At 29.3% G+C, this 121,896-nt stretch overlaps 1 protein-coding gene across 1 annotated transcript; it reads left to right on the top strand.

The window, feature by feature from the left end:
- The first annotated feature begins 16,510 nt into the window (after positions 1-16,510).
- Positions 16,511-77,718, top strand: LOC131853553 (gonadotropin-releasing hormone receptor). The gene is made up of 6 exons (XM_059204477.1): positions 16,511-16,708; positions 65,567-66,277; positions 73,514-73,697; positions 74,284-74,483; positions 74,766-74,887; positions 77,321-77,718. Exons 2-6 carry the CDS (start codon positions 65,603-65,605, stop codon positions 77,448-77,450), a joined length of 1,311 nt encoding a protein of 436 aa, XP_059060460.1. The 5' UTR covers positions 16,511-16,708; positions 65,567-65,602; the 3' UTR covers positions 77,451-77,718.
- Positions 77,719-121,896: the final 44,178 nt, after the last annotated feature.

Raw genomic sequence — 121,896 nt, 5'->3', positions numbered from 1 at the left:
CTTTTTCCTGTGTTAAGTAAAGGACGGGGCGTAAGGTGTAATAATGCGTCTAGAGCTGCTCCTCGTGTAGTACTCATAACACCTGTAGTAACCGCACAGGCAATTGTCTGTACGCTATTTAACAAGATGGCAGGTGTAAAATGATGGGATTGCCGTTACAATATCTATACAGGTATATGTAGCTAGCTCAACTGCTGTGTATAGCCATAGGGCGATTTTGGGGTTGATTCTCCGCTACGCATCGGCTTATTCCCAAGGCTATTTTGCCTTCTGAGTTATGTTTACTTTGTGTGTGTTCCAGTGTGTGTCAGTTTTTGGTCGAAAGTTACGCCTAAGTACTTAACTTCACACTATTATTATCGAATACTACTATTTTTTGATATTACGAAGAATGATTTGAAAATCTATAAATGTTGAAATATGTATATTATCTGCCATATAAAATAATTTTACGTCGATATTACTTCGAAAGTTGCAATATGTCACAAATGTAATGTCACAGAATTGTCTTTTACTATAAAAAAATGGAACGCTAAAAGACATATATAGATTAAAATAGTTCAAAGTTATTTTAGCTATGTTCGCAAGTATTCCTAAATATTCAAAATTAAAAGTGTAACATTAAATTACTTATTATATTATATACACAAATATCATTTTCATTTATATTATATGTTGGTCTTCTCCCTTTGCGCCGGCATAAATTTTACAAAGTATAAAAAATGCAATACTGTAATTATAGTTTCCAATATCACTATATATATTATTACTATGATTACTGTTCTAGCAAAGTTTCGCAGTGACTTTTTCTCGATATTAAATTCCAACCCAACAACATCATTTTGTTGTCCGCCAGTATTGGCATTTTGTAAACAGCTTTTGTATTGGCATTGATTTTCGTGCCATTTTATAAATGGTCTTTTGATAAATTGTGACGATGACGATGCTTTTTACAGGCGAGTGACTAAAATGCTGTTTTGGTAATGTATTATTAAATTTAGGTAATCCAATAACTAAAGGAATCGCTGGCTAGTTAAAAATAAGTGACGTGAAAATATTAATGGGCTTGATAAATCAAATTAATGGGACCCAATTTTAAATTTTACGGCTGGGTCACGTTCTGGATCTGTATTTAATTCCCAATATACAATGTATTACTTGGGACGATCACGCATTTTCCTAAAGTAATCTAAATCTCCGAGAGTTAATTGTTCTGAAATACCCTTTTATTTTATTAGTTGTTTTTAAGCAACTTTAATATTTCTTTTAGGTACTATATACGGAATATACGGAACCACTTCTACACATGAACTAGTCTTAAGGTATACTAGTTCGTATGTAAATGGGATTCTGGGGTTTATTTCCTTATTCTCTGTAGCCCGTTAAAATATTGTAGGTGTCTAAAGACCACGATCTTTCAACTCGTTTTCTGAGTAGGTTGTAAATCTTGAAGAAAGTTTGATTTCGATTTTCTACAACGGTGCTTTCTCATGTCAGATGAAAGTAATTTGTTTTAATGTTAATCAAAAGCCCTTTAGGAATATAATGCTTACCTTAATTTTTCTTGTAATTTGAAATAAGTATATACTATGAAAAATTTAAAATTGACGAGATAATGTTATAATAAATAATTAAATTATTAATACAAACAAACATACTGTTACTGTTTTACCAGTCAGTAGCATTGTCATCAGCAGATGTTGTGGTCAAGGCAACACTTGGTATGTTCATATTTCACAGATACAGTACCTGGGTAGTACTCCTGACATTATTCAAAATCATATAAAATATATTACTATACATAAATATTCATTATACTTTTTTTCAGTCGGTATATGAAAAACATTTTACAAAACTACATTTTGACGGAACTACAAAGTTTTGACAGTACATAATTTTGATTTTGATAGTACATAACACTAAAGTAGTGAAAATATTGAAAAGTAATTCTATAATTTACCTGAAAATGGTAAATTATAGAATTACTTTTCTGCGAGAAATATGTGTGTATAATGAAAGTAACTTAATAGAACCTATAAAATAACAGTTGTATTAAAACTACTTCATATCTCGTAACCTTAGTATGCTCTAATTTCAGACAATAATCTCAGTTTTATAATCAGAAGTACCCATATAATGAATTTCATCATTTTACCACAGATGATACTAGTCACTAGTATGTAAAATGTCATACTCTATACCTAATATTTCGGTGAGTATGTTTAATTAATTCAAATGTATGGCATGTATACTAATTTTAGAAAATTAAAAATAAATCATAACGTATATTAATTCTAGAACAGTTTATAAATAAAATATTTATTTTAACTTCAAATATTTAACTAAAATAAATATTCGAGTAGTAAATTATCAGTAGCACTTAACAAATTAGGTCTATCGCTCTGCGACTATTTGATATTAAATTAATACCGTATTTATATTTTTAATATAAAAATAGAATATTCAGATACCTCATCAAAATTCCGGCACCTTCGCAGTACATATTTCACATGTTTATTAGAACGCCGACTCTCTAATAAATGAAATAAACGATATAACCGGTGATGAAACAAGAAAATTATATCGTAATATAATTACTTGTGTAGGTGGGTAATAATAAATCAGTCATATAATATTCTATTTATTACCCGCGTGTTTGTCTGCTTTTTTTTAGATAAAAGATAGTCCGAGTTTATCCTCGTGATAAAATCTATAAGCGTATCAAATTACATTACGAATACAAAATCGAAACAGATACATATATATTCTTTATCGAATCCAATCATCAATTTTCCAAAGCCGAAGATGAATGTACATATCTATATTCAAATATTTTATGTATCTACGTTTCTTATTGTACAAGGAGCCTACTTACTATTTCATATTACTTTATTCACAAATGTAACAAATCTCGTTACACAACAGCATGTCAATAGTAATTACATTTTCAAGATAATTATGTCACAATTACAATTTTAAGTATTCAAAATAAAAAATTAAATAATATATAACATAGTAATAAAAGTCACTTAATGGAAAATGTCATAATTGTACATTGGAATTCAGATATTCCGTCACATTGTAAAAAGGATGTTGTTCGAAATATGATTTTATTTTGTTCTTAAATTCTGTTGATGTTAATTGCATTGTTTTATTTGATAGTTTATTGTACATTTTTATTTTTAAGTAAATACCTTGTTTTATTGTTTTTGTAAGTCGTAATCTTGGTAATTCTAATTTATGTCCATTTCGTGTCATGTAATTATGGTTATCCGCCTTTTTACGCAGTGTTTTGCTCTTTTCGTGTATGTCTAACAAGGAATAGTATATGAACAATGATGTAACTGTCATTATACGCTGTTCAATGAAATACGGTCTCACAGAGGTGCGTCTATGGATTCCGCATATAATTCTGATAGCTCTTTTTTGTTGCCTCAGGACTTTTGCTATGAGACTTGCATTACCCCAGACTGTAATACCATATGACAATGAAGACTGAAAATATGCGAAGATACACAGTTTTCAGTACTTTTTTTGATAATACTTGCTTCAGTTTATTCAAAGCATAATTGGCTGATGCTAATTTATTACATAATCTTTCGATATGTGATGCATGACTTACTGTACTATCAATAGTGTATCCTAAAAATGTGGTACTTTGACTATATGTGTTGTCAGAACAGACAGAATTTTGCTTCTTACGTCTGGTGGAGTAAGACATTAAAATACTTTTAGCGGCATTTAATACAATACCATTCGATTGAAACCACTCATGCAGCGTTTCTACAGTGTTAGTCATCATTCTATCTAGTTCCGTTTTATTTGTATTTCTTATTCCTACATGCGTATCATCTGCAAATAAAGTTAAAAACGCCTCTTCTGGTAAATTAGCTGGCAGGTCGTTTACATATATAAGAAAAAGAATAGGTCCAAGGATGGAACCTTGAGGAATACCAATACTAATGTTCTGCATTTCTGATACTGTATTGTCATTTAACGATACTATCTGTTTTCTGTTATTTAAATATGATTTCATTATTTTAATAGCATTATGTCTAAGTCCATAGTAATCTAATTTATCAAATAATATGTCATGTCTCAAACAGTCAAAGGCTTTAGTGAGGTCACAAAAAATGCTACCGCATTTCATAGATTTATCAAGAGATTCCAGTATAAATTCCATGGTGTTAGTAATTGCCATACCTGTCGACCTTCCTGATCTAAAACCATATTGTTTGTCAGTGAAGAGATTATTTTCCTCGAAATACTGCACCATATATTTCTTTAATATTGTTTCCATAATTTTAGAAAGTACAGGCAAAATACATATTGGACGATAATTTGTAGGTTCTTCATCACCTTTTTTAAATACTGGGATAATCTTACCAAATTTGAAAACATCCGGGAATACTCCTTCGTCAATACATGAATTTACAACAATAAGTAATAAATTAATTAATTTGTCATTATTTAATATTAATTCAATTATTCTATAATCCATGTCATAAATATCTTTAGATTTTTTAGACTTTATAGAGAGCATAATATATTCCAATTCTTGTAAAGTAATTCCATGAAAAGTTAGTGATGTACATGGTTTTTTTATCATGGATAGAAATTTCGTGCATTTTATTTTGTCCATCTTTACAGTATTGCTTATTTTTTCTCCAACATTACAGTAAAAATTATTTAAAAAATTTGCGATTAAAATCGGGTTTGTAGCAACTGTTCCATTTTCTGTTTTAATTTTGTCAATCGTACCTTTTGAGAATTGTTTTCCATTGTTTCGCGTCAACTTAGAAATTATATTCCAGCATTCTTTTATCTTGTTATTGGATTGTTTAATTTTATATGATATCTGTATTTTTTTCGCAGTTACCATTACTTTTTTTAAACATTTTTTGAATTTATTGATTTTTTGTTTTCGTCTATTGGATGGGTAAATGCATTGTAATAATTCGAGTTTATTTAAAGTGTCCTTTGATTTGAGTATTCCTTTGGTTTCCCATCTAGATTGGTTTTTTCTTACATACATTTTCTTCTTAGGGAATGCGATATCATAAAAATATTTTAATCCAAGTATAACAATCTCAGCTTTTTTGTTTGAGTCAATACAATTATCTACTTCATCATAAAAATGTTTGTCAGTGTTTACTAGATAGTGAAAATAATAACAGTTACTTTTAGAGAAATTACGTCCTATAAAAATATTATTAACATCCTTTTTACCATTATGTTTTGATTTACATGTATAACTAAGTTTAATAACATTATGATCTGATATTTTATAGTCTAGAACTCTGCTTTTCACAGATTTGTCATGAAAATTAGTTACAAAATTATCTATACAAGATGCAGTACATTCTGTAACACGAGTAGGCTCTTTGATAAGAACGTGTTTCATGCCGAAATTATTTAGTATTATTTTAAAGTCTGTTAAATGTTTACTTTTAAGTTGGAAGTCTAAATTGAAGTCACCTAACAAAACTATTTGTTTATTTTCTTTACTGATTTTATTTAAAACTTTAGAAATCGTGTCGTAAAATATATTTATGTCATAATTTGCCCGGTATATACAAACAATTATAGTATTTGATGACTTCAGTTCAATTGCTGTTAATTCGCAGTGTAACTCTTCAGATAAACGTCCTATATCATTTCTAGTGCGATATTTCATTTCATTTCTGACATATATGGCAACACCGCCATGCTTATTTTTTCTTCTGCAAAAATATGACCCTAATTGAAAGTTATTAATATTTATTATATTAATTTGCAACTCGGACACCCAAGTTTCACTTAAACACATCACATCACAATTCATACTGTTTGTTAATAATTCAATGTCTTCTATTTTATTATTCATGCTTTGTACATTAGAATGTAAAATTATTATTTCTTCATCCTTAGTGGAGGCAGCATTGTACTATATAGGTCCACAACAGTTATTAGGGTACTACTACTGGGAATATAATAGTTAACAAGCCGACAACCCACGTAATGGACGCAATCGTTTCTGAAGAGTAATGTACATACAGGACTTTTAACTTAGTTATCCATTACGAGTGATGCTTAAAGTTTTAATTTATATTATAAACTAGGAAGCAACATTAAAATGTTGTTTATTATGCGTTTTTACTATCTAATCGTGTATATTTGTCTGCTATATAAAGCCTGTGAACTGGTAAACCAAAATATCATTTAAATTCGTTCGGCCATCTTCTTTTCAAACTACATTTATTATTATTATGTAATGAAATATTTTATTAATAAACAAAAATATTGAGTTTATTTTATGACAACACCGAATTTTACGATTTGTGTATAAAATTTTGATAACAGATAATTGTCTTATTTTCGAAATAATTTTCAGGATTTCATTGACTACGTATTTGAACTGTTCTCGTACAATAACATATACATACATATCATTGGAATCGATTGCAATTATTATCGAAATTAAGTTGTGTACAACAATTTGTTCGTACTTCTATTCCTTTTGTAGCAATAAGCATGTTATAATAATTTGTGCATGGAATATTTCATATTTATATTTGACTGGTATAGCAAGAAAATAAAATAAGAATATTTTCAATCTTAAATATTGGACACATGCCGATATAACTGTAGTTTTTGTCAGCATTATTGTATCCCTTATTATTCAGGAATATGTAAGCAACATGGTATTATCATCGGAAAAATGGGTGTCAGATACGAGTCAGTGAAATTATATTATAGCTTGTATAAAGAATTATAACTTTCTGAATTTCACAAATGTCACAGTTATATATGATATATAACTGTGACATTTGTGAAAAAATATGTTTTGCAACATTTACTAATAGAAAAATACTAAACAAAAACTGAACCAACCAATTACCTATGGAATATATAAATTACATCGATAATTAATATGAATAATTGTGGTACCTATTGAATACTGTAGAGAATTATCATTCGTTCATTTATTATTAAGTCAGCCTAACTAAATCTGACTATGTTGACTAGACCTGATTTAAAAATTAATTTATTTTATATTTTGTATTAAAGAAGTTTTAATGTTACTTTTATAATATATATTAGAAAAATGGAGTAATGTTAACATTTCAAAATAACTGCGAGCGTACTGCATTAATAAAAATTAGAAACAATTCCTTACGGACACTTTCTCTACATTTAGAATAAATTAAAAAAAATAAACTGAAATATCTATAGAGTAGAATGAAATAATATAGTTAATGAGTTGAATGCCTTAACTGACATCTGATGAGAGGTTCTGAGTATTATTTTCGGTAGAACAAACTTAGGATATTAAGTTAAGGAATAATTGCGGTTTGTACAGCTCTGATTAATTTACGTAACAGTGGTAGGTATTTTTGTAAGAAACATTATGTACTAAAGACTTGTATTGTGAAAAATTTATTAATCAACTAATACATAAAATCTGAATTATTTACACTTATTAAGAATTATACAATATTAAGAATTTAAAAGTATATCTGTCTATTTTTCAGTTTTTTAATTTTTCATGGCAAGACTAATATAATGTTTGATATGAATATAAACTGCTATACGAGGGCGGAAATAGCATATTTCTATCTATGTATCTCAGAAAATAATCTGGGAGGAAATCAAATAATAAGAGTTTGTGTAGACGAAATCGACGGACACAGTTAGTACAGTATAATTATTTTTAAATAACTTGAACTTTAAAAGAGATAGAACAATGTTTATTTCAAATGTTGGTGTTAAATGTGCTATCGATTTTATAATATATTTTTAATATATAATATAATTTAGATATATTATAGACAAGAACATGTCTGTTTGTGCGTTAACTACACAAACTACTGGACATGTTAAACCTACAAATACACATGACACTCCATTGTTCAATTCATAATATCAGGACTAAAATTCAGTTAGCTTCATTCAACACTGTTTCGCCTAAAGCAAAATTAACTGACTATATAATTATGTAGGTTCTCGTATCGACTTTCGAAATCTATTAAGTTTCACAACTCTATTTGCAATTTGACGTAAATGATGAGGTACTTATTGATATCTTAATATGGCATTTTCATTAGCAAGAGTTATAATAACCCCATGGGGTCTACCACAGTTAGTATTAAAAAGCAATAGTCCTAATTATTTTTCTTCCAATAGATCATACAATTAATTGACTAATTAACTAAATCTATAAATTTTTATGCCACTTCTCTTAGAGATAGTTGGAAGGAAATGAATCACATTGGCTAAATAAGTATTGTAAAGAATTACAATCCTTATTTACAACTCTTGCTTCATTCACTTTTGTTACTAGTCTCATGCATAAAAGGGTATCACAATGAGCACCAGAGAAATATTACTAGGGTGTTAGTACTCGTATCCACTGTACAATTTTTTACGATTAATATAGATATACGAGTATATTTAATACTTTTTGTTCATACAACAGCTCATAAAATTTGAAAATAAGAAAACGTGGAAAAGCACGTTTTTTTAACCCCGGTCGCTTTTACGACATAGTATATACAAGCCTGTAAGTAACGGTACAAACAGTGTAAATGTATAATCGAAGTAGTATCAATATACATATTTCCACAAACTACATATAAAAATTTCCTACAATCTTTTGGTGATGTATTATATTATAGTACAAAACCCATTCATTTTATTAGTGTCTACTTCACAGACCATAAAAATACTACAATCAAGTCAGTAATAAAACTGACATCGCTATCGCGTGGATGCTTTATTGTCCATAGCCTTGGTACTTTATTAACTTTTAAATATAATTTATAGTCAATTCTTACCCCTTTATTTAAAAATCGATTGTCAAAGCAGCGATTCAATTAATACTAATACTACGTAGAGTGTCTAGAGAATCATCACTGACTTTTAATCTACTTATACAAAGAGTACGTTTACAGTACGGCCTATATGTATTTTGGTTTCCAAATTGAAAATTAACCTTTATTTTTTTTTGTTTATCTGTCTATCCATCCATTCATCCTCTCCTGTATGCTATTTTGACTAAAACTACAAACACTATCTATTTCGTGTTAATATGTTTTTAAATGCTATTAACACAATCTTATTTTTTTTAGTCTTCTATCTATCTATAGTATATTTATGTAGATTTCAAAGGTCGACGTTTTCCAATAATGGGAAGTATTGATTTCGAAAATATTTGAATAGCATTGTAAATACATACTTATATAGTCAAGTTCAATTCACATCCCTCTATCCACACTTACATACTCTAAAAAGTTTTTTATTTCTTGCACGGTACAAACATTTGTATTCTTGATATATATATATATACATATATATAATGTATCTAGGTATCAATCTATTCTATTCTATTAATATCTGCATTATAATATCTCAAAACTGTAAGCTCAATATGTAGTAGTGGTTATTATTCTCAATGAAAGTAAAAAATATATTACAATACAAATTTAACCTTATATGTACATCAGGGTCTGCGGAATAATCTTCATTAAACGGATGACGAATTCTACATACATCAAATTAAACTCAGTAGTCTGACTATTCTGTAGAAATAGCTTATTTCCAATATAGAAAAAAAATATGTATAATAAAATTTACAATCGAATGTGAAAGTGTGAGTTAAAGTTTATTAAATGAACAATAAATTTGGTTGTTTTATTCCCACTAGGCTTGAATGCTCTTCGAACAGGAAGATAGTTAAAGAGACACCTTGATGGCTTGCAATAAATTTCTTAACAATGATTATTCCTTATTAAGCCGTCAAGGTAGGTAACATGCAGGGGCAATGAACTCCAACCAACAATAATTCAATATTTTTAATATTTCATTTTAGTGCTATATCATTATCTCCACATTTTTATTATAAGTTATGATATAAGCCACATTAAACATATTTAATGACATGTGAATTTTAAATTAAGAAAAACATGTTTTATACAGCTAACATTTTTGAGACGAATGTCTAAGATGATAGCCTAACTGACAAAAACCAGGGGTCTATCAACCGAGATAGACTATACAAAGTCTTCTGAGTGGGACCTCAGTGTCACTCATTTTAGTTGCCGAGTAGCTTCGTAGAGTGAGTGTGTAGTTCGTGTTGTAGGGTGCGATTAGACAGTGAAATTACAGCACAAAAGGCATCTTAGTACATTTTAGTCCTCTGAAATTATAATGAAGGAGTATCATGGGTAACATCATAACGTGCTCTCCTTAGTCTGTCTTGTATATATCGCTTAACATAAAGTACGTCGTAATTTTTTTTATTTCAATTATATAAGTAAAAAAACATAAAAAAAACTGCCGCCTATAAAAATAAACTGCGCCACGGACATTAGCATGCGCCTCATCATGTAATTCTTCTTTCATTGCTATTTCTGGTGTCATGCTTCTCTGTATCACAGAGTACGGATTTCGTCACCACAAAACAAGCTACCTGTATAGCTTGCTAGAGACTAGTTACGCACGCGGCTAACTTTGAACAAAGTCTACCTCAGTAAAGTTGTTTACTAAAAAAAGGCACCACATACATCGATTTAAATAACTATAAGTGTATAATTACGAGTTGTAAAAGTAATATCTTGACAATAACAGTCATACATGCGTCATCACAGCTTCCTGCTGTGCAAGTTACATAAGATGACGTAGGCACCAAGGTACCAAACTTTATACAATATAAAATCGCAAAGACCAAAGCTAACGGTGTTATAATAATAATGAATTTTTTAAACCTATCCTTTTAAATAATATATATTATAGGTAGATTAAGCCTAAAAACTTTTGTATATATTAATTTTCGCTTAAAATAATTATTTTTGTTGTACCATAACTGAAATGGCAAATAAACTGACGACTCCTATAAAGCAAGGATGTTACGTCATCGTGTGAAGCTCTTACTAACCGTCATGCGTTGCCATTATGGCCTAAAATATTATGACTCCGTAATCTGTATTATAATAGGTATAAAGTAATATATCAATACAATTATTGCACTTAAATAAAATAGAATAGAAACCATTATAAGTTTTGTAGGCACAACTTAATATTAATCTCGAGTAGACTCAACAAACAAAACATCATGTTTTGATTGTTGAATCAAACGTGTGCAGTTTAATTAATCATTACAGGTTTAGACGCATACATATTGTTTGTCGATTTACATGTAATATGGTACACTACAAAGGAATAATATATCAAAAGTACAATATTTCAGAATTTGCAACAAACGTTCTGTTATGTCGCCTAATGAAACAATTTGCATCTACAAAAGAAATGTTATATACCTAATAAGTAAAGAAAAAAGAAATGAAATGCACATTACAGAGACGAGTTGATATCATGTCTACTAATTGCCGTTGAAGTTTTGTTTATTAGAAGGATGATTAAGTTTCTTTTTTGCTATTAAAATTACCATTCCAGACCTTCATCATGTGACGCCAGTTGTACTACTAATACGTTATCATTGATGATGTTATAATAGGAGGTATACTTATAATTTCACTGCTTTATCACAACCTTTAACTGTAACGTCTCTACAAAGAATACTTCTTTCTGCAGCTGAAATAGATGAGACAGAGGTACCCACGTAAACTATGTAGAAAGTCTCTGCTTTCTCTTTAATCTCTAAAGTCGAGTTTACAATAAATAGTGTAAATAATTAATTTAATCCCTTTATGGAGTATTTTTTAGCTGTACAGACAAACAGAGAGCATGACTAGTTATTACAACGTAGGTATCGCAACTATACAAAATATTTTGATGAGATATAAGATCGACTGACCTAACATACCGAACCTGTTACTTCTCATTCCGTACCTTTCTGGTGAATATTAAGAAATGTACAATAAAAATATCCTCTCCTGTCAATGAATAAATAATAAATGAATAACTAACGGTTACTTGAGCGATAAGATAGTCTTTGTACACCAATTTTTCAGTTCAGTACAATTGTATTACATGTTTGGTACAATAAAGAGTTAATAAGTACTTAAAATAACAAATTACATATTTTATTTCTCGTAACAGCTACTGAAAACTATTTATTATAATTGGTTTATCTATTTGAGAACAGCGAGACCGTAGTAATTTTCTATCGCTATTTTTATACCTAGTTTTAATCCGATCGAAAGTAATAAATAACATGAATATCATTTTATATTTTTTAGTAACTGGTGATGAAAATATTTAACAAAATTAATTGTACTATTTTACAGATTTACTAACCGTCATGTTGGCTTTAAATGCCCAGGGAATTGTTAGCATGTCAAGTTTTCTGTTTACCGTGATATTGATAGTTAAAGCATATGACGGCTCCAAATAGGATAACAGTCATGTAGGTATATTATATTATTCAATAACAAAAATGTTATAATGAAATTGCATAAAATTATTTTTAAATTAAACATTTAGCATGTGTACCTATGTCAGTAGAGCATTAAAACATATATATATAACTCTCAACTACTTTTGAGACTACGTTCAAAAATTATAGTCGGAATCTGAAAATTATGATACTTTACCATGCAGATATAGAGATAAGATAGAGATTTAACTACAAGAGTTTCAATTACCCATATTGATGTGATTTATGCAGAATAAAATTTATGTATATTTTTTATACATTAATTTCCGTTTCACGTCATAATTCTAATTTAAAAGTCACTCATGTTGAAGGCATAATACGCGGATTCATCCATATGGAACTACTTAGTTCCCATATCCACAGGGATTTTTAGAACATTTTTTGTTAGTGTTTATGTAATACAAAAAAATATAAGAACAACTTAATTTTTCAACTATCGATATTTTTTGTTTTGATGATGTTATAACAAATTAAGAGATATAAAATTAAAAAAATACTAACCTGGAATTGTATCTTTCTGTTTTTGAATGTACTAACCTTAAATAATGTTAGCGATGAAAAATAGGTATATATACCTAGTTTTAAGAGTTAGATAAAAGTTTATCTTCAAAAGGAAATTATTTACATTAAAACATTATCTAAGTAATTTGGAGCAAAATGACAATAGATTATATAAGCTAGAAAGTTGACCATTTATATTCAGTAATTGATACCTGTATACATATAAAATATAGATAACCATATAGTAATATTAATAATTTAGATCCATCAATCTATCAATTTATGAAACTAGTGAAGCACTTGCAATATCGACGCATTTTATCCAAGTATAATCTATTGATATCGCTTTTTGTTTGTTATTAACAATATTAAAATTTATGATGTTATTTTTTAATTAATGTTAGTCTATATAATACTTATTCTATGTAATACTGGTTTTCATTCCGAACGCCTCGAGGGTGTTAAGTCCGCCATGTGCACCTTTATTTATTATGTATTTGTATATTGAAGTTTTAATAAATAAATAAATAAATAGGTAAAACAATGGAAAAGTTTAATAAAATTAATTTATGATGATGATGATAAATAAAATTGGAGTGTCCTGTTTGTAATATTGATAAATATGGTACATGCACTAAAATAACATTTTTTACAATATTTGTCTGTCTGCCTGTCAGTCTGTTTGTTCCCGCTAATCCTTGATATAGCAGGACCGATTTTGACGGGACTTTTTATAGCAGGTAGCTGATGTAATAAGGAGTAACTTCGGTTAGTTTTATATTAGAATAATTCTTTTAAATTAGAAAAATAAAGTGTAATTCCATGCGGACGAAGTCGCGGGAACAGCTAGTTTATTATAAGTTATTATAGTTTTTATTATAGTTTCAAAAGCAAGTGAAAGATATTATTTATAATAATCAAATGTTAAACCCTCATATAGCTTCTTATTATATCAAAAACAGATTTTTTGCCTTTTCATAAATTTATTATTTCCAGCATGTTTTAATAATTCACATTCTTTAGTACTTAGTCATAGCGAACAATGTTACATACCATATGCCAAGAATGTTGTAATGATATTTGCATATATTTAGTTGATTATGAGAAAAGAGAGGAAATTTTCTAAAAATGAACATCTGTTTTAATTAGTAAATTCCATTCTGTTGATTCATATTGACTTATCGAGTGTTGATATTGGTGATCTTTGAAGCTAAATTGAGGAGGTAATAAATATAAATAAGTATTTTGTTGGTTGGTTGCCCTAATATTGCGAGTTTATTAGATAAGACAGGTCTTGTCTAACTTGTAATATATAGGTAACATACTATCAGTAACAAATGAAATGGTGCCATATATTTATATTCTTACTAGCTGTGGCCGCGGTTTCACCCGCACGAAATTTATAGCCTATGTGTTATTCTGATGTATAAGCTATATATATATAGCTGATGTATACTGTAAAGTTATCAGAATTTGTTCAGTAGTTTAGCGTAAAACAGTAACAAACATACAACCATACACAAACTTTCTCGTTTATAATATTAGTAAGATAAGATATTTCATAAAAAGTTATCTGCGTACCACAGTCTAGTTTACTCTACCCGTCTACTATCAGTTGGGTAATAAATTTGTTTAGCATTCTAACTACATATATTTTATTTCATAGACAGTATAATCAAAAAAGTTCACAAAACCAATACAAACAGATGTATAGTTACGCTGTTTTTTATTCATTCATCTCAGGACAATTCACACAGCGGCATCTGTTTACTTGAGACTAAATAGTCTGAGGCTAAGCAAAGCTTTTGTTATAGGTACTACACAATTGATATAAATATGTAGATTTTTTTTTTATACGTACATACATAATAGAAGATATTGATAACACCTAGAACGATACAAACAATCATACCCGTGGATACAAATATTTCTACCGTTCGAGGAATCGAACCCGCTACCGTCGTAAGTAAGAGGTATCCACTATGATCTACGAAGACCACAAATCACACCGCAAATATCTCATTTTCATCGATCTCATTTCATAAAGGCCAATAGGGGTTCAAATAAGATACTGAAAAGTCGCAATAAAACATTATACCAAGCCCCTTGGCCGCCACAACTATACACGGCTAAAGCATTGTTTTATGAGAGGCTCAAATAATGAACAATAATAGATTCTCATGATTATAATAATTGTATATATATATATATATATATATATATATATATATATATGTATATATACATATATTATAATAAAAAACTGTTTCATTTTATATAAACCAATAAATATATAACTAAATATTAAACATGGACCTACAGCGAGAAAATAAAACAATTATAATTTAATATGTGCATATATGTGCAAATGCTATATACTAGAACTTACGTGTTATACATATGTGTAACACGTTTCTGTAATAGAGTGTTATATATGGGAAACACGTTTTATAACACCGTGTATAAAAATGGGTTGCACAAAACACGTAAGTAATAAAATCTTCAGCAGGAGATAAATAAAATTTCATCTCAAATTATACTACAATAAATAGACAATATTTAGTACAATAATACTTCTATAAAATTATATTAACGTCTAGTCAGCATTAACACAATATCGTATTACAGGACACATCCAATTAATTCAAAACATTTACTGGTTTTATTCAAAGTGAGTTTATAACGTTCGACCTTCGTGTACAATTAATTAATAGGTATTATCTCCATTATTATCTTTCAGTTTTTTTTTCTATTTATATGATTATAAGCATTACCAATATTTCATATTATTAAAAAAAACATACGATGTATAAGTATATGGTTTACAAGACTAATTCTAAGGAACGCCTAAGGCATTAGAAGAAAATGTGAATGAAAAATATCTTTATTATGGAAAGCAATTTACTTTGTGTTATGATTATGCTTCTAATCAAATCGTACCGTTCGTGGGAAACTCACTTTTCGTAGTTTCATGTACATATTTTAGAAGGTAATACGAAGAAAAAGAAATGAAATTAAAGGGTTTTATTACACTGTGTATACAATTTAATCATAATCATAATCGTTATATTTATTTATTAAGAGTTGATATAATTTTAGCTATAAAATCGAACATTCATATATATTGTAGGTATATATATATTATACTTGCTTCATTTATTGTGAGAAAAACAATTGTAATTTGTGATGATATATTGAATTATTTTTTATAATAATATTAACATATTATTTCCAATGAGTGAAAGTAAAGTTTTCGTAATAAACAACATGACATATAATATTGTAGGTACACAATTAAACATAATTAATAGAATTAGATGCTCTATTTTTAAAGTTGTGTCATATGTATTTTTTTCATATACTGCTGTTCTGTATAGTATTATGGTCCGTTTGTGTATTTCCAAGTATATTCTGAATATTATTGTACAGCTGAAATATATAATTACACCTGAGAAAACATAGAAATATGCGTCGTTTAGTCAAAACGATATCGTAGAATTTTGTATCTTAAATATTTAGATATAAGAACAGACATTATGTACGAAGAGTCTGCGTTATGAGTGAAAATTTTCAGCGTGGTATGCCTCAGGGTTGTGCGTTTGGTCAGTCTCTTCTGAAACACCGTAACAGTAATACGCGCTTATATTGAATCTCCGTGCTGACTTACGCATGAACTTCAACAAAACGCAAAAGTTATAAATGTGAACAATAGTGAAATCATTGTTTATTGATGTAGACTTTTTATGTGTATAATAGAAAAACTTAGAATAGTTACTTCTTAATAAATACAGCTTTGACAAGAAATTATCAAGTGGAGTTTGATGTGAAAACGTAAGTTATTTTTTGTATTTTTTTATATACTTAAAGCATATTTGTTCTTAATTTAATTTCTTATTATTAATACATGAATTATAAATATTTTTTTTTTACTTCACGGGATTACTCTATGGTACTTATCTTATTTATTATTATCTTAAATATTTACATTGTAGAATTCTATTCATTATTTACATACGGGACAGAAAAACGTACTTTTCGATTATTTTATTATTCTAACTTGAATTAAGAATGATGTATATTACATGGTTTTGAATACAATCATCATTGACTTGCCTTTATCCCATTGTTTAAGGTCGGCATCGAAAATAATTTAAAAAGTTTTGTAATTACTATTTAACAGATAATTAAAAAAATAAGCTTCTAAAGTCGTATTTAATAACAAAGAAATGCGCAACATGCGAAAGTCGAATATTCGTCAAATATAGAACAAAATATAATACATTACAGACTTTATGTATATTGAGTGGGTGTTGTTTTTTGTTGGGATATTAAGGTAGATATTGTACATAGTCCTTTGCGTGGTTATCTCTGTCTCCTCCTGTTTCGCCTAACAGTTTGTTTTGTAGGATGTGTTTTGGTGAAAGGTGAGATGGAGATAAGGCGGTAAAATTGTAGGCTATAGTGGCACGATGTGAGACTTGGAAATATGTGATGTGTTATTATTTATATATGCAAATAGAAAAGTCATAAATTTGTTAGTTATTACAGTTGCGTAACAAAAAACAAAATAAAAATTAGTAGTAACAGTATTTTTATGATACTGTTCTAAATTATTTTTATGAAGGTAACGCTTTTTAAATAACGAGTAAGAATACTGTATCACTATTCCTTTTCATTCTCTGGATATGGTAAGACCCAAATAGAAACATATCATATTAATTCATAAGGAAAAAATGTTACATATCAAATCAAATCATGTAATAATATGTTTTCCTACCGTTCCGTTCAGTATACAGATTCAATTGAAAAGAACGGTCAAGAAACTCAACTGAATTTCATTTTTTAAAAGGTTTACTTTTGCGTACTTATGTAGGTGTCTAACATTAAGTGAAACTCCCGTGCATGAACTACTGCTGCCATACACGTTTGTCATTATATATCCCTTAGTATATCGTTACATCGTACAGCTTGGAGAATGTGGTAATAATGGACTGGTATTAGAACCTTTATTACGGGGGAGAAACTCCCACATCCACCAGAACTAGAACGTTAATGCGATTTTATGACGATTCACACAAAGCTAGCCCCCAGGCTAACAAGTTTGTAGATCATAACAGGCTCATTGACTTTGCCAACGTATAAAAGTTTAAATGGCCTTAGTAACAAGTTTAGCAGAAACTAATAAAAAAAATTATTGTCAATTTATATCTGATTGACAATCTGATAAAGGTAATACTGATATAAACCAAAAATTTAATTCAAGAGGCTCCGAAAGGCTCGACCTCTCACACATAGTAATGGAGTGCAATTTTAACTATAAATAAAATATAACAACACAATTTAATTAAAATATATCGACATATAAAAATGCAATCAAGCGCTATTGTGTATTCTTTTTATTTAATTGTTATCGCTATTATCGTGTTGAATAGATCTATACTCTGATCATGACAGAACCGATTTGTATTACAAGTTTTAAAGGACGGTCCGAATTTCGATAAGGGATGTTTAGCGATGCCTTTCAAAGTAACTCGTATTATATCCTCAGAATAGAGAGTATTTTATAGGTTGTACGTTAGTAAGCTATATCCACTAAAATAATAGTTATCGATGAAGTTTCGTCAATATCTGTTTTCTGTTTCTTATTGTAAATTAATCGTATTCGTATTTGTTTTAGAGTATCAAGTGAGTAACTTACCGTAACATTAATAATAAATAAAAATATGTATTTTTTATCATGTCATTAAGTATACAAGTAAGTATGTTATGATATCGCCATTTCTTTCAGCAACTTATGCTTCCTTAGCAATAGTTTATTTAAGATATATAAGTTTCTGGAATCCAAGTATACTGCAGAAGAGTTAATTTTCTAACGATTCAAACGAATCCGTTTTCGTTTAAGTTACGCTTCTATTTACTTTTCCTGTATTTGTTTAAAATAGTTGATTGCTTTTTAATAGACCGGATACATATGTAATAATTCATACATATAATACTAACAAATATTATAAATTGTATTAAAAGAAAGCGCGATACAGTGTATCAATTATTGCGTATAAACAACAAAAAATATGCTAATAAGTGCGTTACAAAAAGGTTTACCAAATTAAAAGTTTTTCTTAATGTGCCTTTCTATTATAAAAATTATATATTCAAATATTATTTTTATTTTTTGATTAACTGAGTTTTTAAATAATTAGGTATATCTAATATTAAGATATTATTTGTGCGTCGCTGATATATAAAGAGAGAGAAATTTTATTACGGAAAGTAATCACTGGAAACACTGCGGTGATTTAAGAATCTCTTACACTATTTGAAAGGTCCATTACTACAGAATAATAAAGATTTTATTATATATTAGGTTTATAAGAGTATGTATACAAAATTCACGAAATTATGATAAAACTGTACTTAGGAAAAACCGAGGCACGTCCTTTATATTCGTATACTAATATCACAGATAATATAATATTACATACTAATATTATATTAACTTAATTGCAAAAGCGCGTTTGTCTGCTACCTTCACACAAATAAACAGCTGAATAATAATTTCCGTGAAGATAGATTGATCACGAGGTTGGACATAGGCTATTATTTATCTTAAAAAATAATAAGCTGTGAAATAAGGAATGAAAGTTCATGCAGACGAAATAGCTGGCAACACCTAGTTTAGTCGAATTTTATTAGGAAACGTAGTAACGTTTCCAAGTATATGAATACCTACAATTTAATTTGTGTAACTTTTAGTTTGAGTTTTACCTTCAAGTTATTAAATTACTACGGCAAAGTTTATGGCTGAAGAATTTGTTTGTAAAACTGTGGAATTTGGGTATCACTCCACAGATACCACACGTCCTACGTCCTAACCTGTTTTGTACACACGAGTTTTATTAAGATCCTTTCAGCTGTATAGTAGTGAAATGTTAATAAATATTCACACGTATCACATTATAATCGTAAGTATACGATTATAAATTATAATACGAGTATAAATTATAACAAGCAGAATAATAATATTGATTTATTCATATTACATATAAACATCTTAAATAGAGTTATCTAGCGATAATCAATTATCAAAGATACAAAGATATTTTTTTTAAATCTCATTTCTTGATAAAATCAAGAAAAGTGGTTATCAAGGTGTAATTTTTTGTACCATAATTATAATGTATAAGTTATACAAATTTAGGTATAAAATAGATAACCTCTGCTTTTTTGTATCATATACAAATTACGTTAGTAAAACTTTTCACTTACCTACATACGTAATTGGACATTAATATCAATTGAATATTAAAATGTTTGTATTTATTGTTACTATTGACCAGGTATAAATAATTGAAGCAAAACTACAATGTAATGTAAATGAATTCTCTATTATAGATTTAATTACAATAATCTGAAAGACCAAATTCAAAACAAAGGGTTATTGTAATGTGTCTTTGCTATTAAACAATGGCACGCATCGTTTCAATTTAAATTTACCCTGAGTATACCAATATCACAATATTTTATAAAGGTTGAATCTCTTTCATTCCATTCGAGTTCAAGATTTCATTATACCATAAAATAAATGAAGCTAAGACTGTATGGTCCCTAATAAACTATTTATAAAGTATAAAATATAATGAGTAGAGCTGCATACGTACTTATTCATCATGATGTTGGCAGTAATAAAATCACATAATAATAGTTTTTTACTATGTAACTGGAATAAGAAACAAGCAGTTAGTCCAGCTGATGGTAAATAACCGTTACCTATATTCATATACCTATACATGACCACATGCAACATGTTGTAATGTGACGGCCGTGATAACACTCATGCATTGCCATTGCTGAAGACCAATATATCATAAGTAATTTAACTACCTACTTTTACTTTTCAACTGAAGCTCAGTTCACAAAGCAAACTGATTTAATATTGAAATCATTAAGAAAGGAATTTACGCAGATGACTTTCTACAAAGTTTACCTTTGTATATGCCTCAAACGAAGTTCACATACTTAGTTGAGTGTCAGGTATTGAACAAAATCTTTTACATTTCTACCTGTAATCTTGAAATAGTATACAACAAATCAGCATACTTTTCTAATCTACGTCTATTTTGTTTAATTATTTTATTTAAACATATTTTTCAAAATGTATACTTACACAAAAAATGCTTCCCATTTATTATGTATATTGTACGTGTATATACATTTAAACTCTACAGTGTATATTTATTTTCTTATTCCTGTTATACAATTACTACTAAACGAAGTATTATAAAGTAACTAATTCATTAGGTTTCTGGAATATTTCACTATATTTTTAGATCTGATGATCGAATCTTACAGTACTGATTTTAAGTTTATCTAACTTATAAAAATTATGGTCTAATGATAATGTATTATTTCCGTCATTGATATTACGTTTCGTTTAAGCACGATAAATTTACTACTGATAATTATAACTATTAGTGCCCCCGATTTTGTACGTATATATAATACATTTTTAGATCGCCTTCTATTTATATATATATATATATATAACAATAATTAAAGCTTATATACAACCCCATTTATTACTTGATTAGTTAATTATTAATATCTTTGGGTGGTATTTAACCCACTTTTTATGGCCTATATGTTGACCTATATCTAATATTATTGTGTGGAATTTCACCGTAATACCATATCCCATCAAAAACATAAATGTGAAATGATAGCAGTTTAATATTATGATATATACCTTGATTGTTGACTTCTACGACAAAAGAGATTAGATCTAAATGGGTGCCAAGTTCAATGGTCTGTCCTGAATGTTATAACAATATAAAATATCATTTCTTCTTATAACTTAGGATAATATACCGTAGCCTAAGATCTAACTAACAGTTAATAATTTATATTATACTAGCTGTGCACGCGTTTTTACCCGTGAAATTTGTAGCCTATGTGTTATTCTGATGTATATACTATATTATTGTAAAGTTAAAATAGAACGATATATCCATCCTCACTAACAAACTTCCACGTTTATGACATTAGTAATATGTAAAGATAATATACAAGACTTGTTTCAACGCTTTTTGCTTTTATTCATATTATAATCAACAAAATAGATGTTAGTCCTTTGTTTTGGAATAATTTATGTAAACAATTTATGAATGTTGACATTGTTCTATAAAATTCATTATACTAAGAACATGTACATATATTAACATTGCCCTAAAAAATCACTTATTACATTTTTAATGGTAAAAAGTACTGAGAATGTAACTACTATCAAGCGCGCAGTAGTTACTTTTATTCCCCAAACGGCTTGCTGCTACATACATATGCTGTATAACACAGTAACAATTCTTGCATATATCACAGACAATTTCGCGGAATAATAATGTCATGAACGTGTCATGTATTCACGGTACGTTACATTCAAGAAGATGTTATTTTGTTGAAGTTCTCATTAGATACTAAAGTGTATAAAATTCAATAACTATTACGATACTTAATTAACTGTTAAACGTAAATAACTACTAAATTTTAAAATGAATTGTCATTTAACATATTATTCATTTGCTTATCTAACACGTTGTATAATGAAATTATCATGCAAAGGCAGAAGAAAAAAAATATATAAAAAACTAATAGTATCTATCTAGTTTTTGTGTTTATTTTACAACATAATAAATTTATAATTTCTTCTAGCAATGTCACTGAAGATATACGATTGATTCATGGAAATTCTATTAACAATAAATAAATTTGCAAGTTCTGTTATGTTTTTATTGAATGAATACCCACTTACTGATACTTTGAATTGAAAGCTGCTCCATTTCCAAATGAATTTCTCCTATTCATAATCTTTAATGTGATATTCACTTCTTACAATCTTTAACAATTGAGAGTCAACATCGTCAATAGATTGGGTTCTTTATAAACAGTATTGAATTAGGAAGATTTGCAAAATCGAGATTTATATTGCTCTCTGGCCATTTTTAGTATTATAAAGAGGTACAAATATAATAAAAATATTTACGAGTATTAATATAATATCAAACATGTTAAATGTCTTTAAGCATATAAAAATAATAATAGGCACAATTTACACAGCGTCATCTAATCCAAATCTGCAGAGCTTATATTATACGTCCTAAAATATGTAATGGGCATGGGGTATGAAAAAAGATGTTTAAGTAAGATATTATATTAAATAGTGTATAATTGCATATTATATCATTTATTATTTAGTACTATTTAAAGTTAAAAATTTTTATTAGATTGAGACAAACTTTTTAGCATTCTGTGGATTCACTATGCGAATCATGTGGCAAAGAGGGAATTTCCGAGCAGTTCTGCGGTCTTATGACCCGGGTGTAGATTTAGGGGGCACCTTACATACGTACATGAATACTCACCTTCACCGCTCGTATTTCTCTTTCTGCCCAGTTAAAACTGGGAGGAGCCTGCTATTGCAGCTTTAGATACACGTTCTATTATAGAACTTACTGCAATTCTCGAGAGTCCAAGATCTTTTAGAAGATTAATTGTAGACTATATAGTCATTTTTAGTTAGTTCATAATATTCATTCGTTTTTATTGTATGGTATTTAGGTATAGTTATTTCACATAGTCTGAACGTTCAACATGGAAAATGTAAATCAAATAAAAAATAACTATAATTATTATTAGCAACTTCTACATACGTAATATTAATATTCAAATCACGTATATATGTAATCTATACTAATCCCTCGATAAAAAGACACTTAACACAACCCTGTAAGAGATCAATTCATTTATGTTACTTCGGTTGAATGACCAAGCCAATTGAGGCGATATTGAACATTTGTAAACCATTTAACCTTGGTCAAACGAATAGATCACCTTTTAGCTAAAGAGAAAATGTATTTTTAGGCCACACAACGAAGGCAATAATACACTGGGATCAACGAAAGAGTGAACTCTCTCTCTTGGTTGTAAGTAGTATTATCGAACAATATTCTTCAGTAATTGTCTATATGATCAATATCACGTATATAATGTACATAAAACAAAAACAAAATGCAACGTATCACAACAGTTACAAACCTATCACAGATTCCGATTTCTTAAATTATTTTATGGCGATACTTTTTTCATCGGAGAGTCCGTTAAAAATATATATTGACATAATTGTTTTTTATTGGCCAGATTTAAACTTACGAGTTTATTGCGTTCCTTTTTGAAGTTGGTTGAAAATAACAATTTTAAGTATAAATTTTATTTCGACACTAAAACTTAAATTGAATAACTTCATTGAAATTCACTTAAAAATTTGAATACAGTTTTTTACAATTATGGTTTTGCAAACAATAAAACGTGTCGCTCCGTAGTAGAAATTTAACTAGAATCCATTAAAGTTTTAAATTTAAATGTCGTTAAGGTTCTAATATCATAAACTATAATATAATCAAAAGAGTACTGTATCCTATCTCCATATAAACTTTTTTAAATTTCATACTCCTACGTCAGCGGAGTTTTCAGAAAAAGATGTTAAAGGTTTATTATTAATAAAGTTGTTAAAAGTATTAATAATATGATAAATAAAATGAAATCGCACAAAACAAAAAACACAGATAAAAATTAAGTAACTTGCATATCATTTTCCAAAAACGCTATATAAAAATACTATAATGTACTCAAAATATGACAAAGTATACGAGGAAGTAAATTCTTAACTAAATCTATCCGAAATCTATCCGTTAACGGAAAGAGAGAATTTGTTTCTCACTTTCAGTTATCGCATAGATTTCTTTAGCACAAAATATGTATATAATACAGTTTTATTGACACACGTTTGCACGATGTATTTTGGCATACTCATGTATACATGATACTACTGCTCATGAACTGAACCGTCAGCTCATTTCCTTTTCCCAGATGGCAGCGTCGCATCAAATTTTTGTTTGTTATCTTATACCATACCTATATCATGAGATCTGTCTAAATATTGGCGTCTTACAACTATTGAAGTTACATATATTTATAATATAAAGAATGTATAACTTATACATAGTACATAAAGAATTGTTGTTTATTATTGAATGTTTAATAACAATAGATTTGTACCTATAGTCCTCGAAAGTAATCTTACTATGATATATACTAGCTACTCGCCCCGGCTTCGCCGGGTGTACATGTATTATATAATATATAAACCTTCCTCTTGAATCACTCTATCTATTAAAAAATCGCTTTAAAATCCGTTGCGTGGTTTTAAAAATTTAAGCATACATAGGGACGGACAGACAGTGACAGCGACTTTGTTTTATACTATGTAATTATATAATAATATTATAAAGTTTGGAAATGTGGATGTTTGTTACTCTTTCACGCAAAAAATACTGAACGGATTTTGATGAAACTTTACAATAATATAGCTTATGTATCAGAATAATACATAGGCTAGATTTTTTATTGAAATTTCTATACTGAAATTTAACGTGGGTGGAACCGCGTGAAACCACACCTAGTACAAAATAAATAAGAAAGCAAAACAACGCAAGACTTATTAAGAGACTTGGTTATTCGTGACTAAAATGAATTATTATTATATAAAAAATATAGTTTCATACGCGCATTTTCAATCTTTTACTTTCAGTATCGTACAGTATCTTGTTAGAATATTTTATTTGTGTTTGTAACGTTCTATATTTTGACAGTTCTATCCATCTAATATAAACACGCTCAGTACATTGTTTAGTTATTTTTCTGTCTTTTGGAAATACACCGCGTGCGTATTAATCTGTATATATTTGTGAATTAATCTATGTACATTATATATTTCTGAAAATTTCTCCTTTATTTATTAATTCATTTTTCCCATATTCGTTTGATATTGCTAGTAAAAAATATTTATTTACATAACTTTCTGAAAATATGTTTAAGGATATCACTTGTACTCATAATACTAAAAACATATGCTCGGATAAATTTAGGATTAGATGGCGCTTTGTAAATTAAGAATATAAAAATAAATAATATATGATTAAAATAATAAATTTCGAAAAAAATGGTAATCTGTTGTAGAAAAGTCCAGGTTGTATTGTGGATGTCTTAGACTTTCTAATTGAAGCTCTTCTAATTTGGTAACTGTCTGTTGTTGATTTGCTCCACTTAATTCACGAGGGACCCACCTTTCAAGCTTTTTCACCTTCCCAATTTGCTTCATTAGATTAAAACAATTTTGTCATTAACACCGCAGCCTGCAGCTAACTCGTAGTTTGCAACGTAGTTTGCGATGGATTTGCTTCCAGAATAGCCTTCAATTCTTTATTATCAACCTTTGACACCGGCTGCCTACGGTGCATATTTGCAAATCGAAATTTCCAGACGAAAACGTTGGAACGAAAAACGCACTATGTTTTCTTTTGTAACACCACCATCATACACATCGTTAATCCTTCGAGCCCTTTCTGCACCTACATATGCATAAGTAAATATCTGTGTTGCCGATGGCAACCTTTTTGATAGTTTTTATGTTTTTTATATATATTTGAATTTTATATTTTGACGTTCTGTTTTTATATACTATTTGTTTTCTTATGCCATATTGTCTTTATATTTTTGCTAGCAGCTGATTACAGCTATTTTACCTCACCTAAGAACGTGTCTCATTTTTAACCAGCCTTAATACAGTCCATCCTTCCTTCCGTAACAAGCTGTATAAATTTGAAATTGGAATTCCTAACTAATGAGGAGATATTTGAGATCAAAATGGCCAGTTTAACATGTAAGGAAGATATTCGGTAAATTATTTACATATAATATTTGTACATATGTCTTCAGTATGAAGAATAATAAGTTCGCTGCGGCTTAGGCAGAGATTCAGTATTTCTATTGTACAGATATATGATACAATTAAAATTATGTATCAGTAAGTATAGTACTTAAAGTTCATATTGACTCTGATGTCCATGTTGACTTTTTTCCCAAGTAATACTGTAAAGAGGCAATATTAGATTTTAATTTTGAATTATTTGGAATGGATAAACTCAATTAAGAATATATTAAAAACAAAAAGCTTCATTAGGAGAGAGTACCATAGACGATATATATTTTTTTTAATAGAGCTTGAATTGTACTTACATTTGTGTCGGATCGGAAGTTATACCTACCTACTTTTTTATTTCTTTACTACATTACATATTATGTAAGCCGAACTCCATTTCATTTCGAATTCCATACATAAGCCTATTAGGCTTATGTATGGAATTACAGAGTCCATCATCAATTAAACAATAACAGAATTTAAAGTTTTATATTTACAATAATTTTATATAGATAGCTTAGACAGAAGATGGGATTTGAATTTGTATCGTATATTATTAACAGTAGTATTATCATATAGTAGATAACACAACGCAAATAAATCTTTAAATACTGCATTTGTCAGGTATGACGTAAATCAATAATATACGAATTTATGGGTTATTGCCATATCTAATAAGCTCGTATAGAGATTTACGTCATTACTGGTGTTGATATGAGGCATATTATCACCAAATTACTACATTAAGAAATTCTGTCCCAATTCCATTGTTTTATAAGAAATATGATTCTTAGGTGTATATGATATCTTCATAGAATTCGGGACATATCTTCAATATTTTAATTTAGTAAATATTTCAATATTACGGATTGTATTAAAGTAATAGTGTAGCCTAACGTAGAAGTTATTTATCTATAAAGGTCCATTTATGATGGTTGGATATTACACTTCGAGAACCAGGTACATCATTTTATGACTTTTTCTTAAGTCATTGTCTCTCGTCATCTTATTACGTTGATATGCAATGACTTTCATTTCTACGGCAAAAAAAAATACACAAATAAATTTATTTATATATTTTATAAATACTAATAGATATAATATTTTTAATATACATTAGTATACGTAATATAATTTTAATATACATAATATTTTTACTTGCATACGCAACACGGAACCGGATATTGGAGTATAATTATTACGTTGTATTAGTCCTACAATTATTAACAAAGATAATATTAATTCTAGAGATATTCCCTGATTTAATTGATAGCAATAATTTTGCAAATCTAAACACCATTGAAGATTTTTTTGCGAAGAGTTACCGTATTCTTCTGTAATAATTTATAGAAATTGAATTTTATATTGATTGAATGACAGTGAATATAGTCGTTTGTGGTTACAAATTTTAATATCATTATTATATCTGGTAAATTATTACATAAAAGACAAAGACTGTTTTACTAAAACATTAATAAGAAAAACAATAACTTAAATTACGAGTTCAAAAGGAATGAAATAAATATATGTAAAAAGACAAACTGCCCAAGCTTCCAGGCCGTTGGTCTTTTATATGTTACGAAAATTACTTCGAGAATTGTACTAATTAAAAAAAACAGTTGTCTCTTATCTTATGTAAGTACAATATAATACCATAAGTTCCAAGACTGGGACAAATCTGTCTATGGTTTAGTTGCCAGGTATTCATATTATCTATTCAATGTTAAGTAGGTACATATTTACTTAAGTTTGAAATTCCAAGTACAGAGATAGTGTTTAGGTTTAGTGGAATATTTGTCTACCCCGCATCTACCACACTTACCGCACAGGTATGAAGGTCCTCTGTGATCTGTGACTGAGCATTTGTCCTCAATATACCGCGAATATGGGTATCGCAGCGACCACAGCTTAATAAAGCCACGACAGACGAGTCTCGAGTATAACTTGGCAGTCATACTTTCTTAATCATTTTCTTTATTACTACATTCAGTATTTCATACTACTATCATGCATGTAATCCCAGATGGTAGTCAGACTCATTGCTGACTGATGACTTCGTGGTGAACACAACATTTGACACGCGCTTATTTTGTCGCGCAGATTTATATCTGGTGTGTTAGAGGATGAAACTAGTCTCTCAGATTAATTTTATTTGTTATCGATGTTTTTATCACCAGACAGTCAATTAGTGTTAGTATGTAATATTATGTTGTCTGTGGTGTTAGCAAGATTCAATACCACGATCTTTGTGTTCTATGAATCGAAAGCCTACTCCACTTGGCTACTACTAATAGCAGGTAAAGTAAAGGTATTTTATAAAGAATTAAAATAAATGTTACTGTAGTAACAACTAATTTCCATATACATAAAAATAGAAGAATGTGCAAAATAAATGGACATACGTAATGTCTATGAAATACGGACTATCTAGTACATTATGGTTTCCTGTAGTAAAACGGACGTCATTTACTACTGTTTATTAGTCAGAATGCAGAAAACAAAAATAATTTTCTATGGATTCAGCTGCGTAATGGTTTCATTGTTTACGAATGGAAGTCCATACGTCACGAATGACATAACTATATAATAATACAGTACAAGGTTACTATGTCGTTTACACGTTGCGATATATATGTATATATACATTCACTAGTGGACCCGGCAAATATTGCAGTCCAGAAAAGCAGCGCCAACTATCAGGACTAATTATTTTTTCAAACCACCTCATTTAAAATATACATACGAATATTTCATTCAATTAGACATATTAAGATTAGCGACATTAAAATGGAGAACTTATCAGGGTATAACTATACATTAATTATTTTAGTATACATAGCAGTTGTTGTAGTTAGAGTTTATTTTTAAATAACAATTGACAACAACTACAATCGACTTGACTATAACCAACTTTCATGATATTTGATAAAGCTGTAGTTAGCTGGAATGAATATGTTATGCAGAGAGTTAATGCAGAGAGAGAGAGTTATGCAGAGGTAGACGTAGGCATCGCTAGTTAACTCATCGCACGCAGTAAACCGTAGTGAAATTCAAATTCTTATAAAATCTTTTATCTCGATCTAATATTGAAACTATAAAACATTACACATTTGTATTTGTGGTTTATTACGTATAAGCAATAAAACATATTTAGATAGATAGGTAGGCTACCTCACAAATATAATATACACTCAAACTACTACAAATAATATAAATTATTATATCCGTGAAATATATTTACGATCAAACTTCATGGAGTCAAAGTCGTATAAAATTTTTCTATAGCTAATAAATGTAAGTATTAAATGTTGCATGAATCTAGACAGAGGGGAAAAGAAAAACGAAAGACATGTGTAAGATGATAATACATTAAATATTGATCATAAATTCAACAGAAATATACATTTGTTTTTAGAAAAAGTATAACAACCAGTTTCAAGGATTATAATTTAAACATATTTTCTTTTAGCATTTTTATTTTTTTATTGTTCATAGGTACCGATCAGTAGGATTGTGTTAAGCATGAAATTCCTCATTATTTTGAATTTGTATATGTTTGTCCTCATATGTGGATGTTTGTCATAGTCATATAGAAAATAAACCAGCAACAAAAAATATATAAAAGATCCAAGACCTAACGTGAACTAGGTTATTCATGTATAAAATTCATAAGAATTACTAACGGAAATACCTATATTCATTCATATTTCCCGAACTCAATTCACCAACAATACCGTTGTAAAGAAGAATGATGGATGTATTATTCACTCCTGTGAGAACAAAAACATTATAAGGCAATTATTTATATAAAACTGATATATTTATAGAGTTTTTTTAGATGCTATTGTTTTATTACTAGTTTTTGCATAATAGAAAACAAGTTGACATTCCAAGTGGTATAAAATTGTAAAAAGTCGTCTATACTATGTAATATTATGTTATCTGTGCCTATACTGATTACACTGCTTGTTTTATCTCTCATTAGTTTCCATTACTGACGACACGAGTATGCCTTTCTTAGCTATGAATTTAGATACTTTATTAATTGTAATCTACTTTGTGGCAGAAATAGATGTGAAACTTTTTAAAAGTTATCAGCATGTCTACTTCTTAGATAAGCAGATGACTTTTAAAAAGTTTCTCTACAGTAATGAACGCCTAATTTTAAACTATATAGAACATAATGCTCACTTTCTTTGCATTAATAAACTCATTTGATGCTTAATATAACATTAATATCTTATTGTGTATTTAAATTATGTACATAACTTGTTTATAAATATTAATTGCGTAAATCTATGTGAATAAAAAACGCACTAATTACAAATCTGTTTTGTTTTCACAAAACTAAAACAAACATTATACTTTAGTTTGCACATAAACTGTAGTTAACATTAATGTCTTGAGACTGGTTACATACTAGTTTCTTAATTAGAGTACGGCATCGTTGGTTTTAAGAAATTTAGCCTATTACTGTACGATGGCGATAATATTCGATATTCAATATCTAAGTGGTTCTGTCTTTTCTATATATACTTATAACATACAAATAGGTATTGATGTCTAAATTACATTTATTTGTACGGTCTATCCGGATGGATAAGTAATTATATGGAACAAAAAAGTGAAATAAATAGCCCTTTTACTTATATGCATAAATATAAAAGTAATTTATTTGAATCAAGGAATAGAATTTGAAGTAAAACGTAGGTTATGTTCAATATTCTAAAGTTAAATTAGATTTATTAGCTCTAGCCGAAGAAATATATTAAGCATCTTTCATATTCATTTCCTTTATTACTACTAGAAATATTGTTCGCTGTTTATCTACCATATATGTTAAAACTAGGATGATATAAATAATAACAAAAAATTAAAAGCATTCTAAACTTCAATAAAAGCCTGTCGGCTTTCAACAATGAATATTTGCTATATTCTATATTCCAAATATTTTCGTCTACTGTTTTAATAACAGCTTTTCTATTTAGAGGTGGGCAATTTTATATAATTACTAAAATTAAATATTTGGAATACTCTAATTTCATCATTTACACAAGGTGATATTGCTTTTTAGAATAAAGTAAATTAGCAGTTTGGTACAAAATATACCAAAATTTATTTTCGCGCTAATGTAAATTTAAAAAACAAATTTATTATTTTATAGCACTTGAAAATCGTATATTATTTCAATATTTATCTGTTTATATTTTCTGCCTTTCTAAGAAAATGGTTCACTTTTAGGAAGATTTACATTATCTGTAATAAATCACGTACCTACTCCATCTTCCAATTTCGACATAGGTACTGACCTACGTCGAACTGAAAGATGGAGTGCTATTGATTCTATTTCCTTTATAACTCATAGACAAGGCTCTAGATCATTTTTATCAAGACATTTTGTTACTTTGCATACTAAAGACATCACACTGTAAGTAAATATATAAGTTTATATTAAACATTGTAAGTATTTGGATAATATAATTACCCTGTAACACAGTATCGACTAGCACAGGAGATTGTTATATTGTCACTACTAAACATTATTAACATAAGTAATAAATTAGTATAATCTTGATTATAATTATAACATATACTTACACGCTATTGTCAGGTGCTAAGATCTATAGCACTGTGACCTGCAAGATCTATTATGCTCGCTCTTTTTTAAAATGAGCCACCTACATAGACTCGTCAGAGATAAGAATTGAAGGATATTCTTAGGAGCAATTATTTTTATTTGCTCAGGACCTATCTTGTAGTATATATACTATAACCAAAGGAGTTGTTTCGTTTATGCATGAGTGTGCTATAACTCATGCATAAACGAAACATAGGATGTGTAGTGGCATTTGCTCTTCAGCTTGACAAAATCCGCAGTTATTTTTAAGATCAGGCCTAATTTTGCCATGTGTTAAGACAGACTTATGCTTTGAAATTAAATAATTTAAATAATAAACTTTAATTATTAAATGTATTTTTAACCGCAAAACCGAGATGGGGAATTTAGTTCATTTTAACAATTCATTAAATTACTAGGAAGGTTCTTAGACAGAAAAAAAGTTTAACAATTGCCTGGAAAATAACAAAGTTCCAAAGGAAAATTCAAACTAGTAAACATATTCAACATACATCATTAGTAGTTATTTACTAAGATATTATTTTCCCGAAGAATAAACTAAAATATACAAAAATAAACGAAAAAAATAATACCCTTATGATATAATACAGGAATGTATATAAAAATGAAAGTACGATTGGATTACTGTACATTATTACAAGTCAAACCTACTACCCATTTGGAGTGGAGTTTATTTATTGTTGTGTAATTATTTTCCTAAATCGAAACTGTATATAATTGGAGTATGGATGGAATATGGACATTCAGTCAGCAGAGAGCGTCGTAGCTTAATATTTTACTTGAGAAGTACGCCCAAAAGATCATGGATGCAAATCTGGCCGACACCAAATAAATAAACTATGTGTGTCAATTTATATTACGGACTGACTCTCTGATGAAGAAATACCGATATCAAACCAAGAGACGGCGTTAGACTCGCCTCCTGCCACGTTGTATTCAAAATATAATGTGAAATAAAATATTCCCATGTCTAGTGTTGCGTTAACCAGAACATTAACAAATGACAATGCCTATGACTACTCCAACTGGGAGAACGTGGTAATAGTAGGTTTATTTTCATTAAACCAACGTAATATGTTAAATATTAATACGAATAATAAATTGGAATAAATCAGCAGTAATAAATCCAAACCGTCACTAGAAGTAGCACCCATTCAAGAGTATGACGGATCTTGCACTCAACCATAGCAAAGGGACCATAAGGATTGGGTGTGGACTTTATAGCGGGCAATTACCCCACTACTTTATTAATAGAATTTCAAGTATCCTCAAAGTAAATGAGAGCCCATAACAATATTTTAAATGAAGATTATGTGAAGTTAATTATTAGGAATTCGTAACTATAGATTTACTGTATATAAAACACAGAATTGTTACCGGCCACTTACTCTGGTTCTCTTTGTGGTAGGCTATCTCAGTCTGTGTTCATCCGCGTGGTATTACATCTTCACGTCAATTCCATAAGATCTGTTTAGACGTTATTCTTGAATAGTCAGTATACAGACACACAGACACGCTTTTGTATATATAATAATAATATGGATTTACTATTTCACCAAGGAAATAATTTATCCCACAAAAGAGAATAAAATATTCAAAGTACTCATTTAAATAACCATTTAATTTATAATATGTTTTGTATTGTTCCTTTATATATGTAGGTATGTCATAAATTTTCCTTCATTTAAATTCAGAACGTTATCCATAAAAACGTATACTAATATTTGTTTAAGCTGACATTCCAAATTGACAATGTAAAAGATTTGGATGTTATACCGGAGCAGGAAGGCAAAATAATATATTATTTACGCCAAAATTTATAATTGACAGTCGTAGACAAGACGATAAGCTTTCACTGTAACAGGGAGTGGAAATACATACATATATTATTAAGATCGGCATTAATAATTAACAAGAAGTGACTGTTTTGTTTTAGTAAGGAGTCAAGCATTCTAGAATATCTATAGTTCGACTAGTTTTTCAGAGTACATCCTTAATACGATTGTGAGAATCCTAGTGTTTTCAAATAAAAACATAGTATCAAATGACTTACATTTGAAAATGAAAGGGACCATTATCTGACACAATATTGACGAACGTTTTTTAAGCTTTAATTAACCATACAGAAAGTAATATAATAAATTACTATAGACACAAATTTTGTACATTGCGGTGTCACTACAAACCTTTATACATTTTCTGCCATTAGATGTAAAAGAACTCATAGGACATCAGAAATAGTGTACAGCTGGCCTTTGCAACTTCAGGAAGAACAATCATTTACAAAAAATCACGTTGGTATGTTGGTCTGCCTCAATAGGTCTAAACAATATCAGGATTACAAATCTCTGTATAGAAAACTGGTAAAGTACTCAAGCGAGAATTGAATTCAAATGGGAACGAAAAAGCAGGGATTTGCTATTAGGTTATTTCCGTCGACTATACATACATATGTATGTGAATATAAGTATTAATCCTTTTAATACCAGTATTAGGAATCTAAAAGTTTGTAAATACGGAATATATATATATATATATGAATGTATACTTTTTTATGATGTTCTTATGTATTTAGGTATATATATGACAGTCTCAACATAATTAAATATTGATTCCAGGTGAATTGGGAAATAGTTTTCTTATTTCAGTAGGTACAAGGGGTTCAAATCTATTTATGAAAATATTTGAATACATTTATGAAAGTATTATGTATACGGGCAACAAACATATAACACAAGTATTAAGCATATATTCCATATGCAATACAGTATCACTTGAAGTCAATCGAGTCCTCGAATAAATCGTAAAACTTATTCTCAATTCCAAATTATATTTTTATACATTGTATATATATGTAATTTACAAAATACGTGATATCTGCACAGCTAGGGATTGGAATGGTTATTTACAACATAATTAAGTATTGATTCCAGGTGAATTGGGAAATAGTTTTCTTATTTCAGTAGGTACAAGGGGTTCTGAATCTAAAAAGTAAATACTTTTTGTTTTAAGTTTTTATGATGTGCTAGTTCATTTTGATCACAAAACTGCTGAATATATTAAAAAAATATAAGAATGTTTGCAACGCTGGTTAAGTTTATTTATCTCTTCTTTCTAATACAATTCGTTTCCCAAGAAAACTGTTGCCATATACCTGGGATGTAATGATAGGATGAATTATCTATGCTTCAGTCACAATATGGATAAAATATTAGACAATAATTTATTATCCTAAATGAAAGGAATATAGTTATTACCCACTTTTAAAAATTATGGTAATGCAAAACATTACAGTGTGTCAGAATTTTAATAAAAGAATGAAATTTGTAAACAATTTTAATGTCAGCATCTTGTTACAGAAGCCGAATATTGACCTACTCAGCATTCCTTTCTTATATGAATATATAGATGATCCTTGTCTATTTTTTATTAAATAAGCTAGACTGCTTAATATAGGGTCATGTTTTGTGATCTCCTCCCCTCGCTATAGGATAATGAAAGATCATAAGAAGCGACTAAGTAAGCGCAATATTCGTATGTAATATCAAATACTATTAATTACTTATTCTCTGGCTATACGACAGTTATCCATTGTCATGATCCATTATTTTTTTCACAAATTTCATTAAGGTAAAGAGCGTGTTACAACTTTTCTTAATCTCAGAGACATGCTATCTTGGGATTAGCTGGCATCTATAAAGCTTATCTTAACTTTGCTTTCATAGTTATGAAGATCTCTTAAGCCTGGGAACTTTCCCCTAGGCACCATCTAAATAGAATGGAAAAAATATATAATCACTTAAAAAATGAAGTGAATAAGTGAAGCACAGAGTCACTTCACAGCTGTTTTGACATCTGACAATAGATTTTACCTTAATTCATATTTCAGGTGGCAATATTTAGGAATAACAAATTCACTATTATAGATGTGAAAGTGAGTTTATTTGTTGAACATTAGCACCTTAATAGCTCAACAAATAATCTCAAATTTGATACATATTAAGGTGCTTAGTAAAAGGATATCAATAGGTACATTTTCATTCGATGTGGTTAAATGACTAGGACATATTTTATTAGGATTTATTTGCGCTTCTATACTATCTAATAAACAGTTTTAATATTATTGTATATATATAATAATTAGATTAACCAACGTAAGTAGTAACTGTAGCCTATATGGACAGCATGATGGACTCAGATGTCATACCTCTTATTTTGTAATTTACTAATAATTACCATAACCGAAAATAGCTTACAAAGCAGGTTGCTTAGTGGCTGATATAAGTAAGAAGTTACTGTAATAGTTGTTCACCTCGCTATATTCTCCATGGGGTTTTCTCGTAACATCATTCACACGTGTTGGCTATATTCCACAGTCACTTGCTCCGGGAAATTAGATTAGCATATCACTTTTAGATAAATCGAGTGGAATATTATTACCCTTGGATATCACTTGAAGCAAATGGATACTTACGCGAATATTTATTTACGTGTACCTATACACTTCTTCAGAGTAAGTACACCTATATATATATATAAATTATATAGGTATACTAAGATATTTATATATAATATAATAAGAATAACGGAAACATGAATATTATGATTGAATAAACATTTACATATTACATATTTTTAACTTCAACGCAACAAGAATATCATAATTTTGTTTGATGCTTCTGTGTGTCTGAAGCATTGCCACACACTTATACAGTTATTTGTTATAATTAGGGGTTATATAAAAATGTTGATATCGTAATAATTACTTGAAAGAGAACACCATAAAAACACCAACACTATATAAAACGTTAGTTGTTTAAAAAAAAACAATTATTTAATTTATTTCATTGCAGATATATATATAAGTAGAAAAAAAAAAACAATTATTACCATTATTAGAATATTAATAATAAAGTAAAAATACAAAAATTTGTACCTAATATGAATATTTATCAATCATGCTTAATTAGCTCAATCAATTTTGTAAGAAAGGTATGCACTTTACGGAATACAGTTACCAGTAATCCAAGAGAGCAAACAGTACGTTTGCTCAATTACTATATTATTATAATATTGGTAAATGTTGATCACCGCTATAAAATTGTAAAAGACCGATTTATATTTAGTGCATTTAATAATATTTATTATTTATTAACTTATTATTTATAAAATGTATTAGCACTATACTAATACCGCACAGGTTCATAACACCGATTAATGCTAACCCGATCTGTTTACCTTAGTTCTTATCATTTAGTAGAAACTGTAATAAATTATTTATAGAGCAGCGAAACAAAGCTTTGGATTACTCCATTGAAAATCCCAGCCTTCGTGTTCAAACATTAGTTTATACTCTCAGAGTATTCCACAAACTATAAACGGGATACCGAAATAATTGAGATAAAGCGGTTAAGAAACTTAAACCTATTGAATAAACAAAACATGTTACGCCAAAGTTACACAAACAAATTTTAGTAGTGATGAAAATATCTTTACAATTTACTAACATTCTGAATAGATTCATGTATCCATCCGTAAATACTCACAAGTCTCAATTAAAGTCTAAATCAATGTTGGGATATTTTAATGAAACTTATTTATATAAACATAATTATTACAATATAACAGCAAAACCAAAAAGGGTGTTATTAGTTTTGATGTTTTTTATGTTATTAGAATGGTCTCTCAGGCATAGGCTACGCTAATCTAGAGACAAAATTCTCTTATTTTAATTATATTCGCACGAGTTAGTTACAAACTGTAGCCACTTATTTTGAAAAAATAGAGCAGCACAAGTATTACGTTTAAATTAATTGAGTGGAATATTATTATTCCTGGAAATTATCTCAATATAAAACTAAAATATGGCTTAAACCGCAAGTTCTTCGATAACAGCAATAGAGGACACGTAGATGATTTTTCTACAAATTATTTCGCAGTCAGTATACATAATACAATTTATTCAATAATTAAAAAATGAGTTAAAACATACTAGGAATTATAACAATTCTCTATATTTATTTTTGAGCTGCTGCTGTTTTACAATAATTCTATTATTACTATTTATTACTTGTAAGGCAAAGGATCCCATCATCCCCAAAGTTAGATTATGTTTTATACCGTTGGGCGATGTATCAACTTAAAATGTTGTGTTGAGCGACAACGGTTATTCTTAGACAATATTATTGAAAGCTGCCATTACCCCAGACGATGTGAAGCACAATGGATGTTGGCTCGAAAAGTCTCTTCAGTTCTCGTTATTGAGAGATAGTAAAAGCTAAATTTTACTTCAGTTTATAGATTTTTTATTACGAAGTTCATATGACCTTTAAAAACTTATGTAGTTTTAGAGGTCATATGAACTTCGTAATATAGTAAAGCATCCCGAAAGTTTCGTTTACTTTGTCTTAAAAAGCAGACATCTAACAAAATGTTGATTATACTCTATGACTGTAAGTTACATGATTTACGTACCAGGATAACATTTATGAAAGTTAGTTTTTAAAACACAAGTTATACATACTATATTTTTTAAAGGTATATTTCAGTTGTCTCTATGTCTATATTCATAATGATTATCTCCTTATCTTATAAGCTAATGTCTACATTTATCGAGTAAATATAATTACTGTACCTAAGTAAATGTCAGACTACTAAAATAGAAAACAAATACCATCTATCATGTGATGACACAAATGGTTAAAAGTTTATATGCATATATTTATATATCAAATTCGAAAGTATAAATTATATGTTAATGTATTATACTTGTAAAAATCACTTACTTAGTATACAAAATATTATTCTTAATAGGAATATTAAATTTTCAGTGTTTAAAATATGTAAGGTTCATAATAATAATTTTCTTCGAGATTGAATTACTGTAATAAAGAGCATTCTATATTCTAGTCTGGAACTTAGTGAACCAGTCTTCTTAATTTAAATTTAAATCCACTATTTTACTCTGAGTGAACAAATTATTATCGTCTAAATAGGAGCAAATGCCTTGTGAGTGTAAAATAGATATTCAATTGGAGTTTACGACTAATATTTATTAACATTTGTTAGGGACACTATACACACTATCCGAAAACATGTTGAAATCAGTTTTTAATCTTAGTGCTGTTAGCTGAATCATACCATACCAATTCATAAATCTATTTTCCGCCTGACCGATGTATGTTCAGGCCAAGAGAGTACGAGTAAACCTCTACTCAAGCTGTTGTAATTTTGATAGCCTTTAAATGGGACAGGCGGATAGATCGGAGAGAAAGCGGCGTATATCATCTGAATCAGTTACAAATGTGCTTGCGCTTCACCGCTGTTCCTATGTGGAGCGTGTGATAAATTTGGGTAATCTTTTTTATCTCTAGCACAGCTAAAATAATATGTTGTTATATAATATTTAACCAATGTATTTTAAAGTAATGCCAGAATAAATAGTTAAATAGATTTTAACCTTCTTAATAAATTTCACTTTCATTTGTAATTATTATTTAATAACCTTTGACTACTTGCGTGGGCTGGTGGAGGATGTTTTCTTTTTTTAGCATGTTTATTTACTTCATACAAATATATTAATTACTTATATTATATAATGACAAGTTACAGTAATTTCTGTATGGCTTTCAATTGTCATAAAGATGAAGTTTGTGTAACTAATTGAAGTGGAGCATGAATTTACCTCAGACTGTTGTTTCAGTACCTTTATTGATAAAGTTTAGATATAACGGACGACCCACTCAAAAACAAACATAATATCTTACAAGGATATTGAGTACTTAATGAAGTTTAGATAAATAACTTTCACCAATGTTAAATATTACAATTATTCAATTCACTTGGGTAATTTGTTATTTTTTATAGTTCCGCGGATATATCTTTTTGAGTATAAGTATAAAAGAAGTTCTCAATTCAACTGATATTGTTGTGTATATGTGATAGCTTTATTAATTAATATATCTTTGATGCTAACTTTTCTAATCTACTGTACATACTGACAACTGTTTATCTTTTGATGAGAAATAATTTAAATAAAACTTGTGTTGATCCATACCATATCTTATCTGCGCCCATACCAATCCAAACTAATATAAAAGTATAATTACTAAATAATAAACTTTATTTTCATAGCTAATTCAATATATTATCTACTTATTTAATATCAGTCTAAGTAAAACTATAATTTTAATCCTGTACAAATGGACAGAGAATAAATTGGCTAATAAAATTTCTAACTGCGTGTATAATTAGTTAATGTACGTTTATTGTATAATCGTACATATTACTATTTATGTAAAATATTTATACGTACGTTAAAAGGAATAAAATTTCAACATGTAAACAAAACAGACGAAAATTCGATAAATTATTTTAAATTAAAACTAAATATCATACATTTTATACGGAATGGGTTGTTTGCCATTCCATATAAATATGTTATTAGTTCTGTTACAAAATTCGTATAACCGTTGTTATGTACTTTGAATAGCAAATAACCTGAAGGTCCACTATATTCGTCAGCGTAGTAAGTGGTAACCGTCAGCGTTACCAATATATGTCAATAGCACCACACTACATCATGTAACGATCCTAAACCTTTCATGCGTTGCAAAGAATTAGAAATTGACTGAACACTTTCCTTTAGAGGATTCTTTCTTACATAAAGTAATATAATAACAAAGTTTTATGTAATAACTCCTATTTGTTTGAGTCCGTTCATTATTATTCCGTTGATACATTTTCCTTATGGCTTTAAAAAATACATGTCGATATGCAAACAAACAAATTAATCATCGATGTAAAAGAAATAACATGTACGTGCTAAGTTCACCATTTTTATATGAATCCATATAAACCCTTATATGGTTTCATATCAAAATGGCAAATATTTATAAAAATACATTCTATGTAGACATAATTATTAATGAATACGTAATAATTTCTGATAAAAATGTTTGTAACACAGTTCACAGTCAGAGATTTGTTACTATTTTCAATGGACTGCCAAAAGGAAATGGTATTCAGTTCGACACCGATATGGGAGCATATGATATATCATATAGGAGGATATATCCTCTCCAAGGAGTTTTTGATGATTTTTTTTTAAATTACATTGATACGTTTTCAATTTTATAACAATTATAAATGAACATTTTATATGTATAGTTCATATGTAAATTTAATCTACATATAAAAAAATATCGTCTAGCATCAGCAGTATAGTATTCTATGCTATAAGAACTTTACAACCGACTTTTAAACTTCTAATAAAAATGCAATAGAATTCAGATAATAAAAGCTCTGTAAGTATTCATTTCTAAGTTGATAATATCTATAAAATGGGATGGTGATTGTTACTCTAGATCAAACAGTTTTTAAACCATAAAGAAGATTATTGCTTTTAGCAAAATACTTTAAGATTGTTATTATCCAGGAAAAGTGTTTTACCTCTTGAGTAATAAGCTACTGAGTGCATATTAGGGTTACAATTGATCGATTAGATCTAAAAGACCACGCTCTCGCGCTGATAAAGCATCTAAAGCGAGACTTCTAAAGTGAGACTGAATGTACCAGGTGACCGTTTTGTTATTCGGAGTATATTAGTATATATACTACACAGAATAGAATTTTAAATTTTTAGACAATATTTAAAGTGGTGAAATTTTCTTTGAAAATACAAAAATTTTCCACTCCCTACATTATAAATATAGCGGCCTACGTATCCAACCTACGAGGCTTTTTTTATCAAAACCAAGTCCTAAAAACTGTTTAAATGAAGCCTTAGGCAGAATAAATGAAGCAACTAAAATATTTTAAATATACTTTTTTTAATATATTATTAACAGTGTTGATGATACTGTATTTCTTGGTATCACATTAGACCCCAAACTACAATGGGGTACTCATATCTCTAAATTGATGAATAGACTTAGTTCTGCCGCTTATGCGGTATGAAGAATTAGACAATTAACAGACGTGGCAACGGCAAAACTTGAGTATTTTAGCTATTTTCATAGCATTATGTCATACGGTATTTTATTATGGGGCAAAGCAGCTTTTTTTTTTATACTACTATGGTGGCAAACAAGCATACGGCCCGGTGTCACGTGCGCGTTGCCGACCTTTAAGAAACCTTAATATAGGGTATATTGAAAAACCCCATGCCGTAGTCTCGTGAGAAAACCACGGCAGGAAGTTCATTCCACAATCTAAGTGTACGCGGGAGGAAGCTCCTCTGAAACCGCACTGTCCGAGACCACTTAGGTTCCAGCGTTTGGGAATGAATGCCCTGTCGATGGCGAGCGGTGCAATGATAAAAGATGGCCGTAGGCATCATGTCGAACAATTCCTCAGAACACAGTCCGTTGTATAATCGTTAGAACATACAAAGCGAAGGGAAGTCTCGCCTCAAACTAAGTGGCTCGATACCGTCAGAGAGATTGAGATCATCGACAATTTTCATAGCACGTCTCTGAACCGAGTCAAAAGGACCGAGCTAGTATCCAGGCGCTCCTGCCCAAAGATGAGAGCAGTACTCCATGTGCGGCCGAACTTGAGACTTATATAAAAAGAGTCTCTGGTCCGCAGTGAAGTGCCGCTTTGCTCTAAATGAAATGAAATGAATATTTATTGCTTAAAATGTGGTACATGTGTGGTTTTTAAGATCTTTAGAACTAGTTTCACACATTTTGTCATTTCTGACATGCAACAGACAAAACAGATGTCAATTTTGGTTATTATTCGTTAGTCAATATTAAGTACGTACATTATTTATAATATGAGTATGTCAACTTCGTATTAATGAAATATTTATAAATTATACATGTCAATGTTTTTAATTAAGTAAGTACTCCTGAACACTGATTAGTTATTGTTTTATTATTATTTAAGATTTTATTGACACTGGATTTCGGTTTATTTTTTGTTATATTGCCCTTTATGACATTCCAAGAGGATTTACATACATTTTGAGATTTTGTAATGTATGCTTCATTACTCATTTGTATAGCGTTGTTTATGCACTTTTTAAGAACACGTGTATATTTACGGTATTTGGTTTTAATTTTTGAATTACCAGTTTTGTAGTACGTAAATCTCAAATTTCTTTTAGTGATCGTTGCCTTTTTTATTCCCTTTGTAATCCAGCGCGTAGATGGTCTTTTATTGTGAACTTTCATTTTGCATACAGGAAAGCAAAGATTAAAGAACAATAAAAGAGTTTCATGAAAAAGATTAAAGCTTTTATCCAGATCATCTTCTTCATAAATTTCTGACCATGTTAAACTGTTTAGGTACTCATAAAACTTGTTTATATTTTCTGAACTGAAGTCACGATATTCCCTTATCCAGTGTTTCGGTACATGATTTTGATCGTTTACAGGTAATGATAGCAGTTGAGCTGTGTCATGGTCAGATAGTCCCAAAGGAAGAAGTTCCCCTATTGCTTGAGGGATGTTACTTATTATTAAATCTAAGCAAGACTTTTTTCTAGTTGGATTATTTATATGGATGTTATAGCTGATACAAAACTATAAGTTTTGTATCAGCCGATGTGGATTTTGTGTGACTTCGTTTGTTTAAAATATTTATATTGAAATCACCTGTTATGATGACTTTTTTGTTTATTTTAGTTCTAAGTTTTGCCATTAATATGTCCAATTGTGTCAGAAATTCGTAGGGATTTGACATTTGATTATCCGGAATCCGGTATATGCAAAAAATTAATATATTATACTGTATCAATTCTATTCCACAACATTCAAATATGAATTCTTTAGTAATGTCTTTTAAGAATAGGATTTGTTTGTATTCTATATCATTTCTACATAAAATACATACACCTCCACGTTTCTTTTGTCTAGAATAGTGATCGGCGAGTTGAAACCCATGAAGTTGAATATTTGCTTCTGTACCGCATTTAATAAAAGTTTCACTCAAACATAATACATCTACTGTTTTTTGCTTTTGTGCCAGTTCTTCGAGTGTTATCTGTAGAATATCTCTTTTACTTAGAAAGCCTGCTATATTTTGGTGTAGTATATTTAGGATATTATTATTATTCACGAAAAAAGTCATTAGTTCGTGTATCAGTGTCTATATTTATTTTAGAGTGCACGTTTAATTGATTTCTTTTAATAATAGGAAAATAGTCGAGTAGAGTTTTTTTAGCCTTTGAATTTGTATCTTCTTGTAATTTGTCGATGATTGAAGTTTTTAATGTCCTTTTTTTAGTAAATGTCAAAAATTTTGTTTTATAGTCAATAGTGTCAATGACAATATTTAAATGCATACACAATTCCGTCAGTGATGTCGTTTCTTTCGTTATGAGATGACAATTATTAAAGTTGCGAGAAATAATATATAATTGTTCATTCAGTTTTTTTTTATTTAGGTAGTTGTTTTTGGTGATATTTAGTATCAGGATAGTATTATTTTTGTATTTTTGTAGAATTATACATAAGTTAGTCATTAGTTTTATTGGATTTGAGTCATTTTCTCCAATACATAAGATAAGTTTATCTTTTTTATACATCACTAAGTTGTCTGATCCCTTGACAATTTCATCGGAAGTTGCAAACGGTTTTATTAGTCCTGTTACGGTATATGTATCATAACACGTATTTAAACGTGAGAGAATCAATTGTGAAGATAATCCCTTAATTTGTTGGGTACCTAGTATGTGTAGTTTTCCATTTTTATTAGTGTTGTCTAATATGTTTAAAGCAGTTGTTTTATCTTCTATGTTTTTATCTATTGTTTTATTAGAATCATCATTATTATTTTTTTGTTCACAAACGTTTTCTGGTCTATTCTGATTTACTATTTCATTCTGGTCCTTTATTGTGTTGTCTAGACTGCTTTGTTTTGTTTGGAGATTATCCGGGGAGAATTCTATTTTCCTAAATTTCTTATTTTGGGTCTTTCTAATTTTGTTATCATATTTCTTTTTTGTGGAACTTATAGGGTCGGTTAGTAGTATTTTATATTGTTTGCTTTTGTTTTCTAACTCACTTATTACTTTCTTTAGTTTATGGTTTTCGTGTACTAAGTTTTCTATCTCTGTATCTGCAGTTTTTAGTTTAAATTTTATTTCTGTTAGCTCAGTTTCTAATTCTTGTATTTTTAAATTGTTCACTCTAATGGATATATCAGGAAGGCTATGATAAGGGGAAATATTTGATTCTGATAGTGTAGACGTTTCAACTTCAATATTTTCTAAAGAAAGAGAACGAGTTTTATTAAGGTTTTTCACATCTGTATTTAATGGTGCTATAATATCTAAGGTCTTATCGAGTATATTTAATTTTTTATTTAACGCTCTAGTGAGCACACCGAGTTTTTTGGACGCCAGCTTAACCTTTTCTTCGAGGTGACTACGGAACTCAACTGTGCTAGAGATGTCGATTCCGAGAATTCCAATACTCTTAGAGATGGTAATGGACATGTTCTGGAATTGCGGAGCCACAGCGAAAGAGATTATCTTAGCGGTCAACGCGCAGATTTGTGTCTTGGTAGGGTTGAATTGAACTAAGTTCAGTTGCCCCCAATCGGTGACTCTGGTAATAGTACTCTCGATTTCAGACACAAGCTGTTCGCGGTTTGCCTCCACAACGGAAAGAGGGATATCAGCACGGCCCGTGTAAAATGCGTCCCCAGTACTGTCATCCGCATAGCAATGAATGTCAACCATAGGTAACAAATCGAACACCGCATAGATGCCGGTGTAGTCACCCTGATCAATGCGAACCCATAGGATTGACAGGTCTTTTTCTTCTAGCCGAAGAAGGCGGCGACAGCAGAAATCTTTCCGGACATACAAACACACCCCGGCACGACGCACAAATTTGTGCTCGAGTTTATACCCAGGGTACAGCAGGTACGAAGTGTCAGCCGGAGAGGATATCTGCGTCTCCGTAAGGAATAAAAGGGTCGGTTTGGCGGTCTCAAGGTGATGGTGGACCGCATTGATGTTTCCGTGAAGTCCCCTGATATTACAGAAATCCATATCTAATGTGGATTGGGGTGCCGCTGAAGTACTAAATTTCCTTTTTTTGCTTCTGGTCATGGTAGTTATTTTTTTTAAAGTTAAAGGTGCATCAACGCAAAGTTAAACTTGTCCCCCCTCTGGTGTAGCAGCCGGGTCCACTCCGGTCTCCTCCTCCGGTACGACTACTACACCAGGGATTATGCACAGGTGGCGGTTCAGCCTCCCAGGGCGGAGATTATGTAATCCCTGGGTTCGGGAACCCAACAACCTGCGGGCGGCCAGCGGTTAGCCGTTTCACCGGGTCTCCCTGAACGCCGCGCAACCACGTCGCGCCTATGCAATCCCGAGGCACTATTGGATACACAGGTCCATCAATACCAGCACAACCAATCCCCATGGGGCTATGGTCACCTTACTCACCACAGGAACACAGTGCTGTTGTGTAGTGCAAGTACATCACTGTTTCGCTGTGGTTTTCCGCTTGGTGGAGGTACTACGCCAGTTCGGGCCGCCCCAAGTTGAGCAAGATGTATCGAAATACATCTTGCTGTACCCTCCCTTCCAAAAACAGTACTTATCTTGCAAAAAAGGGCCATCCACTCCACGGTATGGGTTCCAGGGAGTTTTTGCATTAGTGTTTTAAAGAATCAAATATCATGTATGCCAGGAAAAACATTGACAGTTTTAAAAAAGTAGGTGATTACACTAATAAAAGCTTACGTAATATATCAACAAACTAGTTTTACTTATGTGCCGTTTGACAAAAGTTAGTAATTCGTTTTATGGAAATTGCGTAATGTTTTACAACAAACTGCCAGAGTCTGTACTCAATTTGCCAGAAAAAAGATTCAAATGTCTTATAAAATATTTTCTTTGTAAAAAAGCTTAGAATAAAATTGAAGAATTTATAAATGAAAATAATGTTTTTGTAGAAAATATCTAACTTAAAATTGATAGCGCTGACAAAGTTATCTGACTGAACAGAGATTAAGTCCGTAGCGGTTTCTATGTTGATTGTCGCTGCCTAAATTCTTGTCAATGTAAATATAATTAAATCAATATTTATTTAAAAGAGTAACACATAAGTTTCTTGTGACGAGTCTGCATTCCGAATGAGCGGTAGAATAAAAAAACTTGATTATCAAAAGTGCTTATATTAAGTTTATTTGAATAAAGAATATTTTTATTTCTCTTTGTTATTATAAAAATTAATATTTTTAAATCAACATAATACTTAGAAAAATTTTTGTAACGAAGAATCACATGTATATTTATTTCAAATAAATATGGCAGCTCTTTGTAAAAATAAGAACTGTTAGAAAAAGTAGAGACCTTACCTAACAATTCTTATATTTTTAAAAAATGGTAAAAATGACTCATGCATAAGTATAAATACCATTTGGTACGATTCCCAAATATAAGGGTTAATAAGATCCTCTGGGACTACAGTTACGGAGCCCATTTTAAGAGTATTTTCTGAGGAAAATATTCACATAAAATGAGTTTTCACATGGAAAATGAGAACATGACTTTTCCTATACTTTTCCGTCTGTAGTAGCGTATAGTATAGTTTTCTTGAATAATTACTCATAAATAATAGTTTCTAGTTATGATAAACACTGCTAACAACATCTATTTGACGGATCTCGATATTTAGTCAGTTTAGATATTAATTTATCTGCCACATACTAATAATCTCCTGGGCTGATATGCTTCCGATACCTATATTGTATCGTTCATCTATTGAACATACGTGTTGTTCTAGGCTTTACTACATTGAATAATTATTTGTAAGGACAAGCGTTATAAAGCAATTCAGGAAATTAGTCCTTGACAAACGACTGTTTTGTTCGCTATTATACAAACTACTTCGCCAGTGGCATACGGTCGATTTTTTCTACTTGGAACTAGTAGGCATATAGTTCTTTAGCAGTGCTTTGTATTGAATTTCAAGTAAGGGGGTACCGCTATTTTATGGGTATTTGTTGTCCTGCAATCAGAGAATATACAAGTCTGTGGAAGAACTCTCTGTAGGATGTGTTAAGTTACTAAGTAATGTAGTGGCTATTTACACGCCCCTTGTTCACTCAGTAAGTTTACACTTAAGTAAGTTGAATATAACTACAACAAAATACTTGTGACGGCGAATAGGAATAATCGTGCAATATTATATATTATTTTCTTATAATCTAAATCTAGCTTAAAATCACTATTAATATAACTATTTAATAATGGAGTACCGCATCTCAGTGCACTTGGCTGCACCGATTTTTCTTCTTTTATTATTTTATATACAAAATTCAAGTCAGGCAACTATCGCACTGAACACAGAGTATAAAACAGTGAAATTTAATAATAGATCTTCATTTTAATTACATAGTATAAAATAAAGTCACTGTCGCTGTCTGACCCTATGTATCTTAAAAACTACGCAACGGATTTTGAATCGGTTTTTTAATAGGTAGAGTGTTTCAAGAGGAAGGTTTATATATATAAGAAGCCAAGGCGAGTAGCTAGTAAGATATAAATACGACTATGATATTTTTTTGCAACAATTTTCATTGAAACTTTGTTCCTAGTAATCGTAGCTTGATGTTATATAATCTTCTCCGATAAATGGGTTATTTAGCAAAATCGAATCAGAAGAATCGGATAAAACATCCTAACTCACAAACTTTAAAACATTACTTTACTACATGTAACTATATATGTGTACTATACGTAAGAAACAAAGACAATAAAATATCATCTTCTCAAGACTTTGATAAATGACAATGAAAGTTAATTACTGTTTTTCATACTGCGTCATTAATAAACATCTAGAAAACAACAATATTGTTTGGTAAAGGGTTCATTTTCTATTGCCAAGAATTTATTACAATACGAGGTGCATTAAGAAAATCCTAATGACTTTTCAATGCTAAGTTTATAGCATACGCGAAAAACGAGCTTGCGGATCATCTGATGGTAAGTAATTACCGCCGCCCATGAGCACACCAGGACAATTGCAAGTGCGTTAACGGCCTTTTTAAAAAGGAATAAGCTTTTTTCTTCAAGGTTACAATATAATTTCAATTAGGAAACCTACAATTAAGTACAAGTAAAAAATGCACAGAGATGCAATGTCTCGCTGAAAAGTAATAAATAAATATGACATGTGGGTAATTAAAAACTATCAAAGTAATAATTTCTATATTATTATTAATCTTTAATAATTTATCCTGTAATACTTTATACAAAATGATGACATTTTGTACATTAACCAGTAATACAAAATTTTCGGTAATAAAACAGAACATCTCATATTTAAATATTAATCTTAATTTATATATTATAATTTACACTTGTATTTATATGAAATATCTATATTATCCATCCATATCCATGTTATATTAGAAAGTGTTTCTATCTGTTTGTTATATATCTTATATTAAATTTTACCTACAATAGTATTCGACGGACTTATATAGTATGTACTTCGATAACTTAGGTATATCTTTTATCTCAAAATATAATCTGGAAGGGATTGACATAGGGGATAAAAATATGTGCAAACGAAGCCCTTTCTAATTCTTTAAATGCATATAAAAACAATAATTTTGATTAATAAACAATGATCTACAATATATATTCTTTATGACGAACTTCTGATAAGTCTAAATAAATAAATATACATTCTATCTTTAGTACTTTGAGTTCTTTGATATTTCGTTTACTCGAGACTGAGCCTGATTGAACGATAATATGTCGTTGTTGAAATATTTCTTTTTTCGAATGGTTCCAAAAATTGGTATTTTAATATCATTTGGCTTCCGAGTTATGTCAGATCGTTTGTGCCATCTGGGCTCATATATGCGGAGATTTACTCTATGACCCAACACACCATCATAAATTCTAATTTCGTACTATCATAAGACATATGGCAGACTTTAAGTAAGTATTATGTTTATTGTTGACTTAAGATACAACAATGGCCTCTTAACAAAATATTCCATGGTACTTTATTAAATAGATTGCGTTTCGGATTGACCATATAAGATTACAGTTTGTCTAATAAACCTTGAGACCTTATGCAAAGATCACTATATTTAAACCACTGTGATTCACATACCTTCTATTTTCGTCTGTGTACAGCGCATATCTGATTGGCCTGATTGGAAACCCAATTACACCTCCTAGAAGTGGAGAATCTCTCGTAAACTCTTTTCTATCCACTGTTTTTTTTTTTTAACTAAAATCCTGTTTCTGTTGAAGCTGTGTTCAAATTTTAATGGCAACGACAGTATTTGGTATCCGATCATCATCACTGTTGCATACATAAACCACAAATATCGTTATAGAATTTTTATTATAATATGTATTAATAAAAAAATAAAATCTAGTTTGTCTTATATATTTTTTACATATTCTAGCGATACATGCATTTGTCTTAAACATGCGTTACAATTATGTTGATCTATTTGTAGTTTCTAATCTACTGTTAGAACATGATACATTGACATAAGTAGTTTCTGAGGCATTTAGATAACTAGGCCTTTAAAAAACGGGTGGTAAGTTTACTACTCCATATTGATATTGCCTAGACAGCATATCACGGACCTACGACAGTAGGTTGTTACAGTATATGCTGAGTGTAGACCATGACGCCACTAAAAAGTAATATGTAGTGTTTTAATGTGTTTTATACATATATATTATTGTTTATTAATATGGTTATCTCCTTCTTTCTATTAAATAGTATATTCATTAGACATCTAGTTGTGTGGCTGAATACGAGATAAAAGGAGATTTTTTTATTTATTTGCCTAAAATATATAGAAAAGTAATTGGTTCACTTGTATGTATTTAATTCCTTATTTTACAACCATTCATATCATAAAGTGTACGATCACCCATGGTCTAAATACTCTACATGAGAGAACGACAACCTCACCTCAATACATACGCATAGCTGGTACCAAATCATCTCGTTCCTAGAAGCCTTAATCGTACTTCCTTAAACACTAATTTGGCTAAAATATCAAAACATGAAATGTTATTTTAAACAGAATTGTGTACTTTAAAAGCATTTGATCATTCTGTTCATTACTCGAAGGTACATGGAACTATCTTCACAACAAAAATAAACCACGGAATACTAGGCCTGTTTCCCATTTTCGTAATTTCTGTCAAACAATATACAAACTGGCATATAGAGTGACGGATAGTTTTCTATTACATACATCGCTGGCTTTCAACGTATCAACAACCATAAAAATGTAGCTTCATTATTCTGAGTATACTCGTATATCTATTAATTAATAAATATGAATTTAATGCAAAGATTAGTCAATATATTAAGTGGGTTAAAACAAGTATGAATATAAATATAAAATGTCTATGTTCCTTTTTTAATAAACTTAATAGGAATGACAAAACTGACCATTTATAAGCAGCCACAGAGACAAAGAACACTAAGTACCTATATCGCGTTATCATGTGACAGTCGTGATACCACTCATGTGTTGCAATTCTGGAGGATTAAGATGACAGGCCTCTTTTTCTGTAATTTCTACATATAAGTAGTTTTCTTTGCAATTTATACTAAAGAAAGTTATTTATATGTAGAAGTAGTTAAGACTGAGGTACCAAGCAGACTTTTTACAGTTTACTACTGGTTTTACTTGTGATAAGCATGAACTTTGTTCTATGTAAAATTGACTTACAATTGCTAACTATTTAAAAAAATGTTTGAGTACTGCTAACAATGATGTTAAACTCAATTAAGAATATTATGCCATCGATTATGAGGGATACGTGGTTGGTATATTTACTTGGAATATAATATATCAAAATACGTTTAATAGAAATGTGCTGCATAAAACTTGACCTTGATATAACTATTGACATGAGGAAATTGAACACAATAACAGTAAACTACCAGTACGTTGAGAGCGTATCCTAGTCAATAGGTATCGTACCGCTATTATTTTTTATATACTCTTTTTAGTTTCAGGAATGTAATACGCCTCTCGTTGGTAATAGAAAAAGAGATAAAACGAGAAAAAGAAAATACATAACGTTATTATTTAGATTCTAAATTATGAGTAACTATTTATACTCTTAGTTAAACATAGATATTGCTCCATTTCTACAAGTTGTAAAAATATAAATAGGTACATACTTGATATTAATGTAGGTACATACTTCTACGTTCTTAGACAAATTGCAAACCGTAAAAACTTCTTTCGGATAGATTTGTGTAATGGCGAAGTTGAAACAACCTTTGTCATTAATTTAACAACTTCTATTCTGTTAAAATAAATTATTACTATGCATTACAGAATTCCACACCTAGACATCTTTATTTTCAGGTTATTTAGTATACAAGAATTTTTAATAGACCATTTATATTTTTGCGTAATGCTTAAACAACAAGAACACAATTTTTATTATATAATAATATATATAATTATAATAATAGAAAATGTTATATTGTTTAGTCAATTACGCTATATATATGTGGTTAGTCAAATACCTAGTCCTTATAATTGGTTATTATCGGGGAGGTTTACTAAAACAGAACTGGACGGAATACCTATTTGTGAATTGTGTGGCTCTATAGCTACATAGCTAGAATTACATAAGTTATATATAATCCAGCTATATGCAGGCGTTTAATAAAGCCGGCTTACGCTAGTACAGTAGTTTCCAATTAGTTTTTGCTGCGTATCACTTCAAAAAAGACCTCAGACCTTGCGTACCCCTTATTGTAACAATCATACTAATATTATAAACGTGAAAGTTTGGAAGTCTTCCTCACGCTCAAACGCCTGGACCAATTTTGATGAAATTTGGTATACAGGTAATTGACACCCTGGATTAACAGATAGGCTACTTAAACCGCGGGTAACACCGCGGGGGACAGCTAGTAATAAATAAAAAAAAATAGGTCAATTTAAATAATAAAATAACATTAATAGTAATAATTGGTGGTGGGGGCAGCTGACTGTCGAGATGCGGCAGGCGCGGGATTGCGCAAGGTAGGTCATAGTGCTCGGCTCTGCGTGCTTTTACGATGATGATCATAATAAATTAATAATTTGGAAATTGTTTTTGTTTTTGCTGATAGCCGCACGACCCCTTCATGCAACTTCACGTACCCCTGGGTATCCCCAGTACGCGCCCCGCGTACCACTAATTGGGAAAAACCGTGCTAGGATATCTGGAACATCAGCTATTAGTGTAATAAGTCTCTCGCACTGGGGGCATTATTATACCCGCAGTGAGCCCCATAACGTGCACCGGGTTTGTTATAATTGTGTTCTTCAATCACATGCAAAAATCATATCCTATTAAAATTAATAGAGCAATTATTACTTGTGTACAATTTCACTTATCTTTTATTTAATAAACATGATATTTTCCTTGTAAAATGAATTCTAAAATGTTCCTAATTATAAAATATATAAAACATAAATTGAATTATTCAATAAAAATAAATTGCATTTAGTATTGTATCTACATGAACGTAAATATTATTAGTTATTAAAATAATCGTAAAAACTTTTCGGAAACGTTTTTAATTTGTTGTAATTTGGAAATAATGTTAAAACAAAGTAAAATATTCTTTACACAAAAAAAACATCAAAATATGAATTTGTTTCTGTTTGTGTTTAAGTGAGTTATTGTAATGAAGGAACTTGAATAATGAAATTTTAAGATACTTTAAACTTGACAATGAAATTTTGAATTCCGATGGAAAAAGACGAACAACAGCATTAAGATAACAGATAGGTGTTCTTTAACGGGACTTTGTAAGTCCCATTAAGTTCAACTGAAATAAAATTTAGGTGACTTTGATTAAGCGACTTACGTTTTAAATTGACCTTTTGAAATTTTAGGGTTTCTATGAAACCTTTGAATTTTTCCGAGCGAATCGCTTTACAGAAACCTATATATTATATTTCTTTAAAATACTTAAGAAATTTTTATAAATATACTAATATAATTTTCTGGCTTAAGATTGTACCAGGTATATTCAACTGTACTATAATTGATGTGGTAAATACACACTTGAAAATTATAACTAAATACAGAGTTGTACGTCGATTAAAAACATACCCATTGACGAGAATATAACAAATAAATTTGTGTATCTATGCTTATAATATATTCACATAATGACTGTTTTTATGTAGAATCGATAGAATGGAGTTGAGATATGGGTAGGCATTTTCAAATCCAATGGAGTGGAACGAGTATCCCTCACGTATTTCAGTAGTATCTGTATTTATTCATTAATAACAATATATTTATTAAGGTTGAATATATTCAAATGACTTAAAAAAATGTATTTACATTAATACCTACTTTTTTTATTTACATAGCTCGATACATTTCAATTAATGATTTCAACCACGTTTACAGTTCGTCACCTCTTACAGACTTTGGTCGTTAGTTTCGGATGTATTAAATGAATTTAATTCAGTTTAATGGATTTTCTAATATACAGTAACACAATTTGAAAGATCACTACTTACTTCAACTTATTTAATTTAATAATTGAAGATATTACATCTTTTTATTCATCCATTTCGACACAACACAGGAAATTGACTCCGTTGCAAGGAAAATTTAATCAAGACAATAAATGTTCCACTTGTAGGTATTTGTAAACTTGCTTTTCGTTCTGATTGGATACTAAGAGATCACTTAAATAAGAATGACACTAGATTGATCTTTGATTTGTGTTTGTGTTGATTGCAAATTATTTCCTACTAAATATATCTTATATTCGTTTATTCAAATATATTATATCTTATATTCGTTTAAAGTTCAAATATATTAAAATTTTCGTTTAATCTGCATAATAAAGTAATGAAGATGCCAAAAATTTTAAAATTTTCCTTAAAAATATTATGTACTTACTTTGTTTGCAATTATTTAGTCACACGTAAACTTTATGATAAATATATTATATATCTTTTGATAAAATAAATGTAAAAATTATTACTTTATATGTATGTATAACAGCATCTAGCATATCCAGTGACCATACTCCTGTGTCCTATTAAAAATAATTCAAATATTATTAGATGGTAACGAGGAGTAATATAAACATTGTCATAATGAATTCTTTAAAGAAGGAAAAGTTTTTACGTTAGCAAGGACCACATTTTCAATGTACAGACCTGCTAAAATGAAAATTAAAGTATGTTTCTTTATTTATGGATAAAAATGATGAAATGGAGCTACTAGCTTGTTACTTCTAAACAACAATGGTAACTAAGTACAAAAAACCTTGCTACATATTATTATATTGTGAGCCTACATTAGATGACCAACATAACGTCACAATGATATTTCAAATTTGATCCCCCAGGACCCACGCTGGTTCGTTCATATTAACTGATGGGATGTGTATTTGTATTAATGTTTCTCATAAATTTTTTTCAGAGAAATAAATTCTCCACAAGTTATATATTATATTTGTCTCCTGCAGATCTGACACGGGATTAGGGTCTTAAGGGATTTTCACTTTTTATTGTTATTGCTTCTTGAAAGTAGAGATTATAAGGCCACAACGAAATTCCTGTGGCTATGTAGCTAGGATATTGGGTAATCTATTCAATTTAAGATTATGTTTACTCACGTGATGAAGCGTAAACATTTTTACTATAGGTGGGGGCGATTCTATTTCGTCACACATTTTACATAGGATCAATGTCAAGGTTTCATTTCGTTATTCCGGTATGAGTTTCAATAGTGAAAATATATTCCGAGAAGTTTATTAGTGAATATATTACGCACGTATTTCTATATAGTGTTATTTATGATATAATTATTACTTACCTTGAAAATAATATAAAATAACAAACTAGCTAAAATAGATTTATTACATCGTTTTTTACAGTGAAAAACATTTGTGTAGTTTTTAACCAAGTTTTAGGTATTTATATACCTTTATGATTTTCATAGATATATGAAAAGAGTTTACAACTAATAATAATTTTAAAAGTTTATACAGTTATTACATAAAAAAAAGTAATTTCAATACAAAAACATTTAAGGTAGATTCATAAATTATTTTAATATATAAATATCAACTGCCAGTAAAGTGGCATATACCAAAAATAACAACAGTTGATTTAACCTGTCTATTTTAGAACTCATTAAGAGAAATGTCATTAATCTTATTAAATAAGATGTCGCGAGATTAAATTTTTAAACAGAGCTGAGAGGAAGCTCGTACCTCGATACAGAAATACAAGACAGAGGAAGTTTATGTATTTAGCACGAGCGTAAAACTTGACTTTGATATCTGTTTATAATTTGCTAACTTCGCTACTTCATGAAGTAGTATTTTTAGATGTAGTTTTAATTGTATTATGAGTTGATAATATATAATGATAAAGAAGCTGATGCCCACCTGACCGGTAACCGTCCCCTACATACGAATACTCGGACAACAGTACAGATATCACGCTATTATGTACCACTCGTTAGTTGAATTAATCCATTTCTTAGACCTAGCATGTCAGGTCTGTTTTCCTGCATTTTTATTACCATAAAAGAAGTTGCTTAGTGTCTGAAACAAGACACTACGTGAAGTACTTAGGCAGACGTATAAGTACAAGTTCCATAAAAATATTTTACTAGTAGATAGGTCAAAAATATTTTACTGGTATGCTAGTAATTTTACACATTAATGATTGTCGTAAATTATCTATTTTTATGATTGCAATGTAGAGTTTAAACCCACATATGTACTTGTTATTCTACATTTTTATATGGCCCGCATATTTCTTAACTAACGAACATGCAATTATCCCGATTAAAAAATATTTTATGTACTGTATATTAACAGTTACAAGTGTTTGTTATAAATGAGAAAAAGTCCTTAGTGCAATTTGTTTAAATTTTTGACAATTTTTTTTTAATAATAACATTAATAAATTACCATTATCAATCTATTTGTCTAAACTAAGATTTATAATAATAATAATAATAATATATTTTATTGACACCAATTTAAGTAGTTAGTTATTCCTGTAAATATGGATACTCAAAAAGTAAAAGTCACATTTAAATGTATATTTTGTGTACATAAGAGTACATAATGTAATAATCACAAAATATCTAAAAAAATAGAAAATACCTCTATACGAACAATCATACAAATATATGCAATATTACAAATATTTTGCAATAATCAAACCTGTGACCATCTGAAATAAGATGATGTACTAAAACGCAAGGTCACCAAGGCTTTAGATTCGCTTTAGATTCGCTCTTGGTTTGTGATTACCCCAAACAAATTAAGTATCAGGAACTTTATCCTTTTCATTGATGTCACGGTTTTGTTTTTAATATAGAAATTTCTTAAGTTCTAAAGGGACATATAGACTTCAGTGCTTCAGCCGTCAAAATATAACTGATAGAATTGCATTTTATAAGGCAATATAAATTCACGGTTGAGCAAAAGTCAATTGTTCCTTACCAAATATTACAAGAACTGTCGATATAACGAAAAGCAAATGCGCAAAAATTAATAACATTTTTGGCATCTACGGACTAAGGAAAACTGTACATGGTCATCACAATATCATCAGAGATCAACGACTCTACGACTCGGTTTCCGTCATGTAATAACAATAATTCTCTTTATAGACGTGCGATTGCTGTCAAGTTTTAGAGCCAGGGGATTTTATCATAATAACATCTTTATACACTGTCCTTTTATATGCACAATATACCTCCATGACTTCGCATCTAACTTGTAGATGTTTTTATGAATTAAATTTGAAAAGACTTCGCAAAAAAACGTTTCCATTATGGAAACGTTTTTTTGTACACTGAATACTAAGTCAGTCTCACTCAATTTTTATTACTTACCAGAGACAACAGACTTTTGTCGTCTCGTAAGTTATTAATCTACAGCGTTTAGAAATATTTGTTATGAAAAACCAAGTATATTTAGTATTATACAAAAAAAAAAGGTTAATATATTTGTAATTGGAAAGTATGTGTTAGGTTCCAATTAATATTTTTAATACCTAAGTAAGATACACTACATTCTAAATGCAACTTAAAGACTGGAACTGCCACATGTTTACTAAAGTAAGACAGAGTTAGCTGTCCTTCTTCATGTAAAATACTTCATAATTCCGACAAAACTCATTGTTACTTTAAATATTTAAATCATAATCATCAGCCTTAATTATATTTTAAGGATAGCTAACTGTATTTAACGGTTATAGCAATACTACAAATATTTATATTCGTGTTATTTTAATAACATGAGCAACAGAATGGTAGGTAATTTAATAAACTTAGATGTAACTATTTGCACATACGTACTATACGTATTATTGAAATATTTATATGCTACGCAGATAGAAACTATTATTTTTAATATAATAAACATAATTACAAAAGTCGTAAGTGATTCGGTTCGGAGTTAATATTTTGTTGTTGGCTATTGCTGACCTTTATAGCCCTCCGAACAAGCACAGATAGCACTCCATACGTTGGGATGGAATAATAGAACCACTGAAGAACAACTCCTTTCTGACAGATACGACACCAGTCTGAGCTAAACGCTAGGAGTTCGAATCGTGATCCACGCCTTCGCAATTTTAATTTCCGTTCCGTTTTGATTCCTATTTCAATGGAGCACGGGATCGATGGGGGAGGAAGGCAACAGCGTTGGCGCGCGATGTCTGAAAATTCGTCACTACTATAAAACTAAAAATAACTAAAGTTTGCGGATAGTTATTTAACTTATATTTGTAATATTAGTATGATATTGTGGTTTTGGTAATTTAATATATATTTATGTGTGTAATTTTTAAAGATGGCTTACCCATGTTATTCTAGCATTTTTTTTATATAACTCAGCATAAACTGTAGTAAACTTACATTGCATTAATATTGTAATTATTTTTCATAAATCAATTTTTTTACTCATTTGAATTTTTAACATATCAGTCAAGATTATTTAGATACTCTTTAAAATAGAATCTATGCTCATCATAATTTGTATCTAGTTTATAATAGATAAAATTTTTTTTTTAGATTTATTTTGTTTTATCACTTACATACAATTTTTATATTTTCATTAATATAACATGACTTGTGTATGTAACATGTACGTAAACTAAATCAGATAAGAATACAAGAGGACAAGAATACATTATGATTAAACTTCATAAACCCGTTTAGTTGGCTAAACCACATTTAAAGCCATATCCACACTGGCCCTGAAGCGGTATGGTAATTGTTCACTTCAATAAACAATGGAGGCGAAATAATAGAGGTAGATGTTGTTAGATAAAGTTAGATTTCAAAGATTAATAATAGTAACTACGCTCATAAATCAAAATAAATTCACGTCTCAATGAGATTAGCCCCTCAAATTCTCTGTTTAGCGAGTTTATGTTAATGAATGCAAAATTTTATAAATTAACCTCTCAATTTAATTAATAAATATGTTAAGATATCACTTTCTAAATTGCAAAGTTATCGAATAATAACAATATTATTAAGATTTTGAATATTTAAGATTTGTTTCATGTAAACATCTGTACAAATAGAGATAAACAGTTCCTAGTGAGAAATGATACACGGAATAAACCCTTATTTTATTATTATATTACCGTAAATTTATATGACTATGAGTTTGAAAAATTGTAGGTACTATAACAAGGGTCAAGAGGATCTGTATCTCTAATTTTACTATATAGAACATTTATCATGTATATGTGTTTTTTACTTTTTGAGTAATATCTATATGTAATTTTTTTATTGGGTTGTTAGGGCTTGGTGCTGGGACTATGTATGATTGTAATATATATATATATATATATACATATAATTTATTTTAAATCTGTAGCGTAATACAATAATACTTACCAGATATAGATTTTAAGAAGTCTTGTCTCAGTGGGTATCTCCCCGTAATCATCCGCCAAGCAGAAAGCTTTGTTTTGTATATATTGGTGTAGAAACCAATATATACAAAACAAAGCTTTCTGCTTAGGCAATGCAATCACAGGATAAGATAATATGTCATCTTAGTCGTTGGGAATGGAAATGCATGAGTGGCAATGCGGGTGCCACATGATAATGTGATGTCTATAGTGTCGTTCATGTACCGACGACGCGACGATTACCAACAGATGATTCGTCAGCTTGTTAGCCATTCCAATTACATAAAAAAATGACAAAAAGAAGATATCGAGAATATATTATTCAATTTGCACATTTATCGTAATAACAAAAACTACATAGAATCTATGGATTGTTATGCAATCTTTTAGCAGAATATTAGGCACCTATTCTGGATAAGATTTTTCCATAGTATACGCCAACTATGTCAGATGTTTATATATATTATTACTGTATTCAAAATCTTCATTAATAAAAACCTATTAAGCAAAGTTCATTATACACTGAAGGATTACTTACAAGATTTAGCGGGCTCAGCATCACTTTATCATGCACGGGCGTTTTAATCTAGTGAATGTGTTAGATGTCTAACAATCTCTAGATTAAAATGCTTGGGCGGGATGTATATACGCATATTTAATTAAATATAATATTATAATGTAGAAAGTCATCTGCATCTTTCTAACCGATTTCAGTTGCCAGGCAGCTGGTATTAAGGCAACATTCAGTACAGATGTATAACATATTGGTCCTTCAGAATGGCAATCCATAATTGACACATTGACTCAAAGCTGCTTATTTATATAGGCGGCGGTCACTATTTCAGTAATATTTAAAAAATAGCAACAGATTTAAAGAGAAAAATAGTCAAGTTTGTTTTCAATTGTTCTCTACCTGCTTGCTGAACTGGAAAATATTTATACAAAATTTTGCATAAGCAGCTAAAATGCTCAGTCTCAATTAAATATAATTTCTTATTCTTGTGAAGAAGAATTGTATCCTAGGATACAATTCTTATGAAGTCTTGAGTACCTTTTGCGTTTATTTTTTTAATAAAGGAGGCAGCAATCAACAATTTTAATTTTTATGTTTATAGAGCAATCTCTGAGTCAAATTCGGGAACAATTATGTGATTTTTTTAAAAGATGAGATATTTAATGATTGTAACATATCAACTTTTAAAATTTTAATACGGTTTTATTAGCATATAATAAGTTAAATTAGGCAAATTTAATAAGCATTAGAAGTTATAAACGACTTAAAACTCTGCTGGTACTGAGCTGTTTATTATGTTCTAACAAGATCAATTTATGGAAATTTGAGCTTAGCTTCATTATAAGTTATTGAAGCATCATTTGGATATTATTATAAATATTATGTAAATTTGTGAGCATTACAGTGTAGGAAAAAAATATAACAATACAAAATGTATCTCAGCTACAAAGATGGATAGTTACAAGCAATAAACACGACAGATTGCAAATAAAAATAAGAACAGATATGTTGTAATAATGATTTATTTTTTATTTTTAAATCAATTATACGTATTCAAGTTATTGGACATTATTAAATTTATTTCTATGCATAATTTTAAAAATGGCTACGTTGAATTATTTACCTACAAAGAAACATAATATATATTTGTCCTCATAAATAGCTAATTTTTAGAAATGTGAGAATATCTATATATTAGACTTAAAAAATGCCATTTTAATTTCATCACATACTTCTAATGGTATCAGCTTATTAAGTTAAATAATATGTTCATAATCCCACAGGAACAAGAACAAAACAAGACTCAAAGACTAAAAGAAATATGATTGTTGAATGATTATTGCGTAGAAAATAACAAAGACAATATGACACTCCATTTTAGAAATCTAAAAACAAATATTTGTAAAATCCCTATCCCGAAAATTCTGTGAGAGTGTTTGTTTGAACACATTCCAGAAATATAATGGCAGCCTGTTTATTCTTCGTGTTGCAAATTTTATGTAAACCTGAAATACTTTTGATCATTGTATACGGAAAAGTAATATGAAATACACTTTGTAAGGAACAATATATTAATAAAAGACTTCATAAGTACAATACATGACAAGTCTTAAAAATATTGTCAAGATTAGTAGGTTATGTTGTTAATGTATTAATTATATTATGTTATTACTGTAGATGATACTGTAAAAAGCAGTTGTTACGCATATTATTTAAAATAATTATGACTCAAGATAATTCACACTTCACCATCTTTTCTTAATGTTTTTTTTTATATAAGACTATAATACACGACTATACCTAGGAAGCACCTAATAACAACATGCTATACGACTAAACAAATGTGCATACTCATAAATACATATATGGTTGTACCGTGCGAGTTATCGAACCCGCGACCATCGGAAGGTGTTACCAGTGCTAAACGGATGAGCATGTAATTTTTTTTGTTACAAGTAATATTAATTCTATCGATTGGACGTGAATAACCACTCTCAATTTTTATATCGTCGCATAATAACCGCACAAAATAATCCTAAAATTGAGAAGTTCATTTTATGATATTTTAAATCTTAAACCTAATTATTCTTTACTAAATATAAACTACAAATGAGTGATGTAATAATATCATTAAAAGTGCCTTTATAATATTATCATTACATTTCAAGAAATTTCATATTTGCAATGTTGTTCTGTAAACTTGTGTAAATTAATCTTTAATAAACTCTTGTATATAAATAGAGTTAACCGGCCATTATTTGTTTCGCTAAATGAGCAGATTGCGTTTCTACTTTTTCTGTTAAATAATTGCGGTGTATATAATATTTCACTGTGGATTATGTTTAAAATGGTGTAAGACTGAAATTTCTAAATATAAACTACGAATATGATTTCATCGTTGTACAACGTTGATATAAACAATTAGAAATCTTTATAACATAGGAATCAATGTATTAATACAATATAATTTTGTAAATGTGACAACCAAAAAATGTTTAATTTAAACTAAATTTTTATAATTTTTCACACCTAAGACTAGAACATTAAATAAATATAATAATTATAAAATAAGTGAGTGTATAGGTACATATTGTGCCCAGAGAGATGAAATATGTGGTTACCAAAGAAAATATATAAATATTTCATAGCATTAACAAATTCGAAATAATAGAAATCCGTTGCATTTTAATACCTTATTTATGTTTAATGAGGTATAAATATTACATTGGAATGGATTTTAAGAGCGACGAGAAAGCTTTGTTGCTATTATCTAAATAAATATTTATTAGCTACTCTAAGCATTAACATTGTAGAAGTAAAAATTCTTGTATTTTTCTTTAGTGAAAATTCGATTATATGGGCAATATTTTATCTTAAAATGCTGCTTTTTCCGTTACTGCTAAGTTAAATTATATTTATCACATTTTGTTATATTTTAAAAGCGTAGTGGTCTAGTGGTTCTCTATACCGATTTATATTCAAAAGATTGTGACTTCAAATATAGCAGACTTAAAAAAAATCTGCGGGTTTCAACATAATTATACAATTGACTAAATATTCTGTGGTAGAAACAACAATAATTAAAACAAAATTATTCCGAGAGACGGCTTTTGGCTTGTCCTAAACAGTCTTAGTCTGCTACTTAAAGTCAAACTACAAATTAGGCAATTATTTCGTAAAAGGTAAGTACGTCTATATATTTGCGACTTTTGCGAAGGGCTCTTTATATCGTACGGCAATCCAAAAACGTATAATAATATTAATTATAAAGACTGTGTAATATTTTATAATGACCCTTTTTAATAAAATGTATATCCGTGATACTTTTTTAGTAAAATAGCTTGTATACGGTCTAGGAAAAGTGAAAATTAGATAAGTTCTAGAACAGTCTTTTTTGTCCACCAAAGCTAAGAAAGAACTGTAACAAACTTACAGAACAAGATACTGTTCGAGTACAAATAACTTTTGTGGTTTTGCTTTTACATTAATATACTTCACTCCATTTAATTTATTTCTATTATTGCATTTTGTTCCTTTGTTAATAAACAAAATTACATTATGAAATTAATGATTTCTAACAGAAAATATTCCGAGTATTTTCTATTGGAAATCAACACGAGTATTAAGAGTATTATATCGAAAAACTAGACAAGAGGTCAAAGAAGTTTTAATCTAGTTCTCCGAGATGCAATATGTTTTCTATAAACTAATTAAGACTATCGAAAATAATAGTATTGTAGTAACACAGTCCTTGATATTTAAAATGATATAGGAAATACTCTTCAATTTCTTGCTATTGTATTTGTTGGAATTTTTATCATAGATATTTTACAGTCATGCATATTTGTTTAAAAGAATTATTTAAAAAAAATATGATTTATGTTGAAAAATTAATTATCATGTAATTTTTAATTCATTGAATTAATCTTTGTTCAAATAAGCTTAAAACCTTCAAATAGGCATATTTTTTTATTCTGCCACACATTCGGAACACAGACTCATTCATTACAAGAAGAACGATTAAAAACATGCGTATTGCTCTCTTAAGTAAATAAACCTTAATAATAAACTTAATATAAAATATATATATTTATACATGTTCAAAAATATGACAATAATAGTTCCGACAGAATCGTCTGAGCTAACCGTACATTAATTTACGAGAGTGAAAATTCTCAACCAACCTTGTCTGATACAATAAAAAAATATATTCCTTACAAGAATTTTTAAATGCATTTAAATTAAGTGAATCATCAAAAAATTTGAATATGTGAAAGCTTTTAGTTTTAATTATACTAGTACTTACCGTCCTCATACTTCTTATCATCATACCTTATATCATACCATTTACATAAGTACCAAATAAGTATTTACTGATATTTGAAAAATTATTTGAGAAATTTTTGCTGTTTATGTACGTAAATATTATTTATACGTACCAATCTATCTATAATCTATACTGGTATCATAAAATAATGTAATTTTTGCGTTGTGGTTTACTGCCAATTTTTAATTATAATTAAACGAATAGGAAGTTGGATAGTTTTTGGTTCCAAAAGTGCTATAATAGATTATACTTACTACTGGCTGATAAACGCAATTACGAATGGATGACATTTTCTCCGATTTCGAAATATTTTGCAGCTCCAATCCCATTAGTCGAAGCGGGATGTTATATAGCCTTTACGACAATACGACGACAATATATTTCGACGATATACAATAAAAATTTTCAAAATCGAACCAGTAATACCGAAAATTTAAACACATAACTTTACCTTTTTATAATTTATAATATAGATAACTTATGTTATATTATTGTTTCAGATCATAAAACTGGTATTTGAATACGTATGACGAAACATGGAGAGCGCAGGCAACAATACCACATTATATGACGACATTTTCTATCCAAGTGAACTCACACTACAAAGGGAGTTCAGTGACGCCAAAGAAATCATAACAAGCAACATTATAATAGCATGGCCTATAGAAAAATGTATAGAAATGCTTCACATAAATAACTCTAAGACTGAAGACTATACGAACCGCACATTTGTATATAATGGAACACACTTGAGGTGTTTAGATCATGCCCCAGTTTTGACTAAGAGCACTATAATTAGAGCTAGTGTTCTTGTTGCAATGGCCATATTATCTCTTTTTGGTAATATAGCTACCATAGTAAGTTTGAAAAGAGGGAAACGTAGCAGAGGAAGAGCCAGACCCTCGTGGACAGCTATCTACAGTCTCATATTTCAACTCAGTATAGCTGATCTCCTTGTATCTATATTTTGCATAGCTGGTGAGGCTGCATGGTTTTTAACAGTACAATGGTATGCGGGCAATATTGGCTGCAAGCTGTTTAAATTTCTTCAGATGTTTGCTTTGTACCTGAGTACATTTATATTAGTTCTTATTGGAGTAGATCGATGGCTTGCTGTAAAGTATCCCATGAAGAGTATGGCTACAGCGACTCGGAGTGGAAGATTAGTCATTATTGCGTGGACTTTAAGTCTTATATTAAGCATACCTCAGGTTAGTATAACAATATTCTACTGTAATTATATGTGATGATAGACAAATATGTCAACAAAATTTAACATCTACCAGCTGTTCAACAGTGAACATGACATATACGCTACTCTGACTAAAATATCAGGAAATCAATAACAGAAATAAAACGTGATAAGATATGATTATTTTTTTATATTAGGAGAGTGAAGATAATAATTGCAATAAATTAATAAAAGTATACCACATTTATCTTATGCAACTTAATCTAACGTAGTTTGTAATTACAAAGACCGTTGGTAGAAATTTAATAAAGTAAAAAGAAATAAAGTTCATTTTACGTTTAAGTTATCTGCCTAGTTGAGAGCAATTAAAAGTTAACGAGAATTTCTGTAGTAGAAATTTGTTAATTTTTAAAGTTACAGACCTACAAAATTGTTTATATAACATTATTACAAAAAAGTACCTAACATGTACATTAGTACATATTCAGCAGTCCCGTTGTATTCATATTATTGAAATTTTACGAGTATATACAAAATATGTTTTATCAGTTTATATATATTACATTTCATATTTAATTTTGTTTATAATGTAATAGATAACAAATCGTTAACGTACCTATAAGATAGAGCGATATAGCAATATCTGACATCGTGGTCAATGTCCAGAGGAATGTCGATCGATTTGTAGTTGATAAATTTGTTTAACACTTTCCTAGTCGGTCTGATTACGTACTTATCATGTACACGTTTGTTCACATTCACCACTATTATCTTTATGGTGAAATATGGGAGAAAGGGTAGACAATCAAGAGATATCTGTTTCTAAAAACATGTAGATACTGAACTATCACAGTACTTGACAAATGGTTTTAATAAAAACACAGTTATATCACAATGACAAAGTGAGCGAGTCTTAGTATTGGTTACTCATTAAAACGAAAAAATTTTAAACAATAAACACAGATGGCCGCCACAAGTGCGATGTTTAATCACAATTAGGCTATTGTTCACAGAATGTTGTAAACTTACCTACGTTTGGAATATACTGAATATAATTTTTCACACATTTAAAATATTCAGCGCTGCGGATAGGTGACAATGGCGTATTGGATACGCATTTCATACTCAGTTTATACCCAATTAAAAAACCTTGGACAAAAATAAATTCTCTTGAACCGATGGATATGATAGAGATATTGAGTGGATTACATATATAGTAGTAAATATAATTTATTTCGTTCCGATTGCGGTTGCACGTTACATACAAACTGTTACTTAGCAACAATACTTATTTTAAATGTGATGGATTATACTTTTTCTACTTCAATCAATGTGCCTAATACGGTCCCTTAATCCATTACATTTAAGACATTCTACATCTCTACATTTAAATAACATACATAATATAAAACAATATACAGATGATAAACAATAGAACTTAGCAAAAAACATATCCAAAATTAAATCTGTTAAAATACTAACAATTTCTGTTGGACCTATACCGCCCCCTTAACAGAATAATTTTGTAATATTTGAGTAATAATTTAACTTCGGACCTGATACACATTTCGTCAAGATATCTGCTATCATTTTTTCGGTCGGTAAGTATTTAATTATAATGCTATTATTAGCCACTGCCTCTCTAACGAAATTATATTTTATATCTATGTTTTAGTCCTATTGTGATTCATTTTCTTTGCAGCTATTTTATGCGCAAATTATCATTATAAATCAAAACTGGCTTACTACTTGTGTTAAATAAACTGTTAAGTATATTATTTAAATATACAGCCTTCATTGTAGAGGCATTTACACAGAGCTACGTATTCTGCTTCAGAGTGATACGCATTGTTGTTTTCGGCTTTCCCACGATATAATATATAAAATAAAACCTGTAAAAGATTTTCTGTCATAAGACCCACCCCAATCCGCATCTGCATAGCCATAAAAATTAACATCTTTCGATTTTCTAAAAGAAAGACAATGACTCAATGTCCCCTTTAAATAGCGTAAAACACGTTTAGCACAATTGAAATGTAATTCATTATAACAGGAATTAAATTGAGATAATAAACTAACAACATGTGCTATGTCTGGTCTAAATTTACAGCGAAATAATTATACATCCTATTAAATTTTGATATGGCAAGTATTCGAATTTGATGCTTTTTCTAATTTAAGACCTAGCTCCATTGGGGTTTTAACTGGTTTACAGTCAATGGACTTCAAGACATTTGTTATATATTGTTCTTGATTAGATATAAGACACCATTTAGTCTCCTCAGCCGCATACCTAAAATATACCTAGCAGGACCTAAACCTTTAATTTTAAATTTATTCAGTAGCCCCTCTTTCAGTTTCTGTTTTTCGTTTTCACAATTTCCAAAAACAAAAATATCGTCCAAAAAAAACAATTAACTTCCATTTATTATCATCTAACAGTTTTTGATATAAACATCTCTATTTTAGATTGTTCGAAACCTAAATTCAACATTTCCCTATCTAACTCATTAAACCAAGCATTCGAAGCTTGTTTCAGACCATAAAGTTCTTTGCAACTTAATACTTTTGATTCTTGACCTTTAACAATCGCCCCCTCGGGCTGATTACATGTAAATATTTTTTTTAATTTCCCATATAGAAATGCAGTAGTAACGTCCCATATGATCAATAAACCAATCGTATTCAGCAGCTAATGAGAATAGTAACCTTAAAGTTGAACTTTTATCACTGGTGAATAGGTTTCATTATAATCTATGCCACGTACCTGTGTGTAGCCCTTGACAACTAATCTAGCCTTATATTTACTTATTTTACCATCACTATCTCTCTTGATTTTGAATACCCATTTGCATTGAATAGCCTTCTTATCAGGTGGAAGGTCTACTATCTTCCAAGTCTGATTTTCTTCTAGTGATCGCAATTCATCATCAATTGCTTTCTGCCATAAATTACGATCAGATCTCGCTAATGCTTGCTTTATTGTTAATGGATCGCCATCAATTTCTGCAATAGCATTACAATGGTAATAATTTACAGATCTACGTTCTCAAAGAGGGTATCTCCTCTCGGGTTCCACAGGATCAGCTTCGATTTCAGCTTCTGAACTCTCCAAAATCTCACTGTTGACAGGTTCATTAAGTGTGCTTGAATCAGCTTCTAAAGAGTTAATGTCATGATTTATGTTCCGTTCAGGGCATGTTCTTGTCACAGATTCTTTTTGAACCTCCTCCAAATTTATAGGAACCACTGTGCTTTTCATTTCATCAGAAACGTTATCGCCAGGAAAAATATTTTACTTGACTTACATCAATTTTTCTTCCTGTCCATAGTTCCTCTGGTACAGCATTGGTAATAGTTTTTGTAGGACTTCTGTTCTTTAAATATGTTACGGTGTTCACTGCCTCTGCCCAAAATTTCTTACTGAGATTTGCTTCATAAAGCAATGTTCTCACCTTCTCCATGATGGATCTGTTTGCTCGTTTAGCTACACCATTTTGTTCAGGTGTATATGGTACGGTGGTCTGATGTTGTATACCTGAGGACTTCAAAAATTTGTCAAAAACACGATTACAATACTCTGAACCGTTGTCAGATCTTAGACATTTAATAGATTTGTTTGTTTGTTTCTCTACTTCTGCCTTGTATTCGCGAAATTTAGCAAATGTTTAATTTTTATTTCTCAAAAAATATACATGTGTCTTTCTTGAAAAATCGTCAATAAATAATAACATGTACCTCATCCGCTTAGAGAATGTTTCAATTGGGCCACAGAGATCAGTGTGCACTATTTCCAAGATATCCGTAGCTCTCGTACCTTGATTTTTAAAGGGACTTTTGCATGACTTTCCATTAATACAAGGTACACATGGTTCACTTAAATTTGTCGATTTTAAATTCATACCAGTTACTAATCCATTCAATTTACATATTTTTTCCACTTAGGTGAGCCAAACGTTTATGCCAAAGATTTGAAATTAATTTATTTGACAATGTCAAGTTGACTATCGGTTTTTCTTTTATTTCATATATTCCGCAAACTTCTTGACAAACCGCAATAATTTTATTTTCTTTCTTAATGCTACAACCTTCTTGGTTTAAATTAATTTCAAAAGATTGCTTGCCGAGACTAAGTTCTTGGACAAATCGGGAACATGTAAAACATCTTCTAAATTCAATTTAGATGTTCTTCGACATTTCCTTTTCCCTGTACTGGTAATTCTTGACCATTCGCTACTTTCACTTTTAAGTCACTTTTTTGACTTTTGTAATTCGATATCTTATTTTTATCGTGCGTCATATGATTAGAACAGCCACTGTCCAGATACCAATTTTTCGAATTAGTTTCTCCCATGTTCAGACAAACTAACCCAGAGACATTCTTAGTATATTGCTTTGTCTCTTTGCATTCTGATGCCTTGTGTCCTGGTTTATGACACTTGAAACACTTAAAAGTCATCTGCTTACGATCGATTGGTTTTTTATATGATCCCGCAGATTTTCGTGCTTTATTTACAGATAGAGCTTGTACTTCACTTGAGTTTCCTTCCGACTGTCTATTCGATTCCTGTAACAGTTTGGTTTTTATTTGCTCAAGAGTAATTGTTTTGCCACAATTATCTACAGCCATTATGAGCGGGTTATATTCCGCAGTCAAACCACTTAACATGATGGAAATAATCCAATCATCTGATATTTCTGCATCAATATCAGCTAACTGCTGCGATAAGTATATTATTTGCGATATATACTTATTCATAGAAAAATTTTCAAGTTTGCATTGCCCAAGCTGTCGCTGTAACGTGATGCGTCTTCCCCAACCTTTATCCTCAAATGCTCTGCAGAGTCTCAACCAACTTCTCTAGCAGTCTTCGCATTATATACATAAGTAAAACATGAGGAATCTAATAATAAACAAATCGTAGTACGGGCTTTACGGTCGTCATCTTTGAATTTGTCACAAAGTGTTCCAACTCTATTATCTTCCATAAATCCTTATTTTCAAGATAATTACGTACTTGAAATTTCCAGTTGGGAAAGTCCGAAGCACCCTTGAGTTTCATGATACCGTACATTCCATGACTCGACGTATCGTCATCTGCCATTTTCAGAATTTTGATTTGTTTTCACCACTATATTCTAGAATTCACTAAATTATATTCACTTTAGTGCTAGCCTAGCTAGAGATATTGAGTAGATTACATATATAGTAGTAAATATAATTTATTTCGTTCCGATTGCAGTTGCACGTTACATACAAACTGTTACTTAGCAACAATACTTATTTTAAATGTGATGGATTATACTTTTTCTACTTCAATCAATGTGCCTAATAGGATATTGTACTGTACATTTTGTTATAAATACATTAATATAGCATCAAATATTTACTTCTTGTAATTTGTAGCGGTCAAAGATATTATACGTGTAAAAATATTATAAACATTGTACTATGAACAATAAAACCCATGGATTTTTATCGTTCGCACAGTAATTAAGTCGGTATTTTATTGAAATGGACAAAGCGTTTAAATTCACCATCGTCAAACATAGGCAGAGATAAGTAAATTTGGTATATTTATATTGTTGTTTTGGTCATATTTGGTCACACAGCATAATAAACAAAGGTAGCCGCGAAAACTTTATCTAAGATTTAATAATTTATTAGGAGAAATGCAGGATGAAGTAAATAAATTACATAATCTGATAACTGTGAGTTATGTTCGTTGTTATTGCCTACTAAAATTAGGAATATATTATATTGGATACCATCTCTCTGATTTTGAAAATAAGTAAGAATATAAAGTACTTAGCGTGTGTAAAATATCTTTAAATTAACGAAACAAATATAGAAGTCTCTTCTGGATGCTTGGTAGAAATTCAAGATTGGCTGTCGATAGCAAACTTCTCATTTACAAGGCAATGTTTAAGCCAATCTGGACATATGGGATACAACTATGGGGCTCTGCTAGTGACTCCAATATAATGACAATACAACGAGTTCAAAACTATATATTGAAACAACTTTCGGATGCACCATGGTTTATAAAAACAACTGAGATCCACAAACTACTTGATATCCCCATGGTTAAGGATGTAATTAATGACTACAGCAACAAATACAAATCACGACTACACAGGCACCCAAATAGATTCGCTGGACAACTTACATTACCTGAAAACTTGCGCCGATTAAAGAAAAGGCGTGATATATTTGACCAAGATAGTCAGACAGGACTGACTTTTTAAGAGCGAGGAGCTGTTCTACTGAGAGCGGCACTCTACCTGTTACAGACGAAACACCACATCTGCTTATAGTCCATGTGACTGATTGCAAGATCTAAAAGAGAAAAAAAAAAAATTAACGAAACAATACAACTTCCTTGTAGCAGGCATTTAATACATATAATACATTATACATCATTACATATTATATATCATATAATACATATAAATTATTCAAAAGCATTTCTCAAAACTCGCGCAAATAATTATATGTCCCGTAATATATAAATAATTGTATTTAGATTAATATACCCTTTATTAGTTTCATATAGATATCTAGTAAAATGTTAATACAATATTCAATTAAATTATCTCTTAGTTTTAATATTTATTAATATTAATTTATTACAAAGAAACAAATTACAACTTTGTTGTCTACAAATTGTAAAATTATTGTACGTAAAATATAAAGTAATTAAGTAGTATTAATAAAGTAAAAAACTGAAAATAGATTCAATATTATAGTTAACGGCCTCAATGATTAGCTGTTTATCACACTGCCTTGCTTCCTGTAATTACTGGTTCGATTCCTCATTGCATTCATGAGTATAATTGTTTGTACAGATTTGTATGTTTCTTGTGTATAATTTGTATGTATTTACAAAAAAAAACTATATATCTCAATTTTTTATTAGTTGTTCAGTACCCATACACAATCTCTGCTTAGTTTGGGACTAGATTATCCTGAGACATTACATAATTATAATAATATAATATATTTAATTTAATAATTAACGAGTTATTTACTGCGTAGCGTATCTATATAATAATAATAATTTTAATACTAGTTAAAATAAGTCAACGTAGAAAGTAACTAATGAATATTAATTTTTTTTTATAAGTTATGTAGCAACTTATTTTAAATACGTTCTATTTAAAAATAATTGCTGCATAGTTACTCCTTGACGAAACCTGTTTACTCATAAATATTTTTAAATTTTTGTGGCTGACCACATCTATTGATTTGCAGACTGTAGTATTCCGAGTGGCAAAAGGACCATTTGTTGAGGATTTTTATCAATGCGTCACTCACGGTTTCTACACAGAGAGATGGCAAGAACAAGCTTATACAACACTGTCGTTAATCTTTATGTTTGTACTACCATTACTCATCCTTGTGTCTACTTATGTATCGACAGTAAGAACTATAGCAAGTAAGTGAATAGTTCAGACAATTTAATCCTCTTAGGTCTAAGGATATCTCTATGTAACTTAGGTGTATAGCTTTCTGTGAAGTAGTAATAGTGGTGCGTTTCTGTATAAAGGGTAAAGTTAGCCAGTGTAGTATTTATTTCATTGAACTAGAATGGCAAACGAGCTGACAGGTTACCTGATGGAATTAACCCTTGTCTAAAGACGAAAACAGACGCACAGAGTAGTATGCGTTAGTAGTGTGATCCAGTAATTTCACTAATTGCTAAATTTAATCTTACATTCCAAAGCATTGAATCACAGATTTAGTTTGGCTATTATTAGTAGAAATAGGGTTCACTCTGCCCGGCTACATCCTCACATTGTCATACTTTATTGTCCCTTTATCGTGCAGTGGTATATATTCTATCTAGTGTACCATAATCATTAATTAAATATACATATATAGAACTATATACTGTAATATTGATTAATTTTATAAAAGTAGGTAGCTATATTTATGCGTAAAAAAATGTCCTTGTTAATAAAAATGAAGTCTTTGTTCTAATAGTTATTTTTCTTAAAATAATTAATAAACTTTCCTTTCAGAGAGCGAGAAAGTATTTCAACCTGAAGTAATACGACAGGAGAAGTATCTAACTCCCGATATGAACAGACGAAGACTCATCGATAGAGCTAAAATGAAATCTCTAAGGATGTCTGTCGTAATTGTAGCAGCTTTTATCGTTTGGTGGACTCCATATTATATTATGATGATCATATTTACATTTCTTAATCCTGATAAAGATGTAAGTATAACCGGTCTCTATAACCTATTAGATATTTTTCATATAAATGCTATATAATTTAGGTAATTAGGGGTATAATTATTAATATTTAATATTTCGTTAATAATTGATCTGTAATTCTTTGTGTTAAAGTATAGTTTTAAATCAAATACGATTTTTCAGTTTATTCACATGCACCTTATTCACAATAATAGTGGAAGTGAGATCTTAACATAACGATTTTGTTAAAAAAATCGCACTAATATAAATTTTAAGAAATGTATATTAGACATTTCTTTTCAGCAAAGTGAAGAACTTTTATCGGGAATATTCTTCTTTGGCATGTCGAATAGTCTAGTCAATCCAGTTATATATGGCGCCTTCCATCTGTGGCCGAAGAAAAAGCTATCCAGACATAGCGACAGGTAAAAATATATATCATCAGTGATTCTAAGTATTTGCTTTTGAAAAGGGTAGCACATCTTTTTTTATTATAAGGGTTGAAACAACTTAAACCTTTGAAGAGAGCACAACAAATTTATCTTGAAATAATAAAAAAATACTTGATACCATTTTCTCGCTTTTGTTAAAAACGACGGGTCTAAGAGTCCTTACAAATGAAAGCAAAATGGTCTTTGATATAAACTGAAAGTATAGATCACTTTCTATTACATGAAGAAATATTTACATTTATTTGTAGTACAGTAAATGGTCTTATATATTTAATAGAATAGTTAATAATTATATATTTAATAGACTTATATAAAAAAAAAAGCTTTTTAAGCAGTGATTGATCTTGACTTGTATAAGTTGCTTATTTGTGTCATCGATACCAGGGATAAAAGGTGACGTTACTCATATATAGTTTAAACTTAAAATTCAAAATATCTTTATTTATGTAGGTCTATTACAGATTCTTATGATATGTCAAATCTACTGTCAGTTCGCAATAATTTCGAGATGAGAAGATCTGACTGAGAAGATCTGAGTAGAAACTCAGCTCGTATTCTTTTCAATTAAATAGTATATTCATATATATAAATGAATGAATAGTATGACCAGAAATCAAACCTGGCATCGACTGAAAACGACTGCGTTTCATATTTTGGCGATTGTTTATTGCCGCATTTGATTGAAAACTTACAAAATATACTCAGGTAGACCTAAAAAGATCGTCTGTTTTTGTCTTAGTTTTACCTATTTCAGCCGCACAGTACCTTTGTAAGCTGTGTTTTAGTGGAGGGGTGAGATAAGAAAGTGAAATTACAGGATAAGAGGCCTGACCTCATAGTTCTTCAGAATAGCAGCGCTGTCTAGTATAATGAACATCACGTGATAACATCATGTTCCATAGTGCTGTATGTGAATGAAAAGGTTACTACTCATCATTTGGTGGACCGTCAGCTTGTTTGCCCTTTCAATTCCATAAAAAAAACATATTTTTCGATTTAACGATTATACAATTTATTATACCTTTCTAAGTGATAAATAATATTTTACATATTGCGTCGATAAATATATATTTAGAATAATAACTAATAATTTTTGGACTATTTTCATTTTATCCATACTATTATACTTTTTTTTACCGTAATGTAATTTTTCGGTGTAGGTATTATAATGACATGTAATAAAATGTTCCTGTTTTCTTATAAAAAAGAACCTAACATTCCAAATGCTTAAGAATTATGGATATGCATATGTCAGAAGGCCTAATACATGGCTTTGAGCAATTTATTTAGGCAATAGACCTTTGAGAATGTGTTCATATTTCACAAAATCTTATTTCTTGTGAGATATAAATTGAGATTATGCTTCTGATTATACAGTACAATAGCACTGAGATATTCAAATTTTATTTGTACTTTCGTTAAAGCTTCGTTATGTTTTGCAGTATTTTCCACGATCGACTATCGGCTGCTTGCATAATGTATCTTTGTGTTAACGTTGAAACGAGACGACAATTTTAATCTTTATTCGATACGCTTAGTATTATGCACAATGATAATATTATCTAAATTTTCCTACTAGCTTATTGTTGAACACACGTAACGTAATGTTATTATTAATTCGGCTTGAATTAATCATACAGCTTTCTTCCTTGTGTCAGTAAATAATAAATAATTCGTTATATAGGAATACTTTATTTTTTGTGAGACAAAGTTTGTGTTCATAACAAATATTGTTCGTTCTACGAAAAATCTACTCTAATCGGGGCGAATTTAGTATGTAACAAGTTCGGGGGTAAAGCCTATCGATGACAAAAGAATTAACAAAATCAGTTCTGTTTTGGATTTTTGCCAAAGGTATCGTGTAACTTACAGAAAACATGCTTTTGTTTTTTAATTTAAAAGGCACGCAGTATTGAACTTAATAGTTTAGTGAGTTTATCAAACATATCGAAGAAGATTCTATAAACTACATGTAATAGTATATTATGAAGTATGGAATGATAATGGCTTTCACATATATTGAAATGTGAATATGCTTTGCACATCGGCTATATGTCGGTTATATTTATAAAAAAATATGATAAAAATTATCATATGTTTTTATTATCTTTCATTATTTTTACACAATACACATACAATTCAAAGAATTTCGTAAATTAATATTGGACTGTAAATAAATTTTCCTGAAGTTTATTAAAACTTACGTAATAAGTTTGCAATTATTTAAGAAATTTAGAAAAGTCTTTTTTAATGAAAAGGGTTTAATATTTTATAAAATCATAATCGATAGTTTAATTATAATTATAAGTAATTATCACCATAAGTAGACATTTATTTTGACAATTTTATTTACAAATATCTTACTGACATCCCTTGTAATAGTTTTTTTTTACTTATTTTTTATAGAGAATCCGGCGGCAACCAAGCTTCTCTGTTGCGTCGCGGTGACCATACATCCTCAGTGAGATTAACCACAATACGATCATTAAGGTCTTCAGCAAAATATTCAAATGGACAAAACGTAAGTCTTTTATAACAAGCGAGGGAAGTGAATAAACAGAATCGGATTTATAGTGGACATTACCTCGAAATGCAAAGTGGTATTAGAAACAGACATGTGACGTGTGTTGTTTGTACGGGCAGGAAAGCTTCTAAATACAGACACGATGTAGATATGTATGTGTAGATTATTTAAGATTCTAACTATATCAATCTAATGTATATAATGTATTTATGGTTACTGTTTTTTTTTTTAATTTAAAAAATGGAGATTAGTAGTACCGTCATTAAAATGTTGTTTTTTTTTACGTTGTTTTATTAAAGTATGAGCATATTTTTCTATTGTATTACGTAGTACCCTGTTTTCCATAGCTTTAAATTCGGGAAGTGTTCTTTTATTTAACGTTGAGTGGTTATAAATAAGACATAAAAGAGAAAATATTGTAAAAGGTGAGTATAAAAGGCTTATCGTTAATGAAATCTCTCTCTTCATAACGTTTTGGAACCTTTTGGAACGAAAAACAAAGCGGTATATAAGTGCTAATAACCAAAATGCATATCTGCACTTCTTTATATGATATTGAGTTTTCTTTGTACAATAAAGTTTAGAGCATGAATATGCTGAACATTTGCTTCTTTTAAGGCTAACTTTCAAATTTCAGAAACAGAATATACTATGTTACAGTATAATATAATAATGTCTTAGTTTTTCTCGGACTGGTTCAAATGAAGATTACGTACTTACTGATGCTAGTATTACTTAGTATAAAACAAAGTCGCTGTCGCTATCTGTCACTATGTATGTTTAAATCTTTAAAACTAAGTAACAAATTTTGAAGCCATTTTTTTTAATTGATAGAGTTATTCAAGATGTAGGTTTATATGTATATATTTACTACACCAACTAATCATTAACGGAAAGTATATTAATAAAAAAGAGCTCGTTATGAGCATTTATTTTCAATAACGCGATGTTAGTCACGCCCGGGAAAATGCTGGGGTGATGTGGCAAATTTCGAAAAATTTCTCGCAATCTGAGTCAAGATATTCTCCTGAGAGACAAGATTGCTTAAAACTGTGTTTAATAAAAATTCAAGTGAAGAAAGTTGATATAATGCGTATTATTGTATTATGGTTGTAAGGTATGTACCTAACTGAAAAGTAAAGTTAATAAATATTTCTAATCAATATACATTTTATTTTTTTTTATAATATTTATAATAGTATAAAAATAAACTTGTCAAGTAGAGCGTGTGTAACAACCTAGTGTTTTTTATTACACCGATGTAGGCCGAAAGTTGCGAATTCAAATTAGCCGATACACAAAACCTTTACCAATTCATATTTCTGACTGGATTTTGGTGACTGAAACACCTATAACAAAATAACTTAATCCGAGATACCCTGGTAGGTACAATTACGAGCTAAAGTGGATAACTGAAGATACAAGTCTTACGTTCACCATGACGTTTACAGTTGATAATATGAGTACCTCCGACTACTCTATTATATTATTAGGTACTCATATTTTCTTAACATTTCTAGAAAGATATATAATGTTATGCTATAAAAATAATAATTGTTGCAGAAATAAATTATTTTGATATCGAGATAATTTTTAAAGGTCATGTTATTTGCGGTTGATAGAAATATAAAAAGGTTAAACGAATTATTATTGTAAGATACAGAATATAACTATACACAACAAATACACAAGTTTCAAAGTATAGTTAATTTAGATAATTATTTATCTGGATATAATACAAATAATATGAATTATGGAACCCACTGCAGAACTAATTAAAGTAAGCTGAGCATTTAACAAGCACAATCTTTAATGCATTTTCCATAAAGGTCGCTCATTTTAAACAGTTTTAAACAATTTAGTTAAAATTCATCGTACTTTGCTAACAATTTCTACATTATGTGTCATTGACTCATGGCTTTATCTTTTGAGAAGTCGTAAAAGTAATTAGCAAATATGGCTCTCTGATATATAAAATTAAACCAAGCTTACGTGAAGTTTCACGTCCTATCTTATTAATAGATATATATTTTATTATATGCAATTATAAATAAAGATACAAATTAAACAATTTCGTAATCTGTTAACTTCTAAACATAGGTGAAATATTGAGAAAAAATAAGAATGAATAATATTTTATTTTATTTACAAAATTCATGGTTTAGCAAAGAATTTAGAGCATAATTTTTATAATATTACCCAGTAATTACGACAGTTCTAGTCAATAGTTGCATATCTTATCTTATAAATCTCAAGATTCTCTTTTTCATGCATTAAAAATAATGAAAATATTAAATTTGCTTACTATTCTCGGACGGTATGAAATCATCTGTGTACTATTGTAATTTAATGAAATTAAACCTAACTTCGCTGATATCTACATACTTTGAATCCAATGTAGCAAGAGGAGACGTTACCGCCATACCTTAAAATATTATACGTCTCATAATACTGAAAATATGTTTATTTTCATTCAATAACATACTAAGTACTTCAAAGTTAAGCACACCTGTGCACATAGATGGATTAATTCCGTCTCCCCCATCGAGGCCCCTTAAATATTACGCTCTAAACGTAATTTCCGATCCAATGACTAAATAATTAGTAAACTATGTTTACTGATTAATATCAAGTTTGTTATTTACTTTCATTTTGTTATTTTCATGAATCGTAGTTATTTACTTGATTTTCATTTTGTTTCTAAAATTTTGATGTACAAATTTTGATAACGATCGTACTGTGACTATGAGTTTAGTACACATTATTAATATTGACAATTGGGTCTTAACATAAATAATTCTATGGAAAATTAAAGTATTTATCTCTTCGGTCATTTCGACTAGGTTCCAATAGACGTGCTGAATGGAAAACAACGACGTCAATGTCGATGGGTACGGGAGACAATTTTTAACTGAGTGACAAATAAGTTTAACTAAATCTTGGTAGCATATATTATCATATTCATTGATTTTCAGTGTATGTGTTAAGTCCTAATAAAGTTTATTATTATTTGAATTGGAATTATCCTGAATATAAAATTGCAATTGATGAAAATAAGGAAGAAAATTTTATAATAAGTATGATTTATGTCTTGTTCTCTTCTTTAGCTCTGGATACAGTAAGAATAGCTGTATGTCATTTGATTAGTATTTAAAAAACATACATGACAAAGACGATTTATGTATGTGCACAAACTCTGAAAAAATACTTATATAATAATTTATAGAACAACTATCAAATTAGACGGAGCGATAACTTCAATAACATCGTAATTATTTGGAACTGTTGAAAGCTTCTTTATTATGCGATTTTTTTCTACGAAGCTGTAATATAATTGTCAATTTTCTTAACATTATTAATTTTATTGACTCTATGTATATCTGTTGTATGACCGAATATGCTGACGTAATCAAGATGGTTCTTAATAAATTTTGTGTATATACTTAAAATTTTAAATCTCGTAACTATTTATTAATTTAATTCTACCAAGATATGGAATTGCTTTATCTTTATTGCGCACAATTACTACTGCCTAACACAATTAAAAAGGTTAAATATGCTGCATTCTATTTACCTTTTCTATAAGGAATTAAGAAAAGTTAATAACAGATTTTGTAAACACTGCCTCCCGACGTAGCAGATTAATTAATGGATTTGCATACGAATATTCCCTCCGTCTATTTAAACTTATATGAACTCATATTTACTTCAATATTTTGAGTGAGGATGATAAACACATTCAGAATAATAAGTAAAGAGAATGAAAGTAGTATAAAAATAAACTGAATACAAATAAAAGTACCTACTGTCGATTTTAAACGCTACGCTTATATTAGCTCAACATGTAATATAATTGTATAATTGTAATACTGTTACTGTACTGTACTGTTTGTATAGTAAAGTTTTACGTAAAAACTGGTTTAATAAAAATATATTCAATACGTAGTTCAAAGAAAGCTGAAAAAATAACCCCTAAAAAGGAGATTTTTTTTTTTAATATATGTGGTGGGGCAATGGGGGTGAAAGAGAGAAAAGACATTCTGAAAATAATCAATCTTACTATGGGTATGAAATTGAGAGAAGCAACAGTTCTAATATAAATTTAATTTCTAATATACTAAATCAACCACTGTATCCTATTGTAATAATTAAACATGCCTGATGTTTAATTATTACAATAGGAGGCATTTATTTCAGACTAGTGGTCTGCTGCTTCGGTTTGTCCCAGCTGCTCTAAACTTTGTAAGTTTTATATCTCTTAGCAAAAAATATATATCTAATAGTGTATCTTCCAAAATTTAAAGAAGTTTCAATATCAGTGCCGTGAGCTGATTTTTATCAGATTTGATATGTAAAACACAAACTCAATATCTTTATGTAATTTATTCAGATGGTTATTACCACACAGATTTTTTTTATACTCCCTTATATTTCTAGGAAGATTAAAAAATCATTATTATTCCAATATTGTCTCAATTATTCTCATCCTTAGATATTTAGTACATTCAAATAATAAATATTGACATAGTAAAAGTAATTTCAAGGATTTATTTAATTAATTGAGCTTGATTTCTCTAGAGTTTCGAATAGGTACCCAGACTCTAATTATACCTACCCATCGACTAAATTAATTACACAGTCTCTACGACATGCCAGAAGTAAAAACAATTAAATTTATTTAAATAGAGTTCCATTTATGAGATTTAACGGCTACTGTTTATTTGTCGGGCATTACAAAATCTAACTTTTGTACGCAGAATAGACACCTAAATATTAGCCTTTTCAATTAACCATTTCTCTGTAATTAACAATTTAATTTCAATTTTCATTTCTATTTAAAGTAAATTTGTGAATCCTACGCGTTGTAGGTTTGTTCAGCCCTAGGGGTGTTAATACATTTTCAAATGTCAATCTTTTATTGTTTATATATTTATTACTTTTACTATATGATTGAAAATAAAATTGATCTGGCTATGTATAATGTAATGATTGCAGGTTTGACTCCTGTATAATACAAATATTTGTGACATATCTACGGCCAATAGGGTAGGTAACATAAATAACTGCACTCCGTAGAGAAGCTGGTTTATTACTGAACACGGAGGTACAGTGCAGCGCGCATTATACCTGACACTTTGGTACATTATACCTAAACAATTTATTTATGGTATATGTGTGTATTACTTGAATATTTTTGTGAAGTAAAACACACACACAAACAAGTCTCTACTTAATTTCGATACGATTTGATTGTGATTCTTTATGTAAGTGCTAAAGTCCGTCAGCTACTTCACATCAACTAACAGAAAGTGCCAACTATCACCTTTAAATATTAATAACCCTTACATAGTACAGCACTGTTTGAAGTCACGTACTTCAAACAGTGCTGTACGATGTAAGGGTTATAAATATTATAATATCGGAATGACATATGCTGTATCCTAGCAGGTAAAAGTAGTACATGGTTAAATCATTTAAAATTGAATACTTTTAAGACATCCATTGGTATACTTGTGTACAAAATATGTCTTTATGGATTTTAGATGAAGTCTAATATTGAAACGCTATGGGGTCACTTAATTATATTACTATTGACGTATGACACAATATTACTACTCAGACGCCTACCAAAATTAACTATTATAATATTATACCCATGTACCTATATACTATATGTAGAAGTAGTAAGAAATATTCAAATGTTTTTAGTAAAACAAATATGTAGTTGCAATGTTTATCAGTGGACTAATTCAACTAACTCAAAAACAATGATACTGTAAGTCTACTTAAGAATGAAATGTATGTATGTACTTTCTTATTTTTCATGGGTATATTATGGGATATCTCTAGCAAATCTTAATTTTTTATACATTTGCCCGCTCGTTACCACGGCTAGTGCAACCTAGTCGATTCGTCAAAAGAGTTTATACTAATAATTGATAATCTCTGTCTTAATATTATTATTATTATATAATCTCTAGAAAAGAAAGTTAAATCTCTAAAATTATGATAACTTTCCAAACGAAATGGTTTATTTATGCCTTTGGCATACATTTGTCTTAAATTGTATTATTATTATTTATTTAATTCAGGCTATTAATGGCTCATATTATAAATGTCTAGTAGACTAACATACATATGAAATAATAATAAATATAAATTGTCTGTGTGGTCACGCCACTAACGACGGCAATCTGCCACGGTAGCGCCGATACACCAGCCCTTCGACCAGTAGTTCTCCTTCTTGAAGGTAAGGCATGTTGGCGTGAACTCAAGCCAAAACATCTTGAAACTCGCGTTTTGACTAGAATCCATCTGATATTGGTCTCTTTAGATACATAGATAAATATAATATAGTAAAAAATAATACTTGTAATATATGTATATGATAGTGAAGAAAAAATTACATTTAAAACAACGCATAGAATACAATAAATCTATTGAGTGACATAAATTTATTACCGTGTGGATCATGATTTTGTCTGCTTTGAATATTTTCTTTTTGTATCAATGATTTACCTACTATGTACTTGAATAGATTCAATAAACATAATTCTCATAAAAGAAATAATAATCCATAAACATACGGGTTGTTTCCGCCTCCATCCACTACTAGATTGAAATCAATAACTCAAGTGCACCAATATTGTATTTACGTTACATTTTTAGGATCCGATATATATATACATGGCTATTATACACACTACACAGTCATATTTTTTATTATTATTTTGGTGCGGACGCCCTTTTCTTTGGGCTATCATATAAACAGCGTGATAAGTCAGTCATAGAGTTATATAAAATTTTAATATTTACAGTATACAAGTGTAATTAGGTTCATTTATTTATTGCGGTTTTGTTATACATGTACTCGGAAATTGGCGTAAATGTAGCATTCGGAATGACAAAAGACATAGACTACTGTATACATATCAAACAATATTGATTGTAATACACAATGGAACGAAGTTTATTTTCTTGTCTTCACGTCTTACATTTTTTCTATTCAGCTCCATTAGCCATGTATCTGTACTTGGCGAACCGCTAGCATTCTACTAATACAATAAACGCAAAAGTTTGTGTGGATATAGTTGTAGTTGTTTGTCACTCTTTACGCAAGAAACTACTGTATGAATTCGATTCTAATTTTGTACGCAGATAAAACATATTTTTATAAGCAAATATATATTTTTTAAATGTTTTCGACTTTTGAACCCCACGGGATAGAGCTAAACCTCAATAACTTGTTCAGTATATCTATAGTATTCGAATAGTAGTAGATAATAAACCTAGGACACAATCTGTCAACAGATGTACGATTTATAAATCTAAATATGATCTAACCTACACGTTATCATTATCAAATAACAGATGTTAATAGAGGTTCCATATAACCTATTTTAGACCCGTACCGTCGCGGTCTCTAGCAACTGCCGAGAGCCGCGTTTGAGCATCGCAGATGGCGTCGGTGAATATAGATATACATTATATATGTCATGTCTTTATTTTAGAGCACTGTAGCGTAAACATCATGTACCTGGTGCGTTTGAAACAAATACATTCCAAAGTTCATCTGTTTTAACCCTTTAGGAATTAAAAAAAAGTTTTGTTATCTACCATGTCATCTATATAAAAAATATATTGTTTGTTTGTTTATAATTATTTATTGTACAGATTAGGCATAAGAAAATATAAACAACTTAGAAAATAAATGGAATATTGGTGGACTTATTACAAAAAACGGACATCTTCCCTACAACGAAATATGAAGTGGTGAATAGAGGCACAATAAATAATACGCATTACAAAGCAATATACTCGCATACACGTATAAAAATATATTGTTTACAATTTTGAAACACAAAAATAAATTATAGTTACAGTACAGTTTGAGATCCGTATGACATTGTAAATATATATTCTCATTTCGTTCTGGACGTTGTATCGTTACGAATGCAGTGTATTTATTCTAATATTGAGTCGATATTTGTACATCAAATATGCACAGAAGATAGATAACTATCTTTTCAAATATTACATTTGATTCACAGATATCTAGTAAGATATTTTACATGTGTTTAAAACAAATGAGTGTACTTTGGTTTCCTTTATTTGTTGCTTAGTTTGTTTTGTCAAATGGTTTTAGAAGTGCAAAAAGACTGATAATGTACATAATATTCAGTTAGATATTTAGTAACCCATACCAATATTGTAATAGTTTGTCTGTCTGTTTATTGTCTTTTCACAACTAAACCTCTGATTGGATTTTAATGAAAATTGACATGAAGATTTTTCCTATCTCGAAGATAGACATCAGAAAAAAATATATGGAAAAGGGAGAAAAGATGTGCTGACAAATTTATGAACTACATAATAATTACTACCGATAATGGGATCTCTTTATAATTGTTTACATATTCAAATACCTATTTACTTCCATATCACATACTAGTAATGGCGTGGATCTTGAATCAATTTCAATGATATTAATCCGTGCTTAATAATACGTGTTAATCTATCGATGTTTATTGACATAAAGACCCTCGTTGTAATATCTACATATTGTTTATATATTATTATAATTAATATCAGAAACTCTACTATTATTGAATAGGTTATGTTATTCAGATATATATAGTGATCATAATCTAGTAATTGCGTCAATAACTGGAATGAGGGAATTTAACTAGACGATGATAGCCGTGTATTATCAGGTGGGCCGACAGCTTATTTGTCATTCTAATTGCAAGTAGAAATTCCTTAAATTGTTATTGTATGTTATTATACCAACTTACATTCATTAAATGGCAAATAAAAAAATCCTTATGAAAAATGTTTATTGACATAAAGACCCTCGTTGTAATATCTACATATTGTTTATATATTATTATAATTAACGAAACCTAAATCATTCCATATAAGTATTTACAACTTCGGTCAACTATCTATGTCCATCCTAGACATATAATTAACCTTCTCTTCAAAAATAACAGACCTACTATTATTTAGTATATGGTGTATGTTATTCAGATATATATAAAAAGTTTATTGTGTTTATCATAATCTACCTGGTGTCACAAACATCCACATGTCTTTACAAACTTTAGGATTCATATTATGAGTCATCATCATCAGCCCACTGCAGTCCACTGCTGGACATAAGCCTCTCCCAAGGCACCCCATTTAACTAGACGATGATAGCCGTGTATTATCAGGTGGGCCGACAGCTTATTTGTCATTCTAATTGCAAGTAGAAATTCCTTAAATTGTTATTGTATAGTACAGAGGACATCATGAAAACAAAACTAATTACTTTTGTGTCAATTATATTCAGTCGAACTTTTACCTTATCAACTTCACAAATTTGTTTGAAATACCTAGGGTTGTTATTTATTAAATGGCAAATAAATAAAAATTTAGTAGATTAGGTAAAAAAGATTCCGTAATCTATGTCCATCCTAGGCATATAATTAACCTTCTCTTCAAAAATAACAGACCTACTTTTAAATTTATATTAGTATATGTACTATTGGGATGTACTGGTTATATCGTACCGTTTCGGCTGCGTAAACTACAATAAAAAGTTTATTGTGTTTATTTCTGGGGTATGAGTTATTCGCGTAGGAATTTTTCATTTAAATCCTTCCACCTGGTGTCACAAACATCCACATGTCTTTACAAACTTTAGGATTCATATTATGAGTAGGAAGAAGGATAATGGAGGTTATTTCATATTCTAACTATAACAAAAACACTTTGTCATGATTAAGAATGATATGGGTTATTCGTAGTACTTTTATGTGTGTCTTAATGGAGTTTTTAAAGTCTTGTTTTAATCCCATTATAGGACTAAAATATGACTTCAAAAAATACATAGGATTCTGTTCGTAATGCTAGAACTTTAAGGTTTTCATTGAATAACTCCGAACTTTAGAATGATGGCAAAGACACGAAAACAATCATACAAATGGATGTTATTGATAAAATAATATATTAATATTTCAGGAGAATTCACACAGCGCCATCTAGCCGCAAGTTAAGCAGAGCTACATACATAGACATACTAGACAAACTATCATACTCATGAATACAAATGTTTGTGGCTTGCGAGGAATCGAACACACGATATTCGGAAAGGAAGCGATATGCTAAACCGCTAGACTAACGAGGTAGTCACAATGTATTACTACTATTATGCAATATTAAAGAATTTATGATTTATAATTATATGTCGCAATGTTGTATGCGGAAGTTAGGATTAAAATTATCTATTATAATATATATTCATAAAAAATCATTCAAAACATTCAGTTTTATCATACATATCTATATTAAGCTATTGAGATTAATATATGATGCAACGGATAATGTCCGTAGAGATACACCTTACGAAGGACGCTTAAAACAAACAACATTTGGAAGAAATAGGCGAATTTCGTCGCCTCCTCTTGATTTGACTTTGCGTTGACTGTATCTAATTATATATTTGTACGACAGTAATTAAATTACATTTGAAATTTCAAAGTTAGTTTTATAAACAACTTTGAGCTTCAATACAGGCAGGATTAACACTCGTTAATGTCCGTGGTATTGCTTGAACATGTCATTTTTCCATCAGATATTCTTCATAATTTTGATGAAAGTAACAAATTTATGTAATAAGAATGCCCAACTCTTTTGTCGTTTCAGTCACTTATAAAAATCAGTACAGATTATATATCAAAATATTTTGTTTCTTAAAAACATAACTTTATTATACAATAAAGCGCAACATACATACTACCATTCCTTTGGAGGACACGTCATGTTATTATTTCGTTGCTATTAAGTAAAGCCAAAGGTTAACGAGGGACCTACAAATCTAATATTACGTTTAACTTAATACATAGATGTAGTCTAAATAAACATGAAGTACGGAACAAATCACGTTAACACTAGTACCTATATATGGCGGATATACTCATTTTATTTTTAACTAGCCGTTCCCGCGACTTTGTCCGCGTGGAATTTAACTTTATTTTTCTAAAATATAAGTAGTCTAAGTTACTTCTTATTACATCAGCTACCTGCCAAAAAAAGTCCCGGCAAAATCGGGCCATTTCAGAGATTAGTCGGAACAAACAAACCGACAGATAGACAGACAAAAATTGTAAAAAATGATATTTTGGTGTGTGTCATATTTATATTCATATGTATGTAGTAAGAAATGGTTATTTCAATATTACAAACAGACAATCAAATTATATTTATATGTATAGATTGATATATATGTATAAATGGTGTAAGTACTCTTCGTGTGTATAAAATTATTATTTTCGAGTAAAATCGAAGCAACAGTCATGTCTTTTGAAATATATATTATCTATTATTACCTGTACATAATATTTCATTCTTAGCTCTATTCATGGTTACAAAAGCCCGTAGTTTACAACACTATAACACAGTATGTATATATTGCCTCCGCACGTTTACTAATGTCTAAATAGGTAAAGATTAAAAAAATATGTGATTAGTAGTAGGTACCGGTACACCTAAAAAATTATATACAATATTTTTTATAAATAAATGTAGTAACTGAAGTACTAATATTTAGGTCGTAATAATTGAGTTTCGTTGAACTTTTAGTTCAAACTAGAGAGATGGTGCCGCATATAAATGCTGGTGGAATACATATTCATAAGGGTACCATTTAGCGAGCTATTCGTATTAAGCAACTAGTAATCTCGGTTATACCTAATGCTGAAACATGTTGCTGATCACGTTCATCAGAATATACTTTACTAAAATACGACAACTACTTTTTTTAAAAATCTATATGGTACTTAAATCTATATGGAACCAGAATTTTAAAACACTGAAGTTTATTTAGTAACCAATTCTAAATAAATTAAACTATGTGAGACTACTTAGGTTCCATTGTCTGAAGAAAGCTTTTCTGTCAAAAGTGAAGTTCTTCAGTGCTGTTCTATGTGAATAAAACAGATCCACAAAATAGTAAGATACGCAAGTGATTAATATGGTAATTATTTTGTGTACTTTGAATTACTTTTTTATAGTTTTTTTATACATTTTATGGCCATATATGAAAACGCCTTTATACATATATTTACATCGCTAACTACTTTAAACGAATTCCGAAAGGGCCTGTGAAATATCACATGAAACTAATAAATGAATAACTATGTAAAAGCAACGTTCACTTCGTAGACCACAAGCTAAATTCATTAGTTTTATAAATAAATTAGGATAATCTACAGAGATTAAGTCGGTTATAATATGTAAGTCAAACTCCAGAAAATAGTTCTGTAGTTATTATATCTCTACAGAATAAAATGAAATTTGTTTCCATATAAGAAAGAGTACCTATAGAAATGGAATTAGTACAGGGCAATGGCTTATTAAGTGAAACATAATTTCATTTTAAATTACACAAAAATTTTCAACGTTAGCGAAGACACTGTACCCCTGTGAAAATTACAATTAATTTGATATAAATCTAAAGCAAAGTTCGAGTGACCATTATGGCGATATATACAATAAGTATCACAAAATTGTGATATTCAGTACTGTACTTACAGTACTTTCCATGAATATCACAATTTTGTGTATAGAAATTTATATATAGATCACGTTTACTGCTTTGCATTAGGTAGGCGGTTAGGTCATTTGCCTTTCCAATTTTATATGAAAAGGATGTAACTATACATCGGTTTTGTTTAACAACAATTCACATAAGATTACATATATAACAGAAATATAAATCTAATGCAATAATCTGCGGCTATTTATATCACCACAGAATGAACATAATATACCTAATCACTTCTGAGACCTTATCTCGGTCTGATGGGTTCATAAAGCTTTTAATCCGCTACTATGGACGGATTGGTAGATTGTGAGAGATCGACAGTTTCAAACGTCAGAATTATCAAATTGCTCTAAAGCTTCGTGTTTGTATAATTCCTGATAAAAAGTAGTTATAAATATTTATATTCATAATTATAATACACGGATCATCTATAAAAAATATTGAATATTGCTAATTAATCATATTAAATATTAATAATTAATTATTAGAAGTAACTAATAATTGCTAATAGTAACCATGCAAATTCGTAGTATATTTGCAAATTCATAATGATTCTAGTTAAGAGTATATTATCGTTACAAGACTCCTAATTTAATATTAAGTGAAGCTGAAAAAATAAAATCTATTGCTTTAGCCACGTAGCTTCAGACTTCAATCGCTGACAAAGAATTGAACTTGCGTAATATGTTTTAAATACTTAGTTCACATTTTTAAACGTCAGAAAAAGGTAAAGGGAGGAGGGGATTGTTTGTAATGGAGATGGGAACCTACATTGCTAGTAATGTACCATGTGAGGTTGCAGGAACTACCACGATGGGTTTATTAACATGACTTCATAATCATCCTACCATTCTTCATTCTACCCTGTACCCCACCAGCGTTAGTAACTACTGACGGGCGTATCCATTCCATTATTAACAATAAAAAAAAACAAGAGCAAATACAACAAACACTATCCGTTATATATATAAGGAATATTTCAATTACCTTAACTATATTTCTATGAACTATTCTAGAACTATGAACATTTTCTATTATAAAGATACAGTAAAATATAAGTGAAACAAATAAACATACAAAAGAGTACAAATTTCGTTAGCTAAAACCTTTTTTACTAGAAATCAAATTTTATTTTTATACTAAATTGATCACTGTACTCGCAGTTAGAAGCTTTTAAATTTTATGTTCTTTTATTTTACATTTTATTTTGTGTGGAAATTTCTTTCAGCTATGGAAATTAGCTATACATTTTATAATCCGTTATATACTATATCAAAATACTGTAACATAACTTCCTATATAAATCGTTGCGGTTCGCTCTTTATGCTCGTAATATATTATTACTTTATTTACGAAAATGTTAATAGTAACTAATCAAAATCCTGTTACATTTATTTTTCAGGTCCACCCATATTACTTCAAGACAAGTAATATGCGAGGAAATATTAATAACTTTAGTTTCATTTTCATTAATACAAGAGTATTAGGTATGTGTGATTTTATGTTCAACATATATTTCAATTATGTATGAATTAGTTAATAGTAATCACAAGTAAATATAAATAGCCTACTAAAATAATTTCAAAATACAAATAGAATCAGTAAGATATTTCAAAATATAATTGAGGCCTATATAGCAACATTACACTGGTATTAAATTGAAACGAATATATCTCACTGTTAATATATCCCAAGAGAATTTAATTCGCCGGCTTTTTAACCAAACTCTGGCAGCAATCAAGTAGGTTCTCAATTCAAAAGAATATTTTTCGTTGATTATTTTGCAGTCTACAACATTTTTGAGTGAATATTCTTTTTCATATTTGGTACTATATTCTTTTTGTAGGTCAGCGTGTACTTATATCTCTATTGTAATATATACCTCACTATTACTACGTAACATGGCTTCAGTGCTATTATAGTAGGTATCTACCGACTATTCAAAGTAAACAAAGGAAATAAGTCAAAAATGTATTGTTTTATATTACAATTATTTTCATCTGCGTCAACAAATGTACAATTTATAACTTTATAATTATATATATTTTTATAAAACAAAGTCATTGCCTAATTCTTCAGAAATTTATAGTTAAAGTAATAACATCTATAGGAAACAAAATGTATATTTATCATCCGAATAAAGTATGAAATTCCTAATTTTTTTACTTATAAAATTTTATTTACAGTTCCTATATATTTATAGTTTAATGAACCTACTCATAATATTAATAAACAAAATAATATTATCCGAGACAAAGGTAAACTGATTAAAATCAATATTTTGAATGCTAAAGTTAACAGCGACATCTTGCTATTATTTGTTGTACTAACGATGAATCCTTACAAGCACTGTGAAAATTTATTGAAAATGAGCAGAGAACAAGCAGAACTTTCTTTATAAGTTTACTTTATGATCAGTAGATGGCCTGTGTGTGATGTTATCTGTTTGCGGATTCTGGAATCAGGATTTCGTTTACTACATTAAGGGTTTCGCTCCGCTGGGATCATAGAAAATAAATGAAAGAAAACAAGCTATACGAAGTTTAAGAGCGTTCTTGGAATATTAATTGTAAATCATCTATTTACTCGTTTTTCGGTTTATAATTTACTGTACCAATAGTAAGAAGTCTAATATTGTTTTAGAACAGCTATTCTGTTATTGAGATGACAGTACTGAGATTATATTGGTAAATGAAGCCCGTTAGTAAGTACTAGATAATATTATCATATCTGTGGTTCTAGCGTTACCAGGCGTTGTCCTTGAGTTTTAGCGGGACTTCCTAATTGTTAGCCAAAATTTAATCTAATGAACGAACAGGCTCAGATCACCTTTTTGTAATGCTGCGACCCAGGTGACTTAAGGGCCGCAAGTTCTACCATAGGTCTTGTGTTTTTTTTTATTTTCAATAGGTTAATGACCCTTATTCTTTTTTTAGGTCTCATTATATAGATGCCTTATTAAAAATATTCCTAAATCTCGCTTTACGTGGAAAAATCGGACAAGGCAGTAGACTAATTTTAGTAGATATACATGCTAATTTTAAAGTAGTGTACACTATTACTTATACTAGTTACATTATACACGAAGTAGTAGGCAACTATCACACAATACCATGCAGAATTGTATAGTAAGCAGACTATTACATAAAAAATGTATGCCATAAAAGAGGTGCTAACTCTGCGGACACCGGTTCCTTAGCATATTTTATTTCCCTAAAGAGTCATTTCATTGATAGATATTTATTTTAGATAATTCAGTATGCGGGTCTCGAACGTAGCTTCATACGTGATAGTAAAAGTTAGACCTACTATTCGAATATTATGATTAATTTAATACGAAAATTGGTTTAATTTATATATTTTTTTTTTTGTAATTTTAATGGCAAACAATCCGGCAGTTCACCTGATGGCAAATGAACAACATCTCCTATATACATAGATGAACAGCATTACGAGCTACACGACGTCATGTGAAGTGTATGGCACACAGTACATGAGTTCGTCTCGTGTATTGTCATTCTAGAAAACTAAGGTGTCAAGGCAGCCATGGAATTGAGAGGGTACTCTGCAATATCACTGCCATGTGTCTCACTTCAATCAAATCACAGTATGCAGCTCCAATAGATGAGACAGAGTCAGACACTTTCTTCAAAGTCAACTTCGATCAATATAAATTTGTTATTATAGTAATCAGATGATTATATCAGTATATAAGGTAACTTCAATTGTATCTAATACTATGTACGGACTAGTTCTTTCAGGAAATAAAATAAATATATATTTTCCTGAAAAATAATTTCAATGATAAATATTTAATCTACATAATTTAATATGCGAGTCACGAATATAGGTCCATACGTGACAGTCAAAGTTGCTTTAGGATATGCGAGAATATTATGATTAATTTAATTCGAGAATTACGTGAAAATATCTAAGCTATCTCTAAACTAGGACTACTGCCATGACTACAATATAAATACTTCCATATCCATAATTTAATAAACCTGAACCACTTTCTCCAAGAAGCAAGTACAGAACTGAAAATCAAATTTAGACTGTAATTAAACTTCAAGTCTAAACGAGCTTCAGTAGGAAAGTGACCAGTTTCAGTACTATGGAAGGCTTTCAGTTGAACCATGTATGTGTGTGTATAGACAAGTATATAATGTATAATTAATATATAGATTATATACTTTATAAATTGTAGGTAATCTAAACAATTTACAAATCGAAGTTAATAATTTAATTAGTAAAAATCACTATCAAATTATTGGTCAGAAGTTTATTTTTAAATATTATTAGTAAAAATTGGAAACATTGTGCAATATTCCAATATAACAAAAAAAATACCAATTTGATTTTAGTATTTTCAAATGATTTCTGTTTAACTATGAATCATTATTTACTAAGGGACGAATTTCGACAGTACTTTTGATCAATCACAAAGATACGGTAGGTAGGTAGATATTATTTGATAAGTTTATTCACTATTTAAATTCTCCTTACCATTACCCGTGACTTCCATGCAAATTTTAGTTAAATAGTTCCATCTTATACGGTATTAAATTCGTTATTGGTTCAGACAGAGTTAGTGGTTTTCGTGCTAATTGGCTTGTCAAACTACTGTTATATAAAGCTGGAACACACGTGATGTAAAAATAGAACATTAAAATATATTAAATAATAATAGAACATCAGCGTAGAAATCTTTTTTTCGACTGTAGGGAAATACTTACTTGTAGATCGACGACCCCAACGGTCTAGTGGTTTAGTACACCGCCTTACTTCCGATAGTCGCGGGTTAAATTCCTCACATGGCACAAACATTTATATTCATGAGTGTGATTGTTTCTAAAGATCTAGGAGTTTCTTTATACATATATAACATGTATGTATTTACAAAAAAAACTGCACTGTGTAAATTGTTTTGAGATTATTATTACTATAGATGTTTATTTATTTAATATATTTTTATAATTAAAACACTATATAGAATTGATGAACTATGAAGTGTGTGAAGTGTGGAATATAAAATTCGCTTTAAGGTTCCATTATCATTATTTTATACAGTGACCTGGCATGCATATGTTCCGTCTAATCACACTTTACTGTAACATGCAATACGGGCAGACTACCGGTAGGTATAATAAATTTTGCGATAATAGAAAATTTGTGACGATATGCAGTCTGCCTAACAGTAACGGCTGCTCCGCTCTTATAACCTTAGGAACCTATATGAGTATACATGTATTTTGAACAATCTCCTAGTTGTCACTAAGTTCACGTTTTAGTAAAAAGGACAATATCCCACAGGAGTTCGTGCAAATGGCCGCGGTTAATATTCACTCACTTCACGATCTGGCTTTTTCCTTATAAGACAAAACTATGTACATATGTATAATGCTCAGCCAGTCGGTACGCCCCTTCAATCACTCATGTCACCAAGAATGTTGCTTTGTGGCAAGCATAAAGCATTATTTTTCTTTACCTTGACACAATCTGTAATTTATTTATTACCATTGTTTAGAGTATATTCGAATAATGTTAGGTATTAACATGTCTATTAAGAGAACTGAAAAAATATGTGTACTTTGTACATGATTTAAATTGAACCAAATGTCAAAACTTTTTTTATAGCATAGGAGACAAAAGCGCTTACGGTTCATCTAATGGTAAGTAATTACCGCCGTCCATGAGCACATATGGCACTTTTAGTACCATGGCATATTTAACATAATGATATCCAGGACTGAATGGCCCTCTTTTTTTTCAACCAATTCTCATTTTATTATTAATTCATTACTGAGGCAGATATATATTTGTACGTACTGTTTACTCAATACACCAAATATAACGTATTATTATATTTAAAAAATACCTATGAATTATGACACAAAATTCAGAATATTACATATGAATATATGTAAACTCGACTTAAATCTATTGTTCTAATAAACAATATATCTTTAGTTATCTAAAAAGTGATAATATACCACCAGCCAAAGCCAAGCTTAAATATGGTTCCAAAAATAAAAAGAATAAATCTAAAGATGAAATCTAGTGACAAGAATTGCGGAGACGAAACCGACCTTTTCTCCCGTTTTATCTTCTTTGATGTCGAACAAAAGCCGGCAATTTGTGTACCTATAGGCGCTGTGTGGTTCATAAATTTCACCCTTATGGATTCCGTCGAGACTTATATAACGATTATGCAAATTGAACAAAAAAACCAGTAGATTGAAACACAAATTACTTTTACCCTTTTTTCAAAATTATTTTCTACTAAATACACAGGGTTTCCATTATGCCATTAAAAAAAACAAATTTTCTGGTGGAATCGCGGTCGGGTACTTAGCCAGAGTAATTACAATAAAGAGGTTTATTTTATCTATCTGTCTTCACTGTTTCCGTGCTGAATAGTCAGAAGATAAATAAACAGAGCTAACATGGAATGGCAATTAACGATATAATAAAAACGAGCAGAGATTTTCAGTTGAGTTGGCAAATTATGGTAAGAAAAAGTAAATAATACTAAATGCTAAATAAATAATACTAAATTCCTACATATCTTTGATCTTGTAAATATTATTTTACATTCAGCATTAAAGTTGAAACCGAGATTCCGAAAATAAATATTTTTTACCTTATGTTGTATTTGAATTATTTAAACATGAGATCGCTTAACACTATAAATAAATACATTTAACAAAACTCCATTGTAATTGTCTATAGTGGAACCATACCAACATGTACCATTTCTGTGTATTATTAAGTAAGTGTTATTAACTGCAGTTTTAAATGGCCATAATTTAAATACAGTTTTCTATAACCAGCCAGGTGACGGAGTTTTTGCACATGTACATATTTTTTCTACATTCGTTAAAATTTTTAAGCTGTGCTAACGTGATGCCTAATAAATATATATTATTAGATTATAGGATACTAATGTTTCCCATTGAACATAAATATATATGTTGCCTAATACATATGTTGCCTGATACATATTTAAGTTTGATTTTATGCGGTAAGTACCACGAACAAGCGGACATTTTTCTTTATAATTTTAGTACGTCTAATAGTAAGAACGGAAAATAGATGAAAAAACTTTTAATTAAGTTCAAAGAAACGCGCAAGCTTTCTGTTTTCTTTCACATCTGAAATAGAAGTAATAGTTCCAACAATCTTATAAGTGTGACATATTGCTTTTGTAGCGTAAACTTAATATTTTTTTCAGATGGTATTGGTTTATATATTACAAAATAATAGAAAACTAATAGATGTTTCTTATTCTCTTGATATAGATTATAACATCATAAATTAATAAAGAAATTTTCATACCTGAAACATGATTGTATTAATAAATATATCTAACCATTTGGAATACAAGTATGAGATAAAAATATTATTTATGTAATACGTACCAATATACATATAACCGTTGATTTTTTTTAATATACCTATTTCAATAAACCTTTAACTTAAATGAAACTGTACAATACGAGTACATATTTACATGTCCCTATATCCTTCTACCACTTTTAACTTTCACGTTTGATATGTACATAAAGAATCCGTTAAATTCAGAACCAGAGGTCCATAAATCGTATTACAATGAGGATTGTCCTAACCAAATATTTAAAAAGAATTTTGAGGATGGCGTTAAATTGCTTGAATTAAAGCTGAGTGCTGAATGTTTTGCTGCACCATACGTACTATTTGTTTTAATTACAATTTTACTATATATAATGATATAGATTGACTTTATTGAGGTTATAAAAAATATATCTAAAAAATAACTCAAAACACAAATGTATAATTAAGTGCTTAGTAACTAACAATTGCAATATGAATTGCTCTATCGATGTAAACTCATCCACACCTTTCCATATACAGCATTATTTACACACTATTTTAAAACAAATATATATATATAATACAAAAATAAAATAGCAAAGTATCATAATGTTCGATGTGATACATTTATAGATTAACATCAAGAGGTCCAACAGCTACTATTCTTTAACTGAGAAAAAAACAGACTAAACTGCCGTCAACAATTACAACACTATAAGTGCATGCAAAATTACAAGTAATCATATTCACTATTACTATTGTCGTATATAATATAGGCATACATTACACATACACCACAAGTAGTATATATAATAGCATATATTTCATTGCCTGTTAAATGAATACAAGGTGATTCCTAAACGATAAATACCCCGGACTCGACTGAAAGAGTCGGAATACTTTTTTTACACACAGACCATTCTACGGAGAGTGCGAATATACGTTTAATATAGTAATATAAATATACTATCAAATAATAAAGGATTATTCATAATAATAACATACAAACAAATAAAATAGAAAAAATATTTTATTTTTTTATATGATAAAATAATGAATAAACTCTAAACATAGGTCAGTAATTATGAATTATTTCACCTATATATGTATGTATATCCATATTATCAGCAAGAACATTTTTTACCGATACAAGTACTATTGGTAGTTTAGTACTCATAACACAAGCTCACCTTCACTTGACACCGGATGGCGCCGTGTTACTTGTCCAGGATTATTTTTACTAATAATGTGTCACAATAGAAATCCTTTTAATATTTTGTATTGTACTTATATAATAATAATCTATGCTGACTATAAGCTAAACTGGAGAAGGAAAGAACAACCGCTGTGACTTATTCGTTCAGTCAGGTACCTCACAGTAGGAGGTAACTAAATTATTGTTAGATAAGGCTTTTACAGCGTTATGAAAATTTAAGCGACTTGCAATTTACATTTTGCATTTTGTCTAATATTATAGTATTTTTAAAACATATAAAATAATCTTACAACTGCATATAATTATTTAACATAGTATTGTAAAGTAACTGGTTATATTTTTTTTATTTCTCCTCTAAATACTACCAAGTATTGTTTTTAATAACACAAACGTGTCTCGCTTTAATAATAAAAAAATATTAAATACGAAAAGGTAATATGTTTTTATGTCTCTGAGGTTTATTTTTTATTAAGTACTTATCTTAAACATTTTACTAACCAATTTCATTAATCTTTATACTTACCTAAGTAGCTATTAGTACGCAGCACTACATTATAATTTAAAAATTTTGTTAAATAAAGTCGGCAATTTTACGATAATATTTCCATCCAACTTTGCAATTAAAGGTTCAAAATCTACTTAACAACATACTTAACTTCATTTCTAAGCCCGGGGGATAAATTAACCAATCTTATCCCTTCGCTTGAAGCTTTTAAAGTAATTTTCTGGTGTTCCTAAAAAGCCAATGGGAGAACTTTAGAACTCTTGTCAAAATATGTCTCCAGAGATCTATTATTTAACTTAATGGGACTGATAGTACTAATTTTCTAATAAATTTACTATACTAATTCTTTTCTAGCATTTAAAATAAAACGCTTACAGTTTAGTCATTATAACGCAACTGAAATCAAACCTAATTATATCTGATAAAATATAATTCCAAATTGTTATACGCGATTCGATTTAGAAAATATCATTATACAGATATAGCCTTACTAACTATTATAGATAGAATATAATTTGGGGGAAAATGCATACTAATTGAGCTTATACATCCTTTATAATGTCGATAATGAATTATACAATCCTTCTTTTTGTATAATTATTTAGTGCCCAGAAAATATTCACATTTTTATTTGAGTTCAGTTAATTATACAATAGTTCTTTGCAATTTAAAAAATGTATATGTAAATTTGAGTACCAAAAATTTAATACATAATAATTTAAGCCTTTAAAATGTGATTGAATATATTAAGTACTTAACACGTAAATAAATTAACAGCATATATAAAAGTGTTTTACTCTTTTTCCTTTGGTTACAGATCATATTCCAAATGAGACTGTGGCATAATGACAAGGACTATTCAAAAGGAAATGAATAAGCACATTTTGATAAAAATATTTCTCATTTTATATTTAAGTATTAAGAGCCGAATATTTTTATTTTTTACAAAGTATACAGACACTGATTGGTTCTATATGAAACGCTGAGTATTTTATAAAAGCCAAATTCGAATAATATAATATAACATTACAAGCAAATTTAAATCTCCCTGGAATTATATATCGGTAGACGAATTTCTTGCTCAAAATCTATATAGAATCAGTCCGATGTTGTTTTGAAATGTATTCTGGAAAGATGGAAAATCTGGTTGGAGGTGATAAATCGATTCGGACCGCGTTTTTTCTCTGTTCAATTCATTCATTCATGATGTATGTTCAGTACATTCTCGGATATTACAATTGTACACATTCAGTAAACGGGATATTTACCATAATAATATTTCCTTAACATTTATATAGTTAGGAAATATACTACAATATTTTACAGAACATTGTTTTGGAAATATTATCCGTTACTATATTGTGAAAAATTAAAAATAATCGGATATTATTGACATTTAAATACGACTAAAATTTAATTATAGTTAATAAAAAATATCGCATATATACATTTATTAAATATAAATGTGTATATGCGATAATTTTTAAATTTTATTAAATTGGTACCAAGTAAATTAATTTTCTTAACGAACAGCTTTATTTAAGAGCGACATAACTCAGCTAAATTGCATTTATAGGAAGTAATCAACAAATTAAGCGACAAAGAAACTGAAATAGCTGTGATTAATTTCATCTGAATAAGTTTTTGCCAACTCACAGCAAATTATTTCGGACATTCCGTTTTATTGAAACGGGTTTCTATAATTGGCAAACAAAGGGCGACCCTGTTAGGTAGTACAATTAATTAAATTACTGCAATACACAAAGCTAATTGTTTTACGGTTTAGTGTTGAACTACGTATGGTAACATAAGTTTATTTAGATATAGCATGTGGTTGTCTTGTTATCGAACCATATTCTGTATTTATTAAGGGATAGATAAAGAGACCTAGTAGCGCATTTAATTCTTAACTCGTTCTGTGCATATGCAAGCCTGTTCTACACTCTTCACTCCTGCATTAGATAAAACAAGTCCTAATATTTAAAGAAATTTTGTTTAAATATGGGGATCTGTGTCATTCTATATAATTTCTACATAGACATACTAGCTGACCTGGGTAACTTCATCTGCATTACACTTACTTGACATTTGTCATTATAATTTTAATTAAAAATTATTAATTTATTATTCTATGTGCTATTCTGGTTTATTTGCTATATTGCTGTAAAGTTTTAATAAAATCCGATTGGCTATGAGTCATAAACATCCAACCATCCATTCTCACAAACATTCGCATTTAAAATACTTTCTTTAATAGATTTGTTTCATCAGCTTCCTATAATTTTTTTATATAATATAAATTAAATAACATATGTAGCTAGCTAGCATAGCTGGAGGAACATTCTTATCAGATTTTTTTATTTTATTAGTAGCGTTTATATCACCAGAGCATTAGTTAAAAATATAAGGTGACTTAGTTGGTTATTGGTTTAATTCATCCCATTAAGTTTATTGAGTCTAGTGAATAAACTATCTACTACAACACTATTTAAAATAAATACATAAAGCTTTTGGAACTCACCGATATTAATATAATGTGATTCAAACCGAATGATCCCAGCGGTGTGCTGCATATATTTCAATATATTTTATGGGTGATGATCCTTCTATGACACGTATACATTATTCAAAAGAATTTTTGCTAGTAACCCTGTTACACTGTAGAACCCTGCTTTCAATTTGTAAACTTTTATTTTTGTAAGCAAAAGTTCTTAAGACACGCCCTACAAATCAATGCAAATAGGACAGAATTGGAAACGAGCTACTTTCATCGCTATGTTTTAAGACGAAAGGAAAAATCTTAGTAGGTATGTTCTTATTTGAATTACCTATTTTATTAACCTAATACTGACAGAAATTGTATGACGTTGTCCGTAGCAAATCAATATTTCACCATTTGTAGAAATAAAGCATATTTTCACATACAGTGCGGTTTCACTGTATCTTTCTCGAGCAAACATTTGTTTTATTTTAAATAAGTGATATACCAAGATTGTTCCTAGATCCTAAAATATGACGTTTTATTAAACAAGAAGAATAAGAACTTTGTAACAAAGAGTGACATTGGTTGAAACATGTGAATGTTTTAAACATTAAAATGTATAGGTACATATATCATTAGGTATTTTTTACACTAACTGAATTATTCGCTTTTACTTTACTTATTTTTTATTGAATTTGGGGTATTCTTTAGAATTTTTTTTTATTATGTTTTGTTCAGATTACAACCTTCGTGTGATGTATTTATAAAGGAAAATATATGCATAAAGAAACACACATATTATTCAACAAAATTATAAAACACTAAAGTATTGAAATTATAAAATACATTTCGTTGAGGAAAGTATATAGGTAGTTACCAGAAGCCAAAATTAACAGTAGTGTTATATTCATAATCTCCATTATCTCTGCGTCTGTTATCTCCCAAGTTTAACATTTAAACTGCGACGATGGTCGTAATTTTGTTCATCTGTAACATCCTTATACTTACAGTATTGTTTCAATTAATTAATCTTAAAATACATATAAGACCTTTATGAATATTAAGATGATTATATCCGACTTCGTGTATGTATAATTAAAATCTATAATATTCATAAACGTTATAACATCTTCAAATTCAAAATCCAATGATGTTCATAGACATATATAATATGAACAGTAAGTACTTGATAGACAACTTACCTAAGATTTCTACAAACTGTCTAGGTTTTAAAGTTGGAGCTCTTTAGTTTTAGTAATAGTAAAGTATATAAAGCGATTAAATATAGTATGCACAGTTCCTTCAAACCTGGGGGCGTCATCTGAGATTACTCTCAGAATTTGCTTTACAAACTTTAAGAATGACACAACAAATAAGATAAAGTTTACTAATCTTTTAAAAAAAAAAATCTTTTTTATACTTCAACAAATATCAGTTGTTTATGTTTATAAGCTGTGGCTACCATTTTCTATCAAGTGGACTCTCAATTTATTTTCAGATCTCATTACATGTCACAAAAAATAAATTATTAAATCGATTGAGTAATGTTTTTAACATTCAATATAAATTGGTTGGAGATGGAGATAAATTACATAGATCTCAGTAGTCCGCAATAAGTCACTCAGACATCCTCAATAAACGCCATACCTTATCGCAAAGAAGGATATCACATACAAACCATTGATAGCGCCATAATAATCGTGGCAACCCTGTCAATAGTAGACGACTAAAGAAATATTTCTTAAGAAGTATTTTTAATCAGTAGAATAACATAATAAACAGAATATCATATTCGACAAAATTTTAATATATTTTGTACCAATGTTAAATATATATCGTTCTACTTAAAACCCCTAGAGAAAAGTATTCCATCAAAAAACGTAGAACCGGTTATTTATTGGAACAAAATTCAATAGAACAAAGGGTAATAAAATCATGAATATGTTGCTTGTATTATGTATCATATATATGTATATATATACTTAATAACATCATCAGATCAACATTCCAGAAAGTTGCGTATGTTGTATACTTTAAACGAAATATTGTAATAAATAAAATAAAATTAAATGGGTGGCGTTATTATATGAAGACCCATTTAATTGTACTGTTATAATATTTTTTCTATATACTGTTGACTACTCTGTTATAAGTATATTGGACCAGACTGCCCAAGACAGTAACATAAATTTAAAATAATACAAAGAATTGCCAAACTTTTTAACTAACCGTTATTTACAATGTTTCTAGTGAATCGTTTTACATCCTAAATGAGCCACATACTACTGCCATTTTCTTTATATCTGTCTACTACAATAATATTTCAGAGTATTTTTATACAACTGTTTTCGTGTGTGTCGCAAAGTATTACTAAAGTTACCAATAACAAGAAATCTTGAAATTACACTCTGTATGTACATCTTGTTCTGTACTTATTTAACTGTTATTTTAGATAAATCTTTAAAACATTTCTGCAAACTTGCTTTGTTATATTTTGTGTGGATCTTAACTGTAATCTTGAAAATAAAAGACGCACGTTACAACGCACTAATTTCATTACTACATTACATGTCGTATAAAAAAATATTGCCTGTATAATGTACTGACCGTAGACTATTTCAGTCAGTTTACACAGGGTGGCCCAATTATACCATACTATAACAACCCATTAACGTTCCACTGCGACACTGCTCTCCCCATAAAAGGAGGATATTAGCCTGCTATTACCACGTTGGCCAGGCGGCTTGTAAATTTCTGTTTTGTTTCCTTACATTGGTGTTCCGTGCTATGTTCGTATATTTTTGGGGAAGGGAGGAAACTGTTACTTTAATAGGTATTAGTGGGCAAATGATGGATATTAAACTTAGTCACTACACAGATATAGTTTATATATTTGCTATATTATTCAATTAACTAAATAGATATTTTAAAAGTGCTAAAACCAGAAACCAGCTTTAACTATATTCTAAAGTCTTATTTAGGTAATTAGTTCAAGAAATTAAACCGTTCGATAACTAAAATAGTAGTACGTTTTTGTAATAGGTGAATATCGAATAATGCCACTAGTCATGCAAAGGTATAAACTGGCAGGTCACTTACCGAGGATAATAGGATGAACAAGAAGTCAGTTTACTTAGTTAATTACAGTTTTACAGGGTTTATACCTTCGTGATAAAAGAAATCTATATTGTATATTTTTAGTTTATAACTCTACTAAAATAGTGTAGTGACAGTGATCAGAGCAAATCTAAATCTTTTCAATTTGGCATGGAGACAGTGTAGTTATTTGGTGAAAAATTTAAGTAATTTATTCCGGAATTCTTCAGTGAGACCAACCTGTGTTCTATAGATAACCCACCTATTTGGGATTGTACCTAAAAATAGCAGCCCCAATATTGGAGTGTAAAAATTTGAAAGTTTCAAAGCCTATTGTGTAGGAAATTGGAAATCTAACCCAAACGTCCTATATTTCCATGAAGCAATATCCTGGAGGATAGGATATTACTTCATGGAAATGAAAAATATGATATAGATAGTAAAGTTTGAACATTTCTTGAACGTAAAGGCAATGTTACATTAAATCTCTGTGATTGTTCTTTGATTATATAATACTTGCTATCCTCGCGGTTAACCCGCGTGACATTTATAGCCATATTACTGTATCATGTATAAGCTATATTACTGTAAAGTTTCATCAAAATCCGTTCAGTAGTTTTTGCGTGAAAAAGTAACAATATATAATATATAGCTATAAAATAATATAACTTTATTTATATTTTAGCTTGATTCACTAATTTATTCAATTATTATATTAATAGATATAATAATATAGTAATCGAGTGAAATAGTACAAATTATTCTACGATGTCTGTAGGGAGACTGAGGAGAATTGTGACAATAACGATATTTCAGAATCTATTATATTTAAAGACGTGGCACACGATTTTATTTATACAGAGACATGCTACTCGACAAAGTACGCCCCTCGAGCGAACGACAAGCAGCAGCGAACGAAAAATCGTAAATGGGTTTTTTACAAAAATTTTGATTGTATTTATATAGTCACACAATACATTAAAGTGATAATTGTATTTTTTGTATTGTATTTTACTAAGTTTAAAAGCATAGTATTTTTCTAGCTGTTCTCGCATCTCGTTTCAAAATTATAAATTATTATTTAGGTACCTAGTCCTTTAGTTTTAAGGTTAGTCTCCTATTATTAAATTGTACTGTACTAATCAAATCTGATTCATGAACAAAGAAAACAAAAATATAGTTCGTTGAAGAATAAAAACACATATTGTAAGAATGTTCTCATCTTCATATTATCCTAAAATTATATTGCTCTAAAATGAAATAAAAACCTAGAAGCTTACATATAATCGTAGTTATTATTTTCTGTTATCTACTCTTACACAAACTCGTTAACTTTTAAATTCAACTTTTGTAAGAAGGAACGAATTTGAGTTCACTTAAGTTTGTTGCTCGTGTTCTCACGGGTGGAATTGTTTTCTAAATCGGATGGTAGATTAAAATTCCTGTCAGTCTTTCTTTTTTTGCTCTTAAATTTTGACGAATGCTTTGTCTCTTTGAACTTAATAAATTTTAAATTAAAATTATAAAGAATATCAGGACAGAATAAGAGCAAATTACCTAATTCTGAAGCTATATTAGAACGTCTATATTGGTAACATTTGAATGCAAGAATACTTATAACAAAGGAAAATTCGTATTTTTATATATCATTGAAAACGGCAAACAATCTTTTCTGATGAAAAATAATAACAGTCGTATCTACTGAAAACCAGCAGTGGAGTAAGGATTTCCCGGCATAAGCTGAGTAGATGTATTTTCTGGGCCAAAAATAATTATTTCAGATATTACACCGACAATTTCTCTTTGCTCTTTTGTGTCATTAAATAAATTATTTTTCTCATAAGCCCTATTTTTCCTCAAACTTTATGACACGCGAACACATAAAAATTAGGTGCGTTTTATTGCATATATACAAATTAAGAACCACGTCTGTTCAAACCAACGAAACTGTCTGGCACTTAAGGAAACATAGTTTAATAGTTCTCTGAATAATATATATATATAAAACTAGCTGTACCCTCGACTTCGTCGTAAGTAATTGAAAACATTTAATGACCTAACCAAATAAAAGAGTTTCATCGTTTTAGCTTTAAAAATGTGGATACAAATTTCAATACAATTCAATCAACAGCCTAAAAAAATATTTCAATATTTGATAATGACGACACTGCTATACAATCTTCATCCCTCTTTCAACTCCTTACAAAAGTTTTTCTCTTTATTTATATTTAATCAATAGACTAAAAAATAAATTTCAAGATTCTAGCTTTAAAAATGACGATTCTACTTTACAACCTTGCACCTACCTTATAATATTATTGGAGTATTTAATAAAGTAACCCAAAAAAGATGAAGAAAAAAGTTTAGTCGTTCTAGCTTCAAATATGAATTTCCCATAAAAAACTTTCATTCCTAAAGGGTCCCAGGGTCTTCAGGTTTCCCAGGGTCTAAACTAACTGTGTACCAATGTTATTTAAATCGGTTCAGTAGTTGGCGTGTAAATGAGACTGACAGACAAACAGAGTTATGTACTCAAACAGAGTTACTTTCACATTTATAATATTAATAATACGGTATTTAATAAATTAACCCAAAATACCAATTAAAAAAGTTTTTCGTCTTATTTTAAAAAATGACGAATTAACATAAACACTATTATATTAACCCCATGTTATTTTATCCTTTAAATTTTTACAAAATTGTTTTGTCATATTTATTTATATTTAATCAACAGCTTTAAAAAAATATGTTTCTAGCTTCTAGTTTCAAAAAGGGAGAATCTTCCATATAATCTTTCATCTCACCTTTCAACCCTTTTAGCATTAAAATGTAGCATATGTCCTTTTTCTAGGTCTAGACTATTTGCGTACCAAATTTCATTTAAATTGGTTCAGTAGTTTTTACGTGAAATCGAAATAGACAGACAGACAGACAGAGTTACTTTCGCATTTATAATATTAGTAAGGAGTAAAGATAAGAATTCAGCTTTCATAAAATAACGTAAGTATATTTATTAAATAATATACCTTAGGGGTGTCCGGCCGGTGAGGGTTAGTAACCATTCTAAGTGTTTGACATTGAGCAGCGCATGTTATAATACTATTACGAACAATACATGAAAATTGAGTTTCATAATTTAACGAACTTAATATGAAATTAAATTTTACACCTTTGGTTACCTTTTACCTGCCAAAGGAACCACTATCCAGGTTTCATATGTGAGGATCGTTCTTATCTGTATTGGGGACACACATAAAAGAACTTTCACATTTACTAATAATACCAATGTCTGGCCGTTATGGACTCTTGGGCTATGTTGATTGCAGAGTTTCGGATTTTTTTGCAAAACATACAATGCTCAATTTTCTTTCATATATCGAAGGACATAACAGAACCTTCTATTGCGTCCTTTTTTATACTCATTACGAGATCAAATATAATTAAATAAAAAATAATTATACATAACAAACCTTTTCATTAACGTACTTAAATTAAGTATCCATGTTCCAAATAACTGAACGAATATCCCAGGTCCATTTTATTGGGTCGATCGTAAATAAAATCCGACCCCGTCCTGCGGTTTCCAAACAAATAATCGTTTAAACTCCAATGCACAGAGTAATAAAACAAAGATAAAGGTAAAAAAGAAACTTGATTAAAAACTCAATGTTCAACATACAAATTGCGCTGCTTATAGTAACGAATAAAAATTTATTTTTGTGAAGTAGATTTTAACGAGAGTTTAAACTAAATTGAAATTGACTTAAATAACTTGAAAGTGAAAGTGTTGTTAATCAAATACTACGATACCGATTTGAGAGAAATAACATTTAAAAAAATTTACGAGAGAATACACGCGGTTTACATTGTTTTTGATTGGATTTTCTACACATGTTTTCGCTTATTCTATACTTATTGTAATGATTATTCTCTTATAATGGGTGAATGGATGGACGCTTATCTTATTTGCCACATGTGAATTATATCACTGCAGCAACAATAAGTTGACAATTTCTTTATATTCTTTCAGGCAATCTATTTATCTTTTCTTAATTTTCAACTTCGTAAGTGATATTTGAAGATTTACTAATAAGTAAATCTTCTAACATAGATAACATAATATTACATGAAATATCATGTAATAATATGTTATCTATGTTTATATTAATAACATTACTTATTGAAAGATTTTCTTGTAAAATGTATTATTAAATAGTATAGATTTAGTTATAGTCCTAGTAAAAAACAAAGCTACTGTCCACACCTGTACATTTTTTGTCTGATTGTTCTTAACCACGTTTTGGATGTGGATTTTAACATTTGTATTATATATCCATACAACAGACATGAACAATACTAATATTAGCTTCATTTATTGCATGAAAAAATACTAACAACTACATATAGTGAATTCAAAATAAATTGAAGACAGTTAAGAAATTGGGTCTGTACTAGCATGATTCATACTAGTCAATAATCATCTTTTAATATATAAAATATTGATCAAGTTTTATGAAATTTCTGATTGGTCTAGAGGTTATTTCTGTATCCCAGGTGATAAGAGTGCCCATCCAGAAATAATTTAAATTACTAACTATTACTACTAATTAGTACCTAACTTAAAAATATGTATAATGTGTTATTTATAAAGTACTACTGTATAAATAACACATTATACATATTTTTAATAAGCAGGAAATACTCTTGTTTAAAAATAAACAGACAATCTCAATTGTTTATTGAAAAACTATTTGGAACCCATAACTTTGAATGGGTATACATTAGTTGTTATGAGTTTACTCCTTAGGGAAAGTCTCACTATCTATTCAATATACAAACACTTTTCTATAAGTTCGTAATATATTGAGGTAATATTGAACTTGTTTACCTTCCTTGTGGAAATAATTACACTATTTGTTTGTTGCCTTAAGTATCGATTAGTTGTTCTATTTTTGTTTTATGTAATTATAACAGACACAAGCTGACGGTCAATTAGACGATAATTGGAAACCGTCGCCTATTTATATAAACAACAGATTTCAGCAGTTCTATGGAATAGTAATCGTAGAACTGTTATATTTTTTAAAATTAATAGTAGTTTAATTATTGCAATAGTTCCATGTATATTATATTCTAAAACCCTTATTTTAGCCTTTAACCCATACATATCTTGTAAAGTTTGTAAAGCAGCTTGCTTAGCAGTTCAAATGCTTAAGAATACGGACAGACGACTTTTTACAAATATTAAAACGTAACATTATATTATGTATATTCTAATAATTTAGAATTTTAAATATTGTAATTGTAAAATAACAGCTTTAAGCATTGAAATTCTTTTTAATCGATGCGTATGTATTTATACTCAGAATATGTAGCATTTGTTTTGAACATAATACCCTCATTTGTTTCGACTCATTTATGACGAACGTTTTAATAAGACGGAATTTTATTATTACCTTTAATAGTTTTGTGACTATCCATTAATAAGCATTAATATTTTGTAAATTTGACAGTGTCTGTACCTCTATCTCTTTGTTAAATTTTCACTTGCATCATATAGATTATAATTATCGTTTATTAACAAAATTCTAAAGGTAACAGCTAGTTTTATTATGAAATATTGTATATAATACTGTTTTGTTTTACACATCGATTAGAAACACAAAATTTTCCAATTCTCTAATAAAAGTAAACTGCAAAACGTCTGCTCTTAGGTGTAACCCCGAACCGTTGTAAATGGATTTTATTATTTGAGAGTACAGTGTTTGTTCCATTTTGTTCTTAACCCTATACTAATACCATTCATTTTTGAAGTATTATTTCAATGAATCGTAAAAATAAAACCATTAAGTTTTTTTCAGTCACTACACTTTATACCTATCAATCAAACGATCGGTTCACTTTCATAGGTGAGCTGAGATATATAATGTTTTATTTATTTATATACTTTATTGTACCACGCACATAAAGGTATTAACACATAATCATAATAACCCAGGACAATTCATGCAGCGTCGCTTAGTCCCAAACTTTTTTAATGTAAGACCAATTCCAACTTACAACTAAGAGGTCTATAACTCAGGGTATATATCCACTAAGCCAAGATATTCTCTTTATCTAGATAGCTCTAAATAGCTATATTTTTATACAAAGCATTTTGTAATGCGTCATTTATCCATTCTAAATACACGCTTTTATATACAAATAAACCTTCTTTTTATACCTCCTGTAATGATCGTTGAAAAAATATTCTTGCGTACAAATTTTCCTGTAGTCGGACCCATAAAAATAATAAGGCAATAAATGCCAGTCCCACAATATAATACAAACATTTAATAAAACCCCGAGTAAGTTTTAGGTATTTTTGCTTAGAGTTTACTTTACAGCCACGACCATAAACGACCTAAGCCTCGTGTCTCTGACAGGCAATTAACGTCGCATCCATTGTGAAACCATCACCCCGGTCTGGACACTGACAAAACCAAATGTCGAAAATGACAATATCGAAAAACAATAATTGGTGTTATTATTTCAAATCATTGTTCGTAACGCCCATAACTGTAGAAAATCATTTGAACTCAAAGGGTTTAATTGTCTGCTTTATTTTGTGTTCTTTTTTTAATTCAATGTTAAAATGCGATTAATTAATCAAAATTCTTAAAAATAAGTAAACAATCAAAAACTGAAATGACTTAGAATATTAAACTACACACTGACAAATTTTAAGAAACACGCATCTATTTACAATAGCAGAAGAAAGAAGGAGAGTGAATATAAATTAATCTTCCGACCTTGGCTCATTTTTTATTATAAGAATATACAAGAAGGAAATAATTTCGATTTAAGTACCTAGTCCAGTATAGTAGGCGTAAACGAATATTTTTTTTTATGTAGTATACAAAACTTGATCCATTTACGACTTTTCAATAAAGCTTTCATAAAATTACATATTGCAGTAATGAAAATACCAACATACCATCTAGTTTCCTTTGTAATTCAACATATTCACGCCAGAGACAGCACGGATTTTCTATATCCTTCTACAAATAACAGGATAGTATAAACGTAACAAAAAACATCCGGTAACGAAATGGAATATTCGTAAACGAAACAATTTGAAATAGCGGTATTTTTTCGCAGTCACCAAAAGATGTCTAAATTTAAAAATAAACAAAGAATTCTAAATTTAAAATATGAAATTTTATCCTTGTCTTTTTCATTTCATTTTGAAGTTGGATCTAAAGTTTACATGCCTTATATACCATGAACACTCCACAATACTAATTTAAATGTTAAAAGTAATATATATATATATATGTCCATCATTTAGAGACTACCTTGGTGATCTAAAAGTTTAGCACATCGCCTTACTTTCGATGGTCGCCGGTTCGATTCCTCACACGGTACAAACATTTGTTTTCATAAGTAGGTATGATTATTTGTAATGGTCTGGGTCTTTTCTATGTAGGTACCTATATATAATGTATATTGTTAGGCACAAAAAATATCAATGTATTTATATGATGATAATCATGTATTATCGGTACTAGCCATAATACGCTTTATAACGTCTGTTTGGTTTTGGACCAGATGGCGTTGAGTGAATTGTCCTGAGTTATTTTTATATTATTATATTAAAAATTACAGACATTGAGAAAAAGTCATATAAACTATAGCTTTTTCAATAAATGTAAAAAGTAAATAAAGTAAACCCTGAATAGTATGAGTTTTTAATTGCTAATTTATTTTTATCATTGCAGTGATATCCCATAAAACTGTATTTTATTTTTATTTATGTTAGCACTTTTAAATAGAATTGTATAAAGTATTTTTCTAGACACTAATATTTTACACTGAAACATAGAATTGTTACAGTACGATGCATATCTGAATACGTTCTTCTTAGCGATACCACAACAAGATACTAGAATTGTTTACATGTAAATAGCTATTATAGAATATTTAAACGTATATATATATACATATATATATGTTATCAAAGTTCTACTCGTTTTGATATAATCAATAACCATTGGGATCATTGTACTTACATACTATCTTGTAACTATATTGTCATGACATTACTGGATACAAAATTATCACGCTAATCGATTTCGTATTTCGATTTGGTACATAATATTTATTACTACTAGTTCGTGCAAAATAGTACTTTGTCTAAAATCCAAATGGAACATCTTGAGATAAATAAGGCATATAATGAATGAATCCATTCTTGATGCATACAAAAGAAATACAATATTTATATTCTTAATTAAATATTCAATGTTTCTAAATTAAGTTTCCTTTGAATTCAACATTTCCATTCCGTTTTCTGATTAACGTTTGACGAAATTTCTCACGAGACTCACAACAAGTAAACCTATGTGGCGAACACATATCTACCGAAGTTAATCTTTGTTTATAGTCTTTATAGCCTTACCCTTTCATATAATGTGTTTCAATCAACTTGGCGTATAATGAAAAATTATGTACATAAAATTTATGTGACTAACTAATTAAATTAATATGTTTTGAAGATATGTTTTATTTTCTTTTTAATTTATGCAAATTGTATCAAGTATGAAGTGATTTAAAGCACTCTTATTTATATATTCAAAATCAAATTTAAAGGAGTATTTTTTAATTTAATGTTAGCACGATTTATTTTATACGTTTACAGCACGTATCAAGATAGAAGGTATTTTTTTTTATAATTTTATAATTACTCTGTCATATATTTTCTGTATTGTACAAAGTGTTTACAATTGAATCAGGCCTAACATTACCTCTGTAGAATTTGGTAGCATTTGTTATCTATATATGTCTCTACCTTTGAATCCGGGAAGGTCTAAACAAACGGACGGCAATATTTGTTCACAAATATCATTGACCAAACATTGTAGATACAATATATAGTTACGTACTTGTACCTAGATAATCTATATCTATATACAAGTACGTAGCTATATCCGCTATCTTTAATTAGACAATGTATATATACTTTGAGTGCTATTGAAATAAATTTGCTTTTTGAAATGTTTACGTGTCAGGGACCGAGATTATTGAAATGTTTTGAAAATCTTGGATTTTTACTATTTTGTCACTTGCAATGTAACATACATACATGATGTACACTTGCTACTAATTTATGTATGTTTATATTACGTAAAAGAGACGGAAGTAATCAAAATTTGTTCAGACATACACACTAAAAGAATTGTCGTGTAGGCTAAAAAAATTATATTTGATTATTTTTATTCCTTCATTTGATTCAAACTTATGTTTGTTGTAAAAAAAAACGGATCGTTCACAGATGGCTTTGTCGCGTTAGTAATTAAACGAAAACAAAGCAGCCCCGGATCACGTTTCATATAAAAATATTGTTTCCGTTATTTTTGCTTTGTTTACATTATATCTAAATCATTTAATATATCCATTTGCTTTTGTGGACGGATAACCTTTGAAGTCTCATATTAATAGCAATTAAAATACACAGGTTCAACTTGAATAATGTCACCCTTTGTAGAATATACCTTCAATCTAAATAAACAACTAAACAAATATCCAACATGTCTGCCCAAATTTACATTAGGATCATACTCTTATTACTTATATGGTTATTCTATACGATATGTAAAGGATGTATGATATACATGAATAAGTGGTACTATATTACTTCATAAAAGTCAATACATTTGTTTGTAGAGAAACATTCACATTATCGAACATTACACCATTGTTAATATTACGTCGACCTACCCAAAACTACAGACGCTGGCGAATAGAGTAACAAAAAGTATTTACTCGTATATAAACAAACGCACTACACCTGAAATAAAATTAAAACTAATTTGATTTTGCAGACCCCGTAAATATCAGCAGAAAGGCAATTACCAAAACAAATTTAAACTGAGCTTTCAATAATAATAATAAGTCCCCATCGGCTCCATCCACAGCATTACACATCTGGTGACGGTCCGAAAAGTCGGCAGAAACGGCAAGTTAAGTACATCTGTGTACGTGAGCGGTCCGGCCTTAACGAAATTACACGGGTTGAGGGACCACCGTTTATTGATGATAACAAAAACTTGCCAAGGAAGAATCCAACACAAGTGACTGGTTCTGTATATTTTGATACGTCATCTAATATTCAGTTAGCTTGTACTTTTTTAATATTTTTAAATTGAGTTTCTTATTGTGTTATATATTATATATGTTTCAGATAATAGATATTCATACTGAATACTATATAACATTATTAACGAACATATTAATTACAACTGGTAACATCAAACTGCACAATTACTGACGTAAACAATATATTAATATATATAAAAGTAAGTATTTTGGAGAGAGCGATAAAGATAAAGTAATTATTTGAATACTCTGAAAAGAATATTAATATACCAATAGCAATACCTTTTTGATTTTGATAAATTATATTTTTATAATTTATCAAAATCAAAAAGGTATTGAAAAAAGAAAATTATAGAATATTCTTTTCAGAGTATTGAAATAATTATACATTAAGTAACTCTCTATGATAATGTAATAAAGGAGATAAAATAAGAGCTTATTTGAAACGAAGTTAAATAGAAAACCCGCTTGACATATCGTATAAACAACGAAGTCAAACAAGAACAATTCTATAAGTTAATTGTTCTTAGTATCAACGTACAGAAAGGTAAAGAAATGGGAAATGTTTACATTACCGACAAAGGAGTATCTCTATTATTAGAATAAAATACGGCAGTATTTCGAGCTATACCAATCAACTGAACTCTTCAGAAAATACTGACTACAGATACAGTTTATGAATCCAACAGCTACAACTCAGGTAAAGAAATTTGCTTAAAAAATATACAAATTAGAATAACGTACAATAGAGTAGCGTTTGATTAAAAACATTTTAATTGCCAATTTTTTTTTGTTAATAGAAGGAAATAGTGATAATTTTCTGATGAATGCAATTATTCTTATTTTATATTTCAAGTCCAATGTCTCGAAACATGTCCTGGTTACATCATAGATGATGAACACATAATGATAATATTTTATTTCACTAGATCGGTTCAGTTTCATGAAGTAGTGTAGTAAATGGAGCTGGAAATAAGGTGTTTTATGAGGGTTTTCGCTTTATTTCTGGAACAGAACTCATAGAGATTTGGAAATTGTAGTTGTTAAATACGATATATACTCAGCTAAGCGAAAATCATAGTTACTACTCGTATCTTTCTTGTAAAATATTATGTTCTACATTTTAAGAATTTAGTGTACAGTTTTGTCGTTGTGATGAATATTATATATATTTTATAAATAATAAGTAGACCTATACTTCTTATTATACTTTTCTAAACAAATATATTTCATAATTTTTTATAGTTTACAAGAAGAGAAATTAATGAGTGTTAGAGGTTAGATTTATTTAGTAGATAATACTGCATTTCATATTTTTTAATTTGTAAACTATTAATTAAAGTCAATACCCTGAAAATTTGAGATCAATTGTTGAGGATTGTTCTTGAATATTATATACACAACAGCTGTATAGCAATAAATAAAATAGTTTTGAATCAATTACCCATAGTTACTGTTGAATATTAACTTACATTTTACCAACCAAAATAATAAGTAAAAATGTCACATAAATTAAGAATATATGAACTATCTCTTATAAATATTTATAGGTACATTATACAAGCATTACCCATATCTCACAACAAAATTCATTTTTTTCTCTCTATTATTATTCATGTGACGAACATGCTATGTCTGAACGTTTAAGTAAAGCCTACGTAATATTTCTAGGCAGGCATAATTTATGAAATAAGATGCAGTTATGTTATATTCTTTGGTAAGATCAACATTATTTATCTACAAAGTCCGCTTGGACTTTGTGTGTTATAGTATAGTTGTGTGATAGTTTACTATGGTCATTGCTATGCTATGCTATGGTGTAATGTTATATCCTGTATGAAGTTCATATTAATATTATTATTAAATTGATATTATTATATTTATATACTAATACAAGCTGTCCCGACAAACGCTGTTTTGCCTTAAAATAATAAAAAATAATAAAATAAAAAAAAGGATGAAAAATAGATGTTGGCCGATTCTCAGACCTACTCAATACGCTCACAAAATATCATGAGAATCCGTCAAGCCGTTTTGGAGGAGTATGGGAACGAAAACTGTGACACGAGAATTTTATATATAACATAATAAACAATTACTTCTTTAGAAACTCATTTTGAAAATGTATAGAACTACATTAATGCAAACAATTTCAACAGATATAATTTGTTTGTCAATTGTTCAATCTATTTTAGAATTTGGATTAACCTATTTGCTTCCTTCTTTTTTGACAGGATTATACTATTGTAATTTAATGAATTAATAATGATATAGATACGCACAGATACTAGTAAATATGTAATGTAGGTAATATTATTTGATACGTATATGCAAATATAACTATTTCAATATCATGTACGATACCGTGGTTAAGAACGTTGTGGCCTAACGGTTTACTAACAAAACTTTGTGAGTAATCAGAGAGATGGCGCGGCGCTTCACTGCAGTAGAGCCACACCTGTAAAGTGGGATTAAAAAAATATACTAAGCGAAATATAAGCATATCATATGTTGTGGAGAGGTTCTCAACGATCGTCGCGTCGTTGTATTAAATATAACGACGATCGGTGAGAACCTCTCTGACTATCCCATCTGGGATATCTGTCATGACAGTATATAGCGATAACCAGCCGAAATGTACCTACGATACGTTGAAGCTATGAATAACAAGTACTTCGACTTGTTATTGATATCCCAGCTGATATCCAGCGGTACTAAAACCAAATATTAGAGACCGCTAATACGCTCGCATTGAAATCAATGAGAGAGTGTCAACCACAGATACAAAAATTAAATCGTATTAAGAATATTTTGTTAGTACATATCATAATATAATCCCGTAATACTGTAATTGTAGCAAATATGTACGTTTACAACACTGATATACAATCGAAAGTTTTTTAAAATCCATTTTTAATCATTTTTAAAATCCATATCTGCCATGCAACCTTTAGGTGACGAGCAGCAGTCTGATGAAAATATGAATACTAACATTAGTATTCAGTGTAAACAATTTCAAAATTTCAATTACCTTTGATAAATTTTCTAGAATATGTCAGAAATACCTTACACAGTAACAATACAGGTTAATGAAATACAAACAACCCCTAGCAGCTCTCACAACAGGTTGAGCTGCACCGTCTTCATTATCACTTCAATAAGTGACTTTAATAAGACGCCGCCTACGGGTATTTGCGCGATGTTCCATTGAATACCGACAGAGAGCCGAGTTTAAATTAATTATTTTTTTTATATTCCTTTCCTATTTTGCACTGACTTTGCATTTAAATGTAAATCAATGCAAATAAATCTTTTGTTATCTGTACTGTACTAATAATATAAAGAAGTAAATTTGTGATATTGGATGTTTGGAGCAATCTCCGACAGATACTACTAATCTGAAAATAATATTGTCAGAGAGATCATTTGTCGAAGGTTTTGAGAAGGAAGGCTATATTACATAATGTTAAGATCAATGGATACGGAGTTGTATTAAAAAAATGTTGCTTAAAAGAGAAAATGTGACTTACATATTTATATACTCATACATGAATGAAATAGCGGGTTTCTATAGTTTAAAGTATTATTTTACACATAAAGCACACTGTTTATTGTGTATTTTATGTATACAATAATCGTTAAATCGTCTACTCAATAGACACCGATACTAGGAACCCGGCGCGCTTTTCTAAAGTTACAAGGCACTGGGTGAAATCTCTCCCCCTTTAAAAGCACAGGCCTCCCATACCACCTGATTCTTCTCCCAATACTAAAGATTAAGAATCTAAGAATCTGTGTAATAAGTATATTTAATGGAATAATTAAGTTACTATTATATAAAATAAGTAAATAAAATGTCCACAAATAAACTATAAAATTAATACATACAACTAATACGCTATGTATGTACATATAATATTTAATATATGTATTAACAAAATAAGAAATAAATGATGTTTTCAATATTTAAAATTGGTTGACATTGTTTATCTTATATTAAACAACGTGCGACGCACCGTTTTATATATTATTTATGTTTTTATAGTCTATTTTTTAAATTTTGTTTTTTATTGTCATTCCTATTATTCTGCCTTGTGCTTACTTTTGATACGTATATATTAAATGTATTATTTATATATTAAACCTTCTTAAAAACCGTTTTTCCATAATTATTATTATCAGTCTGTATATAGACTCCTTCGGTCAGAATAACCAATCTAAAATATTTATTAAATTAATTAAAATAATATATATTAAAGTAATAATAATAATACACATAGTAAAATATCAAAATTTCTTTAGTTTATTTTACCACTAAAGTTATACTTTTGACTTACTTTGACGTACTTTTTTACCACTAAAGTTATACTTTTGAAAAATCCTTTATTTTCTATCCAGACGACTTGGATAAATTAAATATACATATTTACGCCCAATAGTTAATTAACCGTCTAAAATTAATTAGTTTTAATAAATTCTAAAATTTTGTCTATTTATTAATTTCAAGAAAATTTTCATCTGAATCTTATTCATAAAGCATAGAATTCGGTAGCTGTAATTAAAGAAACTCCTCAGTGATTGAAATCTGTCCAAACCAAATAGCGGAATAAGCCATCATTAAAAGGCGAATTACCTTTTAATTAACGTGGGTGAGCATTCGAAGTTCTACTAGATGTTCCTTTTAATTTAAAAGGGACCAAAAAATCAAACTCTTATCTCGTAAATTCCTACTGCGGTCTTATTCGGTGGTTACAGATAGCGACGTGTCTTGAAAACTTATTGTTGTTTACTGATTTCAATTATCCTCAGCCCGTTTTTCGGGATCGAACCTTTAGCCCAAAGTTTTGTTGAGTGTTTCATAAAACTTTTACTGTTTATCTGCCATTCACAGATCTGGACTATAGAACTATGTATATTGTTCTTGTTTGAATTATATTGTAAAATATGAGACTTATTGAAGTATTATATTATTACACAAGTCTATGAATTTAAAATGTTAAAAGTTATCGCTATAAATAAAATTATTTATCAAATTCTTTTCATTTAACATACAATACTTTCATATTATGCAAAATATAGTTTAATACTGGAGTTATATTGGCTTCATGGCATGGCATTGGAAGCCTGGACATATGAATTCCAAGTCAATAATGATTCAATTGTCGTACATGTTTCAACCACTAAAATTTTACATTTATCTATGAGTGAAAACGCATAGGGGCATACAAATATTATTAAAAATGTCCTAGCTTTATAATCTGGACTAAAATAAAAATATAAAAGCCAAAAAATCTGTCAATTCATAAAAGCAAAAAAAAATTAGTTGACAATAACAGAATAATTCTATCAGAACAAACTACATTTATTTTTTAATTAAATATTAATGTATAATACTCGGGAACTTTCGATAGGTATTCTAGATTTAAATAGTTAGTTAGTCTGAGTCTGAGATTAATTTGTTACGTACAAATTAATAGTTATTAAATTAATCTCAGAATTTTAAAATAATGTTTTTTTTTCTGTGCTACATAATATGCCTAATGAAATTAATAATACCAAAAATATTTTAAGAAAATATCACTCAATCTATTTACAAAAGCGCTGGCTTAAGACGGGTATCATGATCTTTTTGTATAAAAATAGAATTAAGTTCGTTATTTCTGAATAAAAGCAGCGTAATGTTTAATTTATTTTAATTTGCAATATATTTAGATAAGTCTCTGCAACGAACTTTCCATTGTTGCTTTTATATTTATACTCGTATTATCTTCAAGTTATTCATATATTTCGTATTTCTTTATTAATAAATTAAAGTAAACTTTTTAAATATACTGATTTTTTCTATTTATGTTGAGAAAACATTTTTTTTAATTGGGATGTCAAAAAATATTCCGGCAATATTGGGTCGCCCGTGAAATATGATGATGCTTGTTACCCTAATTTCGCTGCCTTATAATCCCTTCAAAGCAACACTGATTATAAAGCAAGTCGTTTCGCGGCTGAAATAGGTATATTACTTGGGAAAAATCCTCATGGAGACTCGGAGATATAGGTGACCGTAGGTTCTCGGCGATCAATCTCACACAGGTACTTACCGAAACACCCATGCCCGATAAGTGCCTGTGTAGATGTTGGGTATGTCTGTCAACCTATCCCAGCCACCTAACCTGCCTACCTCAGGCATCCTTTTTGAAATCCTACTTCAATAGTAGTTATACAAATAAAAATTATTGTGTTTATAATACATGAAGAGATAACAATACAAAGAAAAGCACTATCAGTAATTTCCTTTTGTAAACCCGCATGTGTTTTTAGATACCGTGTTACTGTGAAGTTGTTATTTTGATTAGAGAATCCTTTTGGAACCGTCTACGTGATTTAAACCTAAAATACAGGCAGTACCAATGTTTACACAGTTTTTTTTACTTTTCTATAACGTCACTGCCACGAATTCAGCTTGGTATACATGAAAAATATTGTATTCAAAATTAGCTTTTGTACACACAGTTCACGTATAGTGGAGATTTGCGTTCGAATTAATTAAATTAAAAGTTTAAAGAGTTTTGTTAACTATGTATTTAGTTGTATACACAAGGCATATAAAATCATACGAATAATAATTTATTATTATTATAAATTAAATATTGTGTTATATTATTATGAATATTCTTAATTCGTCTCGTCGTGTTTGGATTGCCATATACACGTGTGTTTAGTTTAATAATTAAATGTACCTATTTTATACCACAATGCAAAATAAAACTAATATTATATCTATCTACCCTTCTATCTTATGTATAAAGCACGTAAATTTGTAATATTATTATTTAATATTACTAATATTAGTATAATATTATAAAATATGTTATTTACTTTATTTACTACTACACTACTTCATTTATTACTATTTACTTTATTTAAAACAAATCGTCGTGGTTACATAATGAAAAAATCAGTGTAAACTTATAACGAAACTTTATCCAAGGCTGTCGTTCCGGTACACAGTAACAAAGTTGAGTGTAACTGCATAAAATACTCTCAAAGTAATTATCCAAAAAGCTCTTACGTATATTATTAAAT

The sequence above is a fragment of the Achroia grisella genome, unplaced genomic scaffold (genome assembly GCF_030625045.1).
Source record: "Achroia grisella isolate CSIRO2021 unplaced genomic scaffold, CSIRO_AGI_Agris_v1 utg1186, whole genome shotgun sequence".
Taxonomy (NCBI): domain Eukaryota; kingdom Metazoa; phylum Arthropoda; class Insecta; order Lepidoptera; family Pyralidae; genus Achroia; species Achroia grisella.
The sequence above is the reverse complement of the archived record's forward strand: the minus strand, read 5'-3'. Positions and strand labels throughout refer to the sequence as shown.

Bases quoted from the DNA above. Each gene is read 5' to 3' on its own strand.
- LOC131853553 (XM_059204477.1), top strand. From the start codon at position 65,603: ATGGAGAGCGCAGGCAACAATACCACATTATATGACGACATTTTCTAT. The intron at 73,698-74,283 runs GTAAGTGAATAG...CTTTCCTTTCAG, and splicing joins GACAGTAAGAACTATAGCAA to AGAGCGAGAAAGTATTTCAA. The intron at 74,888-77,320 runs GTAAAAATATAT...TATTTTTTATAG, and splicing joins CTATCCAGACATAGCGACAG to AGAATCCGGCGGCAACCAAG.